At 43.0% G+C, this 124,276-nt stretch overlaps 3 protein-coding genes across 3 annotated transcripts; all 3 read left to right on the top strand.

Moving 5' to 3' along the window:
• Positions 1 to 4,359: 4,359 nt before the first annotated feature.
• Positions 4,360 to 5,076, top strand: LOC310800078 (sphingosine kinase 2-like; the record flags this gene model as incomplete). The annotated part of the gene is given in 3 exon segments (XM_083662661.1): positions 4,360 to 4,585; positions 4,588 to 4,759; positions 4,761 to 5,076. Coding segments are annotated over 3 exon segments (714 nt in total).
• Positions 5,077 to 18,583: 13,507 nt separating this feature from the next.
• LOC310772282 (myosin-7-like) lies at positions 18,584 to 39,270 on the top strand (the record flags this gene model as incomplete). The annotated part of the gene is made up of 37 exons (XM_083632045.1): positions 18,584 to 18,784; positions 19,359 to 19,502; positions 19,590 to 19,746; positions 19,843 to 19,870; positions 19,986 to 20,094; positions 20,210 to 20,302; positions 21,445 to 21,508; positions 21,632 to 21,730; positions 22,216 to 22,319; positions 22,401 to 22,539; positions 22,617 to 22,735; positions 23,291 to 23,440; positions 24,035 to 24,205; positions 25,481 to 25,790; positions 25,897 to 25,961; positions 26,135 to 26,340; positions 26,490 to 26,613; positions 26,743 to 26,879; positions 26,969 to 27,224; positions 27,408 to 27,650; positions 27,745 to 27,921; positions 28,018 to 28,163; positions 28,243 to 28,333; positions 28,419 to 28,808; positions 28,896 to 29,022; positions 29,334 to 29,452; positions 30,983 to 31,179; positions 33,812 to 33,995; positions 35,795 to 35,960; positions 36,062 to 36,186; positions 36,290 to 36,598; positions 36,697 to 36,900; positions 37,018 to 37,314; positions 37,411 to 37,515; positions 37,641 to 37,736; positions 38,938 to 39,072; positions 39,250 to 39,270. The coding sequence occupies 37 exons, from the start codon at positions 18,584 to 18,586 to the stop codon at positions 39,268 to 39,270; spliced, it is 5,808 nt and encodes a 1,935-aa protein (XP_083488171.1).
• A 16,824-nt stretch (positions 39,271 to 56,094) lies between these two features.
• LOC310795288 (myosin-7-like) lies at positions 56,095 to 83,974 on the top strand (the record flags this gene model as incomplete). Its single annotated transcript, XM_083657342.1, has 37 exons — positions 56,095 to 56,295; positions 56,720 to 56,863; positions 56,951 to 57,107; positions 57,204 to 57,231; positions 57,347 to 57,455; positions 57,571 to 57,663; positions 57,941 to 58,004; positions 58,125 to 58,223; positions 58,709 to 58,812; positions 58,888 to 59,026; positions 59,113 to 59,231; positions 59,362 to 59,511; positions 59,685 to 59,855; positions 59,969 to 60,237; positions 61,795 to 61,885; positions 76,296 to 76,501; positions 76,753 to 76,876; positions 76,970 to 77,106; positions 77,198 to 77,453; positions 77,556 to 77,798; positions 77,890 to 78,066; positions 78,163 to 78,308; positions 78,387 to 78,477; positions 78,564 to 78,953; positions 79,041 to 79,167; positions 79,448 to 79,566; positions 79,655 to 79,851; positions 81,240 to 81,423; positions 81,533 to 81,698; positions 81,805 to 81,929; positions 82,043 to 82,351; positions 82,429 to 82,632; positions 82,778 to 83,074; positions 83,232 to 83,336; positions 83,472 to 83,567; positions 83,656 to 83,790; positions 83,954 to 83,974. The coding sequence occupies 37 exons, from the start codon at positions 56,095 to 56,097 to the stop codon at positions 83,972 to 83,974; spliced, it is 5,793 nt and encodes a 1,930-aa protein (XP_083513468.1).
• Between the last annotated feature and the right edge of the window lie 40,302 nt (positions 83,975 to 124,276).

Raw genomic sequence — 124,276 nt, forward strand, 5'->3', positions numbered from 1 at the left:
CTTCAAACGGCCCAAATTGAGCTTCAAACGCTGAATAATGACATCACAACAGTATAATCCTAATGTTGATTTAAAATGATATATTACTCTAAATATGGCTTAAAAAGGGGGGGAAAAAAACCTCAATTTTTTTTCGGCGGCGCCCTTACGGGCGCCGCCGAATCCGCCTCCCCTTGCTGGACCTCCCCTATTTCGGAACCCTGGCTACGGCCCTGTGCACAATGGCTGCTGCTGATGTCATCAGTGATGTCACTCGAGCAATTCTGTTGTCATCAGTGATGATGTCATCAGTGATGTCATTCAAGCAAGAGTTTCACCTGGGCAAAACTCGTACGGGCTATGTACGCTTAATAAGAATGCGGTGTCTGTGTGTGAGTGTGTGAGCAGAATTGTGTTCAGCCCAGTGGGCAAGTCAACTAGGGAATGTATGAAGCCAGTTCTGGAATTCCATTAATTCGAAAATCCCGCCGGGGGGCGCACGTCAGGTCCGGAAGTGACGACACGTACATTGGCTCCAATGTAAAAATGAGCCGACTTCTCTCTCGTTCTGTGTCTTAAATAAACATTTTCCGAATGAGCTTATGGTCTGAATAAACAATTTCAAGTCTTTTTCATGCTCTCCTGGGCTCCGTTTTCTAAATTATGGTCCCATTTCGAGTAAAAGAGCCGATAAAAATTATAACTTTGGGGGCGGGATTTTCTTTGATTTACACCAGCCACAGGAAACCAGATGATTCCAACCAGTTGCCAAGGCAGGCTAGCTAGCTAGCTAGCAACGTAGCCAGAGATTAAAAGTAAAATAACAGAAACAGCGTTACCCTTATGATATTTTAATGATGTTAGTAGACACACGTAATAGTATAGATCCCCGTTATGAGGTATGTTGATCAAAAGAACACCTAAAACGCTATATCGAAATCGGGTTTTAGTGGACGGGCAGCTCTGAAGTTGGGGCTTCAGAGCTGATCTGCGGCTAGCTAGCTAGCAACGTAGCAACAGTATAGAGCCCCCGAGGTCTGTTGATCAAAAGAACACCTAACGCTATATCGTTATGTAATGTGACTTGTGACATGATCACCACATTTCAATAAATATAACGTTTTTGCACATTTGAATGCTGCTGGTCGTTTGTTTAATGCTGTATATATTGGACATTTAAAGCTGATACACAATTGTGTTGAGGTATCCGCAAAGCTCAATTAAAAATATAACGTGTAACCACGTGTAACACTTGAAACAATCAAATTTAACTTTTTCACAGCAATACACAGTCCAGCCCACCATGGTATGGTTAAGGATTGGAACCATTGTTTGAATTATATCGAAATATATTTGCATGGTGTAGCATGTAATGCAGTCTGTTAAGATACTGTAAACATAGATACTCTGTGACACAGAAAGGCAGACGAGCTAGCAGCAGGGATCTTGTCACCCTGATTTCAGATAAACTTGTCTGTCTATAGCTAGACAATATTACTGTACCATAATACCACAAGCTAAAGGCAGCATACACCAATGGAAGGATGGGTAGCATTTGTCATCCAGGCTATACAGTAACGTTAGGCTATTATAAAGTTATGAAACGCTGATTCAGACGTTACAATAATATGACATAATATGAGCCAGTTAGCCTAGCTAGAGAGAGTAATTTCAGACCACCAGATATCACCATATTTCATTTCAATAAATATAAAGCATTCGTTGATTGAAGCAGACTGCTGATCGCTTGTTTCTCCGTCGTCATGTCCTCATGGTCCAATCTTCGGTTCGTAGTTCGTGTTCACTCGACATCAACAATCTTTATATCACATCTGATCATTTTATCCAACCTGCCTCTGACCAGACAACTAATGGATCGTTCTGCGCGATCATATTTGCGACATTCAGATACATGATAATATACAACAAGGCTATCTTTGTTGACAATGTTTATTGACAAAAGCATTAAAACAAGCAAATATAACAATATTCTCCGGTCACTGGCAGATACTAGCTAGGCTACAACTTGTTCAAAGCAAATCTCTCATGTCAGCATTTGGCTTGTGTGTTATGGCAATTTCCTATGTTGAAACAACTGATCAGCAGTAACATGTAGTTTAGCGTTAATCTCAGGAGAACAGAATATTATAGCTTTGATCGTCACAAATCATAATCCTCTGTTGTGTGTCCCATCGGTACTGGACGGCGCCTACCCCTGGAAGAAACGAATTAGACACTGTTAATCACTGTATAACGTTAATGTCTGCTTACCCAACACTACGTGCGATTGGTAAATACTGTAAATGCAGAGGTGGATAAAGTATCCAGAGGAGTTTAACCCCCTTGTTCCCCCTCATTGATTGATAGTTGATCTAACGTTAGCTAGATATATAACGCTATAGCTGGTAGATCATATGAGTATGCTTTGAGTCTGCCTCATCTCAAAGAGGTAACCTAGGTAAACAGAACTGCGTTTGTTTTCTGTCTACGTCCGAATCTGTGCAGCATGCAATACTAGACACTGTTAATCACTGTATAACGTTAACGTTTGCTTACCCAACACTACGTGCAATTGGTAAATACTGTAAATGCAGAGGTGGATAAAGTATCCAGAGGAGTTTAACCCCCTTGTTCCCCCTCATTGATTGATAGTTGATCTAACGTTAGCTAGATATATAACGCTATAGCTGGTAGATCATATGAGTATGCTTTGAGTCTGCCTCATCTCAAAGAGGTAACCTAGGTAAACAGAACTGCGTTTGTTTTCTGTCTACGTCCGAATCTGTGCAGCATGCAATACTAGACACTGTTAATCACTGTATAACGTTAACGTTTGCTTACCCAACACTACGTGCAATTGGTAAATACTGTAAATGCAGAGGTGGATAAAGTATCCAGAGGAGTTTAACCCCCTTGTTCCCCCTCATTGATTGATAGTTGATCTAACGTTAGCTAGATATATAACGCTATAGCTGGTAGATCATATGAGTATGCTTTGAGTCTGCCTCATCTCAAAGAGGTAACCTAGGTAAACAGAACTGCGTTTGTTTTCTGTCTACGTCCGAATCTGTGCAGCATGCAATACTAGACACTGTTAATCACTGTATAACGTTAACGTTTGCTTACCCAACACTACGTGCAATTGGTAAATACTGTAAATGCAGAGGTGGATAAACTATCCAGAGGAGTTTAACCCCCTTGTTCCCTCTCATTGATTGATAGTTGATCTAACGTTAGCTAGATATATAACGCTATAGCTGGTAGATCATGAGTATGCTTTGAGTCTGCCTCATCTCAAAGAGGTAACCTAGGTAAACAGAACTGCGTTTGTTTTCTGTCTACGTCCGAATCTGTGCAGCATGCAATACTGTTTAACGTTGTATAACGTTAACTTATGCTACTCTAGTCTAACGTAGCTAGCGTTAATGTCATGCTATGTAATTAGCGTTACGTTAGAAAATAAGATTACCTCGATTTTGTGGAAGATGCAAGCGGCAGGCTGGTGACGCCGCGCGAGGTCTGGAGGAAATAATACTCTGGTTTTTCTTCGGGCTATTGTATTCAATGTGAGAGCAATGGAGCAAGGCTAGCAATAGCAACTAACGTTAGCAACATTTGTTAGCCAAGCTAACGGCTAGCAGGGAAAATAACATGAACAAGATGGATGCCGTGGCGGAGGAAACCCTCCCCCGAGTCCCGTCCACGCTCACGCCCTTTCCTGTTTTCCCGGCTCCAGGTTTGAACAGATTTCCCACAATGCAACAGGAAAATCCATTCATCCAATCAAACGAAATCAAACAATATCGGGAAGTGAGCTTCATTTTGCTGTGTCAAAAACATATAGCTAAGGTGGTCCATATTATGTACTGTCAATGGTTCAGCCACAGCTATGTCATTTAATGTGCGATCGGGCAATGATGACATCATCTGGTGACATTTGAGTGTATCCCGGAGCCTATGGAGACCATTGTGTTCCAGACCAGGGGCATCTAACTCCCAGGGCGGTCTAATTGTTTGGTCACATCTATGCCATTTTACCTGCGGGTGACCTAACAGAGCCAGATTTTTGAATTAGGTAATTAGGACCTACTAAATGGGCAAAAATGACTCAAGACTGTTTCAGTACAATGGAGAGCTCCAGAGTGGAGGAGCCCACAGGTGCTCCAGAGTTATAACCAGTGAAGAGGACTATGAAAATCCTCTGCGGAGAGAGAGGACAGGTTGCATGTCAACCTTGTGAGTGAGGCCTGACTAAATGGCCAGTCACACAGGGATTGGTATTCCCCTAGTAGTCTAAATGAAAAAGACTTGTGATTTTACAGTAGATTGTGTTTTTTTCTTTACTTCACCTGCTAAACTGTGTCCCAATAAGCAGTGAGTATGCAATCTCCAGAACCGCCTTCACCGTCCTCAGCAGAAGCCCTCCTTCATGGCCAGTTTGCTAGCTGGGGAACAGGCAGCAACAGTAACAGCTGGCCCAAAAGCCCTGGTGGTCCAGGGGGGCTCTCCTCTGCTGCCTCCCCTGGCTCCGGCCTCCAACTATGCCCTGACCCTCACCCACCCTCAGCTGAGAGGTGGTCAGCTGCTGTGCAGTGCCTGCTCAGGGGGTGACTGTCACTGCTCACACTGAATTTTCAAGAAGTCTGCTACCTCATCCCAGGCGGCTACTGTTATTAGTCAACCCCTTCAGTGGGAGGGGCCAGGCAATGCAGTGGTGTCAAAGCCACATCCTCCCAATGATGAGAGAGGCAAACATCAGCTACAACCTGATACAGACAGTGTCAGAACCATGACAGGGAGCTTATCAGAGACATTTCGCTCCCAGAGTGGGATGGCATCATCATCGTTTCTGGCGATGGCCTACTGCATGAGGTAATTAATGGCCTGATGGAGCGATCTGACTGGGAACATGCAATCAAGACGCCCGTTGGCATTTTGCCCTGTGGCTCTGGAAATGCACTGGCTGGCTCCGTTAACCACCATGCAGGGTATGATATGTGCCTTCGGGTTCCGCTCCTTTTGAACTGCTGCTTTCTGCTCTGTCGAGGCGGGGTCCGACCCATGGACCTAAGTATGGGCGATTTTGAAGGTGTATAAGCTATTTTACGGACCCATTAGGTGGCGACAGTGCTCTCCAGATTTGAGAAAGGTGAGGAAAAACAGCAGAAAAAGCCGTGATGAAACGGAAACCGATGCATGCTGGAGCCAGAGCGGCACAGATTGCTCTGGCTGGAGCTAACGTTAGCTGCGAACAGCCAATATTGCAACAGCAACTGACAAACAACCAAAAGCTATGGATGGTGTTTGTAATCCTTGATATTTTGGTAGATTCTCTCTACCCCGGCCTACTCTTTCTGCTGCACTGGATCCAGCCTAAGCCTGTAGCAGGCTGCAGACCATCATCTGCTAGCTTCAGCCTGGGCTTTTACCATCTACCATCCAGCTCTGCTAGCTGTGGCCTGGGGCTTTTCACCATCCACCATCCAGCTCTGCTAGCTGTGGCCTGGGGCTTTTCACCATCCACCATCCAGCTCTGCTACTGTAGCTGTGGCCTGGGGCTTTCACCATCCACCAACCCTGCTCTGCTAGCTGTGGCTTGGGGCCTCCACCATCCACCATCCAGCTCTGCTAGCTGTGGCCTGGGGCCTTCACCAGCCACCGTCCACCATCCAGCTCTGCTAGCTGTGGCCTGGGGCCTTCACCACCCACCATCCAGCTTTGCTAGCTGTGGCCTGGGGCCTCCACCATCCACCATCCAGCTCTGCTAGCTGTGGCCTGGGGCCTCCACCATCCAGCTCTGCTACTGTAGCTGTGGCCTGGGGCTTTCACCATCCACCAACCCTGCTCTGCTAGCTGTGGCTTGGGGCCTCCACCATCCACCATCCAGCTCTGCTAGCTGTGGCCTGGGGCCTTCACCAGTCACCGTCCACCATCCAGCTCTGCTAGCTGTGGCCTGGGGCCTTCACCACCCACCATCCAGCTCTGCTAGCTGTGGCCTGGGGCCTTCACCACCCACCATCCAGCTTTGCTAGCTGTTGGCCTGGGGCTTCCACCATCCAGCTCTGCTAGCTGTTGGCCTGGGGCTTCTACCATCCTGCTCTGCTAGCTGTCACCTGGGGCTTCCACCATCCTGCTCTGCTAGCTGTCGCCTGGGGCTTTTACCATCCTGCTCTGCTAGCTGTGGCCTGGGGCTTCCACCATCCTGCTCTGCTAGCTGTGGCCTGGGCTTTCACCATCCTGCTCTGCTAGCTGTGGCCTGGGGCTGGGGCCCACTCCATTCAAGAGATTCAAGATTCAAGATTTTTATTGTCACTCCGTAGTACAAGTATCACGTGTGAAATTCTTGTGCTGTAGGCTCCGTTACAACATAGTGCAAAAAATAGAATAGAAGATATATAAATAAAAAACAAGAGGCAACGGGCAATAGAGCAGTAAGACACGCCACAGACAGTGGCGTATTCACTGCCCATTTTTGATGAACTTACAACATAGACAACATTTATAACAAAATACACAAGACAGAAAATTTTACAAATGAGATTACACCACAAACATTACATTACACATGAGCAGGCATTGCTGAACTCAACTGAAGGTAAAAATAAAAGGAAGTAACTGGGAGGTTATATGACCTTTTTAGATCTTGGAATTCACAGAGACCTGTTGCCCTACAATGTCTTGAAGAATAGAGAGAGTCGGCATGTGTGGGAACGCCCACAAAATGTTATACGGCTGGCGCACGAGTGGGGTAAAACCGCCAATATATCTCAATGGGCTGACTCACCAAAGGACGGTGCTGCGGCTCTATACAGGTTTGGGGGTTCTAGGGCAGATTACACAAGACGTCTGCTCAGATGTGCGTTTACTGCGGTGGTTAAATCCCCAATCGTGTCTGCCTGGGCTGGGCTCTCAGCTAAATTCTAACTTTGCTGAATGGATAGAACGGGGGCACGTCCCCAGCCAGGCTGAGCCAGCTAACCCAGCGTCTATGACGAGACATCGCCTCAACCTACAGTATATAAACCCCGTTGTCACCCCACCAAAGAAAATAAATTGGCTCCCCATCTATGAAAATAAATTGGAAAATTTGAGATTGATGACAAATGTGTTGCCAAGTTTAGCAAATTTCTCAACTTTTTTGCCACACAGTGAAAAGATGTCATATAATTGGCCCAAAATCCTGTTTCACCACCTTATGGGGTATGTTAAAATTATATGGATATGTTAATCTTTCCTCAATGGGGGGCCATGACACTGTACACAAATGGATGTAACTAGTGTTAGGGAGCCTCCACTGTACTGTTAGGATGACGTCATCATCCCTACTTTGACGTCATCATTCCGACTATGATGTCATCGATCACTGATGATGTCATGGTTCATAAGTGTCCTTCATGCCTTTCGCTAGTGATGTCATAGCACAGGTGATGTCATGTCTCTGATGATGTCACAAACGGTATGATGTCATAGCACAGGTGGTGTCATGCTCGGATCTATAAAGGCCTGTTCCGGCAGGCTCTGGCCAGTGATTCATAATCTAAGCTAGGATCACATCAACCTAAAGCTATCAAGTTCCACAACCCCCCAGCTTCTCAAGACGTACCAAGGGCCCTCAACTATCCGCGAATAGATCCACACTTCTCACTCCGATCCTGACAGTATGAATCACTCAGAACTGGATCTAGCGGATACATCTCCGGCAATCAGGGAGGCCTTTCGAATGATAATTGAGCTCGCAAGAGCAACCCAGGCTCTGGCTCTCGAAGCCACTGATCGGCACGCCCAGCAGGAAAAAGCAATCCAGGCTCTGGCTTCCGAAGCCGCTGGTCGGCACGCCCTCTTGATTGGCCGGCTAGATCGTCTCGACGGACTGAATCCTCCTGAGGGTGTCACCCCGCAGCCTCTGCAAGACCTCGCACTTGAGTCAAGACGCCTGATTGCCCACCAGGAAAAAGCAATCCAGGCTCTGGCTTTCGAAGCCACTGATCGGCACGCCCAGCAGGAAAAAACAATCCAGGCTCTGGCTTCCGAAGCCGCTGATCGACACGCCCTCTTGATTGGCCGGCTAGATCGTCTCGACGGGCTAGGCCCCCAGGGTGCCATTCCGCAGCCTTCTGCCCCTCCTGCCCCAGTTTCCGAGCGCGCCGCCGTTCCGGAGGTTTCCAGACCTGCCACTCCCCCGTCCACAGCGGCCGTTGCTTCTAGCTCTGCCTCTCGGCCGCCTCCAGCTGCTAAGGGCATATTCTGGGGGGGAGTTCGCATCATCCCAGAGCAGGGGCAGCCACATTCGAGTCCCAGCAGCCATCTGTACCGTGATCTGACCGGCAGGGTTCGCATCACACCAGAGGAGAGGCAGCGCCGTTTGGACACCCGGAGCTGCCTGTACTGTGGTCGAGCCGGGCATTACCTCTCCTCCTGCTCCCGGCGTCCAGTAAGTGGTCCCACCGCTCGCCGGCCCGTGGTACTCTCAGTAGATCAAGACTCTACGTGTACAGCCGAAAGATCTGTACGGTTGGGTAGCGCTCCCTGCAGGACCCAGGAGTGGCAGTTTGTCTCCAAGAGGGTTAAAGAGTTGGAGAGGACTGTCGACCGTCTCATTGGGAAGTTCAATCGCTGCCTGATGATCGGCTCCGTCCCCCCGCAGGGGGCCTCCGAGTCTACTGGCCCTGAGGCACAACCTGAGGCACAACCTGTGGACCTGCCCCTCGCCGAGTCTGAACCTGTACCTGAGGCACAACCTGTGGACCTCCCCCTCGCCGAGTCTGAAACCATACCCCAGCAGCAGCCAATTCCTGTCCCTGACCAACACGTAGGTTCCAGCTTCATGCTGGGAGGTTCCCGTAGTGTCGTCAGCCCTCGGTCAAGAGCAAGAAGAAATAAGAGGCGTTTAAAGGAGGAGACGGTGGGTGACCTCCCCAAACTACAGGTCGGGAGGGCAGGCCTCGCTGTGTCAGATCCCCCTGCGGCTCTGCCCTCGGAGACGGCGGCATTTGACCCTTTTGATGGTCCCCAGCCTCCCATGTTTGGATCGTGCCCCGGGGGATGGCCGGTCCCAGAGGATCCACCGGACCCGGTGGAAGTTCTATCCACGTATCGGTCCATCTATGGCTTCGATATCCTGTATTAGGGAGGAGCACCTCCACTGTCCTGCACCCCCTTTGGGGTCTGACCACCTGCATCTAACCACCTGCTGAAGAGCACCTCACTCTCTTACACCCCCTTTGGGGCCTAACCACCTGCGTCTAACCACCTGCGGAAGAGCACCTCCACCAGAACCTACGGATTTTTTGTCTCCCAGATGCCATCCTTGATGGCCTCATTGGACGCCAGGTGACGTCCGTTGAGGGGAGGGTACTGTTAGGGAGCCTCCACTGTACTGTTAGGATGACGTCATCATCCCTACTTTGACGTCATCATTCCGACTATGATGTCATCGATCACTGATGATGTCATGGTTCATAAGTGTCCTTCATGCCTTTCGCTAGTGATGTCATAGCACAGGTGATGTCATGTCTCTGATGATGTCACAAACGGTATGATGTCATAGCACAGGTGGTGTCATGCTCGGATCTATAAAGGCCTGTTCCGGCAGGCTCTGGCCAGTGATTCATAATCTAAGCTAGGATCACATCAACCTAAAGCTATCAAGTTCCACAACCCCCCAGCTTCTCAAGACGTACCAAGGGCCCTCAACTATCCGCGAATAGATCCACACTTCTCACTCCGATCCTGACAACTAGATAGTAAGTGGATGCAGATCAAAACAACATAACAGAGGTTTTCAAAGTGGGAGGCGGGCCTCCCCACGGGGGCTCCAAGCAGTTTTAGGGGAGGCTCAGTGAATGGAAGTGAAAAAATATTAAATTACTTATTAAAATGATTCAAATGAGATCTCATAGAATAGCCTGAATGTGTGTAATTAAAGAAATAGTTCAGTGACATTTTTTCCCACTTTCCCAGAGTCAGAAACAAATAAATGCCATCAGACATAACTTTTTATGTATTTGGTGTAGTCTGAAGTATGTCAAACAGCAATATCAGCCTATCTTGGCTCAATCGTTGAGTGTCTATGGGATAAAATAACATTAATCATAATCCCATAGGCATCCAGGAATTGAGCGAGGGGGCTACTTATTCCAAACTGTGTCAGAGGGGAGGCCCACAGTCTCAGACTTTGAAAACCCCTGACATACCATTCAAAATTAGGCAGGTTAGCGCCTCCTGATAGTTTATGCCTTTGCAAAGTATAAGCTTTGATTCTGTGTTTTTTCTTGTTCCACAAAAAAGTACTGATAACCGAATTCAACTTGTTCCAGTAACCATCCGGTGGGGCTAGAGGTAACATTGAGCTGATGAAATTGATACAAGGTAATATTATATTCATCTTAATAACTGAAAGTCTAGACATTAAAGATGATTTTACCCAGTTAATTTTATATCCAGAGATGGTACTAAAAGCCTCAAAGATTTTAAAGAGGTGTGAGAGTGATTTAGATATTTTTTTAAAGTAAAAATCGAAATATTGTCCACGTATAAGGAAATGCATGATGCATGATGATTGGCTCAAGAACCTCTGACTGTCGTATTATCTCAGCAATAGGCTCCAAAGAAAGAAAATAAATGTGGAGATAAAGGGCAGCCCTGGCAAGAGGATCTGGAAACTGAGAACCTAGATGAGCAAGTGTTAGGTGTTATCACTACTGCGGAACGGTTAGCGTAGAACTTATTCATAGAAATAAAACCTTCACTAAAGCCCATGTGTTGTAGCACTGACCAAAGATAGCTCCATTCCTGCGGCCAAATGCCATCCAATGAGATACTGTGGCGAGATAACATGACTACTTAGCACCCAGGATGTTTGTCTTTATAGAAACCCAAAATCATCCTTCCAAACATGGCATACACACAACACACAGCACTTGGATGGCTAAATAATGCTAGGTAACCCTGGATGATTAATTAATCCAGGCCAACTCTGCTCTGGCGGCTTTTGGGAATGCCAAGACCATCAGAAATACCAACTCGATTCATAAGTTTAGCTTATGTCACATACCCAAAGTTCAGATCTTATTGTGTTATGCCATGAAAAATACTGTTTTGCCCCATAGGTTAACTTCATCCGAATTCATTTTGGAGTCAGTGGGAAACTGTCTTCCGTTCTGGATGGAATCTAGTTTCCCTATCTAGGCGTGAAGGTCTCAGCTGATCTGAATAGCTTCTATAAGCTAAATGTTCAAGCTTCAATCATCACTAAAATAAAGAGTGACTTAAATAGATGGTTCAACCTAATCCTGGATGGGTAGAATTAGCCCCCATTAAAATGAATATTCTCCCAAGGTTGCTCTAGTTCACCCCATGCAGATGCGCCTTCTAACGATAAGAACATCTGTGTTCTCTGACATTGAAAAATCTGTTTATCTGGCCACAAAATTAAAACACTAAAGATGCCCAAAGAAAGGGTCGATCAGTTTTATAATTGTGCCTGTCACGCACGCATTGTGTCAGGATGGTTGAGACACTTTTTAGACCTGAGAGGGGAAACCCCCATGTGGATGCCTGGCACTGTCTGTAATTCACCCTGGTCACATGTGATAATCTCTGCTTCCATCTGAAGTGAAAATAGCCCAAGGATGGTTAAGTACAATTAGAGCATGGAGAGGCATGATGAAATTGGTTGAAAGGGCCACTCCACAATCTGAGTTATGACCCCATAACTCAGGGCTTCCCAACCTTTTTTTGCTTGTGACTCACAATTTTGACTTTAATCTCAGAATTCTGACTTTATTATCTTCTAGTCAGTAAATCAGAATTGTGAATGTAATCTCAGAATGCAGACTTTTTTCTCTCAATTCTGACTTTTCTCAGATTTCTCACTTTTTTCTCAGCTTTCTGACATTGAACTCAGGATTCTGACCTTTTTACTCAGTAGTCTGACATTAAACTCAGAATTCCGACTTTTTCTCTCTCTCAGACTTCTGACTTTATGCTATACATTTTTCATGTGGCCCTAATCCTCTTCAAAAAATAAAAAATAAAACATTTAACTTTCAGGCCCATCGGAATTCCAGGCGACCCCACTTGGGGTTGGGAACCATTGCTGTAACTCACAACAGCCTTCCCTCCAGGATTGGGCAAGACAATTTTCAAGGACAAATATCACGTTAATGAGTAAAAAAACAGAGTAGAAGAGAGAGAATAAGAGATTAGTAAAAAAAACATTAGCAAGGTTATGGAGCCTACCTGCAACTCTGCTTGTCTCTCGCCAGCTTGCTCTTCCTGGTTCACCAGTGCTTCACCTTGGTGCTCCTTTTATAGTTCAACTATTCCCAACCTGGTGAGCAGTGAAGGCATTGCAAGTGGGACACCAAATCATCTGCAAAACATTACGATCTGTGTGTGTGTGTGTGTATATATATAAACACACGCACACACACACATATATGTATGTATATATATATATATATATATATATGTATGTATGTATGTATGTATGTATGTATATATATATATATATATATATATATATATATATATATATATATACATTATATATATAATCTCGGCTCTCAAATCAAGCAATCTGATTGGCTCACAGAATTAAATAGTGCTACTGCACGGATTTGCATTTGCCATGCTGCTTATCAATTAAGGATTAGGGAAGGAGGGATCTTTGGGCCGATAATATGGCGGCGGATGTAGGCTGATGAGGACTAGCGGCCCATTTGTTGAAGGGAGGCGGAGGACACCCCTTGCACAGCGGCCGATGTGGCCGCGTCGATCCTGAAGGAGTGACTGGAGTAGTTCTCTGCCGGGAGGTTACACATCTGGAGAATCCGCTTGAAGTGATGTGTGATAGTAAATTATAGCAATTTTTCTATTACAGATGAATGAACCAGGGTCTTGTCATGTGATGATGGGGTGAAATGAGGGGCAGAAGGGCTAGTCTGGGGTCTGAGCCTCACGTATTCTCTATCCTAGACTGAGCAAATGCCCTCCTCTCTCACCACAAGAAGAGGGTCATCTTACCACGGAGTCATTACGCCAAAAATTAGTCTCCATACATTTGTGAATAAAGCTTGCTTATCAAATTTTACCCACTGGTCTCTCATGATTGAAATACATTTAGTTGTGGTGTAGGCTACATTGCAAATAATTCCAAATGGCATACATCTAGAAAAAGAAAAAACACTTGAAAATAACTAAACAAAAAATAAACAAATGGATAAGAAGGGAATCCCAGGATATATTATGAGTTTGTCAGCTTAATATAGTTCCAAAAACCAACCCACGGTGCTGGTGGTGCCTCCTTCCTCCCTGCACTATTCACCTTATCCAGCGTTAACTCGTATAAGGCTGTTTTTGTCATTGTACTGGCCCATTCATGTAACTCCGGCATTTTTGGTGATTTCCATATAAGAATTACTCTGGTGGCAGTAGTGGTTCCCACCATAATTGCAGAGAAGTTTGCATTTGATATTCATTGTATTTGTGTTCTTTCTGCTAATAGACACAGCCTTGGCAACACTGGTAATAGTACTCTGAGCCAGTTACCCAAACATTCCAAGACTTTACCCCAAAACAACTGGATATTTCGGCATTCCCAAATACAATGGAATAGTGTACAAACCTCCCTCTTGAGTAATTTCAGCACAGATTTGGTAACACTTTATAATAACGTTCAGTCGTAAGTCATTTACAAGCCTTTAGTTAATGATGAACTAATCACTTACAAAACATGAATATGCATTTGTAGATGATTAATAAATGCTATGTTAACATATCACAAATGTGTTGTAAGTCATCTATAAACTTTTAGTAAATAAAGTGTTCCTCACCTGTTATAAATGATGTGTAAATCATTTACAATTCATTTACAAGGCTTTCTGCATCCCCTAATCTAAAGTGTAAACCATTCATCACAAGCTCTGTCAAAATTGAAGCCAATGCGGAAGTGCACTTAAACCTGCATTCTTTCGAATGGCCTACATGGGGCGACCCATTGGTCTGTGGACTTCCGTTTTTTGATGCCTCACGTATGGCATTTTGACCATTGCCATCTTGGATCTCGACACAAGTCCAGGGGTTTCCCACAGAGCACGGCCTGTTATTGTTCCGTGATCGGCGAGCTGTGTGATCAGAGGACAAGCGACCTGTCAATCACGCCCCAAAACATAGTCTGCAACTAACTACAACAGTCTGACACTAGCGATTGAGACCATAAACGCATTAGGAAAGTGTTTACTGAGGCCATACTTGAGGCTTCAAAACAGAAGTCCACAAACCAATGGGTCGCCCCCTGTAGGCAAAGAGGACACTTCCGCATTGGCTTCAATTTTGAAAAAACAAACAGAGCTACTCCCTTGTATGTAACACATGTGTCATGAATGGTTTACACTTTAGATTAGGGGATGCAAGTGAGGAACACTTCATTTACTAAAGGTTTATAGATGACTTATAACACATTTATATATGTTAACATAACATTTATTAATCATCTACAAATGTATATTCATGTTTTTTAAATTGTTAGTTCATCATTAACTAAAGGCTTATAAATGACTTACGACTGAACATTATAAAGTGTTACAGATTATTTTCCAATAAGCCAATTCTTAATGGTGTATAACTGTGCATCACCTTGTATTTGGTGAATTTCTCTTTAGCATCCCTTATGTTTCCCTGAGTTTGGTCTCACAGTTGTAATACCTGCTGCTTTGATAGCAAACTGGAATTGCTGAAACCACCACGAAGGGACTCAAACCCTCAGTCTTCTGAAAGTCATAAGCCTTGTCCATTAGGCCACGTGGTTTCACTGGTGTAACAGGGTAAGCTTTTTGTTTGCCACTTTGTTTAATGTTAAATCAGTGTCACTTAGCCTACATCTTTATTTGAAAATCTTTATTTGAATATTGCAACAGCCTACCTCCTACAGTATTTCTATGATGAATTCACTAACAGAGACTCATCCCCTCAACAGCCAACAATCACTGTTCCATAGCAACGACTTTTGCTAAGCTTAAGATTTCTCCACATTCCTCTGTCAAAACTGAAATTGCACAGTGATCAGAATGATATCAAATGTCTATGTGTTAGAACCACAAGAGGGTAGTCTGGCCATATACAGTACAGTATGGTAGCATGTCCAACTGTCCATTGTCCAAAGGCTCACTATGAAGTAACTGCAATATGCTGACTGGTGTATAGATACTATAGAATATATGAGACTATAAACCAAAGACCATATAAAAAAGAGAGGGAAACACTCATTCAGTCCTATATTTGAGATAAGTTGTTGACCAGTGATGTCATTGGTGCATGACATCACTGGTCCACAACTTAACTCCAAACAACTCTCTATAACTGTCAAACTAAATGAATGCGTGCAAAACTGTTTACAGTTTTTGGATATGTCATGATGCACAAAATTAATCAGTATCATTTCGGTGAAGTTCTCCTTTAACTCTGAGTGCATGAACGCTATCAGTGATGATGACACATTTAGAATGGTGGAGATTACAGTATAGTGAGTTTATTTTATTCACAAAGACAGAATACAACATTCATATAAAAGATAAAAGAACATCCATATCAGCAACAACAAAACTAAAACAGAGGGCATCTAGATTGCTCTTAGCTTGGGATAAAATATTAATTTCAGTCGCTCTCTAATAAGACTGCATTCGGGGCTGCAATAAAATATAAAATAAAAAAGTAAATTTTGAAGTCATAGCTGTCCATGTGCCAGTTAAGCTGCCTTCCTGGCAGTGCTGACTGGTGAGTTAGGTCTGAATTAAAACTGATACTGCCAGCTAGTGGTGTCCAGACCACTCATGACTTGAGTATAAAAAGACATTCAACAGTAGACACAGTGTTAATCATAGCTTGGACAGGGTCCAAGTGTCAGAAGCTCATATTTTATGGGCCCATAAAATCAATTCCTGCAGTACAAGGTTACACGGTTTGGCAGTGTTAAATACATTGTGACTATCCTTGATCGACCCATCCTACATGGTACTGTCTTCCAACTCTTCCAAATCAAATCTTCAACCTTTGACGCATGTTGATGCAAGTCATCTGCCACCACTCGTATAACAGATTCCAGGCATATGGCATTTCTGTCAGTATGGTGTAAGCAGAGTTAGACTTGAAGGGGCCCTTTCCATTGTGTATAAACAAAATAAAGGGTACAGATTTCCCAGCGTGTCTTCCAGAATTGTCCGTAAATGCTCATATCTGGTTATTGTAAAAGCCTAAATAAATATGGATAACATCAGGGTCATGCTGCTGAAATTACTGGATGACAACTCGTGCATTGCCATCATCCTGGAAGAAATGTCTCCACTCAGATAAGAAATACATTGTGGGATAAATATGATCACTCAATCATTATGTTAGCAGTGACCAAAATATGCTCAAAACCAAGCATACAATAAATACCTGAGAGCCATCAGCACCCTTTGATATGGGGAGGATTTGTCTTTTCTGTCATATACTGGAAGGCTGATAAGTATAGCTGGATAATCAGACAAAAAAAACATGAGGTACATGAAAGGTGGAAATTACTGTATGTACAATGATTTTTTTTTTTTTTTTTTTTACAAAAGTAGTTTACAAAAGTGTGAAGGAAGATCAGCTCTGTACCTTCTTAACATTTTCTAAAGAGGATAATTTCCTTTGCCTCGTGTCGATGCACTCACTTTCAAACAGCCCATGTGTGTCATTAAGAGGAAAGATGAGGTGAATCTGCTTGGAGGTGCTGGTCACGTCACCTGGCTCAGTCTGTCTTTGTCTGTAGAGAAAGACAGCAGAGAAATTATGACGAGTGCAAGACAGCTGAGAATGGGACTCAACATAGAGCGGTATGTTCCAGCCTGGAAGCTCAGTAATGCCCTCAAGGTTAGAGCTGCACTCTAAACATAAGAGGTGTGGAGTTGTGAAAGTTGAGACAGGGTCAGTGTTAAGAGAAGTGCATAGTATGTAATAAAGGCCATCACACTTTCTCTAGTCATGTATAGAGACCATATTATCACCTTGTAGACATATCACACTTTCCCTGATGCACAAACGTTATTCCTGACAGATATCTTGACCTTTGGTTGTTAAGTTGTAGACCTGACAGGGCTTAGCTCAACACCTTGTTATTTTCATTCCCCTCCATCCTTGCCCTCCTTAGCAAGCTGATAAACAAATCACTGTAAAATGTGTCACTAGATAGATAGAGACAGACAGACAGACAGACAATTTCATTGATTACCATATAATTATGCAAGAACACAGCTGCAAGTGCACATCAGTAGTACTAAAAACCTACCAAATGAGGCGAACATTTCGTTTTTGTACCTCCGATGAAGTTGTTTAACCAACAATCTAGCTGGAAATGTAGTTCAACATGCCATTTTAGTTGTAGAGTATAGAGTAGGTTTGTAGTACAAATGTTGATTTTCCCTAAATGAATAGGAAGCCCCACACAGACAGAAAGAAAGGAATAAGCATCAATATCTAATTTCCATGAGCATCATGAAAATAACTCCGCTTTTAAGCTCCAAATCAGGAGCTGCAGCTCTGGATGATGCCAACAATGTAGTCAGTGTTCAACCCCTCCTCTTCCCTCCTGCAACAACAACAGATCTCATAGGTCTATCATGCCCCCACCTCTCATCTCACATATTGTTCTGATCTTTTTTTCAAATCGCATGTTTAATCTCATGTCCTATTTCCATGTATGGGTCAGCAGAACCTATATAAAGAGGGAAGCCGGGTAAGAAGACAACACCAGTTTATCAGACACCAGGCAGCCTGAAGGTAGGATCACAGCTTTCATTAGATTGTTACATCTTTTGCCTTAGTAACACAGATTATAGCAGATAAGCATCAATAAATGATTTGTTCAATTCTCAGTAGGGGGACTAATCACTCCAAAGCGATCCCAAGAGTTATCAACATCAGGTAAGAATTTCCATTCGTTGATATTAATTAAATTTTTGTTTAGGCTTATTTTTTAAACATGATTTGAAGAGTTTTCAGGCTGCTGACGGATTATTAGACAGAGACTTGCATGGATTTTTATATTCATATCAGTTGCATTTTCAACACAGCATCACCATATCAAAAAATGCAGATAGACACATTCAATACCTGTTAACTGGTCACTCTGAAAATATAGGCTTTTCTACTATGCTTCTAATTTTACCAACTTGTTTATAGTATATATATATATATATATATATATACATACATACATACATACATGTATATATATGCACACACACACACTATATAGATGCAGATGTTGAACATGAAAATGTCCACCCTCCCAGGCAATATGCATCCCCCCCTCTCTCTCTCTCACACACACACACACACACACACACACACACACACACATATAGAGAGAGAGAGAGAGCGCGCTGGGGGACATTGTATAAGAACTTCAGAATCAGAATCCTTTATTGGCCAAATATGTGCACATACAAGGAAATTGGCTTAACTCGGGATTATGACTCAAGTGCTTATATGTCAGGATAGGAGATACTATTTAGTGTTATGGTGTTTAGGCTAAATATCTCTGGCAAATATTCTCAGGTAAACCTCTACAACCGTAGAGATGGGGGACGCCCTAATGGCAGAATTCGGGGTGGCCGCTTCCTTTCTGAGGAAACCAGATATGGAGCGTTTGGAGGCCCAGACCCGACCATTTGACATGAAGAGAGAGTGCTTTGTGACTGACCCTGAGGTGGAGTTTGTCAAGGCCAGGGTACAGGCCAGAGACGGGGTTAATGTTACTGCTGAAACGTATGATGGAAAGGTATGTTTACTACAAACATACAAAAGTAACATCCCCATTTTGACATGTAGCTCCTTTGAGATTTTTACCTTGATATGTATTACTTACAGTATTATACACAGTATTACTATGTATTAGTAATTACTAGTATTATGATACAGTATTACTTCAAAACCGTTCGGGCCTGCTTGGAAGTGTTTGGAAGCCATTTTGTGCTGATTCATCACATGGATCTATTAAATTATCGGATTCATCATTGCCATAGTATTTTCAGTTTATCTGAAAATATACCTTTAACACTTAAAACAGACTCACTATTCTGAACACTAATTCACTAGCACTGAATAGCCCGGAAAACATGAAAGACATCTAAAATTGGTTTTGGAGAATGATTTATAGTCAAGTAAGAATACAATGTTTATACAACTAAATGTCTGAGTTTAAGTAAAAATACAGTATATTTGTACTATAAATAACAGATAAAATAGGTGGAAGAATCCTTTAAATGAGGCTGAGAGAGGGTTGCATCTTGATGATTAATTGGTTGATGATTGATTAATTATATCACACAATTTTCTGCTTAATCAATCATCAGACAGTGACTGTGAAGGATGCTGAGTGCTTTCCCCAGAACCCGCCAAAGTACGATAAAATTGAGGACATGGCGATGTTCACCTTCCTCCATGAGCCTGCTGTGCTGTTTAACCTCAAAGAGCGTTATGCAGCATGGATGATCTACGTGAGTAATAACGACCAATCTGCAGATCTTTCTACTGTCTCAACCAGTCATCTAAATGAAAAATACTTCTGCTATCCTCCTCTACAGACCTACTCAGGGCTGTTCTGTGTGACTATCAACCCCTACAAGTGGCTGCCAGTGTACGATCAGTCAGTGGTCAATGCCTACAGAGGCAAGAAGAGGAGTGAAGCTCCTCCTCACATCTTCTCCATCTCTGACAATGCCTATCAGTACATGTTGTCAGGTAAAGTAATTGTTTCTCATGTTGTCTCATTATAAGATTATACTAGCAATACTGTGTCCACAAATAATCACTGATTTCCTGTTTTCCTCACAACAGACAGAGAAAATCAGTCTGTCTTGATCACGTAAGGTTACTACATCAACAACAATTCACTAACTGTAATTTCATTAAAAAACAATTAAATAAATACATAGGCATGTCAATATACAGAATTTGTAATATTGTATTGACCTGTCCAGTGGAGAATCTGGTGCTGGAAAGACTGTGAACACCAAGAGAGTCATCCAGTACTTTGCCAGCATTGCAGCTGTTACTAGCAAGAAGGAGGAAAAAAAGGATGATAAAAAGGTAGTAGCAAAGTCACGTAAAAAAGCTCATATAACTCAGACTTGCTTTGTTTTATCATAAGACAGTAAGACAGCTATGTTACACGTCATGTACTGTACATGTATGTTATATCTAGGGAACCCTGGAGGATCAAATCATCCAGGCCAACCCTGCTCTGGAGGCTTTTGGAAATGCCAAGACCATCAGAAATGACAACTCCTCTAGATTTGTGAGTGAATTTTTAAGTTTGTCCCCATGAACTAGGAGCAGTGGGCAGCCACAGTGCAGCGCCCGGGGACCAACTCAAACTCTTGGAGTCCTCGTGAACGTTTGCTTGTGAACACATTGATATCCAACTTTGCTTAAATAATGCTACACATTTCTTATGACTAATGGCTGAAAAGGTAGTAACATAAAATGTTTGAAATGCTCCCTGGGATTATACTTTGATCCACTCCAAGGCAACTGCAATTGTTGTTATGTAACTGTATATTATATTATATTATATTATATTATATTATATTATATTATATTTAAGCAATATAGCATGAGAGCAAGTGTGTTGTGGCGAATATATCCCGCTGATAAGCTGTTATCCCACGAGGCCGCAGGCCGAGTGGGATAACAGCTTATCAGCGGGATATATTCCACAACACCACGCAGCTCGAGTGCTATATTGCTTTTATAAAACGGTTTCCAAGTATAATAATATAATAATAATAATACTATAAGTCCGACTGGCATGGTATTCTGATAGAGTCAGTTGAAACACTACTGTAAGGCGGGACCGCAAGAACGTGCAGGTGATTTGATTAGATCGTTCTGGAGACTGAAGTTGACAGCGCTTGCTGAGAAGCTGAGAGCTTTCTGGAAACCCCGACAGGCAGCTCGAGCGCAGCGCTGCATTCTCAGCGCTTGCTGAGAAGCTGAGTGCTTTCTGCAAAGCCCGACACCAACTAACGTTACGGGGTTAAATGCGGGGTTAAATGCGGGGTTAACAGCCTTTTTTTTGCAAAGAAGACATTAGCCCGCATCTATTCTTGTACAAAACATAATTTTCTGCGAAGTATTAGTAAAGTTATAAGCGAAGATCGATTCACAAGAATCTGACAGCTGTCTCCGCCATTTGTTTTTTTTGAGGTAACCAAAGGCTTTTAGTAAGAGAGTTGCCATGGCAACCAATAACCCATGGCCATGGGTTATTGGAGTGGGTTACTGGATTTATACAATGGCTGTGAACCAATCAGATTGCTTGATTTGAGAGAGCCGTTTTATAATATATTATATTATATAATGTAATGTGTTGTGATAAAGTAATGATTGTTGTGTTGATCTGTCCACAAATGTCCGCTTTTGTCCAATTGTCTAAAGGGTAAATTCATCCGAATTCATTTTGGAGTTAATGGGAAGCTCTCATCTGCTGACATTGAAACTTGTAAGTTAAGAATGCGCAATAAGCTCCATATTAACTACTATACCACTGAGTCTAATAGAGTTATAGAAAAGGAGGTACATATTGATAATCTTTACTCATCCTTACTTATCTTATTCTGGGTAGATCTATTGGAAAAGTCTCGTGTCACTTTTCAACTGAAAGCTGAAAGAGACTACCACATCTTCTACCAGATCCTGTCTCAAAAGAAACCGGAACTGCTGGGTTAGTACAGACCAGTGATCATTTCAGTAAAAATGTATAATTTAAAGTGAGATAAATATGCCTCAAGTCATAAATATAAATATTCTAACAATATTCTATACAAGCCATGTAATGGGGAGTATCTAAAAAAAAATCTGAAAAGCTCTACTTTCTATCAGATGAGAAAAAGGGGAAATTCATACTTTATAAATTTGAGAAAGACTAAAAGGTACAACTTGCAATGAACAGACCAAAGTTCCATTAATTTATCAACCTGGATCCCAAATAATTATTGTAGAATTTTTACTATTATTATTTACTAAAATGAATTATGTTATATGTTTTCATATAATTTAAAGGCATCAATCCCCAGAATCCGATAAACGATAAAATTGAGATTCACTGTCAGTTTGTGGTATAGTAATTTCAATGGTATCTTCACAACTAATGCAATAATAAAAAAGTATGAAAACATGTTAATGGAAAGAAATTGTATTGCTTTACAGAGATGATGCTAATCACCACCAACCCCTATGACTACCAATTCATTTCCCAAGGACAGACCACTGTAGCTTCTATAGATGATGGTGACGAGCTAATTGCAACTGATGTAAGTGCAAAACTTCATGTCCTATCAATGAAACCTCTTTTACCATCTCTTAGCTATTAGTAGCATTACGTTTTGCTTCAGGATGCCTTTGATGTGCTGGGCTTCACCCAAGAGGAGAAGAATGGTATTTACAAGATGGTTGGTGCCATCATGCACCACGGCAACATGAAGTTCAAGAATAAGCAGAGGGAGGAGCAGGCAGAGGCCGATGGCACTGAGGGTCAGTGTTTAATCAAAGTTGATCTCATGTCAACGTCAAACATAATGAATGTGCCTAACTAAACACTGCCTTTCCAGATGTTGACAAAGTCGCATACCTCATGGGGCTGAATTCTGCTGACATGATTAAGGCCCTGTGTAACCCAAGGGTTAAAGTAGGAAACGAGTGGGTTACCAAAGGTCAGAATGTAAATCAGGTGAGCAAGTCATGAACTATCTATGAACTAACTATGAGCGGTCATGAAAATAGAAAAAAATGTTTTTCGTCGTCAAAAGGGCCTTTCTGTGTGGAGTTTGCATGTTCTCCCCGTGCACCCTGGGGGTTTCCTTCATATAGGAACCCCTCACCAATACATGCAATATCCTGGTCGCTGAAGGGGTGCCTCCTCTGGTTGTTAGGGGCGCCTGTTCGGAGGGAGGGGAACTGGTTGGAATAGTGTGATCCTCCCACGTGCTACAGTATGTCCTACCGGTGAAGCTTCGCCTGTCAGGTGAAAAGAAGCGGCTGGCTACTGCCCATGTCTCGGAGGAAGCATGGAGCCAGTTTCGGCTCTCCCCAGATCGGCAGAGGGTGGAGCAGCAACCAGGATAAATAAATTAAAAATTATCACTAATGAGGGATAAAAATGGGACAAAAAATAAGAAAATAAATCTAGAAAAAAAAGAAAAAAGAAAAACCTTTTTTTCCCCACCAATTTGTTATTAAGGGATTTCTGGTTGAGAATTTTCTTCAAATACTCTCCTCTGTCTAGGTGTACTACGCTGTTGGTGCACTGTCAAAGTCAGTGTATGAGAAAATGTTCCTGTGGATGGTGGTGAGAATCAACCATCAGTTGGATACAAAGAATGCTCGCCAGTACTTCATTGGTGTGCTGGACATTGCTGGATTTGAAATCTTTGATGTGAGTACTTAAAGGAACACTCCGCCCATTTTCAACCAGCTTTGTATCATTAGAACATCAGTAGTATATCAGAAAACTGTAAACGGTTTTGAAATCTGTCATTTAATTTGACAGTTATTGAGTGTTAAAGTGTGGACCAGTGACATCACTGGTCCACACTAACTCAAATGAATAACTCATTAACTCAAATCAACTCTCAATAACTGTCAAACTATTCATCATTCATCTAGTTTGACAGTTATTGAGAGTTGATTTGAGTTAATGAGTTATTAATTTGAGTTAGTGTGGACCAGTGATGTCACTGGTCCACACTTTAACACTCAATAACTGTCAAATTAAATGACAGACTTCAAAACAGTTTACAGTTTTCTGATATACTACTGATGTTCTAATGATACAAAGCTGGTTGAAAATGGGCAGTGTTCCTTTAAACATAAGTGTTGCATGTGCCAACATCTTTACACTTAATAATGAAATGGAAATTTAAACCACATATTACTGCAGTTTAATCAGACCGCAGAATCATGTCAGCACACAATTGAGTCTGCAGATCGATCGGACTGAAATATTAATTGACTTTGACCTGTTTTCCAGTTCAACACCTTTGAGCAACTGTGCATCAACTTCACTAATGAGAAGCTGCAACAGTTCTTCAACCACCACATGTTTGTGCTGGAGCAAGAGGAGTATAAGAAAGAGGGCATTGTGTGGGAGTTCATTGACTTTGGCATGGACTTAGCTGCCTGCATTGAACTCATTGAGAAGGTGGGTATCTGAAGTCTAAAATATTCTGAGGTCTGATTCATTCCTATAACTCACACATGGGCAAAATATGCGGCCCGCGGGCGCCCTCTTTGTGGCCCGCGATGGAATTGCAATTTTTATTTTTTATTTTTTTACAGTGCACCTGAACGCAACATGCAAGATACCCGCTGAATAAGCGTCCAAATGTTCATGTCATTCTGGCCAATACTCCACTTCTGTTATAACATTTCAGTCTGAAATATGAAATAGGCTATCTTTCAATCATCTTTATGACTAAAAGGCTAAAAGTAATCTCATGTGTAAGAAATGACTGTTCTACAGTCATTTCTTGCGGCCCTTGGGCCTGGGGCCTGGGGCAAAATGTCCGGCCCCAGGGCCGGACTCAAAGAAAAACAAAACGACCCCCAAAAATTCAATAAAAGGCAGAATAATGTTAATAAATCTCATCTGCTACAGCCATTGGATTTGTATCACTATTATATCAGGAGATTAACAAGAAATTACCAATCACAACGGGAGAGAGGGTTAAAAATAGGGAGACTCCCGCGGAAATCAGGAGTATTGGCAGGTATAATGTCCAATGTGTGGCCCTTCGCTTACTTGAAGTCAGTATGGCCCTCAGGAAAAAAGATTTGCCCACCTCTGCTATAACTGAACATATTTATATTTTTAATAGAAAGCTAAAAGTGTTTTACTGCACAGTGCAAAGATTAGTTTGGAGTGGGAAAGCATACATGGAAGATAAGTACAGCTTATCTAGGTGTTGTGAATCAAGATGCACATTAAACAAACATTTTTAATTTCAGAGATTCCCAATTGAAAATCATATTTTAAGAAACAGATGGGTGTCAACAATCCAGAGGGATAAAGGTTCACAATTTAATATTAGGCCCATTATCGCTCTACCTGAGTGTAGCCAAGGTATAGATAGCTAATATCTTAATATTAACATAGCAAACCTTGCTGCTAAATCCGTCAATCCTGAGATTGCCAGCTAAAATGATAAATGTTAGGTCTATCTCATTTGGCAAATTTTAATTTTGTACACGGGACAGAAATTGGGGACCACACTTCTCACATGCATGTGTTTATTGCTGCTAGCAAAAAAAATAAAAAAGAAGGTGCCTGGTAAACACAGGAACGATCATTTGGGTTTGTGTCTGGAACACTGTCCCCATTAAAATAATGAATCCATAAAAAACAACTAATTGGTATTGCATGTCAAAAGTTAATTGGCTGATTAGTACTTTGCTTTTAATTAATCCCTCCTACCAGCCCATGGGTATCATGTCCATCCTTGAAGAGGAGTGCATGTTCCCCAAAGCCAGTGATGCAACATTCAAAGCCAAGCTGTATGACAACCATCTGGGCAAAACAGCCAACTTCCAGAAACCAAGGATGATCAAGGGGAGACCAGAGGCTCATTTCTCCTTGATTCACTATGCTGGCACTGTTGATTACAACATTGGTAACTGGCTGGTGAAGAACAAGGATCCTCTCAATGAGACTGTGGTCGGACTCTACCAGAAGTCACCACTTAAGTTCTTGGCCTTGCTGTTTGCCAACTATTCTAGTACAGATTCAGGTATGTAAAATCTGGCCCAGCAAACAGATAAAAGGCATACAGTATTAATAAATATTCAACATGATTTTGGTAACACACAGAATCTATGCTTTATTTAACTTTGTAGATGCTGGCGGTGGAGGGAAAAAGAAGAAGGGGTCCTCCTTCCAGACTGTGTCTGCATTGCACAGGGTGAATTGACATTGAAAATCAAAGATATGCATGTCACATTACAGATAACTGTATACATTTTGATCAGCAACATTATTTGTTTAGGAGATTTCCAAATTATGATGTACTGTATATTGTATGCATTTAATATTGACAAACATCCTAACATCTTCCGAACATTGTTGCTTCCCTAGGAAAATTTGAACAAGCTCATGACCAACTTGAGGTCTACTCACCCCCACTTTGTCCGTTGCATCATTCCCAATGAGACTAAGACTCCTGGGGCCATGGAAAATCCTCTAGTCATGCACCAACTGCGTTGTAATGGTGTGCTGGAAGGCATCAGGATCTGCAGAAAGGGCTTCCCGAACAGAATCCAGTATGCTGACTTCAAACAAAGGTAAATCAATCAATCAATCAATCAATCAATAAATAAATAGAGGAAAGGGTAAACCTATATTGTTTCAACATCAGAAAGACCACAAATAAGATTTGAACATCCACAACAATGTTAACATAATCTCTGCTAATATCTGCTATTCATTTCAGATACCGTATCCTCAATCCCAGTGCTATCCCAGAGGGAACGTTCATGGACAACAAGAAGGCAGCAGAGAAACTCCTGGGCTCACTGACCATTGATCATGAACAGTATAGATTTGGACACACAAAGGTTAGCTTTGTAACAAAAATGCAACAAACCCTTTAATCAAGAACTTGTATTTACACTTATCTACTTACTTACTTACATACACTTAGCTATTTACACTTATATTTCTATATTTCTATAATTCATTTTTAGGTGTTCTTCAAAGCTGGGCTCCTGGGTGTTCTTGAGGAGATGAGAGATGATCGTCTCACTCTAATCATGACTGGAATTCAGGCAAGAGGCAGAGGAATGCTTGCCAGAATTGAGTTCCAGAAAATTGTTGAGCGCAGGTTCGAATATTGTTAATGACAAATATTAGGTATTTAAGATTTAAAAACTTTTAATAATATGTAGATCCTAAGTGAAGTATCATCCACAGGGATGCTTTACTGGTCATCCAGTGGAACGTGCGTGCCTTCATGGGTGTCAAGAATTGGCCCTGGATGAAGATGTACTTTAAGATCAAGCCTCTGCTGAAATCGGCTGAAACTGAGAAGGAGATGGCAAACATGAAGGAAGAATTCCTGAAGCTAAAGGAGGCATATGCTAAATCAGAAGCCCGCAGGAAGGAGCTGGAAGAAAGAATGGTCTCTCTTCTCCAAGAGAAGAATGACCTGCAACTCCAAGTCCAAACCGTGAGTTACAGAGATGTCACATCATTTGAATGCTTTGCTCTTACATCTTTAGTCGTTTTTTATACTATTCATTTATTGTCTCATTACTACTATAACAAGGCAGAGGGGTACAATTGCTCAGCCGCACTAGAAATGAGCTCTCGAAGTGTGCAATATTTCTAGTCTAAATGATAATTTAACCAGGAGCAAGACAATCTCTCAGATGCTGAAGAGCGCTGTGAGGGTCTGATCAAGAGCAAGATCCAGCTTGAAGCAAAATCCAAAGAGCTGACAGAGAGACTGGAAGATGAGGAGGAAATGAATGCAGAGCTGACTGCTAAAAAGAGGAAACTAGAGGATGAGTGTTCAGAGCTCAAGAAGGATATTGATGATCTGGAGCTCAGTCTGGCTAAGGTGGAGAAGGAGAAGCATGCTACTGAGAATAAGGTATTTTATGATTTTTTTCCCCCTTTAATTTAGATAAATAAAAAAAAATTTTTTTTTAAAAGCTCTTCAACTGAGGTATACTGTAATTACTAAGGTTAAAAACCTGACTGAGGAAATGGCAGCATTGGATGAAATCATTGCCAAGTTGACCAAGGAGAAGAAAGCCCTTCAGGAAGCTCACCAGCAAACACTGGATGACCTGCAGAGTGAGGAGGACAAAGTCAACACTCTGACCAAGGCAAAAGTGAAGCTGGAGCAGCAAGTAGATGATGTGAGTATGCGATTGACTTTACACAGTTTGAATTTGAAGCCTAATGTATAGTAAATGTGGTTGATGACATGATTTTCTATTTACGTGTTCTAATAGCTTGAGGGATCACTAGAACAAGAGAAGAAGGTTAGGATGGACCTTGAGAGAGCAAAGAGAAAGCTGGAAGGAGACTTAAAGTTGGCCCAGGAAAGCGTAATGGATCTGGAAAATGACAAGCAGCAAATGGAAGAAAGACTGAAGAAGTAAGTATAACCTCTATAACATCTCACTCACGTGTACCCTCTATCTAATCAAAAAGTCTAAATGTTGTACATTCTCCAGGAAAGACTTTGAGATCAGCCAGCTCAATGGGAAGGTTGAGGATGAACAGGCAATGAGTGCTCAGCTCCAGAAGAAACTGAAGGAGCTTCAGGTAATTTCAGCTTAATAAAAAGAGTGAATGTTTTTTTCATTTGTCAGAAACAAAGGAGCTACTCTGAGATTAATAATATTTTCAGGCTCGTATTGAAGAGCTTGAAGAAGAGCTGGAGGCAGAGAGAGCTGCACGAGCGAAGGTGGAGAAACAGAGAGCAGACTTGTCCAGAGAGCTGGAGGAGATCAGTGAGCGGCTTGAGGAGGCTGGTGGAGCCACTGCTACCCAGATTGAGATGAACAAGAAGAGGGAGGCTGAGTTCCAGAAGGTGCGCAGAGACCTGGAAGAGGCCACTCTGCAACATGAATCCACCGCTGCTACTCTTAGGAAGAAGGCTGCTGACAGTGTGGCTGACCTGGGAGAGCAGATTGACAATCTTCAGAGAGTCAAGCAGAAGCTGGAGAAAGAGAAGAGTGAGCTCAGACTAGAGCTTGATGACGTGGTCTCCAACATGGAGCACATTGTCAAGTCCAAAGTACGTAAAAACTCTTGATCATGAATAATTAAGCAACACATTCACAAATCTGTCGCTATAATAACTTTATGGATATCTTGATTTCAGACAAACTTGGAAAAAATGTGCCGTACTCTTGAAGACCAAATGAATGAATACAGAACAAAAGCTGAGGAAGGGCAGCGTGCCATCAATGATTTCACTATGCAGAGAGCAAAGCTTCAAACTGAGAATGGTATGACAATGAAAAGTCAGGATGTTGATCAATAAAAATGTGTGGTAGCTCAGTGCAGAAATGGTCATTGGACAACTGATTCCCCTATTAAATCTTATTAATCCAGACTTTTTGCTGAAGGTTGAAATTAAAAAAAAGTAAAGTATGTAGATAAAATAATCTACCTATACTCTATATGTGAAAATCACCCCAGTAAGCAGGAAGTACCCAGTCATATTGTTAAATGCTAGGAGAACTGATGTGTGCAAGGCTTAAGAAGGATGGACACATTTTGCTAAAACAATGTGAATAAAAAATTACATTTTCAACAGGTGAGCTTACCAGGCAGGTGGAGGAGAAGGGCTCTCTTGTATCTCAGCTGACCAGAGGGAAGCAGGCATACACTCAGCAGGTTGAGGACCTCAAGAGACAACTGGAGGAGGAAGTCAAGGTATTAAATTAACATGGTCTCCAAAATTGGTCAAGTCAAGTCAAGTCAAGTTTATTTGTATAGCACATTTCATACACAGAGGCAATTCAAAGTGCTTCACATAAAATGGTTGACAGGAAAAGAAAAGAAAAGAAGACAATAAAATGGACATTTAAAAGCATCACAACAAAACTTAAAAAAAAGAGTATAAAAAGTGCATTAAGCAACAGGTGCAGCAGTTGCAGAAAGAGCTAAAAACTTATAGAGGACTCATTGGGTTTGCATAGTAGCTGTCAGCAGTTAAAAGCGACGGTAAACATAAAAGTCTTTAGTCTATTTTTAAAAGTAAGTAAGGTTGGGGCAGATCTGAGGTCTTCAGGCAATTTGTTCCAGCTAGCAGAAGCATAGTGGGTAAATGCAGCCTTCCCATGATTTGATTTGATCCTAGGGACAGTTAATAAGCTGGACCCTGTTGACCTAAGAGTTCTAGACGGTTCGTAGCATGGGAGCAATTCAGCTATGTATTTTGGGCCTAGGCCATTAAGTGATTTATAGACTAATAACAGTATTTTAAAATCTATTCTATGACACACTGGCAACCAGTGTAAGGACTTAAGAACTGGAGTGATATGATCAGCTTTCTTAGTCTTCTTTAGAACTCTAGCAGCAGCATTCTGAATGAGTTGAAGTTGCCTAAGTTCTTTTTTGGAGAGACCAGAAAAAAGGCTATTGCAATAGTCTAACCTACTATAAATGAAGGCGTGAATTAGTTTTTCTAGATCCTGTCTGGACATGTATCCCCTAATTCTTGCTATATTTTTAAGATGATAAAAAGCTGATTTTCTAATTGACTTAATGTGGGAGTTAAAGTTGAGATCGGAATCAATAATAACTCCAAGATTTTTGACTTGATCCTTAGGCTTCAGGGATAGAGACTCAAGGCGTACAGTGATTTTAAGCCTTTGTTCTTTGGGGCCAAAGACGATCACCTCTGTTTTGTCTTTGTTTAGCTGTAGGAAATTCTGGCACATCCAGTTATTTATTTGATCAATGCACTGGCACAATGATTCTATGGGGGCATAGTCAGCTGAGGAAAGAGTTATATACAACTGAGTGTTGTCTGCATAGTTATGATAGGCTACTTTGTTTTTTTGCATAATTAGGCCTAGAGGGAGCATATAAAGGTTGAAGAGAACGGGCCCCATAATGGATCCTTGAGGCACCCCACAAGTCATCCTAGTTAGGTCAGATGTGTAATTGCCAATGGAGACGAAGTACTTCCTGTCTTGAAGATAGGACTTGAACCACTGGAGGACCGTACCCGATAGCCAAACCCAGTTTTCCAGTCTGTCCAATAAAATTGAGTGGTCAACAGTGTCAAATGCAGCGCTATTCCAGTAGCACTAGAATCGAATTTTTGCCTGAGTCTGTGTTCATTCTGATGTCATTTATGACTTTAGTAAGCGCGGTTTCTGTGCTGTGATGGGGGCGAAAGTGGTATCAGTAGTCTAGCACAATTGAAAATGCTGTTTTTGCCCCCCATCCTAACAGGCTAAGAATGCACTTGCTCATGCAGTGCAGTCTGCTCGTCATGACTGTGACCTGCTGAGGGAGCAGTATGAGGAGGAGCAGGAGGCCAAGGCTGAGCTGCAACGCAGCATGTCCAAGGCAAACTCTGAGGTGGCTCAGTGGAGAACTAAGTATGAAACTGATGCCATCCAGAGGACTGAGGAGCTTGAGGAGGCAAAGTAAGAAATCATATCTCTTCCTTGGCTTATTATCAACTAGATATGAGACACTGGGCACTAGTGTACAAAGGCACAGAAGGCATTTGCGGTAGCGTTTGCATCTGCGCTGGCTTTCCTATCGTCCACCTGCACACCTGGAAATTTCAGGCTGTGTAGCAGAAGATAGCAAGCAGCTTTGCACTCCTAGCTGCGCCCGTGGGCATGCTGCTCTGAAAAATAGGTGTGCCCAGAGCCGTGTAAGAAGAGTTGCGACATCTCCATCCACTCCAATGGACCAGTTTTTTACTCTCAAGAGTTCCAGGAAGTAAGGTCCTGGATTAACTCATTGAGTGCCAGCCACTTTTGGAGAACGGACGCTCCCAGTGCCAGAGTTTCAGAGCGTTTTCAGTGATTTCTCGAGGCCCACAGAATATTGTGTGATGTTACTATGTAAACACCGAACACGCACAAAGAACGATGAGACTCTCTTCTATCATCTGCAAAAAAAAGTTTATTGATATCATTTCCGTTCTTTAGTTATCAGCCGGAGAAGATAGGTTGATTTCAGCAAAAACACACGTTTCAATTTAGAATCTGAGATATTCAGCCTTTTGTGAAAGGAAGCATTTCAAGCACATCATTGACTCTGAAGCTAATATTTTCTGATGTAATGACACCTCAAAAATAATTTCCTTCAATAAAACAGTGAAAACAAAGGAATTTTGTTTGGCCAAATAATATTTTTTAGCTGCAACCAGCAGCGCTGGCCCCTGCGTGCGCAGACTCTACACCTTCTTGCTGGTCTTGATTTACTGCTGGTGGGCATCAGATATTCTAGCTTGTTTGCCTGTCTCTGTGCATCGAGCCTGCTGCCTGGGTCTGTGTTAACTGTCAATGGTTGTATGCTGTAGTGCCCTGCGTGCCCCACCCCCCTCCTCCTCTTCCGTGGGAGTGTCTCTGGGGCTCTGCTGCGAGTGCGTTTGCTCTGCGTTTGCTCTGCACTGAAAAGTGCGCTGCACCCTGCTTTTTCACAGCCTGTCGCCGGCTCCCAGCTGAGAATAATGTAACTTTTCAGAAAGACGCTGGTGTCGGCAACTAAATCATATGGAGGGGCTATCGCAGCGGAGACGGAGGGGCTCAATTGTGGCAGCAGATTGACTGCTGTTCACAGTTCAACGGGGGAACGAGAAAAATGTGGCACATATCCGGCGTATCCGGTTTACAATTCTGGTTCCGCTGAAGTTGGGCGGGGTCTATACCGGAACCACGCTGAGAGGTGTAATTCAAGTGTAATGGGAACCAGGCCCCTCTCCTTGTGAAGAGCCTCGTGATGCACTCATAGTATGGTATGGCGCAAACGGTATTAAAGGGGATGCGAGAGAGGAATCTGATAGGTTGTGTAGATCTCACGCCTTGAACACGCCTGTGAATAATTATACTACCACTAAACCCAGCCCATTAGCTTTGTGCCCTCGTAAGCGGGCAGATGCGCGCTGCGGCGAATAGCACAACGACTTGGACATGCCTCTAATGCACTAACACCCGGCACTGATTGCCCAGCGCCACCGCTGCCCCAAAATTAGCAAGATATGGACCACTGTACCTTAAAGAGGTGATCAAATACCTAGCCTTGAATGTGCCCACACCTATTTTCCACTCCGAAGTACTCACATTTTGAACAGTGCATTTTGGGGCACTGTCATGGATACTCTCAATTGAACATGTCTCAATTTTAGCTGTGTTGCTGTTGCACAGACTACGTCAATGTCGGAGTAAAAAATAAGAGGAGCAGGAAAAACGTTAACTTCATCTACATCTTCCATGCAGAATGTGCTCCTCATCGTTTTCTTCAAGTGCAGGCAGAGTTATCGCTAACTTCAAATTGTAAAATTTGATTTTCAACAGTTACTCTTTTTTATTCAGGTTAGCATGCCAATGCTAATTAGATAGGTGGATGGCAACAGGAATGATGCAGCATGATGGCCCTTTGAGCCCTTGCTCAAAGGTTGCAAGGATGTTTGGTCCTCGCTAAACATAGACAACGACACAACGTGACATCACATCGAGATATTTCCAGCCCTGCTATAATGATTTTTAATAGGTTTTGGTGTCAGTCCCTCACAATTAAAGATAAAGGGCTTCTTTCCAGACTCACCATTTTGCACCGATGTTCAGCAATCATACAGGGACAACTCCATCGTAGAGGAGGCAAATACCAATTTCCACCCCCAGTAGCCTCAATATTCCATAATGCAAAGCAGCTGCAGGAGATGGTGTGTTTTGACACTTTTTCTTGACCGGATACTCTTGCTCTCATGCCATTACTATCACTGTTGTTATCATTATTTCTCTCTCCACACATACACATAAAATCTTGCTGGATGCAACAAGTCAGTCATAATAGAAATAGTAGATGAGGAAGGTTAAGAGAAAGTTGATGCAACAAAAAAGGTAAATTGCATCACAAGATAACTAATGAAATTATCCAAAGATAGAACATTTCTTTAAAATCTTTGTGGATCTGGAAAAACAGGATCATTGCCACATTTTTCATTTTGCATTTCAGAATCAAGGGCTGTTGAGTCTCCATTCAGTAAAGACACAACTCCCTCAACTTCAAGCAAACATGTTATGCTTCTTCTGTATCAAACAGGAAGAAGCTAGCCCAGCGTCTGCAGGATGCAGAGGAAGCTGTGGAAGCTATTAATGCTAAATGCTCCTCCCTGGAGAAAACTAAACACAGACTCCAGAATGAAATTGAAGATCTCATGGTGGATGTGGAGCGATCTAATGCTGCTGCTGCAGCTCTGGACAAGAAGCAAAGAAACTTTGACAAGGTATAGTAGTAAAACTTATTGAACCCATTGTTATTTCTATCATTGGACATGAAACAAGAAAGCATTTAAAGGGGGACTAACCCCCCAGATATGTAACAAAACGGTGATTTGAAAAAACATATGGGAAAAACCAAGAAATGACGTATCCTCTTGTCTATATACTATACTCTTTGGCTGTGCTCAGCTCAGGAATTTTTTTCGGAAATCGACGCCATTACAGTTTGCCCACCGCCTCGAAAATAATTCATATGAGAGCTGCAATATCTTTATAAATATCAACAACTAGCCAACGCTGGTGGCCTGTATGGAAACAGCGTTGCTCAAAATGGTTGAAAGTTATATCAATTTGGCCATTCAGTGGCGAACTAGAAATGTAATTAGTTTTCTCCCATGTATGTGTGTGGCGGCTTGTGTAACTTACGTTAAAAGAGACTAGTGACGCGAGAGCACAGCACAATAGTGAGGACAAACGCCCCGCTCTCACGCTCATGTAATCACAATGCAAGATTTCTCCACGTCATTCCCTCGTCCAACTTGCGATATACCGTGCCATGAAATCCGTTTTTAATTTTCGTTTGGGGGCTTTTCGTGATTCTTGTTAAAAGTTACTGCAGCGCAGGGCAGTGTATGTGACAGTCAGACCTCCATGCTCCGCCCCACCTCATGAGGACTTCCCCGGAAAAGTCACCAGGCATGCTGCTGACCCGAATGCCGGCTGTGTTTCGGCTTGGTTTTGTGTGATTCTGGCATCGTCTGACGTAAATAGATCAATAAGGTGTTTTCGGGTTGTCCTTGGGCTGCAAACTCATTTAAAGTATGCAAATCGAAGTTGTTTCTGACAAGAATAATGTCACGTTACTCCGGGACTGCTCAACCCCATGACAGAGCCACTCTCCCCGGCTTGGCAGAGTGAAGAGCTCCGCCCGCGTGTCCCCGCTGCCTGGAGCACAGCAGCTCGTGCTCGCGCTCTAAAAGGCAGGTGCCTACGAGCTGCTGCCTGGCCGGCAGAAAGTGCTCCAGACTCGGTGTGATAATCATGTAACAGCATTTGAGCTTATTCAGGTAAGATATTAATAATGTAATGACACATTCAGCGATAAACTGTCTACAATGAAGACATGTGTCAAATATGACAACGTGGTGTTCAGTATTTTAAGAGCACAGGGTTTTTTTCATTTCCTGAAAAGTTGGCGTTTTGGAGATAAGTGGCTTTCATTGCACAATGACGATATTATAGTAGCCGATGTGTTTAGAGCAGCTTTGTCACGTTGTCACGTCGTAGTATAGCGTTATATTTTACATGTGCGCTAAACTGCGATGAGATTTGTTTGCGGAAATGACGGCGGGGATGAAAGTCGCTCAAGGACGCTCACTTTGGTGCGGGGGCTCGGAGCTGATGATGTTGCTGCAAACACACAATAACCCCTCCCTCCCTCCAATAGGCTTGGAGTTGTGAGGAGCCGGGAAAGGGTACAGGGGGAGTAGGGGAGTAACTATCTTGAAATCCCATAGTCTTTGGTTCATCGTGACGTCACGACGTATCAAATATCCCATTCATTTTAGGGCACAAAAAAAAGCAGTGTTCCACCCATAGAGGGCACTTATGCCAGTTATGCTGCTGAAAAATGATACAAATGGTCAAATGGCAACAGTTTGGTCTCAAATGTGAAAATTTTGACCAGCATTCTTCACACACCACCCCCAAAGTCATATATATTGGTTAAAAACTGAAAAAAGTGTTTTGGGGGTTAGTTACACTTTAAACTTTTTGGTGGTAACTGTACAAGTATATTCTGTAGGTCCTGGCTGAGTGGAAGCAGAAGTATGAGGAGTCCCAAACTGAGCTGGAAGGTGCTCAGAAAGAAGCCAGGTCTCTTGGCACTGAGCTCTTCAAAATCAAGAACTCTTATGAAGAGTCTCTGGATCATCTGGAGACCATGAAGAGAGAGAACAAGAACCTCCAAGGTCTGAATATGATTAACACGTTAATCTGAATTTAAAATTAATGTCCCTATCAACTTCTACTCAATTCTCTTGGGTTTGTTTGGTGGCTCTTTGGATAACAGAGGAAATCTCTGACCTGACTGAGCAACTTGGTGAAGGAGGAAAGAGTATTCATGAGCTGGAGAAGATTCGTAAACAGCTGGAACAAGAGAAGACCGAGATACAATCTGCTCTGGAGGAAGCTGAGGTGAGACAAGAGAGATGTAGGTTTATTAATTGTTATATGTAAATGTAAATATTTATTAAAATTATAAAAGCACAAACAGGAATTTGATTTACACTTCTAACAGGGCTCACTTGAGCATGAAGAGAGTAAGATCCTTCGAGCTCAGCTGGAGTTCAACCAGGTTAAGGCTGAGATTGAACGCAAACTGGCTGAAAAGGAGGAGGAGATGGAGCAGATCAAGCGTAACCAGCAGAGAGTAGTGGACACTCTACAAACCTCCCTGGAGTCTGAAACTCGCAGCAGGAATGAGGCTCTGAGGCTGAAGAAGAAGATGGAGGGAGATCTCAATGAGATGGAGATCCAACTCAGCCAGGCCAACAGGCAGGCAGCAGAGGCTCAGAAGCAGTTAAAGGGTCTTCATGCGCATCTCAAGGTAACATTTAATAAATAAAATTAGTCTATTTGTTCTTCTATTGGATCATAAATAATATGGTGTTGTCAAACAGCACATATAAAACATATTGTCTACAGGATTCCCAGGTGCAGCTGGATGATGCTCTTCGTGGCAATGATGATCTGAAGGAGAACATTGCCATTGTGGAGAGACGCAACAATCTGATGCAGGCTGAACTTGATGAGCTGAGAGCTCTGGTGGAGCAGACGGAGAGAGGTCGTAAACTGGCTGAGCAGGAACTGCTGGACATCAGTGAGAGAGTTCAGCTGCTGCACTCTCAGGTAAAACTGATAAGTGGTGCTAGGTGTTATTCATGTATATACTGAACTGAAATATGTTTGATACACTTTACAATGCTCTAAGCATGACAGCAGTATGTGCTTGTAATATTTATATAGAATACCAGCCTGTTGAACCAGAAGAAAAAGCTTGAGGGTGACGCATCCCAGCTCCAGACTGAAGTGGAAGAGGCTGTGCAGGAGTGTAGAAATGCTGAGGAGAAGGCCAAGAAGGCCATTACTGATGCTGCAATGATGGCAGAGGAACTGAAGAAGGAGCAGGACACCAGCGCTCACCTGGAGCGCATGAAGAAGAACATGGAACAAACTATCAAAGACCTGCAGCACCGTCTGGATGAAGCTGAGCAAATCGCCATGAAAGGTGGCAAGAAGCAGGTCCAGAAGCTTGAGTCCAGGGTAAGTGAATAAAGTTCACTCTCATAGTTCAAAGATTAATTCCTAACCACATGGAAGCATTAGGAAGAGAATGGTAACCCCCCTTTTTTTCTTAAGGTGAGGGAGCTAGAAGCGGAAGTAGAAGCTGAGCAAAGGAAGAGCAGTGACGCTGTGAAAGGAGTCCGTAAATATGAGAGACGCATCAAGGAGCTCACCTATCAGGTACAGTATATTCATATACTAACAGATATTCATATACTTTACACTTCATATCCAATACATACTGTACAGTATCATCTGCGAAATGTGAAAGTAATGCTTGACTCTCAATCAATAATTGATTTAAGACTGAGGAGGACCGCAAGAATTTAGCCCGTCTCCAGGACCTGGTAGACAAACTGCAGCTGAAGGTCAAATCTTACAAGAGAACTTCAGAGGAGGCTGTAAGTAGAGGTGTTTGCTGATATTCTATATGAATTTCAGGTGTGTTCCTCACTTGTTAACTGCCAGACGTTTTTTTTTTACTGTAGTTAGCTTCTGCCAGAGGGGTTTTTTGAGGATTCTGGCTCATCTTTCAAGACCCGAGGATTCTTTTCTGCTAAGATTTTGTGAACACACAATATCTCAAAAGAACTAATAGAATGTGTGCTTTCTCTGTCTAAAAGAGTTAGTTTGTAGAGTTAGTAGTTATGTAAGCATTAGCAGTTGAATACAGCATGGTTTCAGCGTCAGAAAAAATATTCAGAGATAAACGGCTTTTTGTGAAATTCGATAGAACAGTCACTTTAACCATTCATTTTTGGCTCTCTCTCTCTCTCCCTCCCCCTCTCGCTCTCTCTCTCTCTCTCTCTCCCTCCCTCTCGCTCTCCCTCCCTCTCTCTCTCTCTCTCTCTCTCTCCCTCCCTCTCGCTCTCCCTCCCTCTCTCTCTCTCTCCCTCCCTCTCGGGAGGGAGACGCACTAGGTTTAATCCTAGTGAGAGGGGGAGAGGGAGAGAGAGAGAGAGAGAGAGAGAGGGAGGGAGGGAGAGAGAGAGAGCGAGAGAGAGAGAGAGAGAGGGAGAGAGCGAGAGGGAGAGTTGCTTCCAACTCCTCCCTCCGTGGGCGTTCTTCTTGGCTGCAGCGGCCGTCACAAGCTTGTCACCAGTCTCACTGCTTTGCTGCTGTCCTGTGCCTGTCTGCGCGGCCGCTGTTTGAGGAAGTCTGGATGGACTCGCTCGCTTCTTGGAGTTTTGGTTGAGAGAAGCTTTTGCGATTCTGATCATATTTATGCTGCGTGTTTCAAAGTGTGTTCCACCTGTAATCTATTATGCAAATTTGCAATCCCGCATCGCCAGCAATCAGCGCGAAAACGAAAGCGTTTTCCCCCATCCATTTTCATGAGAATGGCTGGGGTGAGAATGGCGTGACAAGTTAAAAAAATGCTTGCCTTCCTCTAGTCAGGAGAGCACTGTTGCCACTTAGTGGGTCGGTGGAATGGGTTGTAAACGTTCGGTGGCTCCAATAATTATATAAGAGATGTAAAAGGGTTAGATGCACATCCCACGGTCAAAAAAAATAAAATAATTTATCATTATTTTTGACGTATTAATACGTCAATGGCAGTGAACGTGTTAAGTAATAAGCAATATTCAATGGATTTCACAGGAGGAACAAGCCAACTCCAATCTGACAAAGTTCCGTAAAATCCAGCATGAGCTGGATGAAGCAGAGGAGAGGGCTGACACTGCCGAGTCTCAGGTCAACAAGTTGAGAGCCAAGACACGTGACCCTGGCTCCAGGGTACGTTAAGAATATATTCACGTTCGGAATTTCCTTGCCATATTTGATTTACAAAGGTGGCAATTTGAATTAGCGTTATTTTGAAGAACTGATCAGCTAAGCTCAATCACATGATCGGCTCAATACTATAAAATATTGAATCTAATGAAGCAAATTATATTTCTTTCTCTTTTCCAGAAAGGACATGATGAAGAGTGAAGCTCTCAATGGGATTCTGAATAACCCATATTAACTCTAGTGAAGTAGTTTTCCCTTTATTCTTCTTTAAACTAAAACAGAATAAAGAGTGGAGTGTCTCAAATCTCAAACATCTGTGAGTTGTGTTTGTCTTTTTTCAGGAATTACTCTTTGGCAAGGGCTAGCTGGCTGGCTGCAACCTTCCACAATATCATGCAAAGATGATCAACTGAATAGGAATACAATGTTAATCCAAAATAACATAAAAAAAAAATCACATTCAATTGCCAATACTTGTAGGGAGGCTTGAAATTCCGTCATTTTAGGGGCAAGGCTATTTGGTCTTCGTTGTCACAAAATGTCAGTCTACTAGGGTGGAGACTCTGGAGATGATGCGCCACCTCATCATCACTGATGGCATCACAATCAAATGTTATTGCATCAGTGATGTCACAATGCCTCCTTGTGTGTGTGTCCTATTATGATATCACTGATGACATCATCTGTGTGTGTGTGTGTGTGTGTGTGTGTGTGTGTGTGCCCCCCTATGACATCACTGATCAGTCTTGTCACAATGCCTCCTTGTGTGTGTGACATCACTGATCAGTCTTGTCACAATGCCTCCTTGTGTGTGTCTGTGTAAGATAAGATAAGATCAACTTTATTGTGCCCGAGGAGAAAATTGACTTAGGCAGAAGTGCATACACAACCACAATCGCAAAGTAGAAGTCAAGCATAGATAACAAATAAACACAGTGGACAACAAATAATGTGTAGCCCCAGACATATCACACAGGAGAAGCAGCTCTCCCGACACTCAAAGAGCAAGGATAAAAAAAGAAATGTAAACAAGAAAATATAAGAGGGGCATTGCACCACTTCAACATAAAGTGCACCAGACATATTGCACAGGACTGCATGAGTCATAGTTATTGCACAAACCTGTAAAATACAATACAATACAATACAATACAATAGAAAAGAATGTGCAACCTGGATAATAAGAATATAATAGATGAGGTGCAGCTCCTCTGCTGGAACACAGTGGTAACCACAACAGAGTAAGAACCATAAGGGCAATAAAGAAGTTAAAAGTAAAAAAAAAAAAAAACCCAATAAGAACAAGGTTAAAAGAATAAATGAGAGCAAGACTGTATTAATCTTTACATGACCTAATTTTTAAATTAAAGGACTAAATAAACAGTGACAACCTAGGTGTGTGATCTCCTCAGCTCATCTAGTGGAACACTGTCACCTGCTGGGCGGGGCAATATTGGTAGTTTATTCAGCAGTGCCACAGAAGTTGGTAGGAAAGAAAGCTGTGTGCGGGTGTGTGCGCCCTTATGACATCACTTTTGACATCATCACTGATGGCATCACATCATTAGCTAATTAGCCTAATTAAAAAATCTGGCTCCGTCAGGTCACCTGCACCCGAACACAGAACTTGAAATAAACAGAGCCCACATACTCAAATGTATATATAGATAGATCGATGTATTTGAGGACAGCCCTAATAGAAATGTTATGGTAGTAGAGTTACTATAGGAATGATTGATCTTACGTTATGTTCGAGAGAGAGAGAGAGAGAGAGAGAGAGAGAGAGAGGACGCAACGCCCTACATTGAAAACCAGCTGAGAAATTAGCAACTTTCTTGCGATGCAAGAATAGTGCAGAGGAGCAGAATCACTTGGTGTCTAGCACGGAGAAATGTGCTTCTGGTGTGAGCAGCCAGGCTCCTGCTCATGCAAGAATTTACGCTTCGCGGCACATTACGCATGCAGTCTGAAGACCACTAACGCTTTGAAAGCAACCTTGAGATTTTGAGAGCACCAGGGCATTCAATGATTTTTGGGCATGAGGGCGAGAGCTCTGTCCCTGATAGATGGATAAATACATAGATACATAAATCTATCAATCAATCAATAAAGAGCCCAGATATTAATTATTTCAAACTCATGAATAGAATAAATGTAAGGTAAGAATAATGATTAATGATCTAAACCGTTTAGTGACAATATAGTGTATACAGTATGTGTTAAACAATAGAAATGTCTCATCTTCTTCAGTCATTTACTTGGGTAGAAAATGTATTCATTTTTCAACTGGATCATCTGGTTTGGATATGCAAGATGCTAGCCAATTTGATAATCCACAACATGATAGAACATGATGAATCTGAGTTTTAACTTTCAAACAGAAGCATTAAATATTGCAGCGAATTAAAATGTGAAGCGTTACTGCACAGATCAGTAGGTTTTCTGGGTGAGATAGACTCCACAGGCAGCCTGGGGTATTATGCTGTAAAATGAAATATCTTGTATGATTTAACTATAAACATTCATTTTACCAACCAAATGAGAACATTATGGAAAATACAAAAGTAAAATGTACTGATAACATGCAGTTGTATTTTAGGTTGAGAATGACAAACATTTAAGTTTAAAATCTAAAAAATACAGGATACATTAACCTCTGCAATGTCTGCATCACTGCTATGTTTACTTACCCCTACTTTGCTGAATGAAGAGGTCTGACTCTGCTCTCCCCAGGAATACAGGATGCTGATACATGACGGGCAGACACAGTATATCATTAGGTACTGTAAGAAGTAACAAGAGTGCAAGACAGCTGAAAATGGGACACGTGCTTCCTGACAGTGATTTCTATGTTCAGCACTGGATGCTAATTAGAGACACTCAAGGTTATAGACGAGACGTGAGGTGTGGAGTTTGGAGAGTTGAAAGGGCCTCTGTTGAGCAATGCAAAGTTCTTGGAGGAGATGATATTTCCAAATGATCACTCCTTACACGTTCCATGATGCATACTCTTAACACGCTCATCTTGATCCTTGTGACACATTCAAACACTTCCTTCACATTCTTACCAAGATGAGATGAAAAGTGTTTTTACATGAGTATGTATATAATAATAGTTTTCAGGCCTTCTAAATGTTCAGTAAGTTGATGCATCTTCAGATTCTTGTCCATAACATAGGCAAATGGTCATCTAGATGTTGATCGTATTCACAACTTAGGTCATATAAAAAAATACATTCCACTTAAATGCTCACCCACACAATGTTGCCTAATTGCTTGAGAGTGTCAGGCAATTTGGAAATTACATTCAAAAGTTGTTGAATGGTTTTGGTATTGATGGCTGCAGGACAAAACCAGGACCTAAAATCAATGTGTCACTGATGGCATAATCAGATTCATAAGCAAAAAAATCAACATTGTCATCTTCATTGGAAGAAACCGGACCTTAGTACAATACCTTGTTACCTTGCATTCATTTGCAACAAATTACATAGTTTAAGCATATTATATGTATTTGATATGACAAGCAGGCAGCAGTTGCTTCAAGCAGTACAGTGTAGAGAACAAGCTTTCAAGTATGCTTATAATCAGTAGAAGGAATCCAAACACTATTTCACAGGGTTATCTTTGTCATCAAGGGAACAATGCCAGGCCAACAATATGGAGTACGTGATAAAGTAGCTAAAAGACTTAGTGCCAAATGTATAGGGTGCCAACCTCGTCTTGGTAAAGCTGCAGCTGTCTGAATCATGAGAGCTTAATTGTGATGATCTTCACACCCAACAACCTTTATCCATATCTTAACAACACATGCAAAGCAAACGCGAAACCCCTGAAACCTCTGAAGATCTATTCAACGTTTTCAACACTAGGCCAGGCCTATGTGATGAAAAATAAATAATAATATATAAAGAAAATAATTGACATTGGAATTTGAATGGGAGGCATCTTGTGAAAACATTGGTGTTGACATGTTTTCCAGAATATTTCACTCGTCACAATTAAGAAAAAGATTTTAAAACACTGCACAAATATTCTATTACAGTAGGTTTGCACCACATAGGACCAATATACTGTATCTCAAATTTCTCTCCATTTCAACTATATTGTAGACTTTTCCATGAATCTTAAATAATAATTGTGTTTACACTACAGTGAGACAGCATTTCACCTGAAGGTAAGATTGTAAAGAAAAGCTCCCGCACACTGTCTCACCTTCTTAGGAGAAAATGTATTGGATGTTATACGTTTCGGTCACTAGGACCTTCATCAGTATTATGGGCGACATCGCCTTGACTCCATCTATATATACATATAGGGGATGCCCCCATGAATCAATCATCCAATCACATCGAACGACCTTACCTGGTTGAGCACCTTGAAGTGGTTACATTGAGTGCTCAATCAGGGGAAAATTTGAATATATGTGCATTGTGCACTAGAATTAAAACATAGACAGTGCCCAATACATCACAAGTACATCATCCATATTCAAGGTATTATAAATAAAAATAATGTAAATATAAGAAAATACGGGACAATATAAGATAAAAGGTAACATACTTACAGGCTGCATGGCCTTTCCCCGACGCACCTGTCATATTCCCAGGTGTGCAGAGATCCTTTCTACCTGAAGGTAAGATGAAATGGGTAGCAGGGTGGGAATTTCGTCTTTTTAGGGGCAAGGCCATTTGGCCTTCAGCGTTGCATATTTTTTTAGGGCACAAGGCCACATGCCAGGGCACAAAGGCCATTGCTCTATTGACATCGTGAAGAGCGATTTTTCTGAAATGTGTGTTAAAATGAGTCAATTACACATCCTTTGCCTAGGGCAGGTTACATTAAACTGAGACCATGATGCTTTTAAAGCAACTGACAGTAGCAGGCTGGCAGCAGAGCACTGCCAAGGTGGCCTTAGGGATCTCAGGGCATCACGGCCAGAGTGAGGGGCAATGGAGGCCATGGCTTCATGGCCTCCATGTAATTCCCACCCTGATGGGTAGTCATAGTAGTATGGAGAGGTGGGGCAAATTGATTAATTACAAGGCAAACCGCACAAACTGACAACTGCATAGCTAGCTATACTGTGGTGTACGAAACAAGGCAAATACATTTTTTGTGTGTGATCCAACTCAGGTTTCTGGTCTATCCATTATAGTATTCTCGCAATAAATGATGACTTATCTTTTGGGGGGGCATTTTGCCTTTATTTAGATAGGACAGTAGGCAGACAGGAAAGGAGGGGAGAGAGAGCGGGGATGACATGCGGCAAAGGACCTTGGGTCGGATTCAAACCCGCGTCGGCCGCAAGAAGGGCCGAGCCTCCGTCGTACGCATGCTACTAGGTGAGCCACCAGGACGCACTAAATGATGACTTAATTATTTAAAACACTGACTGCATAAAAAAAGTGTATGGTAGGGCTAACTCGTAGTCACCGTCACGTGTTTGTCTCCGTGTTGTCAGAGAGCACTGCTGGCGTCGTTTGTGGCTGCCGCTTCTCCACCTGTCTTTCCCTGTTCTTTTAAAGTTATACTTTATTCTTTTTTCACTTCTTGTTTTGCTTTCTCTAAGTCTGTTCTCATCTGTTTCTGACTTGTTGCTGCTTCCCTGTCCCCCTGGCCTGCTCAAAGCTGCCTTGATCTCCTAGCCTTCCTGCTAGCTGGCGGCTCACGTTAGTTTCACCTGGCTAGCCGGATAGCTAATTTGGTTTGGTTTATTTCGGATCAAGAATGCATAAAAACCAATTACAAATTTACAATTAATACAGTAGTAAAAAAAAGTACACAATATGTAAATCGAAAGTGAAATGATCCAAGGATAGCCCAGTAAAGCAGCTTAAAGTTACAAACTAGAAGCCTGCTTATTTTCACTGGGGTCCTTCAAATATCAAAACCTTAGTATTACACAATTGTACTTTATAAAAGAAAAACAGAAAAAAGAACTGTCTATCGATGACACATAAAATATATGATATATACAAATGAAATCTCAGCGAAGGTGTTGCAATTACTCTCTAGTCAACATCTCATTTTTTAGATGAGTCTTGAGAGCACGTTTAAAGACATTCACAGTGTTTATGCCTTGCACTGAAGCAGGTAAATTATTCCAAAAGTTGATAGCAGTGTTACAAAATGACGTTTGGGTTTGGCTTCCTGCAATAGGTTTCTGAATTGAATATTGGGTAGATCTGGTATTATAGGAATTAATTTCACTTTCCGTTAATGTTAGTGGAGCTGCCCTGCTGGGCTCTGTCCTCCAACTCCGCTAGTCTTTTCCTTTACCTGGACTACTTCCCTTCCCTCAATGGACTACCAATACCTCACTCATTGGACCTCCCGGACATCACTTTTCCCCAGCTTCATCCATCGCAAATTTCATTGGTACCGTGAGTAGCAAACGCAAGTCCTGCGCTGTGCTAATGCTAGCTACTGTACATCATACCACTAACTCATCTGTCAACTACCGTTATGGGACCTCTATTCAACTCTCTCTTGTTTTTACTCACTCTACCCCCATTTTACTTCATGGTAGAGATGGGGACTTGGACTTGAGTCAGAATTAAGTCGCACACACAGTGACTTGAGACTTGACTTGAGACTCATCCTCAAAGACTTGAGACTTGACTTGCGGTTTGGGACTTGTGAACAATCTTTATTTTACATTTTTTGCTGCATTAACATTAAGGAAATGTCACTAAAGTCATCTAATCAATGCTGATACTGTATGCTAATTGATAAAGGTGTGAGGATAATACAGTACCTGCTTTGAATTCCTTAGTTTTAGCTCTGCCATGTTCTAAGCAGATCGGATGGCACGCAGCAGATGATAGAATGCTGATCCATAAGAGACTTTAGACTTGACGTGGACTTGTGACCAAAGACTCGAGACTTGACTTGAACTCGAGCACAAAGACTTGAGACTTGACTAAGACGTGCAAAAAATTACTTGTGAGCATCTCTGCTTCATGGTACTCCCTACTTGTTTTCCCTCAGCCACATTTTTCCCCTCGCCTCCATTACTCTCCCCATGAACTCCTGCTTCTAAATACAAATTACTTGTTACGCCCCAATGCAGTCATCCCCGCTCGCACTGCTGGCATCCTCCGTCGCCGCTGATATCTCCACCGTAGCCCCAGACACCCCTGCCATCCTCATTACTCCATGACCCTCAACATCCAAAACATACGCTCCCACCTTCCCCCCACCACTGCACCACACTGTGAACCTGGATGGATAACCTTCAACCTCTCCAGTGTGTCCCCATTACATCACCTTCCCATCCAACCACTTTTGCCCTGCTCAAGCTCAACACCTGGGGCAAGTTGCACAAAGCACCTTAGGTTAAGATTTACCTTAGAGTCAGAGTTAGGGTGTCCATAAAATAGAATCGGCTGCACAAAACACCCTTAAATCTTGTGCTCACGTTTTCCTTAAAATGTTTAACCTTATGGAGAAGATTTACCACCAATCTGCAAGTCTCACTCTACTTGACAATTTCAACCTCACCTAGCACGTCACTTTCCCCACCCATGTCAAAGGCCACATCCTTGACATCATCTGCTACGTCAATCTACTGGTTCTCAACATCCACCCATCCCCATTCCCTCTGACTGAACCTCATCCAGTTTACTGTTCCATCTCCATCTCCAACCCCACATCCACAACTCCTCAGAGAAATAACCTTCAACTCTCAGACCTGCTCTTCAATGCCCTCTCCCTGGAACCAGCCCCCCCTCACCTGATGACCTCGCTAATCACCTCGACAACACACTATCTGCCTCCCTCAACTCACTGGCCTCTCTCAAAACAATAACCGTCTCCTTCAACCCCTCTGCACCCTGACAACTGGCAAACTCAAACAGACAACTGGTATGACTCACCAAGACGTCACTCACTGTTCACCATGAAGCTTACAAACAACAAATCTCTTTAATGTAAATGGAGTTACAGTACACCCAGGCAGGGGCGGACTGGGATCATAATTCAGGCCGGGCATTAGTTACCAAGCAGGCCAGGCCGACATGGGCTGATGCGCGCTTTCCGGCGACAAGGTTGGCGGCGAAAAATTTGGGTCGTTTGAAGCCCAATTTGGGTCGTTTGAAGCAAGATTTAGTGAATATAATGCTAACGCGATGATACATGTTACTTTTTTTTTTTTTTGGGCAATCTTTGCTTGGAATAATGAAGATGGTGAGCGACTTTTAATTGGATCAGCTGGTGTCTGCTATTAATTGAGCAGAGTTGGACCACAGACTCCTGTGAGTCCTGTCCCCAGGGGCGGACTGGGATCATAATTCAGGCCGGGCATTAGATACCAAGCAGTAGCCTGGGTAAACCCAGCCTCCACGTGACCTGCTCTCAGTCACTACTGTAGTCCTCTCAGACCTGCTCTCAGTCACTACTGTAGTGACTGAGAGCAGGTCACGTGGAGGCTGGGTTTACCCAGGCTAACCAAGCAGGCCAGGCCGATACGGGCCGACGCGTGTGCCGCTGCCGTTTCAAGCGCCATTTGGGTCGTTTCAAGCCAGATTTAGTGAATATAATGCTAACGCGATGATACATGTTACCTATTTGTTCACTAATAGAAACATCAACATTGCCTAGATAACTGCAAGTATAATATAAAGAAGTAAAACCAAAAACATGCCACTGTACAAACGCTTCACAGCAAACTTTATTTAAGGAAGAGTGATCAGATCATGCATACTGCATTATTCTCCACAGGCTTAAGAACTACACGTCATAACAATAATAATAATTGACAGTGGTGGTGTAGTCAGGAATGTCATACCGAACCGACCTGGATAGTTAGGCTTAGATAGTGAGGTAATATGCAATTGTGCGGTGGTAGCATGGAGGGGGGTGTTTCCAGGACGCTGGATTACACCGTTAAGCCTTCTTGAGGTGTCGTGGGCCTAACTTAACGAAACGTCGGTGAAGGAAGGTGCCCACTTGAAAACCCCAATGACATGCTTCATACTGCTGTTGGCTAGGTTAGGTAACTGGTGATTTGTGTCTTGTTTATTAGTTTGTTAGCCTGTTAGCTTGTTTTATTCTGGATTGGGCTTCTAAATGTGTTTTTCCTCGGATTTTGGCACAAGGGATAGTAACATCTTGTCCTGTGTATTAATTAATAAACATTGACATTCTCAGTTTCATTAAACATCTTCCTTTTTAAGCAAGCCCCTACATGGTAGACATGGTAGTGTGTTCTGCTCAAGCCCCAACCTTTGTTTCTGAAAAATTAGGCCAACAATGGTTTTAGTCTCTATAGCCTATAGCCAAGTGTTGAGCAATGCAAAACTCAAGGCTCCAACACAAGAGTCCAGAAATGAATGAGTGACATCACGGTGGCTCTGTCCATATTTTCATACCGTCTATGGTTCCAAGCTTCTGAGTCGAATTTTACAATGAGATGCACCCACTTTAACCCTGAGGTGTAATTATTACTTCAGACTAACCAATAAGTAATAAAACCACTAGTAAACTAGTAGGCGGCGACTGGCCTGCTGTTCAGTGAGTGGCCTGACTGCGGGCACACACACCAAATCTTTTTTTTTTTTTTTTTTTGCAGGCCAGGCCAGGCAAGGCCACCGGGCATCGGCCCGACGTGCCCGATTATGCAGTCCGCGCCTGCACCCAGGTAACTTCGATGCTCTGGGACGCTGCACCAAAGTTACATAGTGCTAGGAACAGGCCTTTTGGGCGCAGAGTGGGAAGGAGAGAGGCACCATTCTCCCTGTTAGAACTAGAAGTCAGTGTACCATCAAAATAATTAAAAGGCTACTGTAGTTATATTAAGGTAAAATATTGGGGCTTTAACAAACCATTGGTGGATCAGCCCATAGTTACAAGATTGCCTCAAACACAACAAAACTTCCAAAATAAAATTTGAAGGGTTAGAGTGTGAAGGGTTTTGAAACTTGACTGATCTTGACCTTAATGAGGCACTGCAATCTATCATGTGCTACAGTCAGTTTAATATCCTGTCATCGTGCCCACAAGCTATGTATGTGTGCCAAAGACAGTCACTAAGAATGTCATGTGGTTATGTCTGTGCTGCGCTCAAGGACAAAGGGGAGGAAACAATGTGCTATAAACACCTCCTAATCCACAATTAGATTTTAAGACATGAGAATGGATGGACTTGAGGTCACAGTGACCTTGAAATTTGATAACCAAATTGTAATCAGTTCACCCTTAGTCCAAGTGGATGTTTGTGCCAGATGTAATGAAATTCCCTCTAGGTGTTCATGATATATTGCGTTCATAAGAATGGGATGGACATGAGGTCCCAGTGACCTTGAACTTTGACCACCAAAATCAGTTTATCCTTGAGTCCAAATGGCTGTTTGTGCCAAATTTGAAGAAATTCCCTCAAGGCGTACCTGAGATATTGCATTAATGAGCATACGCACTTACGGACAACCCGAAAACATAATGACTCCGGCCATGGCTATCACGAGCAGAGACATAACAAAGGGATAGTCTTGGGGTGATAATAGATGATAAAATTAACTGGAAATCACATATTAAATATATACATAGTAAACTATCTAGAAGTATTTCAGTTTTGAGCAAAGCAAAGCAGGTTTTAGACTTGAAATCACTCCGCATGCTCTACTGTTCCCTGGTCTTACCATACTTAAATTATTGCTCAGAGATTTGGGGAAATACCTATAAAACTTCACTTCATGCAATAACCATACTTCAAAAAAGAGCTATAAGGATAATAAACTATGCTGGATATCGTGATCATACTAACATACTTTTTCTAGGTTCAAATCTTTTAAAATTAATGGAAATTATAGAATATAAAACTGCGATTATAATGTATAAAGCTAGGAATAATCAACTCCCTGGAAATATCCAGGCGATGTTCTCTGATAGAGAGGGGTGTTATTGCCTCAGGAGGGAGTTAAATTTAAAAACCCAAGGAGCTCGGACGACATTAAAATCATTCTGTATCTCAGTATGTGGAGTTAAGTTATGGAACAGTATAAATGTGGAGCTACAGCAATGTTCAAATGTGATCCAGTTCAAAAAGAAATATAAAAAATGCATTATTATGAGGTATAGGGAGGAAGAGTTACAGTAACAATATTGAGTTATATATAATCTGTGTATGGTGTATATTAACTTCTGGACAGTTGTATATTGTATATATTGTATTGTATTGTATATTGTAATGAAATATAATTATTAAAGTGATTATTGTGATTATAATAATGATTATAATGATAATAATTATTGAGATAGCCTATGTATATATATATATATATATATATATATGTGTATATATGTATGTACGGGTAATGCAATGTATATGCAGTATAATTATCAATTTTGTAATTATTTGAATTTGAGAATTATTGTCTCTGTTTTGTTTATAATTGATTATTCGATAATCATTTTTCTGTTTGTATAGCTTGTTTAAGTAAGAAGGGTAGGCGCTATAAGCTATAGCTTCAGCCTACACCTTTTCGGTCTAACAGCCTTGTGCTGCTTTGTTTGTACTTTTTTTGTTTTATTTTATGGAATGTTTTAATTGCCCATGACCGAAATAAATAAATAAATAAATAGTTCACATTTTTTTAAAGTCTAGCCCCATTTGCTACGTACTAATGATGATGTTGATTGGTAGAGTTCTTTCTCAGCACAATCCATCCAGTTCCCCATAATAGCTCTGGAAAGTTGGGGGAAAATAAATGCAATGTCAATGGGGTCACGCTCCTGTATGTACAAGCTGAGCGAGGCTCACAAAAGTTTCATCCAAGTAAATTTCAGTGAGCTTCAGTCAACTTGTACATACAAGAGTGTGACCCCATTGACCTTGCATTTGTTTTTGCCCAACTTTCCAGAGCTACTATGAGGAACCAGATGGATTGTGCTGAGAAATAATTCTACCAATCAACATCATTGGTATGTAGCAAATAGGGCTAGACATAAAAAAAAAAGTGAACTATCCCTTTAAAGAAGCACACACTGGGTGGTCACTGGTACCACAACAGCAACATCCCTGTTATTCTTTTGAGTGAAAAAACAACATCATCTATTTCAAGTCTCTGGTTACTTAAAGTTTGGGATTAAATTTTTAGTGGACTTGCAAGATGCGAAAGTTAGTGATCAATATTTAGCTGGCAAAGAAGGTCGGTTAAGATAATGTTGTGCATAAGGATAACTCAAAACTATCATCAGAGAAAGTGTAATCCTCACTCCCTTACATGACTGAATTGAAAGTGAATTGTAGCTTATATACTGTATATAAAAAAATGCAGCTGCTCGGGTGGCTAGGACTACCTCCTAGGCAAAAGCCCTTATTATTTTTGCATTATTAACTGATCACAACCAAATGACACACTCACCCCTTAAAGGCCTCTTGGAAACCAGGGCTTCAGCCTCATTCTGGAACAATGGTCAGGCAGCCTCAGTGTCAATCTGTTGAGAGACAAACAGTCAGGTGGGTGTGTGTCTATTTGTGCCATGAACCTCATTCAACTTTACAGGAGGCTGGGCATCCAGGTAATGTGGTAGATTCCCTGCCTACCAACACAAGGGTCACAGGTTCGTGCCCCCATGTTACCTCCCGGCTTGGTCGGGCATCCATACAGGCACGATAGGCTGTGTCTGCGGGTGCGAAGCCGGATTAAGGGTAAGTGTCCTGGTCGCTACACTAGCGCCTCCTCTGGTCGGTCGGGGCGCCTGTTCGGGGCGGAAGGGAACTGGTGGGAATAGCGTGATCTTCCCACGTGCTATGTCCTGCCGGTGAAGCTCCCTGCTGTCAGGTGAAAGAAGAAGCGGCTGGCAACTGCGCATGTGTCGGAGGAAGCATGGTGCTAGTCTACGGCTCTCCCCAGATCGGCAGGGGGGTGGAGCAGCGACTGGGGCAGCAGTGGGAAAATTGGCCAATTACAATTGGGGAGAAAATGGGGGGGAAATCAGAAGGGATTTTTTTTGTTTACAGGAGGCCCATTTTACACCAGGAAAGGTTTGATCAACATGCATGTTTTTGAATCAGTAATTAATAACAAAAGAAACGATTAGTAATCTATGAAAAACAAAACTGTCTAAAACATGCCTGTTTGTTCATATTCCCTGTCTGTTCAAGCAACTGCTCGAAAAGCACACCAAGGTCCCTATTCCAACTAGGAAGGATGATGAAGCCCCAACAAAACTGTTGACTGTAGGAGGCCACAAGACAGCTGAGAATGAGGACCTCGACACCACACTTTAGTGTGCAGTCAAGATCCAGAAGGTCGACGGTACACCCTGAGGCGTGAAGGTGTTAAAGGGATAGTTCACATTTTCTTTAAGTCTAGCCCTATTTGCTACTTACCAATGCACAATCCATGCTGTTCCTCATAGTAGCTCTGGAAAGTTGAGCAAGAACGAATGCAAGGTCAATGGGGTCACGGTCCTTTATGTACAAGCTGACTGAAGCTCACTGAAATGTACTTTGTGTGCACTGTGTGTGTGTGTGTGTGTGTGTGTGTGTGTGTGTGTGCACACTGTGTGTGTGTGTGTGTGTGTGTGTGTGTGTGTGTGTGTGTGTGTGTGTGTGTGTGCACTGTGTGTGTGTGTGTGTGTGTGTGTGTGTGTGTGTGTGTGTGTGTGCTGTGCTCTGTGGATGGCATTTTAGTGAGCCTCAGTCAACTTGTACATACAGGAGTGTGGTGACCCCATTGACCTTGCATTATTTTTTGCCCAACTTTCCAGAGCTACTATAATAGTAGTTATAGTATTATCTGGATTATACAGAGAAAGAACTCAAGAAGATAAGATCATCACTGGTAAATAGCAAATAGGGCTAAACTTAATTTATTTTTAACTATCCCTTTTAAGTCAAAAGGGCTTGTGTGCTTCTTGAGGAGGTATTCAGGTGGTCTACTTATTTAACACATTGATGTAAGGATCTCTTCCCGGAAAACAAAGAAACAAACAAAAAACAGCCCTGTCAATGTGACAATATCAGAATCATTGACCCATAGCCATTACCAAAAAAAGCTGCTGAGTGTTCTGTATGACCTAATGTATTTAATAACAGACAGCTGCTGTCACACCTGATCCTTCAGAATAAACAGGGTGGGTGTCCAGTCCTGAGATGCATAAAAGGGCATCACAGCCAGTAAGAGGAATCCAAGTTAAAAAATCACAAGTTTATCTTTGTCCTCAAGGATAGAAAGACATTACGACATGTAGACAGACCCATCTGACAATGTTACTGTGAGAGGTGACAAGAGACAGGAGAACAGACGCAGTGGTTTAGAGGAATAGATCTACAGTAGTTGTAACTTGTTTCTAGTACGTAATGTGTTTTTATAGCTGGCTGGGGATATTGTATTAGAACTTGGGATTGTAGGCAGACTCAAGCGCTTAGATGTCAGGATAGGAGATGCTATTTAGCATTCTGGTGTTTAGGCTAAATATTTCTGGCAAATATTCTCAGGTTCTCAGGCCCATGCTCCTCAGTAAGAGGAAAGATGAGGTGAATCTGCTTGGAGGTGCTGGTCACCTCACCTGGCTCAGTCTGTCTTTGTCTGTAGAGAAAGACAGCAGAGAAATTATGACGAGTGCAAGACAGCTGAGAATGGGACTCAACATAGAGCGGTATGTTCCAGCCTGGAAGCTCAGTAATGCCCTCAAGGTTAGAGCTGCACTCTAAACATAAGGGGTGGAGTGATAGTTGAGACAGGGTGAGTGTTAAGAGAAGTGCATAGCATAAAGTAATACAGGGCATCACACTTTCTCCAGGGATGTATATAAACATATTATCACCTTGTAGACATATCACACTTTCCCTGATGCACAAACGTTATTCCTGACAGCTATCTTGACCTTTGGTTGTTAAGTTGTAGACCTGACAGGGCTTAGCTCAACACCTTGTTATTTTCATTCCCCTCGATCCTTTCCCTTAGCAAGCTGATAATGTCTCCTTCCTTCTCAGTGATTAACACTTTTCCAGCCATGCGTTTCTGACCATTTTCACTAATCTTCCAAGACCCACATAATATTTTCTTCTATGACTATGGTATGTAAACACGAAATATCTCAAAAGAAAGAAGGGAGCCTCTACTTTCATAGAAAAAAAATATGTAGGTAGTTTTCACCAAAAATGCTCGTCTGTCCCAAAAAGCTGACAAAAATGCATTTTTGTAGCAGCAGAGCCTGGCAGAGATTTACCCTGTACTCAGAGAAGGGACGTGTGGGTCACACTCTCGTCTTGCATATCTGATGGCTGAAATGTACACGATGTGAGGGCTCACTAACCGGATTACTAATCTACCTGACAGGAGGAGTGATTTGTGTACGTTTACCAACATCTGGTGAAAAAAATCCTTCAGCTGTCATGAGTCCGAGCCCCTGGAAAAAGCTTGTTGCAGCGCTTTGAGGCACCAGGCTGGAGCTGTTTTATGGAGCTTCCTCCTGAAGTGAGATTGTTGCTTTTCTCATCTTGCTGGTTTTGTGGGACAATAACCGTTGCTTCTGGGGAACTTTAGGAGTGAAGTAGCACTTCATAAGGTGGCCAAGAGTGCCATCTATCACATGACGGTGAAAACACGGATTGACGTGATATCCTGTCAATGGTGGGGAAAGTGTTAACTCTATAATCAATCATAATTCTCAATAAATTTATTGTGGGAAGTTGATCGCTCTGGGGTGATAAACCGCTGTAAAATCTGTCACTAGACAGACATAGATGGATAGAGACAGACAGAGATGCACGCACGCACGCACGCGCGCGCGCACACACACACACACACACACACACACACACACACACACACACACACACACACACACACTCTAGAGGACAAAGATTGGGCTTTCAAGGGTGCCCATATAAGTATGCAAGTGTCTTGTACAGTACAGCTGGAAGTGCACGTCAGGAGTACTTACTGTAAAACCTACCAAATAGGGCTAGCCTTCCCTTTTTGTACATCTGATGAAGCGAACATGACAACTTGTTTCTGGAAATGTAAAGCTCAACATGCCATTTTAGTATTAGAGTGTACAGTTTGTAGTACAAATGTGATTTTCCTAAATGAATAGGAAGAAAGCATCAATATCTAATTTCCATGGGCATCATGAAAATAACCCATGAGCTTTTAAGCTCCAAATCAGGAGCTGCAGCTCTGGATGATGCCAAAAATGTTGAAAGTGTTCAACCCCTCCTCTTCCCTCCTGCAACAACAACAGATCTCATAGGTCTATCATGCCCACACCTCTCGTCCCACATATTGTTTGGATCTCTTTTTGAAATCGTATGTTTAATCTCATGTCCTATTTCCATGTATGGGTCAGCAGAACCTTATATAAAGAGGGAAGCCGGGTAAGAAGACAACACCAGTTTATCAGACACCAGGCAGCCTGAAGGTAGGATCACAGCTTTCATTAGATTGTTACATATTTTGCCTTAGTAACACAGAGTATAGCAGATAAGCAATTCAATAAATGAATACGTATATTTGTTCAATTCTCAGCAGGGGGACTTATCACTCAAAAGCTATTCCAAGAGTTATCAACATCAGGTAACATTTTCCATTCGTTGATATTAATTAAATTTTAGTTTTGGCTTATTCTTGAAATTACAAGCATTATTTATTAGTAATAATCCTCAATGACTTTTTTGATCATTTTAGGGCTGCTAATGGATTAGACAGAGACTTTGATTTTCATATTCATATCACTTGCATTTTCAACACATCACCATACCAAAAAAATAAAATAAAATAAAGGCAGCCACATTCAGTACCAGTTAACTGGTCACTCTGAATGGCAACCATTGTTCCCCATTATACGGTTGTCTGCTATGCATTTTATATACAGTATATTACCAAACTACTAGTTTCAATTTTAATATCTTACCAACTTGTTTATAGCTGAGGGGGACACTGTATAATAATTTGGGATTATATGCAGATTCAAGTGCTAATATGTCAGGATAGGAGATACTATTTAGTGTTATGGTGTTTAGGCTAAATATCTCTGGCAAATATTCTCAGGTAAACCTCTACAACCGTAGAGATGGGGGACGCCCTAATGGCAGAATTCGGGATGGCCGCTTCCTTTCTGAGGAAACCAGATATGGAGCGTTTGGAGGCCCAGACCCGACCATTTGACATGAAGAAAGAGTGCTTTGTGACTGACCCTGAGGTGGAGTTTGTCAAGGCCAGGGTACAGGCCAGAGACGGGGTTCATGTTACCGCTGAAACTTACGATGGAAAGGTATGTTTACTACAAACATACAAAAGTAACATGGCCATTTTGACATGTACTAGCTCCTTTGAGATTTCTTTTTACCTTGATATGTATTACTTACAGTATTACACACAGTATTACTATGTATTAGTAATTACTAGTATTATGATACAGTATTACTTCAAAACCGTTCAGGCCTGCTTGGAAGTGTTTGGAAGCCATTCTGTGCTGATTCATCATTGCCATAGTATTTTCAGTTTATCTGAAAATATACCTTTAACACTTAAAACAATGTCTGAGTTTAAGTAAGAATACAGTATATTTGTACTATAAATAACATAAAATAGGTGGAAAAATCCTTTAAATGAGGCTGAGAGAGGGTTGCATCTTGATTAATTGGTTGATGATTGATTAATTATATCACACAAATTTCTACTTAATCAATCATCAGACAGTGACTGTGAAGGATGCTGAGTGCTTTCCCCAGAACCCGCCAAAGTACGATAAAATTGAGGACATGGCTATGTTCACCTTCCTCCATGAGCCTGCTGTGCTGTTTAACCTCAAAGAGCGTTATGCAGCATGGATGATCTACGTGAGTAATGTCAACCAATCTGCAGATCTTTCCACTGTCTCAACCAGTCATCTAAATGAAAAATACTTGTGATATCCTCCTCTACAGACCTACTCAGGGCTGTTCTGTGTGACTGTCAATCCCTACAAGGGGCTGCCAGTGTACAGTCAGTCAGTGGTCAATGCCTACAGAGGCAAGAAGAGGAGTGAAGCTCCTCCTCACATCTTCTCCATCTCTGACAATGCCTATCAGTACATGTTGACAGGTAAAGTAATTGTTTCTCATGTTGTCTCATTATAAGATTATACTATCAATACTGTGTCCACAAATAATCACTGATTTCCTGTTTTCCTCAAAACAGACAGAGAAAATCAGTCTGTCTTGATCACGTAAGTTTACTACATCTATAACAATTCACTAACTGTAATTTCATTAAAAAACAATTAAATAAATACATAGGCATGTCAATATACAGAATTTGTAATATTGTATTGACCTGTCCAGTGGAGAATCTGGTGCTGGAAAGACTGTGAACACCAAGAGAGTCATCCAGTACTTTGCCAGCATTGCAGCTGTTAGTAGCAAGAAGGAGGAAAAAAAGGATGATAAAAAGGTAGTAGCAAAGTAATGTAAATAAGCCCATATAACTCAGACTTGCTTTGTTTTATCATAAGACAGTAAGACAGCTATGTTACACGTCATGTACTGTACATGTATGTTATATCTAGGGAACCCTGGAGGATCAAATCATCCAGGCCAACCCTGCTCTGGAGGCTTTTGGAAATGCGAAGACCATCAGAAATGACAACTCCTCTAGATTTGTGAGTGAACTTTTGCTTGTGAACACATTGATATCCAACTTTATAACTTTATAATGTTTATAATGTTTTTATAATGTTACGCAATGTTTCTTATGACTAACTTCTGAAAAGGATAGTAACATAAAATGTTTGAAATACTCCCTGGGATTATAGTATGATCCACTCCAAGGCAACTGCCATTGTTGTTATGGAACTGTATAGTATAATGTAATGTGATAAAGTAATGATGATTGGGTTCATCTGCCCACAAACGTCTGTTTTGTCCAATTGTCTAAAGGGTAAATTCATCCGAATTCATTTTGGAGTTAGTGGGAAGCTCTCATCTGCTGACATTGAAACTTGTAAGTTAAGAATCTGCAATAAGCTACATATTAACTACTATACCACTGAGTCTAATAGAGTAGAAAGGGAGGTACATAATGATCATCTTTACTCATCCTTACTTATCTTATTCTGGGTAGATCTATTGGAAAAGTCTCGTGTCACTTTTCAACTGAAAGCTGAAAGAGACTACCACATCTTCTACCAGATCCTGTCTCAAAAGAAACCGGAACTGCTGGGTTAGTACAGACCAGTGATCATTTTAGTAAAACTTTTTTTTTAAGTGAGCTGATTATGCCTCAAGTCATAAAGAGGTGACAATATTCTATACAAGCCAGCCATGTAATGGGGAGTATCTAAACAAAAATCTGAAAAGCTCTACTTTCTATCAGATGAGAAAAAGGGGAAATTCATACTTTAACATTGAGAACGACTGAAAGGTACAACTTGCAATGAACAGACCAAAGTTCCATTAATGATCAACCTGGATCCCAACTTTTAAGATTGTAGAATTTTTAGTGTTATTATTTATTTATGTTTTCATATAATTTAAAGGCATCAATCCCCAGAACCTGCCAACCTATGATAGAATTGATTAATTAATTCACTGTCAGTTTGTGGTATACTAAGTGAAATGGTTTCTTCACAACTATTATTATAATTATTGGAATATTTGAAAAATATATGAAAACATGTTAATGTAATTTTTTCCATCGTTTTACAGAGATGATGCTAATCACCACCAACCCCTATGACTACCAATTCATTTCCCAAGGACAGACCACTGTAGCTTCTATAGATGATGCTGAGGAGCTAATTGCCACTGATGTAAGTGCAAAACTTCATGTCCTATCAATGAAACCTCTTTTACCATCTCTATAGTAGCATTACATTTTGTTTCAGGATGCCTTTGATGTGCTGGGCTTCACCCAAGAGGAGAAGAATGGTATTTACAAGATGGTTGGTGCCATCATGCACCACGGCAACATGAAGTTCAAGAATAAGCCGAGGGAGGAGCAGGCAGAGGCCGATGGCACTGAGGGTCAGTGTTTAATCAAAGTTGATCTCATGTCAATGTCAAACACACTGTGCTGCAAGAATGTGCCTAACTAAACACTGCCTTTCCAGATGTTGATAAAGCCGCATACCTCATGGGCCTGAATTCTGCTGACATGATTAAGGCCTTGTGTAACCCAAGGGTCAAAGTAGGAAATGAGTGGGTTACCAAAGGTCAGAATGAGAATCAGGTGAGCAAGTCATGAACTATCTATGAACTAACTATGAGCGGTCATGAAAATAGAAAAACCTTTTTTCCCCAATTTGTTATCAAGAGATTTTCTGGTTGAGAATATTCTTCGAATAATCTCCTCTGTCTAGGTGTACTACGCTGTTGGTGCACTGTCAAAGTCAGTGTATGAGAGAATGTTCCTGTGGATGGTGGTGAGAATCAACCACCAGCTGGATACAAAGAATGCTCGCCAGTACTTCATTGGTGTGCTGGACATTGCTGGATTTGAAATCTTTGATGTGAGTTCTTAAACTTAAGTGTTGCATGTGCCAACATCTTTACACTTAATAATGAAATGAAAATTTAAACCAACCACATATTACTGCAGTTTAATCAGACCGCAGAATCATGTCACCCCACAATTGAGTCTGCAGATCGGACTGAAATATTAATTGACTTTGACCTTTTCCAGTTCAACACCTTTGAGCAACTGTGCATCAACTTCACTAATGAGAAGCTGCAACAGTTCTTCAACCACCACATGTTTGTGCTGGAGCAAGAGGAGTATAAGAAAGAGGGCATTGTGTGGGAGTTCATTGACTTTGGCATGGACTTAGCTGCCTGCATTGAACTCATTGAGAAGGTTGGTGTGGTGTCAACTTTGATTTCAGAGGCAACGAAAACTGATGCAACAAAAGTGTAACACGTTTACAAGACTGAATATTTCATTCAATTCCAATTCCTTCCTTCCTGTAGCCCATGGGTATCATGTCCATCCTTGAAGAGGAGTGCATGTTCCCCAAAGCCAGTGATTTAACATTCAAAACCAAGCTGTATGACAACCATCTTGGCAAAACACCCAACTTCCAGAAACCAAGGATGATCAAGGGGAGACCAGAGGCTCATTTCTCCTTGATTCACTATGCTGGCACTGTTGATTACAACATTGGTAACTGGCTGGTGAAGAACAAGGATCCTCTCAATGAGACTGTGGTCGGACTCTACCAGAAGTCACCACTTAAGTTGTTGGCCTTGATTGATTGATTGATTGAATACTTTATTGAAACAATGGCACGAGAAATACAGCGTAAGACCAGATTCATTGAAACAAAAGGAATAAAACACAACAAAGCCCGAGGGCTTATTTCCATTGTGGTCCTTGACGTGAAGCAAATGGAGTGAGTGTATGTGTGCATGTATGAGCGCGTGTGTGCGCGAGGGACATTTAACAAACTAAACATTATATGCGTTACACACATAAATAAATACAGGAAAAACCATCTATATGTATATACATACATATAAATACATAAAATACAAAAACACGCGTACACACTTCCACCCCTGTACACATGCCTAAATACACACATAAATATACATGTAACAAAAACAATACAACCTTTACACTTCTGCAATAATCATTTCGAAATCAATTCTTGCAGAAAGGGTCAACCTTAGGGGCCGCTCTGTAGCCACTGTTTTAAGGTGGACTTATACGTGAGTTTGGACCCTAGATCTTTTATATTTTCGGGGAGACTGTTCCACAGAATCGCTGCTGAGTATAAAAAAGTAAATTTACCTATTAAGGTTTTAAATTTAAAAGGAACAACGTTGTTTGAGCTTCCCCTGGTGGAGTGACTGTGCACCTCGCTAACCCTCAGGAAATAGCCAGAGAGGTACACAGGGGCTTTCAGGTTGATGATCCTGTGGACCATACACAGCTTGATATGAGAGACTCTCTCCTCAACTCTCAGCCACCCGAGACTGAGGAAGTGAGAGCGGAGGAGAGAGGCTCTGGGGTGTAGGCCCTGGACAACCCTCACCAGTTTATTTTGGGCCGTCTGAAGTCTGGTTTTAAGTTTGGCTGCAGTGGATGTGAACCACGAGGAGCAGGCGTAGTCGAAATGGCATTGAATTAGAGCATTTGCCAGTATCAACAGCGTAGCACTGTTTATGACTGGGGAGATGCGAGCTAAAAATTTGGTCTTTTGATTGACCTTAGAGATAACTTTTAAGGCCATCTTTTCGCCTGAGAGCTTGTTGTCAAGGATACATCCCAAGTAGGTGATCTCCTCCTTTGAGGGTACGGACACGTCACCCACCATAATTGAAAATCCCGGGGATTTTTTAAGCTTAAAATTGGACGCAAATAAAATTGACTCTGTTTTTCCTAAGTGGAGAGACAATCTGTTGTCCGAGAGCCAAACCCCAACATTTGAAAGTTCCATGCTGAGCTTTTTTTCTACCTCCCCTTTGTCCGCGTCGGAGAACAGGAGGGCGGAGTCATCAGCGAACAGGAACAGAGGGCAGTCACAGGCAGATTTCATGTCATTTATATACACCAAAAATAATAATGGACCTAAAATGCTCCCCTGGGGGACCCCGCAGCTAATGGGGAGGGGGCGGGACAGTGTCCCATTTATGTCTACCACCTGCCGTCTATTTTCCAGGTAAGACCGAACCCAGTCGAGGGACGTGCTGTTGACTGGCTATGCTGGTGCAGATGCAGGTATGTAAAATGTTGCCTCAGCAAACAGATAAAAGGCATATTAAATATTCAAGATGATTTTGGTAACACACAGAATCTATGCTTTATTTAACTTAGCGGATGCTGGCGGCGGAGGGAAAAAGAAGAAGGGGGCCTCCTTCCAGACTGTATCTGCATTGCACAGGGTGAGTTGACACAAGATAACATGGAAATGAATGACTGCGCAAGACGCTTCCGCTCAACTTTGTTGAGGGGAAAGGCTTCCCAAAGTTAAATGGACTATATTTAGCCTGAATACACGGTGCTAAGGTAAGTTGTTGATGTTTTCTGATGTGCAGTGTTCATAAACAGCGCAAGATGATTTGGATATTGACGATTATTCTTCGTATAGCTACACGCACCGAACTGTGACGCCCATACCGTGACGTCATGGGACGAATACACGTACTGTGACACCCCTAGCATGCATGAAAATATGTTATTCTTTTTTTTCTTCCTCAGATTTGTTTATTAGTTTTTCAACAACATACAGTTGTTCAAAAGGTCATTTGTCACGCTTTGATATTGTGTCAAATATAGTATGCAGAAGAACGAAATCTTGCACAATCCAGTGACAGAAACATAAAAAACAACACCAACACAAACAAACAACACAAAACGTACATATTGGTCACCAAGAAAAAAAGAAAAAAAAATCTATACTAAATTTACATGATACAGAATGATACATTCCAAACCCACCATCTGTGCATGAAAGACTGTTACTCTGGAATGGCAGTAAACTCCAACTTTTTAACGTGTGTAAAAAAGGGCCCCCAGGTTTTATCAAATTTGTCAAGTGAACCATTTACAGAGCACCTGATTTTTTCAACTTTAACAAAATAAAGAATGTCCCTGATCCATGCGGAATGAGAGGGGGGTGCAGTTGACTTCCACCTAAGCAAAATCAGACGTCTAGCTAATAAAGTTACAAAAGCAACAAAGTCTGCTTTATATTTTGGAAGCGGCAGAGTGTGAGGCAGAACCCCAAACAATGCTGTAATAGCTGTTGGTTCAAATTGGGTCCCAGTACAGTCTGAAATTGATTTAAAAATGTCCAGCCAATAACTGTACAGGGAAGGGCAAGTCCAAAACATGTGAATATATGTAGCAGGAGCCCGGCGACATCGGTCACATGTAGGGTCAACATCATTATAAATCCTAGAAAGTCTGACCTTAGTGAAGTGAACAAGGTGAAGGATTTTGCATTGGGTCAGACCAAATCTAGCACAAATAGATGAGGAGTGAACCCGATGCAGAATGTCCTCCCACAGTTCCTCGGAAATCTCCTCACCCAGATCCTCCTCCCACTGGGTCTTTATATTATGTAGTAAGGCTGGGCGCAATGAATGAATATGTTGATACAGACAAGAAATCAAACCCTTTACAAAAGAAAATGGAGTTAAGAAAGAGTCAATGGGTGAGGGCTCCGGGAGGTTGGGAAAATGAGGGCTTAAATTACGAACAAAACTGCGGATCTGTAAATATCTAAAAAAAGAATGTCTCGGTAGAGGAAACTTCTCAGAGAGCTGCTGAAGGGATGCGAAGGTATTGTCAATGTATAAATCACTAAAAGTCTTAATTCCTGAGTTGGACCACAAGGAGAAAGCTTTATCCACCAGAGAAGGATGAAAGACCGGGTTAGCCGTTATTGGAGCTAAAAATGAAAAGGTCTGCAGACCGAAATGGCGTCGGAATTGCTTCCAGATCCTCAAAGTAGACTTAACTAATACATTTTTAGAATAGGGAGAGGAGGAAAAGTTAAGGGGGCAATGAATGAGAGTCGTTAATGAGGCAGGTTTAGCGGAGAGTGACTCCATACGCAGCCAAAATATGTTATTCTTGCCTTTTTTGTTTCCTTATTTCGGTAAACTGTTGTACCAAAACAGTCATGGGATTGCATAAATTGGGTATGGCTACAAAGCTGAGACTCTTGTGAATCCAAAGAGCCCAATCCCATTAATGTGTGATGAAATATAGGGGCCTATCTTGGTACAGGCAATATCCCCTATCCTCGAAATATGGTGGGGATGCAATTCTCGACGGGATGCATCTACAGCACGTGCCGCAGGCGCAAATTAGAGTCGTATCAAATCATCTGCGCCCCCAAAATGCCAGCGCAAATGGGATTTGGGCGGTCTTAAGTAGCAGAATTATTCACAGGTCTGGCCAAGCAATGCTTGGGCGTTACATCAATAAAACCAATCGGATTCCCGTCTCGCAATCGCTGTTTGTGCGAGGCATGCAATATGCTGTAATTCTCTCCATGCATAATAGAGTGGACTCACTCGTGCCGAGGACAGAGAGAGATGAAGAGAGCTTGTTGACAGATCGTCTGTGGTGCCAACGACTCTCCGGGTTATGGGATAGGTGAAGGTGAATAGCCTATGTCCATTGTCCAACAAGTTTTCTCAATTAATTTCCCTCTTTGCGATGTGATAAAAGTTTCTCAGTGAGATATAGTTGATTGCCTCACTGAATTATCTGCTAATACCCAATTTTAGCAGCAGAATTTGATGTCCTGGCATGGCAAGGCTGTGCGTAATGACATATCCAAAAGGAATTTTAGAATATCCAATGAGAGGAACCTACAATCCGCTACAGAAAAATGAACATTCATGTTTTTTTTTATTAACTGGCCCCTGGCCTCGTGCCATTTTGCAAAAGCTGCCCCCGGGCAAAGCAAGTCGAGTATCCCTGGCGTAAGAGGTGCTTTTAAAAGCTCTTAGTGCAAAGTAATTGCACGCTCCTGACGATAGGATAATGCCATCTATCCCCACATTTTTGCACTGAAACGCCTGGTTTGGCATGTGGCACGCCTATGTGCAGTACAATTATAACAGGCATGCGCTTGTGCACGCCCCCAATTTGCATTGCGCGCGGTGTTAAAGGAGAATTCCGGTTTTTTACACCACGGTCCTCATTTCCAGCTTAAAATATGATGTTTTACTCACCCAAATACCTTTGGTTTCATTCGGATCCCCACAGAAGATCTGTCGCACTGAGTACACTCCTCAAACAGCCTATAATTGGAGCATACGGGGCAAGCTCCATGCGCTCTGTAAATAACACTTTTTCAGTCACGCCGCGCTCCATATCCTCATTATATGATACATAAATACACGTGAGGCTGTTTGTACGCCTCCGGGCTGTTCAGGTCTCCTCATACGGGGTCAAAAATGCCCATGATTATGTTAGTGAAGAGCAGAACCAGAAGGCATGAGATAGTGTGCCCTCTGACACCTGACGCACAGTGGCGAGACAGAAGGGAAGATCTTGTGTAGTTTATGCTTGGAGTAGTGAAGACGGTGAGCTACATTAAATTGGATCAGCTGGTGCCTGCTATTAACTGAGCAGAGTTGTACTAGAGACAGACTCCTTTCTCCCCTGTCTGAGAGAAATAGCCTGGCTGGTTCGATGTTTATCCGTTCACCTGCGTCGCGTTGAAGCACTTTTTACAGACTGGCTTCGTTTGATGTGTCCAGGAGCTTGCCTTCGCTGTCAGCAACGTAAGCAAAATACTTCCACATTTCGCTTCGTGCATTTGCTTTCTCTACATACAAGCGTTGGGCGGCTTGCAATTTTCGCTGTGTCTATCCTGTGTCGGGCTGCTGCGAAGTGCGGAGGACTGAAGGACTGGCCTCTCTCGAGCAGAGAGGGGAGGGGGGAAATCGGCACGCCCACACATGAAGCAGACATACCGCTCTTCTGACAACCTCCGAACTGGTGAAATGTCCGCAATGACGGGGTCGCGCTTATACCGGAAAACAACTTTCACACATGAAGGCATTACACTGCTTTCTGGTAATTTCCCGGTAAAAAAGCGCATGTGTGAAAACGGCTATATAATGTCAGATGAATCAATACCAAGTTCCCCCTGCCATGCTTTTCTAATCCTCTCAGTAGAGGCCGTGCTGCAGTTGTCAAACAGACATACAAATCTAGAGATAAGATGCTTGGAGCGAGGAGGGCTCAACAATACATCAAAAAAGACATGTTCATTTGGGAGCGCTTCAAAGGTGCAAATCTTTGATCGAACATAATGTCTGATTTGCAGGAATCTGAACCAGTTCGTGCCGGGCAACTCAAACCTCCTCTTCAGCTGATCAAAGGATGCAAAATGACCATCTATGTATAGGTATTTGATGGAAACTAGCCCCTTCTCGCTCCAAGCATGGTACTTTTTGTCTGACCATGGAGCCAAAAAAGAGTGATTAAAACAAATTGGCGTATGGGCAGAAACATCTGGTAAGCTCAAGACACTCCTGATTTGATTTAAAATTCTGACAGAGTTTTTCACAATGAAACTTACATTTTTTAAAGACCCGGGCCTCTCTAACTTGGAAAACAACATGGCTGGCAGGGAGGAGTTTGCAATAGAGCTGGCTTCCATTTTCAGCCACAGGGGGCCCCCGGAAGTTAAGTTACCTGGAGTCCCTTGCTGCCAATACATCAGAGCCCTAACATTGGCCAGTAGTAGTGCCTACATACTGTAAGGCCAGTCCTCCCTCAGAGTTGGGTTTTTGCAAGTGAATTTTTGAAATTCTGTGGTTCTTATAATTCCAGATGTAGGACAGAATTACAGAGTCCAGTTCTTTGAAAAAAGCTGATGTGAGAAAGATGGGAAGATTTTGACAAAGATAAAGGAACCTAGGAAGAGAAAGCATCTTAACTGAGTTTATACGGCCAATCATGGAGAGGGGCAGGATTTTCCAGTTTTCTATACATTGTTTAAGTCTTAAAACAAAGTCCGCAAAGTTAAACTTAAATATTAATTTAGGATCTCTGGGTATGGTCAAGGCAAAATAGGTGAGGTGGTCTTTTGCCAATATTCTTTTTTTTACTTGACCTTATACTGTATAAGATGACCTATTGTGAGCTCTAGGATAATCACAGCCTTGTTAAACTCTCTAGTCTAGACTCAGAATGTAGATACATAAAATGTATGGGATGTCCAGGTACATTGAAGATAAGTGTGTTTTTCTGATCCATTTAAATAGTGCTTGTCATCCAATCATCAACATTGTCAAAATCGCACAAATCTCCAATTCTCAAAAGTTATTGATACACAGCATCATTAATTTACTTTTGTTTATGCCTACAAAGCAAATGTTACTCTGTACTTGAGTTCTCCACTGGAAGGGATTTTAGATGGGCCACCATTGTATTTAAGCAAGCAGTATTCTACCTTCCATTCTACCTGCATGCAGAATATACTGTATATAGGGAGACAATAATTGTTTCATCATTGTAAAGCCACAGAACAGTAAAGAGGATATTAATGTGTTGTGTGTAGTTTTTCATAGATCTAGCCTCTTCATTTTGCTCTCAAAGTGCACCACATTGATTCATTTTTACTTTAAAATGTAAAAGAAATTCTCCCGGGGGGTCATGCCCCCAGACCCCACTAGGAGGTCTGCGGTCCGGGATATTCTCATTGGGGACTGAGCTCCCCTAAAGATCTGATCCTAAAACCGCCCCTGTAGAACATCCCAGACATGGTGTGTCTCGTGGTTTGGTGAAGTATGGGCCAAATTTGTAGGAGTAGCGAAAAAGTTGTTTTGGACAGAATATTAAATGGCAGCAAACCTTTAGGGCAGAAATGGGCGGGGCCTCCATGGATAGGTGTGGCTTGACACAAGGAAAACAACCGCCAAGGATTTACAACCACAGAGTTATGGCCTTTTACATTTTTAAATACTGTATATATAAATAGTGACCCCTATAAGCGAAATGACACAACATACTGTAGCGTTCCTGGTATTTATGGAATCATGAGGCTTCTTGTTGGTACAGGGTTCTTCATTCACAGTTAGTTATCTGACAACTCTTGGTGGTTGCTACACCCATAGCTAGCTAGCTGCTTCTCTTTTGGCGGTATATGGAGACTGACTCCCGCATGTTCTGTCCGACCGGAAGTCTTCCCCAAGCATAGTGTTCCCCCCCAGTAACACTCTCACACTTCTATTGCTCACCACATTACATGTAACTCTGGATCGCTACATACTCCCCGCCCAACAATAAGGCCAGCTCCCACGCTGGCACCATAACCCACACATATCCCTGTACCAAAACACACCCAACACTTCTTTCTTTTTAGCAACTTTTTTTTCCAAACACATTATATCCCTTCATTCTCCAGCCTTCCTCCCACATCTTTCATCCCCCACAATATCTCATGCCATGTACATTATCTTTTCTTTTTTTACATCCATTTCCAACCACCACCATCCTCTTTTTTTTTTTTTTTTTTTTTTTAAATAACGCTCAAAGTCCTGGAAATGTCCCGGAGCCCGTGGCTCTCTGTGCGGCCGTGTTGCTCTCTGTGATTCTGCCTGTGGGACCGACCCCACCTGCAGTGTCTCTGAGACTTCAAGTCCCTGGGTGGTGGCCGTCCGGTCATAGCTGGACGCCCCTCTCTGTGGAAACAGATTCCTTCTCCCAGCACGTGTAGGTGAGACCGCTGGGCGGCTGAGATCTGGGGGAAGGGTGCACCCCCCCCGGTACGGGGCCAACCTGTCCCGGTGGAGTACCTTCCTGCCACCAAGTGGCATCTGCACTCGGTACACCACCTCCCCCATTCTCTCCAGGACCCTGCATGTGCCTGTCCAGTGACAGTCCAGTTTAGGGCATCGCCCTTTCTTCCTCCGGGGTGCGTACACCCAGACCAACTCCCCCTCCCGGAAATGGTTTCCCTTTGCCCTCACATCATAGTTCCTTTTTTGTCTCATGCCCGCTTTCTCCAGCTGGCCTCGAGCGAAGCTATGAGCGGACTCTAACCGATCTTGCAGCCTCCTGGCATACTCTCGCCCCGGGGGCGCATCCAGTGCGTCCGGCGGTTTGCCGAACGCCATCTCCGCTGGTGTCCGCAGTTCTCGGCCCAACATGAGCAGAGCGGGTGTGCAGGAGGTGGACTCTTGGGCGGCAGATCTGTAGGCCATGAGGATGAGGGGCAGGTGCGTGTCCCAGTCTTTCTGGTGCTCCTCGGTGAGGATGGCCAACTGCTTTTTCAGTGTCCGATTGAATCTCTCCACCAGGCCATCGCTCTGGGGGTGCAGTGCTGTGGTCCGCGTCTTTTTTATGTTCAGTTTCTCGCACATGGTGGCGAACACCCGTGACTCAAAGTTCCTCCCTTGGTCACTGTGGAGGGTCTCCGGTGCTCCGAACCTACTGAACATGCCCGCCACTAGTGCGTCGACCACCGTTCCCGCCTCCTGGTCGGGCAGCGTATGCTTCTGGCCATTTTGTGAAATAGCCCATTGTGGCCAGGACGTATCGATTCCCATTTTCCGTGCGCGGAAACGGTCCCATCACGTCCACCGCCACCCTCTCCATGGGAGCTCCTGCTGCTAGCTGCTGGAGGGGGGCGCGAGACTGGTCTAACGGACCCTTGTACGCTGCGCAGAGGTCGCAACGGCGGCAAAAGTCCTGCACGTCTCTCCTCATCCTCCCCCAATAAAAACCCTGCCTAAGGCGACGGAGGGTTTTATTTACCCCAAAATGTCCGGCCCCTGCAGTTCCATGGCAGCTCCTGCACACCGCCTTTCTCAACGTCGTCGGCACTACTTTCCGCCACTTGCTCTCCCCCGTCGCTGGCTCCTTTCAGGACTTCATCAGCACCCCGTTGCTCAATCTCATGGTTTCGAACTCTGACCACAGCCCCTTGGTTTCGTCGGTGACCCCGGCCACCTCTTCCCACGGCGGCTTCTGGCCCTCTTCTACCCACTGCAGGACTGGCAACAGCTCCATGTCGTTCTCTTGATGGACCCTCCATTCTGCCGCTTCTGCCACCTGCAGCGCCTTGCACACTGGTCCGGCCCCCGTATGGTTAGGGCATATCCTCGCTTCCTCTTGGAGCTCTCTCTCCCTTTCTTCTCGCAGTACACACACCCTCTCTCTGCGCAGGGCCGTCGTGACAGGGCGTCTGCGTTGACGTGGCGCGCCCCTGCCCTGTGCTCTATGGTGAAGTTGTAGTCTGCCATCCTTTCTAACCAGCGGCACACCTGTCCCTCCGGAAGGACAGCCACTGCAGCGCCGAGTGATCGGTCCGGATGGTGAACCAAGGCTGTCCCAGGAGGTAGTATCGGAAGTCCCGTAATGCTTCTACGACGGCAAGGAGCTCCCGGCGGGTGACGCAGTAGTTTCGTTCTGTTTTGTCAAATGTTTTGCTGAAGTACGCCACCACCTGCTCCCCGTCCGGCCCCGTCTGGGACAGCACGGCCCCCATACCCCCATTGCTGGCGTCAGTGTCCAGTAGAAACGGCAGTGTGGGGTCTGGTGCTCTAAGCACCGGAGACTCGGTCAGCGCTTTCTTGAGGGATTCGAAGGCTAGGTGGCATTCTGTCGTCCAGTGGAAGTCTGTGTTATTTTCCTTTAGCCGGAACAGTGGCTCTGCGATTTTAGAAAACCCCTTTACGAATTTCCTATAGTATGAGGCTAACCCTACGAAGCTCTCGAGTTCTCCCTTGTCTCTGTGGGTGGGCCACTCTATGAGCGCCCGTGTCTTCTCTTCCAGGCTGCGGATGCCCCCCGCGCCGATGCCATGCCCTAAGAACTCTACCCTCCTCTTCAGGAAGTGGCACTTATCTGGGTGTAACTTCAGACCCGCCGCTATCTTCTGCAGGACCTTCTGTAACGCCCCCACTGCTGCCTGAAACGAGCCCCCGTGTGTCAAGATGTCATCTAAGTACACGCATTCGGTTTGGGGAATGTCTCCCAGCAGCTTCTCCATTAATCTCTCGAACGTTGCTGGTGCGTTGCACAGACCGAAACTGAGTACTCGAAACTGCCACAGCCCCCTCTCAGTGCGGAAGGCGGTCTTTGGCTTGGCATCGTCGCAGAGGGGCACCTGCCAGTACCCGCTGCGGAGGTCTAGGGATGAGAACCAGGATGACTCCCCCACCGCATCTAACAGCTCCTCGATGATGGGCAGCGGGTACGCGTCTTTCTTAGTCACTCTGTTCAGCCCCCTGTAGTCTACGCAGAATCGCATCTTCGAGCTATTTTTCTTCTTTACCAACACTACCCCCGACGCCCACGGGCTCTCGGATGGCTCAATGATCCCCGCACGCAGCATGTTCTCTACAGCTTCGTTCGCTATCTCCCTCCGCGCTGCTGGGACTCGACGGGGATGCGACCTGATGGGCCGCGCCCCCTCAGTGTCTATTTGATGTTGCACCAGGTGGGTACAGCCTAGCTCATCATCGGACATCGCGAAAATGTCTTTATATTCCTCTAGTACTCGCCACAGTTCTTCGCTCTGTTGGGGTTCTAAACCCTCACTCTGGCGTTGATGCAATCTTCTCAGCATCTCTAACCTCTCGGTCTCCCCCTCCGCCTGTAGCGGTGGCTGAGGGAAAGTGTTCGGAGGTGGGCCAGGGGCATGGTTTTGGGGAGGGGTTTGGTGCGGGGCAGGGGTCTGGGTTGGGGGAGGGGCTTGGTTTGGGTGAGGCTCGTGCTCAACAGTGACGCGGTGTACTGTGATGCTATTTACGTTTGGTTGCTCCCCTGGAGCGGTGGGAGGGTGACCCATCTGGACTACTGGCCCCCCTGCGAACGTGAGTGTGCTCTTCCCTAGGTCTACTGTGCATTGGTTTAGCGTCAAGTAGTCCTCCCCCAAGATACAGGGCCCCGCCATCTCTACTACCCATACTGGAAAGTTCACTGTCTGTCCCCCCACAGTTATCATCACGGACCCCCTTCCCCTCATCGGCATCAACTCACCGGATACTGTCCTCAGCAGCTGTGTCGCTGGCTGCTCCAGAAGCGTTCCCTCGGGCATCATGTTGGCGTTCACCAGCGTTGCCGTACACCCCGTGTCCACCAGGGCGACACAGTACCTCCCCTGCAGGTAGACTGGAACATGGCAGCCGTTCATCGTGCGCTGCCCGTTCTGCATGCTGACAGCTCCAGCGATGTCGTCTACTTCGGGGGAAGGCGGAGCCCCACCTCCCCGTTGATGTCGGTGGGCTCCCTCCCGCGACGACGTGGCTGCGGGGAATATGACATCGGAGACCCGTCTCGCCCCATCTAGACGGGCCCCGTGCCGTTTCCCTGGTTCCACGTTCTCCGGCGGCACTCTGCTTCCCGATGTCCGGGGCGCCCACAGCCCCAACAGATCATGCTCCCCGCCCCTCTGGTCCAGTTATTGTTCCGCGGGGTGGGCTGCCGAGCGGGGGTGGGCTGCAGGGTCGCGCTTCGGAGCAGTTGTTCTTTTAGCTGCTGCACCGACTCAGACAGTTCTCTCACCATGTTGCCTTGCTCCGCCAACGCCATCTTCCACGCTGGCTCTTCTTGTAACGGGCTCTCCGCCACCACTCTCACCACGGGGGCGGCTCCCTTCGTGCCGCTGCTCACGGCCCAACCCTCCACTGTCTCTCTTTCAAGCGCCAACTCCAGCGCCACCTCCAGTGTCTTTGGCCGTTTCAGCATTACTTGATCGCTTAGACTTCGCGGCACGATTGCCTGGATAAAGTAATTTCTGGCCAACTCATCCAGCGACTCTGGCGGCAGCCGGCTGTATACGCGCCGGCTGAGGATCTCAATGTCTGTTGCCAGTGCCCGCAGCGACTCCCCGGTCGTCTACGCCTGTTACACAGTTCCGCAACCACGATGCCTTCCTCTTTGCATTGGCCGAAACGCCTCCGCAGGGCCGCCATCACCACATCTAAGTCTTTTGTATCGGCCATCGCCGCCACGCACGTTATAGCTTCGCCTTCGAGGGACATCACCAGATGGCTGGCTCTCTCCTCCCTCGACCAGCCATTCATGTCCGCTGCCACGTTAAACATTGTGCAATATGGCTCCCACTCGCCTTTACCGTTGTATTTCGGCGGAGTCACTTCCTTCTTGCCTCGGCGGGCGCCGTCCCGCGCCGTCTGGATCCGCGCCACTTCCCCGTCACTGGCCCGCAGGCTAGCCTCGCTGGGCCGCGGAATAGCCTCCATGGCTACGGCGACAATGTCGTCTGGCTCGGTCTTCACTCTCACCAGCCCCTGGCTTTCCACTGCCTGTCCCGCTTCACTGACCCGCGGGCTAGCTTCGCTGGGCCGTGGGATAGCTTCCGTGGCTACGGCGGCAGCGCTGTCTAGCTCGGGCTTCACCCCCACCAGCACCCGGCTTCCTACTGTCTGCTCCGCTTGGATCTCTGCAGGAGCGGCTATGTCTGCCCGGTCCTGCTCCTCTTCGGACGCCTGGCTGTCTGCCCCGGCTCTTTCTCTTCCCGCCTCTCGTTTGATTCTTCTCCGCTCTTTCCTCAGGAACTTCTTCACCATCTTGCCGATACGGAGGCAATATTCACCGCTTAACTTCTGACGCCAATGTAGCGTTCGTGGTATTTATGGAATCATTGGTACAGGGTTCTTTATTCACAGTTAGTTATCTGACAACTCTTGGTGGTTGCTACACCCATAGCTAGCTAGCTGCTTCTCTTTTGGCGGTATATGGAGACTGACTCCCGCATGCTCTGTCCGACCGGAAGTCTTCCCCAAGCATAGTGTTCCCCCCAAGTAACACTCTCACACATCAGTTCCTAGCTGCAATCGAGACACTTCTATTGCTCACCACATTACATGTAACTCTGGATCGCTACAATACATACCTGCACACCTCTACCAAGTTTGGTGAGCATCGGACAATGCATTCTTGAATTATGGCGATTTTGGTGAAAATGGCTCCACCCACAAAACTTTGGAAGTCGATTATATCGCAACGGTCTGGACAGTGGTTTTGTGCATGACAGCCAGACATGCTGTGTGTAATGGTTTGGTGAAGAATGGACAACATTTGTAGCAGGAGCACCAAAAAGTGTTTTGGACAAAATTCTAAATAGTAGAACAATCTAGTTAGAGGAAATAATAATAATAATAATAATAGATGGGACTTATATAGCGCTTTTCCATAGCTCAAAGACGCTTTACAGTAGGCTACACAAAACTAAACACTGGGGGGGCGGGGGAAGACGTTAGTGAACATATAACGACAGAGATTACACTAAACACTGAGTACTATGTGGGGGGGGGGGCGATAGTGGTGGGACAAGACAGTAGACAGAGACAGCACACAAGCAAGGATGGGGGGAAGGAGCAGAGGGACTAAGAGAAGGCGGTGGAAAAGAGATGGGTTTTGAGGCGGGAGTGGAAGACTGTGAGGGACTCTGATGTTCTGATTTCTTGGGGAAGGGCGTTCCAGAGTCTGGGAGCTGCCCGAGAGAAAGCTCTGTCCCCAAAGCTGCGGAGTTTGGACTTGGGGTGGAAAGGAGGTCGGCTGAGGAGGATCTGAGGGACCGGGAGGGTTGGTAGGGGGAGAGGAGGTCTGTGAGGTAAGGGGGGGCCAGTTTATGAAGGGCTTTGTAGGTGATGACCAGGATTTTGTAGTTGATGCGGTAGGGGATGGGAAGCCAGTGGAGTTCTTTGAGGACAGGGGTGATGTGGTGCCAGGATTTGGTGTGGGTGAGGAGTCGAGCTGCTGCATTCTGAACCTGTTGGAGTCTGTTGATGAGGGTGGAGTTGATGCCGTGAAGGAGTGAGTTGCAGTAGTCCAGGCGGGAGGAGATGAAGGCGTGAATGAGAGTTTCAGCAGTGGAGTGTGAGAGGGAGGGGCGAATTTTGGCAATATTACGGAGGTGGTAGAAGGAGGATTTGACAATTTGACGGATGTGGGGTTCAAGGGAAAGGGTGGGGTCGATGATGACGCCAAGATTGCGTGCCTGGGAGGAAGGGGAAACAGTGGTGTTATCGATGGTGAGGGTAGGGTTGTTGGTTTTGGAGAGCTATGCTATGGTCTGACAGAGGGAATGGGGACGGATGGATGTTGTGGACTGGTTGATTGAGGGAGCAGACGAGGTCGAGGATGTGGCCTTTGACATGGGTGGGGAAAGTGACGTGCTGGGTGAGGTTGAAGTTGTCCAGTAAGGTGGTGAATTCAGAGGTAAACTTGGAGGTTGGTGAGTCGATGTGAATGTTGAAGTCGCCGAGGAGCAGTAGACGGGAGGAGAGGGATGAGGCAATTGTGAGAAGTTCAGACAGATCAGATAAAAAAGATGGGTTTGGTTTGGGGGGCCGGTAGATGAGAATAACAGTCAGTGAGAAGCAGGTTTTGAAGGCAAGTGATTCAAATGAGGAGACAGTGGGGAGGATGAGTTCTGAAGTCCGAAAGTTCTGGTTGAATATTACTGCAAGGCCACCTCCACGGCAGGAGGGACGGGGTTTAGAAATGTAATTAAAGCCAGGGGGGGATGATTGGTTGAGGGAGAAGAAGTCATCAGGTTGTTGCCAGGTTTCAGTGAGGAGGAGAAAATCAAGTGAGTTGTCCAGTACTAGTTGATGCAGGAGGGGGGCTTTATTGTTGAGTGATCGGGTGTTGAGGAGGGCAAAAGTGGTTGGATGGGAGGGTGGAGTAATGGGGGCAAACAGGAGAGGTCGGAGGTTGTCGAGGTTGACAGTGCGGGATGTTACAGTGGAGGGGGGACGGTGGGAGCTAATTGTATGGATGTAGGAGACCGGATGGATGTTGGGGATAGTGGAGGAATGAGGATGGCGGGGGTGTCTGGGGCTGCGGTGGAGATAGCGGCGGCGGCGGAGGATGCCAGCAGAGCGAGTGGGGATGAGTGCATCATGGTGTAGCCTGTAGTTGTTATTAAGAAGCAGGAGTTCATGGGAAGAGTAATGGATATGAGGGGGGAAGCTGGGCTGAGGGAAAAACAGGTAGGGAGTAGCATGGAGGAAAACAGGGGGTAGGGTGAATAGGAACATGAGAAAGTTGAATGCGGGACCCATAATGGCAGCAGAGGGGTGGGAAAGTGGGGTGGGAAAGTGGGGTGAAAGTAACGTTAGCACGGGCAAGCGTTACGGTGCTACTCATGGTACAGATGAGTTTGTGATGAATGAGGCCAGGGAGAGTGGTGTCCGGAGGGTCCAGTGAGTGAGGTAAGGGTAATGGTAGTCCGAATGAGCAGAGGGAAATAGTCGGGGTGAGAATACGAGCGGAGAAATTAGGGACAGAGCCGAGGGCAGCTCACCAGACGTTAGCTAGCTGGCTAGCCAGGTGGAGCTAACAGCCGGTTAGCAGAGGAGCGTAGGTAGGGGGGGTAAGGAGACAGTGAGACAAGACGGACAGAGACGAAAACGGTATAGAGAAAGCAAAACAAAAGTCGATAAAAGAATAAAGTAACGTTACAAAACAGGGAAAAGACAAACAGTCAGACGAAGAAGCGGCAGCCACACACGACGCCAGCAGTACTCTCCGACAAACACAGTGACGTAGTGACGTAGGACAAAATGGGTGGTATGGGGCCTATATCAGTAGATGCATTAGGACCCAAGGAATCCAGGGAAAAATTAATTTGATTGTAGACGCTACCATACAAAAGTTATGAACCAAAACGTAAAGAGGGCTGTTATAGCACCACCATCAGTCCAATTGGTGTATTTTCTTTTACATTTTACATTTTGATCAGCAACATTAATGGTTTAAGATAGTTTTTCAAATTATGGTGTACTCTATGTATTTAATATTGACAAATATCCTAACATCTTCCCAACATTGTTGCTTCCCTAGGAAAATTTGAACAAGCTCATGACCAACTTGAGGTCTACTCACCCCCACTTTGTCCGTTGCATCATTCCCAATGAGACTAAGACTCCTGGGGCCATGGAAAATCCTCTAGTCATGCATCAACTGCGTTGTAATGGTGTGCTGGAAGGCATCAGGATCTGCAGAAAGGGTTTCCCGAACAGAATCCAATATGCTGACTTCAAACAAAGGTAACAAATAAAACTAAAACAAAACTAAATAAATAAATAAATAAATAAATAAAAAATATATATAAATAAATAAATAAATAAGTAAATAAAAGAATAAGATGAAGAAGAGTAAGAAGAAGAAGAGGAAGGGTAAACCTAGATTATTTCAAATGAGAAAGTGTGTCTCTATGAGACACAAATAAGATTTCAACATCCACATCAATGTGGATGTTGAAATCCACATCGCTCTTAATGTCTGCTATTCATTTCAGATACCGTATCCTCAATCCCAGTGTTATCCCAGAGGGAACGTTCATGGACAACCACAAGGCAGCAGAGAAACTCCTGGGCTCACTCGACATTGACCATGAACAATATAGATTTGGACACACAAAGGTTAGCTCTGTAACAAAAAGGCAAAGCCCTCTCACCAAGAATAAACAGTCATCAATTACCTTATATTTCTATATTTCTATAATTCATTTTTAGGTGTTCTTCAAAGCTGGTCTCCTGGGTCTTCTTGAGGAGATGAGAGATGATCGTCTGACTCTAATCATGACTGGAATTCAGTCAAGAGGCAGAGGAATGATTGCCAGAATTGAGTTCCAGAAACTTGTTGAGCGCAGGTTCGAATATTGTAAATGACAAATATTAAATAAGGATTGAGAGGTTAAAAAAATCATAATATGTAGATTCTAAATGAATTATCATTCACAGGGATGCTTTACTGGTCATCCAGTGGAACGTGCGTGCCTTCATGGGTGTCAAGCATTGGCCCTGGATGAAGATGTACTTTAAGATCAAGCCTCTGCTGAAATCAGCTGAAACTGAGAAGGAGATGGCAAACATGAAGGAAGAATTCCTGAAGCTAAAGGATGTATATGCTAAAACAGAAGCCCGCAAGAAGGAGCTGGAAGAAAAAATGGTCTCTCTTCTCCAAGAGAAGAATGACCTGCAACTCCAAGTCCAAACCGTTAGTTACAGAGATGTCACATTGTTTGAATGCTTACATCTTAGTAGTTTTTTTATACTATTACATATTATCTAAATAATAGCTGAACCTCTCTTCAACCAGGAGCAAGACAGTCTCTCAGATTCTGAAGAGCGCTGTGAGGGTCTGATCAAGAGCAAGATCCAGCTTGAGGCAAAATCCAAAGAGCTGACAGAGAGACTGGAAGATGAGGAGGAAATGAATGGGGATCTGACTGCAAAGAAGAGGAAGCTAGAGGATGAATGTTCAGAGCTCAAGAAGGATATTGATGATCTGGAGCTCAGTCTGGCTAAGGTGGAGAAGGAGAAGCATGCTACTGAAAACAAGGTATTGTATGATTTTTCCTTGAACTAATTTTGATAAAAAAATATATCTATATTTAAAAGCTCTTCAACTGAGGTATACTGTAATTATTAAGGTTAAAAACCTGACTGAGGAAATGGCATCATTGGATGAAATCATTGCCAAGTTGACCAAGGAGAAGAAAGCCCTTCAGGAAGCTCACCAGCAAACACTGGATGACCTGCAGAGTGAGGAGGACAAAGTCAACACTCTGACCAAGGCAAAGGTCAAGCTGGAGCAGCAAGTAGATGATGTGAGTATGCGATTGACTTTACACAGTTTGAATTTGAAGCCTAATGTATAGTAAATGTGGTTGATGACATGATTTTCTATTTATGTGTTCTAATAGCTTGAGGGATCACTAGAACAAGAGAAGAAGGTTAGGATGGACCTTGAGAGAGCAAAGAGAAAGCTGGAAGGAGACTTAAAGTTGGCCCAGGAAAGCGTAATGGATCTGGAAAATGACAAGCAGCAAATGGAAGAGAGACTGAAGAAGTAAGAATAACCTCTATAACATCTCACTCACCGTGTACCTCACCTGATCAAAAAATCTAAATGTTGTACATTCTCCAGGAAAGACTTTGAGGTCAGCCAGCTCAACAGCAAGGTTGAGGATGAACAGGCCATGAGTGCTCAGCTCCAGAAGAAACTGAAGGAGCTTCAGGTAATTTCAGCTTCAATAAAAAGAGTGAATGTTTTTGTTTGATTTGTCAGAAACAATGTAGCTACTGAAATTAATAATATTTTCAGGCTCGTATTGAAGAGCTGGAGGAAGAGCTGGAGGCAGAGAGAGCTGCACGAGCCAAGGTGGAGAAAACGAGAGCAGAGCTGTCCAGAGAGCTAGAGGAAATCAGTGAGCGGCTTGAGGAGGCTGGTGGAGCCACTGCTGCACAGATTGAGATGAACAAGAAGAGGGAGGCTGAGTTCCAGAAGGTGCGCAGAGACCTTGAAGAGGCCACTCTGCAACATGAAGCCACTGCTGCTACACTTAGGAAGAAGAATGCTGACAGTGTGGCTGACCTGGGAGAGCAGATTGACAATCTTCAGAGAGTCAAGCAGAAGCTGGAGAAAGAGAAGAGTGAGCTCAGACTGGAGCTTGATGATGTGGTCTCCAACATGGAGCACATCGTCAAGTCCAAAGTACGTAAAAACTCTTGATCATGAATAATTAGGCAACACATTCACAAATCTGTCCCTATAATAACTTTATGGATATCTTGATTTCAGGCCAACTTGGAAAAAATGTGCCGTACTCTTGAAGACCAAATGAATGAATACAGAACAAAAGCTGAGGAAGGGCAGCGTGCCATCAATGATTTCACTATGCAGAGAGCAAAGCTTCAAACTGAGAATGGTATGACAATGAAAAGTCAGGATGTCGATCAATAAAAATGTGTGGTAGCTCAGTGCAGAAATGGTCATTGCACAACTGAGTCCCCCATCAAATATTTTATTAATCCAGACTTTTTGCTGAAGGTTGAAATAAAAAAAGATAAAGTATGTAGATAAAATAATCTACATGTGAAAATCACACCAGAAAGCAGGAAGTGCCCAGTCGTTAAATGCTTAAAACCTTAAGGAGGATGGACACATTTTGCTAAATCAATGTGAATAAAAAAGAGCATTTTCAACAGGTGAGCTCACCAGGCAGATGGAAGAGAAGGACTCTCTTGTATCTCAGCTCACCAGAGGGAAGCAGTCATACACTCAGCAGGTTGAGGACCTCAAGAGACAACTGGAGGAGGAAGTCAAGGTATTAAATTAATATGGTCACCAACACCAGATTGTATCAGTAATCTAGCACAATAGAAAATTACATTGTTTTTTTTTCATCCTAAAAGGCTAAGAATGCACTTGCCCATGCAGTGCAGTCTGCTCGTCATGACTGTGACCTGCTGAGGGAGCAGTATGAGGAGGAGCAGGAGGCCAAGGCTGAGCTGCAACGCAGCATGTCCAAGGCAAACTCTGAGGTGGCTCAGTGGAGAACTAAGTATGAAACTGATGCCATCCAGAGGACTGAGGAGCTTGAGGAGGCAAAGTAAGAAATCATATCTCTTCCTTGAGAGTATAAGCATGGCTTATTATCAACTAGATATGAGACACTTTACCTTAAAGATCTGACCACATAGCCTTGAATGTGCCTGCGCCTAGTTTCCCCTCCAAAGTACTCACATTCAAGATTCAAGATTTTTATTGTCACTCCATGGTACAAGTATCACGTGTGAAATTCTTGTGCTGTGGACTCCGTTTACAACATAGTACAAATGTAGGGCATATATGGGCATACTCCAAGTTGAACACATCTCAACTGTGTTGCACACACTACGTCAATGTCAGACAGAAAAAAATAGCAGCGGCAGGAGGAATGTATGGTTTGGATGCAAACTCATGGAGAGTGAAAAAGGTGACAAATATCAGGGCAGAATTTATTCAGAAATCATTCACTTAAAATGATGACTGTCACCTAAACGGGACTACTGTAGTTTGCATCGCATCAACTACATCCTCCACATAGAATGTGCTCCTCATCCTCTTCTTCAAGTGCAGGAAGAGCCATGGCTAACTTCCAATTGTCAAATTGTATTTTCAATACCGGTAGTTGGTCTTTTGGTAACTTTTGGTCTGGTAACTATAATACATAACTTGATTGCTAAATTTGACTGTCCGTGACCGTATTGCCTAGCCCCAGTATATCTGTCTGTTCTGCTCTCTCTCCTCTTCCCCTGCTCTCTTCCTACCTCTCTCCCTCTCCCTCTCCACCTCCTCCCTTTCCCTGCTCTCTCCTCCCCCACTTTCTCTCCCCCTTTCTTCCCTTCCCTCTGTCTCTATCATAGGATTGTTCAACCATCTTATTATTATTATTATTATTATTATTATTATTACTACTGTAATTTAGTTATTGTTGTGTCAGCTAGATTTAGCTAGACATAATCTGTGAAGCCCTCTGAGACATGCTTGTGAATTAGGTCTATACAAATAAACTTGACTTGAAATCCATCATAGAAGAGGGAGAGAGAGAGAGGGGGCAGAGATACACTTCTTCTTGCATGGAAACTCTTGGTCTAATGCCATTACTCTCACTGTCATCAATATTGCTCTCTCACACATACACATAAAACCTTGTGGATGCAACAAGTCATTCCAGGAAATAGTAGATGAGGAAGGTTAAAAGAAAGTTGATTCAACAAAAAAGGTAAATTACATCACAAAATAACTCCTGGAAAAGACGGAACATCACAGATTGATGTTACCAGTGGAAAAGCATCCAAATATATAAATATTTCTTTAAAATCTTTGTGGATCTGGAAAAACAGGATCATTGCCACATTTTGCATTTCGGAAATTAAGGGCTGTTGAGTCTGTTCAGTAATGACACAACTCCCTCAACTTCAACCAAACATGTTATGCTTCTTCTGTCTCAAACAGGAAGAAGCTAGCCCAGCGTCTGCAGGATGCAGAGGAAGCTGTGGAAGCTATTAATGCTAAATGCTCCTCCCTGGATAAAACTAAACACAGACTCCAGAATGAAATTGAAGATCTCATGGTGGATGTGGAGCGATCTAATGCTGCTGCTGCAGTTCTGGACAAGAAGCAAAGAAACTTTGACAAGGTATAGCTAGTAGTAAAACTTATTGAAAGCATTGTTATTTCTATCATTGGACATGAAACAAGAAAGCATTTCAACTTTTTGGTGATAACTGTACAAGTATATTCTGTAGGTCCTGGCTGAGTGGAAGCAGAAATATGAGGAGTCCCAGACTGAGCTGGAAGGTGCTCAGAAAGAAGCCAGGTCTCTTGGCACTGAGCTCTTCAAACTCAAGAACTCTTATGAAGAGTCTCTGGATCATCTGGAGACCACAAAGAGAGAGAACAAGAACCTCCAAGGTCTGAATAGTATTAACACATTGTTAATTTGAATTCCAAAATGAATGTCCCTGTTAACTTCTACTCAATTCTCTTGGGTTTTGCTGGGTGGCGCTTTGGATAACAGAGGAAATTTCCGACCTGACTGAGCAACTTGGTGAGGGAGGAAAGAGTATTCATGAGCTGGAGAAGGTTCGTAAACAGCTGGAACAAGAGAAGGCTGAGATACAATCTGCTCTGGAGGAAGCTGAGGTGAGACTAGACATATAGGTTTATGAATAGCTATATGTAAATGTAAATATTTATTCACTTTAAAATGATAAAAGCACAAACATGAACAGGAATTTGATTTACACTTCTAACAGGGGTCTCTAGAACATGAAGAGAGTAAGATACTTCGAGCTCAGCTGGAGTTCAACCAGGTTAAGGCTGAGATTGAACGCAAACTGGCTGAAAAGGAGGAGGAGATGGAGCAGATCAAGCGTAACCAGCAGAGAGTAGTGGACACTCTACAAACCTCCCTGGAGTCTGAAACTCGCAGCAGGAATGAGGCTCTGAGGCTGAAGAAGAAGATGGAGGGAGATCTCAATGAGATGGAGATCCAACTAAGCCAGGCCAACAGGCAGGCAGCAGAGGCTCAGAAGCAGTTAAAGGGCCTCCATGCACATCTCAAGGTAACATAATATTAGCCTATTTGTACTTATTGGATCATGTAAATAAAAACAGCACATATAAAACATATTGTCTACAGGATTCTCAGCTGCAGCTGGATGATGCTCTTCGTGGCAATGATGATCTGAAGGAGAACATTGCCATTGTGGAGAGACGCAACAATCTGATGCAGGCTGAACTTGATGAGCTGAGATCTCTGGTGGAGCAGACGGACAGAGGTCGTAAACTGGCTGAGCAGGAACTGCTGGACATCAGTGAGAGAGTTCAGCTGCTGCACTCTCAGGTATGTCAAAATTTGTAATCACTCTACAGTATATATCAATTTCTAAACATTAACATTCAGTATATACAGTAGTATATTATGATAAATTGCATGCTAATCTTACTACTACTGGCCTATGATAATATTGATTCTCTATTATCTGTAGAACACCAGCCTGCTGAACCAGAAGAAAAAGCTTGAGGGTGACGCATCCCATCTTCAGAATGAAGTGGAAGAGGCTGTGCAGGAGTGTAGAAATGCTGAGGAGAAGGCCAAGAAGGCCATTACTGATGCTGCCATGATGGCAGAGGAACTGAAGAAGGAGCAGGACACCAGCGCTCACCTGGAGCGCATGAAGAAGAACATGGAACAAACTATCAAAGACCTGCAACATCGTCTGGATGAAGCTGAGCAAATCGCCATGAAAGGTGGCAAGAAGCAGATCCAGAAACTCGAGTCCAGGGTAAGTGACTAAAGTTAACTTTCCTTACATGTAAATTACAGTTTAACAATGGTTGTGCTTACTAATACAAACTGTATGTTAGTAATGTTAGTAGAACCCACCTTATTACTATCCACATGGGAGAATAGAGGAAGTGAACACAGACTCATTTTTATAGGTGAGGGAGCTGGAAGTGGAAGTAGAAAGTGAGCAAAAGAAGAGCACTGATGCTGTGAAAGGAGTCCGTAAATATGAAAGACGCATCAAGGAGCTCACCTATCAGGTATATTCATATGCTAACAGATACCTATCAGATATATTCGTATACCTGACACTCCGGATTCCAAATACATACAGTATCATCGGTGGAATGAGAAAGCAACGTTAACATTCATGCATGACTCTCATTCAATTTAAGACTGAGGAGGACCGCAAGAATTTAGCCCGTCTCCAGGACCTGGCCGATAAACTGCAGCTGAAGGTCAAATCTTACAAGAGAACTTCAGAGGAGGCTGTAAGTAGATGTGTTTGCTGATATTCTGTGTATTTCAGGTGTGTCTCCTCACTTGTTAAGTAATAAGCAATATTCAATGATTTCACAGGAGGAACAAGCCAACTCCAATCTGACAAAGTTCCGTAAAATCCAGCATGAGCTGGATGAAGCAGAGGAGAGGGCTGACACTGCCGAGTCTCAGGTTAACAAGATCAAAGCCAAGAGTCGTGATTCTGGCTCCAAGGTACATTAGGTTAAGTTATGATTTCCTTGCCATATTTGATACACAAAAATGTTAATGTGAATTACCAATATTTTGAAAAACTGATCAGCTAAGTTTTGATCAGCTACATTTTGAATGTAATGAAGCAAGTATATTATAATATGCATTTCTCTTTTTCCCCCAGAAAGGACATGATGAAGAGTGAAGCTCTGAATGGGATTCTGAATCATCCATATTAACTGTAGTGAAGTAGTCCCCCCCCCTTTATTCTTCTTTAAAATAAACAGAATAAAGAGTGGAGTGCCTAAAATTACACATCTCTGACTTGTGATTGACTTTAAAACATTTTCAGCAATTACTCTTTGGCAAGGCTGTCTGGCTGCAACCTTTCACAATATCATACACAAAAGGATTAGGATTTATCTTGAGATTACAGTGAGTTCTGTGCAGTTTGTTGAATGTTTATCCATACAGTGTCTACCTATAGAACACAACACTGATGTCCCATCACAATTAATTATCAACAGAAATTACAGGTCTAACAATGATTTCAATCAATGCTGGAAATGGATAGCATACAGGGACACAGTGTATCACTGTTTCACCAACATTGCAACATTCATCAGAAATTCATTGTCCCTATAACATAAATCTTAAGTTAAATAAGATAATAATGGCATAAATCCCTGATGCAGATCACCATCAAAATCTACTCAATTGGCCCCTATCTGTCCAATAAATGTAATCGAAATCAATTCATATATTTTTTAGATATCCTGCTGATAGGCCGACAGACAAGCTTTCGGGCAAAAACAAACTCTGTATACCTCTATACATAAATATGAAATATCACACCTGAATTACATTATGTGTATAAAGCAAAATGGCACTTAAAATTCATTTAGTCTGCATATTTCATGGTGTAGCTATCAACTGAATATAGATACAATGTTAATCCAAAATAACACAAAAATAATTCCATGACATTTAAATTGCCAATACTTGTAGGCAGGTTTGGGAATTTTGTCATTTTATGGGCAAGGCCTTCGGTGTCACAAAATTTGAGAATGTGGAGACTACAAATAAATAACTTGACCTTCCAATAAGAAAACAAACAAACAAAACATGAATGATATGAAAAACATAAAGGGCAAGACGCATGTTGATAGTGATCAAGTGTGTGGGGAGATGGCTACATAACAAGTGCAAGTACAGTGAGGGGAATACTGTAAGAGGACATACTGTAAATGTGAGCAGCTGTTGTCTATCCTGCCAACAACTTCACTACAACGTAACATATAGGCATAGCAACACTCGGCTCTAACATGCCTCACATTTTAATCTTTTCACTGGCTTATGAAAAGTTGTCACTTTTGTACATACTGTAATTATATTACTACTACTTACACTGACCCAGCTGTGTTGCACTATGTTGCACAGCTGTTTCTCTTGATAACATTTCTCCATATAACAAAGATACTATGTAAGTAAGGATTAATGCACGACAAGGTTCCATTATCTTAAATTGATGGACGATGTGGAGGCGTGAACCATCCAAGGTTATACCAAGGTCTGAGTGAATACTCGATTCTGATTGGCTGCAGGGTGCCCATTATTTTCTGATAATGGACACCTACTAAGTAGTTCCGGTCAAACTGTCTATTCACCGTAATAATTGAATGCACTGCATGGCTACTAATATCAGTCTATCAGCTTGGATCTAAAACGAGTACAGTAATTTACAACACTGAGTGTAGTGCTTCAGTTGCACATGATCACCACATGATGGCGACGAGCTGCAAGAAGTAGGCTACACTGCCCCTCTGACTCTGAACTGATGCTTTGAATCTCCACGCCATTCACTTAGGTGGTGTTATGAGTTATGAGTGGGAATTGCAGGTGAGATCCAAACAGTGTTGCATTATGTGACATTACTAATGTCACATACACCACACAACAACACCACACACGCACACACCTTGATATACGTTTACTGTGAAATAACTGCAATACCTGACCCAAACCCTTGTTTACATTGAACAGTATACTGTATGTATGTGTAATACCTGAAAATATATCTGTATAAATATTTGTTTACAATCCTGTGTGGCTTATTCATACATACTAGGCAGATTCCTAGCCTCGCCCAGTGCGCGGCCTCGCCCACCCTGCACCTCGCCGAGCTGGCCCTGCAGCTCGCATACGCAGCTCGGCCGCTACGCGGCCTCGCCCTGGCTGCTCCTTGATGACATACTTCAGGGATGCTGGATCACCTGTCCTGGAGCTGGCAACATACAGCTGTCCATTGCTGAATACCCAGTGTGTCTGCCCCTGGGACTTGATTTTGCTCTTATGACATCATCAGTGGGACTCTTATGACATCACTAATGATGTCACAACTGCTTTTATGACATCACTGATGACATCACAACCTCTTATGACATCACTGATGACACATCGATGCTCTGACATCACTGATGATGTCACAATTTATGACATCACTGATGACATCATCACTGGGGCTTTGTGTGTGTGTGTGTGTGTGTGTGTGTGTGTGTGTGTGTGTGTGTGTGTGTGAGATGTCACAATGCCTTGCCAATTTATGACATCACTGATGACATCATCAGTGTGACAGACAGACAGAGCCCTTACTCAATTTTGTATAAGATAGATAGATAAATACTGTACATACACTATATACATTCTTTCATATATATATCAGGAACTTATATATATACTTATATATAAGTATTTAAAATAAGACACTTTATACCACACTTAGTCAATTTAAAATTTGTAATGTACCCATGCCCTTCTTTGTTTTAGCTTGTGCATACCTTTCTCTGTGTGTGCAAACTGGAGTCAAATTCCTTGTGTGTACATACTTGGAAAATAAAGCTGATTCTGATGAGCACATGATGGGATGGTAATGATTGTTCCAGGTATTAGTCATTTCCCTGGTGTTACCAGGGTAACCGAGTTGACTTGTGACAAATTTTAGATTTTGTTTGCAAAACGCATGATATAAATGAATGGTCTTAATTTGTTTTTCTTTGGCAAGTGACCATGGTATAAGCACGTTAATGCCCTTCGAGGTGTCCATTATCATAAATTAATGGACTTCAGGGAGGTTCACGCCTAGCCTGGCACCAGAACTTCGAAGTCACGCCCACTCCACAGTTGTTGATTTATGAGTTGAAAAGTCAGTCTTAAAGTCAGTCTGAATATCAGGCTAGTTCATGCCTCCAGTTGTCCATTAATTTATGCTAATGGCCACCTCGTCATGCATTAACCCTTACATAATGGACAGGATTTATGCACAGAGGAATATATTTTCCAGAAGGAGCAATCCAACATCATTCAGACCTTTATGGAAGATACAGCATGAATTTAATCAAGCAAAGAAAAGCAGATTGTACTGCTGAGTCTGAGGTCAATCAGCCCTAAGAGTTCTGATGCTGGATTTAGGATCATTTCAAATTTTGTAAAAGACTACAGACTACAGATGAGAATTAGCTGATTAGCTAAATCTGCTGCATTTACATTGATATGGAAACTGAAATGTTGATTAAGTTAATAATAACCCTGGTAAATGAATAAATAGCCAAAATTGTCATTATTTCAACCTCATTAATAGAATAAATGGAAGATAAGAATGATTAATGATCTCAACCATTTAGTGACAAAATACTGTATACAGTATGTGTACACAATGGACAATGGAAATAAATTTTAATTATTAATACTTTCTTGTGCTATCCTCCGAGGTCAAATTTACATTAAGTTTTTACCATGTATGTTTTACTTTGTTTATCCCAAATGAAATGAAATCCAAATGAAATCAAATAATATAAATGTCTCATCCTCTTCAATCATTACTTGGATAGAAAATTTATGAATTTTTCAGCTGGATCATCTGGTTTGGCTCTGCAGGATGCGAGCAAATTTGACAGTCCAGGACATGAACATGATGAATGAGTTTTAACTTTCAAACAGAGGCATACTGCAGAAAATTAAAATGTGAAGCATTACTGCACAGATCAGTGGGTTGCTGCACTAGTTAGAAGGTAGCCTGGGGCATTATGCTGTAAAATAATAAGTATAACGTAAAGTAAAAGGTACTGATAATGTAGTTGTATTTTAGGTTGAGAATGACAAGCATTTAAGTTTAAAATTGAAAAATACAGCACAGATTAACCTCACTGCTATTTACATTTTTACTTACCCCTGCTTTGCTGAAGCGTAATGAAGAAGTCTGACTCTGCTCTCCACAGGAATACTGCTCATACTGGAGGATGCTGATACATGGCGGGCAGACACAGTATATCATTAGGTACTGTAAGAAGAAGTAACAAGAGTGCAAGACAGCTGAGAATGGGAACCCTGAGTCCCTGACAGCAATGTCCATGTTCAGCCATGGATGCTAATTAGAGACACTCAAGGTTAGACAAGACGTGAGGTGTGGAGTTTGGAGAGTTGAAAGGGCCTCTCTGCAAGGTGATAAGCTGGGCCAGAGATTGTTTGGAAAGTGTTTACTCCTCCAAGACCTTTGCACTAACAGAAGCATGTTAAACATCTTCTAATCGTGTCTAGCATTGGCTTCTTCAATTAGCCTCAAGGGCTGAACATACCAATCCCTGTCAACGGCTCCATAGTCAGCTGTCTATTCTGTTATTGCTGCAGGGTTCATCTGAGTCCTCTGTGATGTACTTGAACAAATGGCAGCACCTTAACTCTTTCTACTGACCTCATTTCAATATGTAACTAAGGTGATAGGATGCAAGATGTCAGGTTAGTGTACCACCACACAAACACAACTAGAACGACCGCACCGCAGATATATGCCTCTGCCAACAAGTGAGCAGTCGACATCCATGTCTGTCCAGACTTTGATGTTTGAGCCAAATGTGAAGAGATTCTGTCAAGGCGTTACTGAGATACTGTGTTAACGAGCTTGAAAATGGTGTTCGTGAGGTCACAGTGACCTTGATCTTTGACCACCAAAATGTTATCAGTTCATCCTTGAGTCCAAGTGGATGTTTGAGCCAAGTGTGACGAAATTCCGTCAAGGTGTTCCTGAGATATCGCATTAACGAGCTAGAAGATGGCCTTCGTGAGGTCACAGTGACCTTGAACTTTGACGATCAAAATTTAATAATTTCATCCTAGAGTCAAAGTGGAAGTTTGAGGCAAATGTGACGAAATTCAGTCAAGGCGTTCCTGAGATATTGCATTAACGAGCTAGAAAATGGCGTTTGTGAGGTCATAGTGACCTTGAACTTTGACGACCAAAATCGAATCAGTTCATCCTTGAGTCCAAGTGGACATTTGAGCCAAATGTGAATAAATTCTGTCAAGGCATTACTGAGATATCGCGTTAATGAGCTTGAAAATCGCATTCGTGAGGTCACAGTGACCTTGACCTTTGACCACCAAAATGTAATCAGTTCATCCACGAGTACATGTGGACATTTGAGCCAAATGTGATGAAATTCTGTCAAGGCGTGTCTAAGATATCGCGTTAACGAGGTGGAAAATGGTGTTCATGAGGTCACAATGACCTTGAACTTTGACCACCAAAATCTAATCAGTTCATCCTTGAGTCCAAGTGGACGTTTGAGCAAAATTTGACGAAATTCCGTCTAGGCGTTCCTGAGATATCGTGTTAACGAACATGGGATGGACGGACGTACGGAAGTACGGACGAACAGACAACGCAAAACCATAATGCCTCCGGCTCGGCTATCGCCGGTGGAGGCATAATAAAACAAGTCCGAGCATCAGTAGACGCATTTTCTTCGTGATTCATTATCCACTGATCCATTCATAATTTTTTGCAAAATACTTGACACAACTATTGTCGATGGGTTTCCTTTTGTTCTGAAGAACAAAAAAACCTGTGCAATTATTTCTAAAACTCTTTCACTGAAGACAATCTTGATTTACGTGTTAAGAATCTGCATCCGGGTAGTGTAGCGGTAGATTCCCTGCCTACCAACACGAGGGTCACAGGTTCGTGCCCCCGTGTTACCTCCGGCTTGGTCAGGCGTCCATAAAGGCACGATTGGCTGTGTCTTTGGGTGGGAAGCCGGATTAAGGGTATGTGTCCTGGTCGCTGCACTAGCGTCTCCTCAGGTCGGTCGGAACGCCTGTTCGGGGCGGAAGGGAACTGGTGGGAATAGCGTGATCCTCCCACGTGCTACATCCTGCCGGTGAAGCTCCCCGCTGTCAGGTGAAAAGAAGCGGTTGGCAACTGCACGTGTCGGAGGAAGCATGGGGGTGGAGCAGCGACTGAGGCAGCAGGGGGAAATTGGCCAAGTACAATTGGGGAGAAAAGTTTTAAACAAAAATTGTCAGAGGTCCTTACCTCAAACTGCTCCTGCCACAATGTATAACATTACTAAGTTTTTTGCTTTGCGCTTTGTATTCTTCTGATCCGTCATTGAGGCATGACAGTCTTCCCCTTGTAATTATGATTGTTGCAGTATGTCAGTTTTTGAATGCTGTTTATGATTCTCATGCCTTCTGCAACTTTAAACTTGCAGTAGGCCATGTTTTTTGATTTTAGTCTTTAGTATGTCACATACTACTTCTTTTGTATGTTCTATACCACTTCTGATGTCAGTATTGATGGTAGTCTTTGCTCTATTTTGTAGTTTCAGCTTGCCAGCTACGCGGGTACACACACACACACACACACACACACACACACACACACACACACACACACACACACACACACACACATATACATACACACACACACACACACACGTGTGTGTGTGTGTATGTGTGCATCACTGATGATGTCACAATGCCTCTGAAATCACTGATGTCACAATTTATGACATCACTGATGACATCATCACTGTGAATTTATGACATCAGTGATGATGTCATCAGTGGGACAGACAGAGACACAGAGCCCCAGCTCCCATTTATATACTGATGATGATGACTGACAATGATGATGATATAGATTATTGCATGTTACCAATGTGTATAACTCAACATGTCTTCTTGGCCAGGCAAGTGTAAAAGACATTTCGTATCTCAATTGTTTTTAACTAGTTAAATAAAATAAAAAAATTACATAAGAAGCTCACTGCTGCAAGAGGGGACAAATGACTCAAGTTGATGTGTTATTTCTTGTGTGGCTTAAATGTATCATTTCTAGACAATAAAACAAACAAGCAGGCAGCAGTGGCTTCAAGCAGTAGAGTGTAGAGAACAAGCTTTCAAGTATGCTTTATGCTCAGTAGAAGAAGGAATCCAAACACTATTTCACAGGGTTATCTTTGTCCTCAAGGAAACAACGCCAGGCCAACATGGAGTTCATGATAAAGTAGCTAAATAGACTTAGTGCCAAATGTATAGGGTGGCAACCGTTTTGGTGAAGCTGCAGCTGTCTGCATCACGAGAGCTTAAAGGAGAATTTTGGTATTTTTTTAGACCGTATTTTCATAACTTTTTAGTTCAAAGTAACTAATCTGAGCATTTTCTTTTTTAAATTGATCCAGTATTGACCAAGATCGCTTCAGCTGGCAGCCGCTGTGCGCGCATGCCTCCGCCTACCTTGGCAGCCCATGCACATACAGTACATACGTCCACTAAACGAGCTTATTTTTGCAACAGACATTATTGTAAAAGAGAGAGAGAATTAATGCTTGTATTTACTTTACACGAGCTAGCGCAGAGGCAGGAGGGGCATACGTGCTCGCTCTGTGGCTGACAGCTGAGGCAATCTTGGTCAATACTGGATCAATAAAAAAGAAGCTCAGACTAGTTACTTAGACATCAAAAGTTACAAAAATAGGGACCAGGTTGAAAAATACCAAAATTCTCCTTTAACTATTGTGATGATGTTCACATCCAACTACCTTTATCGATATCTTAACACAGACAAAGGTGTAATCTCTGAAAGGTATTGATCCGGTCACGGTGATTGGTGTAGAGCAGGGGTTCCTGACCTTTTTTGCGCCAAGGACCGGTATAGATACACGGAAAAAAGGTTGCGGACCGGTTGTCAATTTTAATGGTTTTAGTTGCATACATTACTCACCAGGTGGCGACAAAGGGTAAATAACAGCCTTTTGTGTTGTACTGTATGTAGCCTACAGTATTTATGTTTTTGTTTCAACTACAAACATAAATAAACATCAACTTGAAGCTATGTTTCAACTACCACACACAGCCTATAATATTATAGCCTATGTTTATTAAAAAGAAAAAAAGAAAAGAAAAAAAAATTTGGACCGGGCTCGCGGCCCGGTACCAAATGCTTTGCGGCCCGCTACCTGTCCACGGCCCGGTCGTTGGGAACCACTGGTGTAGAGGACCCAATTGCTGGACAACAGCAGGAGGCAGATTTTCAAACCCAACACTGGGCATATATTTAATGAAACAACAGGTAATATAAAGACAGGTAACATGGACAGAACACGTGAACTTGCTGACGACCAGACTTAAAGTGTAACTTACCCCCAAAACACTTTTTTTCAGCTTTTAACCAATATAAATGGGGGTGGTGTGTGAAGAATTCTGGTCAGAATTTCCACATTTGAGACCAAACTGTTACCATTGTACCATTTGTATCATTTTCAGCCGCATAAGTGACCTCTCAACCCTGCTTTTTTTTTGCCCTCAAAACTGCGGAAAATGTGGTACAACCTGACGTCACGATGAACCAAAGACTATGGGATTTCAAGATAGTAACTCCCCTACTCCCCCTGTACCCTTTCCCGGCTCCTCACAACTCCAAGCCTATTCCCATGATGTCACAAGTATGGTATGGTATGGTATGGTGTTTATTTTTTTATTTTTTTATTGATATTTTGACAGTTATATATCAATACCGGGTAATACAAAATCAATTCACAACATAACTGTACACTTTTTCTTCTTTTTCTCCCCCCTCCCCTCCCCTCCCCAAATGCAAATTAAAGTACACAACTTCAATAACAAACACACATAACCTTACAAAATCCCACGCAGATACAGGAACAATAGAGACACACACACAAAACAAAAAAAAAGAAAAGACAAAAGACAAAAAAAGACAAAACACATAGCCAATATGTCCACATTCAGATTATGTTCTTAAAGGTTCAGCATTAGATCCTTTGATTTCAGTGAGGAATTGGCCCCAGACCTCTTCAAATAAATCCTCTCTACCCGCCACTCTATATGTGTGTCCTTCAACCCTTCCTAGAGGGATAATCGTGGGTAGCTACTGGGACGTAAGTTGGGGCTTGGCCAGCCCCGGCTGGGTCACCTGGGCGAGGGTGTATGATGTTGCGAGACCCGAAACATCCTATGACCCCAGGGTACATCACTGAGGATACGTCCCAGTTATGCATCCATGCAATGTTTTTTTTCTTTATTAGTTAGCCTGGCCTAGCCAGTGACTCATAGGAATAGACTACGTGACAACCAGGAAAGACTAGTGACTACTGGAGAGTCAGTTGACAGCCGGAACAGGGACGGCACCCGGGTAGCAGTATGGGTTAGCTCCCCAGCCTGCGTCTTCCGTGAGGAAGAAGCCCAACAACCCACGAGAGGCCTTTTAGGAGGGCCATTCAAGCCGCAAGTGGAGACTGCAGTGCCACCAAGTACTGGTACTGCATGGTGTCCACTAAGATACCATCACCTCGGAATGAGATGTTTGGAGCGGGGGAGTCTGGTGCAGCGCACAGGTCGTAGACCTGGTGAGACGAGGGAGGAACCCGGCCGGGTGGCAACCCACAGAGCCCGGTCCCTCTACGTACCAGAGCCCTCCCCCTCCCCCGGTCCCGGCAGAGTAGTTCCGGAGCAGCGGATTGAGTGGCCCTGACCGCGTGACCACCTTCGACCCTTCCTAGAGGGCTGACCGTGGGTAGTGTTGGAGAAAAATATAAGTTCCATTGGCATTTCCCAATAAGCTATAATTGCATACACATAATTAATGCTATAAGTTAACGATGACATGACATACACATTATGACATGACATCTGACATATAGACTCACACTGACATCTCACCTCACCCATAGCCCCATGGAGAGGACTTCTCGTTGCTGAAACCTTGGACAGTGCATGATGTTCCAATAACATCTGATACAGACAGGCAGCCCTGTAGGCTCCAAGTCAAGTCATCACCCCCTCCTCTCTGCCTTTTTCCTCTTCTCCTCCTCTGCCTATAAATCTATGTTACACTGTCGGCCATTTGCTGAATATTTGACTCTGTATGACATATCAGAATGTGTACATTGAGATTCATGCCCTCTGTCAATATACATGTATTGCAGAGAATGTATGGTATTAAATATACTTTTATGTTAAATCTTCCTGGACTCAAAACCTCAATTAATTTGGTTAGATAAGCTGTTAATTATCACATTTAGCGGATGTAATAGAATTTTATTCTCTATCAATTGGCGTGTCACGAACAGGATATCTACGGCAGAGCGGGTAAGTCTGAATTAATTTCATAATTCATTACTGAGCTGTCGTCTGATATCTAAAAGAATCTGAAATGTTTGCATGTTGTGGATGTGTCAAAATGACATTGTAAATAACTGTAAATATACCTCAGGACCATTAAAAACTCTCTTGACAGGCTGTATTTGGCAGTGACCTGGATGGTTCAGTGGTAGCTGCAGAGCAAGAGAGCCTGAGAAGCGTTATCACATAATTTGCCTCAAAAAGGCCAAAAGGCTGCATAGCAGAGACTAGAATAGTCCAGTTTGGAAACTGCGGCAAGATGAGCTCTCTTTTTCAAAGCCAAAAGGCTGCATAGCAGCGACTAGAATAGTCCAGTTAGGAAACTGCGGCAAACACGTGAGAGAGCCTAGGCATATGCTTGATACGGTCTTTATTTTGAAATTCCCACAACATGTAATAAATAACAAATGTTAACAAGCAACAAAATAGAACCTAAGTTAGTTGTTGTGGGTCTCTCTAAAGGCTTTTGTGATATGGATCTATAAATACTGTAGGTCCAGCAACTGGTCCAAGGAAGCAGGACCAAGTTGATGCTTTTGTAGATCTCCAACATCAGGTTGACATAATTGTAGATGGCCAGAAGGCTACACATTAATGGGAAACCAACATCAGGTTGACATAATTGTAGATGGCCAGAAGGCCACACATTAATGGGAAACCAATATCAGGTTGACATAATTGTAGAAGGCCAGAAGGACACACATTAATGGGAAACCAATATCAGGTTGACATAATAGTAGTAGGGAAAAGGCCACACATTATTGGGGAACCAACAGGAGTTCAAGAATATATAGGAAATAAGTCTGAGAAAAACCCACAACCATACTGACTAAACCAACGTAAACAGCTATTTCATATTAGAGTGTAAAACAAAACAATTTCTTAAGAAGCCTATTTTAAAGGAGTTGAACAGGAAGTTTGCAAAAAGTGTATTTTAGCCAATACCCAAAATACAGAATCAATTGTCCATTGAACAAATTGATCTGTCACCAAATTTGTAAATTCCAGATACCCCACACACGGACGGAACTGGTCACCCTGAGAGAACAACCGTCCCTCTGTCAACACCCCACATCGAAAAAGGTAAGGTGTTGAAAATTACTTTACACACACATGGACACAGATCGAGACAAGTAAGTGATAAACAAAAACACTAGCTCTCTCTCTCTCCCTCAATGAAGTAAGCAATTTTAACACCCTTAGTGCATAGATAATGCAAGACTGAAATATAAAGAGTTGAATGTGAATCAATGAGACATTAAATGAATGCGACATTCACAGTAAATAGAGGAATCAGTGCTTTGCTTTTTGCCAAAGGGAGTGATTACGAGAGAGAGAGACAGAATTGATCAAAACAACGGCTCTGCAACGAGACGTGTGTAAACTAAAACAAACAGATAAGACACTGTCTGCTCTCTGAGAATGGACACTGAAAAAGGGCCTTGTAGAAGGCCAGAGTGTGAAGGAGCCAGAGAGACAATTAGACAGCTTGGGATTGTTATCAAACAATATGAGAGAGCTGAGCAGATGCTTGGGCCCCCGCAATTAGCCACAGCGCCAAACCCAATAAGTATTGCTGTGATTTTCCCCAATGTAAACACAGCAGAAAAAGCACCTCAAAAGCGCTCACCTAGCACAGACAAATGTCATATTTGTGGTAAGCTCGGACACTGGGCCAATAGATGTCGGAATAAGAAAAAACGGGAGCAGCCAGTGGACAAACAGCCATCTGTTGATTCAATTGGCTCAAGTAGCAACACGGTGGTCATTCTTCCCTATAGCCTACTGTAGCTGGCCCAATGTGATGGAACATAGCAGGCTGAAATAATTTGTTTATGTTCCCTTGGAACAGTCAGTCTTCCAACAAGGTTAAACTTAGCCAGAAACAATTGGATCCCCAAAACCTTTGAGCAAACAGTGAGCCAGCCACCGCCTTTCTAGGTCGGAGAGATAAGCCCTGTGTCACAGGTTCAAACCCCACAGTATTATTCATTATGCAATTGAATGTCGAAACAAGCCACAGGTTCAATCCCCAAACCTTTATAATGTGATTGAATGAAATGTTTGTTTGTTATGAATCAATAGAGTGAAGTAAGCTGTGCATTATTTAAAGTGCAGTAAGCAAATTTGAGAATCAATCAATAATAAATAGACGGTTGATTATTATTTTGAAAATAAATCATAATAGAATGTGTTGTGAAGGGTAGTTCCTGTGTAAGATAATCTGAATCTGAAGTATTTTCTTAAACAGAAAAATGCACATTTATCAACCACCAATTGGGTGGATAAGATTAGAAATATTATTATAAAATGTGCATACCAACATTTAACTTTTGGTTTGATTTACACATAAGCAAAATTTACACTTAAGTACGGGTGAGATGTTTTCAAAAGTATCTATAGATAAGACAATGACCTCTGAGGACAGAGAGTCCTGAGTTTGCGTTTGGAGCATGTGAACAATGTTGGCCCTCACTGTTTTATCTAGTGGGGTCTTGCCATCCCCAAAATCACTCTAGTGAACTGCCTGGGGTCTAGCCCGCCCCCCATGTAAAGCCCTCACCAACAGCACCTTCTGGGGTCACCCTCCGCCCCATTGCACATTGCCACAAGTCCACAAGGTCAATTCATTGCCACTCTGTAAGCTGTGAATGCCCACTCAGGAGTCATCTTGTTTACGAGGTTCATTGCAAACAAATTATAAAGTAAACAATTGAATATGTACTCACAGAGTATCTCAAAACATTATCTGCCGTATGTACGTACTTGTTGTACTAATAACTTGTAATGAAGTTATTTTGTCTAAAATACAGGCACATTGTGAAATCTAATGTTTACAGTTGCAGGTTGTACGTCACAGGAAGACCTTCAACACCAGCACAAATCTGTACTTTGAGTACTGTGCTCCCTAGTTTAGTAAACTACTAGAGAGAGTACGTTTAACTGTGCTCACTAGAGTAAAGAAAATTCTTTCTATTTTCAATATTAAATAAAATGAAGTGTTTTAAAGTATCATTTTAAGAATAATCAGTTATATGATACTGTGATTATGTTTTAATGAATATGATTAATCAATGTTATGAATGTTTTGCATTTTAGAAAGTTTCAGTTCCTATTCCAAACAAACCAATATTAAAGTAAACTAGAAATAGAATTTTATTCTAATAAAATAGTTCCCAAAAAGAAATTTTAACCACTGCGATGGAGTTGGGCTATTAAATAGTTTAATAACAATTACAACAACAGCACCAGGAACAAACAAATAAATGAATGAACTAGAGTCATCACATAAGATGAGAAATATTGTTGTTGTTGTGAATACTTTGAAAATATTGTTCCTGTTGTGAATACTTAACATGATTCCTTTTAGAGGAAGGTCCGAAGGACTCAAGCGTTGAATAAAGTGAAACTGGAAAAAAATATATATACATACATGTATATAAGAAGTTTCTTTTACAAAAGTGGAAAAGATTTAAGTGTGATTTGAAACACACTGAATATTAAGTTCAATGCATTATATAATGATATTAATTAGACTATTTGCATTGAACCATATAGAGTTAAGATTAGTAGGCCCACTCCTATATATTATAGCCGCAGTGGTGATGTAATTTTGTTATTGTATCACTAAAATTTGTTTTCTCTTCCCAATAGGCTTAATGGAGATGCTGTGATAATGAGCTGAGACTGCGCTGGACTGCATATTGATCAAAAATTCTGTGTTTTTTTCAAGTGTTTAATGTTTCCTATGTTTTCAAAAAAAAACCTGCCCAGCCCTGGCCCACAATTAAGTACAGATACAAGCATTATATTGAATAGTGAACTTAAATTTTGTTATTTTATTGTTATAGTTGATGAACATAACAATTGGGTGGATTGTTGGAGAAAAATATAAGTTCCATTGGCATTTCCCAATAAGCTATAATTGCATACACATAATTAATGCTATAAGTTAACGATGACATGACATACACATTATGACATGACATCTGACATATAGACTCACACTGACATCTCACCTCACCCATAGCCCCATGGAGAGGACTTCTCGTTGCTGAAACCTTGGACAGTGCGTGATGTTCCAATAACATCTGATACAGACAGGCAGCCCTGTAGGCTCCAAGTCAAGTCATCACCCCCTCCTCTCTGCCTTTTTCCTCTTCTCCTCCTCTGCCTATAAATCTATGTTACACTGTCGGCCATTTGCTGAATATTTGACTCTGTATGACATATCAGAATGTGTACATTGAGATTCATGCCCTCTGTCAATATACATGTATTGCAGAGAATGTATGGTATTAAATATACTTTTATGTTAAATCTTCCTGGACTCAAAACCTCAATTCATTTGGTTAGATAAGCTGTTAATTATCACATTTAGCGGATGTAATAGAATTTTATTCTCTATCAGGTAGCTACTGGGACGTAAGTTGGGGCTTGGCCAGCCCCGGCTGGGTCACCTGGGTGAGGGTGTATGATGTTGCGAGACCCGAAACATCCTATGACCCCAGGGTACATCACTGAGGATACGTCCCAGTTATGCATCCATGCGATGTTTTTTTTCTTCTTTATGACTCGTTCATATGATGCCATTTGACACATTATTTCCATCCATTCTTTATAGGTAGACGGCACTGAGGACTTCCAGTGTCTCAGAGTGACTCTACAACCAGTTGTCACAGCCAATTGCAGCCATAATCTCATACGATTAGTCACTCTCATGTTATCTGGTAGCAATCCCAACAGACAAAGCGCTGGGCTTTTAACCAGTGGTAGCTTCATCATCCTATTCAAGAAATCAAGAACATCATCTCACATGCGTACTGTCTTCTCACAATAATACAATAAGTGCACTAGGGTCCCCACCTCTTTACCACATCTCCAGCAGATATCATTGTCCCTTAGTTTCAGTTTAGCTAGTTTACATGGTGTCCAGTAACATCTATTAATAATCTTATAATGAATAAACTGAGATTGTATCTCCCGTGAGCATTTATGCCAGGTTGCAACAAGGTTCTTCCAGTCACCCATCAAAATCTCTTCCCCAACATCCTTCTCCCAACATATTTTTAGCCCTTCTACTGGTGGTGTGTGTGCATCCCTGATATGCTCATAAAATATTGAGGCACCTCACTTTTTTTGCCATGTTATATGAAATAATTCCTGAATCCCTGTTTGCTGGTTTATTTTAGACTTTACACTTGCCAATATGCAGTGCCTTAGTTGTAAGTATCTGTAAGCTTCTGATTCATTCAGATTAAATTCAGCCTTTATCTCCTCAAAGGACCTCAACTCTTCGTTCCCAAACACATCCCCTAGGAGATGTATTCCTGACCTGACCCAATGTTCCCAGATAAAGGTCTTCTTGCCTATCAGAAGCTTCTTATTGTACCATATAGAAGCTTTGGGTGTGAGAATTGGACTAGCTTTTGTAAAGCGATGCGACACATTCCAGGAGTCCCTGGCAAAAGATAATACTGGGTTCCTAAACGGTATTGCTCTTCCCGATTGGGTCAAAAAGGCCTCTAAGGAGGATGGATATGTTAATTCTTCTTCGATTCCTACCCAAGCGGGAGCCTGGTCCGGTGGGAGGTTAATTTTAGATAGTTGGGAGAGAGAGAAAGCACAATGATACCAGTCAATCTTCGAGAGGGATAAGTCCCCCCTTTCTTTGGCAGCATATAGTTTAGCACGGCTAAAAAAAAAGCCTTTTTCCCATCCATATAAAGTTTTCAATTATTTGAAAAAAAAAAAATACTGCTTTAACAGTATGTGTGGAAGTGTTATGGGTAGCATATATGTAATATAATGTATCTTAGGTGCTATAATCATTTTCACCAGGTTGATCCTGCCCAACAATGATATAAACATTTTAGTCCAATTATCTAACAAAGATTGAATATTTTGAATGATGGGAGAGATATTATGTTCCATTATTTTATTCAGACCTGGTGTTAGCTTAATCCCCAGATAATTCAGTCCAGATGGCATCCATCTAAACTTCCACTTGTCTCTAATAGCCGGAGGGCATATTTTAGATAGGGGCATAGCTTCTGACTTTGTCCAATTGATTGTATAACCCAAAATTTTGGAAAAGGAGTCTATTACTGAATTTATTTCGGATGCTGCTGTTTCAGGGTTACTAGAGACCAACAAAATGTCGTCGGCATATAAAAAAAGTTTATGCTCTCCTTGACCCGCTTGTATTCCCACTATATTCGTATTCCCTCTTAAAGCTAATGCTAACGGTTCGAGAAAAAGAGCGAAGATTTGAGGAGAGAGGGGCGAACCTTGCCTCGTCCCGCGATTCAGCTTAAAAGAAGGTGACATGATGCCATTGGTAAGCACAGTGGCCATTGGATCAGTATACATTAGCTTTACCCATTGTATAAATGATGGTCCAAAGCCAAACCTCTCCAGTGTATAAAACAGGAAAGAAAACTCCACCTTATCGAACGCCTTCTCTGCATCGAGAGAGAAGGCAACCACCGGTTCATCCTCATTTCTTGTTTTCCACATTAGGTGTAATAATCTGCGTAAGTTATCAGCTGAGCTTCTCCCCTTTAAAAATCCTACTTGATCTGGATGTATCAAAAGTGGAACGATATCCTCCACTCTAGTTGCTAAAATTTTAGCCAGCACTTTTTCATCTACGTTAATTAGCGAAATTGGACGAAAATTACCGGTACTATTGCAGGTCCTTCCCTTTCTTATGAAGCAACGTGATAACAGCTGATCTCAAGCTTTCAGGAAGTTTGCCTTTCTGTAAAGCATCTTGATATACAGTTTGTAATTTTGGTGCTAACTCGTCCACAAACTTCCTATAAAAGTCCAACGAGAACCCATCATTTCCTGGCGCTTTCCCCATGCTAAGGTTCATAATCGCTGGTTTAATTTCTCTAATAGAGATGTCTCCCTCCAACGTGTCTCTCTCAGCTTCAGTTAGAGTTGGCATTTTAATTGATGAAAAAAAACTCTCCAGTTTAGACTCCTCCACTGTCCCCTGTGAAGTATAAAGCTCTTGGTAATAAATGCCTCATTAATATCTTTTTTGTTTGTGACCAATTTATTGTCTTTGGTATGGTGTTTATTCTTAATCCCAGAGGGGAAACATGGTTTGCCACCAGAGCGAGTACAGATACAGAAACAAGAAACAGTAACATACAGCACAATAACAATAACACAGCAAAAAGAGAGCCTCACAATGCAGAGCTAGCAGTGTTCATTAAAGAATTTTACAGAAGCAGGAACAAAGGACCTTCTAAATCGCTCAGTAGAGCACCGAGGCATCAAAAGCCAAACGAACTACGGAGGGCATTAAATACATTATACAAAGGTTTGAATTTTCCTACCAATATGGCGCTACAATACACACAGCTCATTGGCTGTTTGTGTCACTTGACCTGTTAATGACCTGTTAATTGATTACAATCGCCTGTTATTTTCTTACCAAGATGGCCATGTGGTGATGTAATAATAAAAAAGATCAATAAAAGCCACTATAATCATAAATAGAAATAAAAGGAAGGAAATGGCATTGTGTTGCTGTAAATCATTCCCAACCTTGATCATATTAACACATTCACTGCCAACAGTTTTTCCAATACAGTAGGTAGCTTCTGCCAAGGGTTTTTTTGAGGATTCTGGCTCATCTTTCAAGAGCCGAGGATTATTTTCTGCTAGGACTTTGTCAACACAAAATATCTCAAAAGAACTAATAGAATGTGTGCTTTCTCTGTCTAAAAGAGTTAGTTTTTATCATGTTCTGTTATGTAGGCATTAGCAGTTGAATACAGCTTGGTTTCAGCATCTGAGAAGGAAAGCTGAGAAAAATGCATTTTTGTGAAATTCGATAGAACAGGCAGAACAGTCACTTTAACCATTTATTTTTGGCATCAGTGAGACATCAGACATCTAAACAATAGTTCTGAACAGTAATTTCCTCCATAACAGCACCCCCACCCCCCTCTCCTTCAAACTCCTCCCTCCGTGGGTGTGTCTCTGGTGGCTCTGCAGCGTGTGTCACAAGCGAGTCTCTGCTGCCTGTCTGTGCTGCCTGGCGGCCACTCGTCGGGCAAGTCTGGATCGGGCTCGTTCGTTTCTGGGATTTCGGTTGTGAGCTGGGATGAAGCTGCGTGCGATTCTGGGCTTTCTGCTTCGTGTTTCAAAGTGTGTTGCACCCAGAGTCTATTTTTGGAATCCCCCACCGTTGTGCGCCAGCTCCCAGCGCGAAAGCGTTTTCGCCAAACCATTTTCATGAGAATGGTTTCCTCACGCTTTTTCCTGCTGTTTTTGCTCGGCTTTCTCTAGTCTGGAGAGCACTGTCGCCACTTAGTGGGTCGGTAAAATAGGTTATACACATTCAATAGCTCCCATATTTTTATAGGAGATGTAAAAGGGTTTGATCCACGTCCCACCGTCAAAAAAAAAAATGATTTTTTTTGACGAGTTAACTCGTCGACGGCAGTCAACCGTTGTTTTTTTTTTGACGAGTTAACTCGTCGACGGCAGTGAACGTGTTAAGGAGCCCTAATTTAGTTCACATTGGGGCCATGGACCCCCAATATGATGAGATTTGGTTTCTCAGATGCAAATCTGATTTTTATTTTTATTTTTTATGTAGCCTAGATATGATTTTTGCAACCAACTTGCAGAAAGATGTGTGGCGCAGCAGTGAGTGTGTGTTGTTTGGACTATTTGTCAGTGAATGGATGCTGCTGCGCCTGCTGTATATTTAGACATGTTTCTGGTGTCCGCGGTGAACCTCCTTAGTAAGGTCTTATTGCAACCCTGTTTGCCCGGCGCTTGCCCTTTGATGTCCTCAGTCCGTCTCTTATTTTTTTTCACTCTCGGAGTAACGTTGATAAGATAAGATAGCCAACTATTAATGTTAAACTGAACATCAGATGCAGTGATATTGTCGCACCAAAGCACAGACACACATAGCCTACAGACTTTTAAAAGTGATCCTCCCCCAACACAGCGACTTTCATCCTCGCAGTCATCTCCGCAAAAACAAATCTCATCGCAGTTTAGCAAACATGTAAAATATAACGCTATACTATAGCAAGACAAGGTGACAATGCGGTTATAAACACATCGGCTACTATAATATATTTCCCTGCATCTCATACTGAGATTAGATCGGCATTAGGTTTGGACAGACTGGAATGATTGCTTTCATCTTCCCGCAGCACTGCATGACGGACAGGTAGGATTAATTACAGCTTCTGACTGACAGCGGTGCAAAACTATGGTAACAACTTACTACGGTAACACGTTTTTATTCATCGGTCATTGTGCCTGCCTATCTACATATAACGTTACTCTTATGGGGCTGAGCACAGAGTAGTTTTGCATGCCAGGCGGCTCGGCATGTGGGGACGGGCGACAGCAGGGAGATTTCTCTGGTCTCGCGCTCGAGACAAGGAAAAAGCAGAGGGTGATGTGATGTGTGGGTGAGGCGCACTACACCTTTTGACAAGAATCACGAAAAAGGGAGAAACGAAAATTAAAAACTGATTGCATAGCATTCTAGAGGATAAGTTGGACAAGTTAATAACGTGCAGAAATCTCCCATTGTGATTACATTAGAGCGCGTTCAGAGCGTGTTTGTCCTGGGCTTGTGTTTTGCCGCGGCCGCCGGCCGATAACCTTGCGTTAACGTTAGTTACATGGCCGTCAATGGCAGTTTAGTAGTTTGCACTGAATGACCAAATTTATATAACTTTCAACCATTTTGAGCAACGCTGTTTCCATACAGGCCACCAGCGTTGGCTAGTTGTTGATATTTATAAAGATTTTGTAGCTCTCATATAACTTTGTTTTGTGATGTGGTGGGGAAACTGTCATGGCGTCGATTTCCGGTAAAAAATGTCCAAGCTTCCTGTCTGAGCACAGCCAAAGAGTATAGTGAGACAAGAAGAGACGGTCATTTCTTGGTTTTTCCCATAGGTTTTTTCAAATCAAGCAGCATGCCGTTTTGTCACATATCTGGGGGGGTAAGTCCCCCTTTAAGCCCCAAATGCTCGCATTTTGAAGTCCACCCATTATTTTAAATGGCCGAACGCGCACCAACAGCGTCCTGATGCGCGTCAAATTGCCTTGACGCCTGTACTCCGAAACTGTTTCGATTTTGGAGCGTCAAATGAGGTTCCAGCAGCGACCAAAGCGATCTGAGCTGAGCTCCCCCCCCCCTCTCTGCCCACTTTCATCCCCGTCTGTCTCGCTATGCTCCTCAAACAAATCTCACGGCAGTTTAAATACAGCAAGCATCTAAATACGCTACACTATATATAGCAAGACTGTCTGAACAAAGTGAGAATAATGTTCTAAACGCATTGGCTAGCAAAATATAGCCTGTCCCTGGATGTCATGATGAGATTAGATTGGTGAAAGTTTGGACAGAATGGATTGTGCCATTTTCTCCCGCAGCGCTGCTTTTTTTCTCCCCCTCTGCACAGCAGACAGGTAGGATGATCCAACAGCCTCTGAATGAGAGGGGCTCAAAACTACGGGGTAACAACGAAATTTGCCTCCACAAACATAAAATATAAGTAGGAGCCAGAAACCAAGTCAATTCGGGAGCAAATTAATGGGGGGGGGGGGGGATGGTGGGTTTACCTGTAAAGCATACAAACTTGTGCCTGCCTACATATAAATAGCGACCTTTTCCCAAAATACTGCTGGTTCTGTACTGTTGGTATTTGGTATCTGATTCTTGCAGTGCGCTATTCACGAGTTTCATGGTGAGACAATGGGCGCTTCCATGACACCCTCCATCCCTGTTTCCTGCTGCCGGTTGCCTGTTTCCGCCAAGGACCGTTCATAGCGAAAGAGACTGAAAATAATCATAATAATTGTTGTGACTTTGTACCTACCTACGTCTTGTAATGGAGGGTCCGTGTACTTGGTGGCCATCCATTTTTCGTTTTTAAATTGTGAAACGAAAAACGAGTCGTTTCACGTTTTTCTTCGATAATAAAAAAACGGAAAACGGAAAACGGGCCGTTATCCATTATCCGTTATCCAATTTAATTTGATGTGCTTGTAAATGGAAATTGGGAATTAAAATACCCGTGCGGAAAACTCCTTTCTCAATTTTGTTTTCATTTCTTCTCTGTAACCCGGGAGCGATATTTTTTCCCATGATGGTGAAGGCATGACCCGCCCATCTCTGCCTCTGATTGGGTGACTGCCCTCGGCTGCTTTCGCCTGCTTTCCAGGCGAGCCAGAGCCATCTCAAATGAGCATAGATTGTTTAATTCAATGTCAAGATGCAGCGAAAATGTTGGTAACGTTTAATTACGTTAATTACGAATCTGTTTGATTCATATGTTTCTCCGCAAACGCGAAGCACCGGTTCTGCATGAGCGTCACTGCTCCCAGAACGCAGGCCCGCCCACAACACTCATGATTGGCTCTCCGATGCAAGGCTTCCAACAGCACCACCTAACGTTATGAAAAGATTTAAATAGTAATATTCTCAGTCTTACAGTAGTGAAACGGATTAAGACTGAGAGCTGAGTCTAGGTGATTACTAACAAGAGACAGACTGGAGACTAACATAGATCTGCTGGACCTAAACAGTGAAACATGAGGACGAGATGGATTCGCCCAGGGGACTATTCAGGTGACTACATCTCGTACTCACTTTTCAGGTGACTACACACAAAGTCACTTATAGAAGCGGTTGCACCGCTTAAAAATGCTAGTGTTATCTCTGTTTCCCTGGAAATATATGGGGTCTGACTAATAACTGGAAAACAATTAGTCACATACTACTTTTTTATACTTTTTTTTATTAATTTAGATTGTACCAACATAACAAAGAAAGAAAAATACAAAAACTACAAACATCTACAAAAAAACATTTCAATCAGAAAGAGAGAGAGCCAGAGAAAGCCAGAGAAAGTCAGGGTCAGTCAGAAGGCCAAGTCAGGGGGCCAAGAAGGCCAAGTTAATATGGTGAGGCGCCAAGGCGGCCAAGTAGGCCAAGCTGGGAAGCGCCAAGTCAGGTAAAATAAAGGTGAGGCGCCATGGCGGCCAGGAAGGCCAAGCCGGGAAGCGCCAAGTCAGGTAAGGCGCCATGGCGGCCAGGAAGGCCAAGCCGGGAAGCGCCAAGTCAGGTAAGGCGCCATGGCAAGTCAGGTAAGGCGCCATGGCGGCCAGGAAGGCCAAGCCGGGAAGCGCCTTAAGTCAGGTAAGGCGCCATGGCGGCCAGGAAGGCCAAGCCGGGAAGCGCCTTAAGTCAGGTAAGGCGCCATGGCGGCCAGGAAGGCCAAGCCGGGAAGCGCCTTAAGTCAGGTAAGGCGCCATGGCGGCCAGGAAGGCCGAGCCGGGAAGCGCCAAGTCAGGTAAAGGGAGGCGCCAAGGCGGGGCCAGGTAGGCCAAGCTGGGAAGCGCCAGGTTAGATCGCGAGGCGCCAAGGCGGCCAGGTAGGCCAAGCTGGGAAGCGCCATCGCGAGGTGCCATGGCAGCCAAGTAGGCCAAGCCGGGAAGCGCCAAGTTAAACATTAATGTATCAAGATCTAAGGCCCGACCGAGTCGGGAAGCGCCAGCCGCGAATAGCTGTAAGTCGCCAAAGGTCGAAGGCCAGAAAAGTACAATCAACTACCGGTACCCGCAGATCTCAATTAACCTCCGGTAATCAGATCTTCCTTTTGGGGGATCTCCTAGCCCTTTTGGGGGATCAAGATCGAAGGCCCGACCAAGTTGGGAAGCGCCAGCCGCAAGTAGCTGTAAGTCGCTAAAAAGGTCGAAGGCCAGAAAAGTTCAATCAACTACTAATGTACCAAGATCGAAGGCCCGACCGAGTTGGGAGCGCCAGCCGCAAATAGCTGTAAGTCGCTAAAAGGTCGAAGGCCAGAGAAGTACAATCAACTACCGGTGCCCGCAGATCTCAATTAACCTCCGGTAATCAGATCTTCCTTTTGGGGGATCTCCTAGCCTATGCAGATGCCCTCCTCTTGCCTCAAGAGCAGCGCCACTGGCTAATGGAGTCATGCGCCAAAGTATTTGCCATGCATGCCGATTGCTAAATAAAGCTTGTTAAATCCTACCAACTGGCCTCTCATGATTGAAGTGAGGTCTTAGACCAAATTTCAAGCAGAAGGCCATTCGTGCATAATCTAATCCGATCACCCCCTGACGTCAGTCAAGTTCTAGTATGACGTGGTCAGTCAAAGTCTTAGTATGACGTCCGTAATGACGTCAGATATGACGTCAGTTAATTCTCATATATATAGCAAGGGTTCTACGTCACCTCTCTCTCTCTGGACTCCATTAGCCAGTGGCGCTGCTCTTGAGGCAAGAGGAGGGCATCTGCATAGGCTAGGAGATTCCCCCCCCCCCCCCGATCAGGAGTCACGACTCGTTGGTGGCGGACTGGGGAGGTGGGTGGGGCAAAACAACGCTTCGGAGGACGGCTTCAGGGGAGATGGACTGCCGTGAAGCTAGCTGCTGCTATGATCGGCCAGAGAGAGAGAGGTGACGTAGAACCCTTGCTATATATATGAGAATTAACTGACGTCATATCTGACGTCATTACGGACGTCATAGTAAGACTTTGACTGACCACGTCATACTAGAACTTGACTGACGTCAGGGGGTGATCGGATTAGATTATGCACGAATGGCCTTCTGCTTGAAATTTGGTCTAAGACCTCACATACATACACATACACATAGATTAATTCAGAACATATCTACCCTCTCCGCAGGACCCTCACCCACAAAGACATCAGTTCGCAGTATTATGTTTTTCAGCATGTATAAAACTCAATCATCACAGAATTTATTTTGAACAGATCATATTGACACCAGTTACAAAACACAGAGCGCTATGATACACTGCATCAAGTGGCTTCAAGTTGGTGGATCCGCATGCATATATACTCAGTTTCTTTGTGATATCCACCTTATTTCTAGATGCCATGATGTCCTCCCAGACCGCCCCCCTCCCCCCTCCCCCCGTTACATTGCTGACACAGACACAACATACTGTAGCCCGTAGATCTCTGTGAAGTGAGCAACAATCTCCCACAGCCGGTTTAGCGATTTCAACCCTAAACCCCCGTAGCGCGTCCAGCTTGGCAAAAATCTTGTCGATAAATATCCAGAGTTGTTCAAAGAGCAACAGAAAAAGCAGAATGTGATAGATAAAATTATTACATTCCCTCAAATAAGTCGTCAAACGAGTGTATTTATTGTGACAAGCAACTTTTTAGCACGTGCGATAGCACGCTGGTCAACAGGCTACTTATTCAACCATCAGTCAGTCATAGGAACGGAAAGGACGCTTTTCACTCAATCGTTCGATGAGTTTCACTCTCGTTTCCCGAAGCGGTGGTGTGTTTCAATACACCTGACCCCACCCACTTGGGACGCAGCTTCAATTACAACGAGCGCACCTACATACACACAACACACACACACACACACACACACACACACACACACACACACACACACACACACACACACACAATTAAACGCTACTTGAATATTGGCGGAATGGATCCTTTATCTCACCCTGTTGTATGTTTGCTTTCATCATGACACTATACAAGAAGTAACACAAATTACATGGAATAATAACAATTGCCACAATTTTACGTCACTCCATCTGTGGCTGTACCCCATCTAGCCACAACCCAGGGATGCCTGCGCCCGTGGTCGGGGGCCGAATTTGCCCTTATTTTTTCAGCGTCTGAGTTTTAACGAGGAAATACGCAATCAGTCACGTTCTAAACCGGACCTTGCACCCATAATTATTTTACAGTGGGACATTCAAAAATAAGGTGGATAGATATCACGTTAATGAACATCGGATGGATGTACGGACGTACAATCCGGAATCATAATGCCTCTGGCCTGACTATCACCAGCGGAGGCATAAAAATGATCAGAAATCTGGTCAGGGTATATTTTCAAAGTATTCAGATATTCCTCGGCTATCTGGAAGCTCCGTTTGTGAGGCCAACGCGGAGGTAACTTAAACCTGCATTCTTTCGAATGGCCTGCAGGGCCACTGGCTGCAAAAAGAAGTCTGGTTACATGGAAGTGAATGGGAAGCTGGCGCTGCTTCTCACTTATGAGTTTATGGCTTCAATCACCAGTTTCAGGGCTTCTTCAATACAGCATGATGCTCATTTTATAAATGATGGTCCCATTTTGAGTAAAATAGACGAAAATAGTAGGCTATGCATTGGGGCGTGATTGACAGGTCGCCTGTCTAGTGACCGCGTAGCTTGCCAATCGCGAAGCAATAGCAGGTCGCACTGCAGCTTTTCTTTCATGTCACTTCTGTCTTCAAATAAGCAAGATGGCGACAGTGAAAATGGCAACCTCAAGGCTTCAAAACGCAAGTCCAAAAACCAATGGGTGATGTCACGATAGCTACCTCCAGATATCTATGGATGTGACAGGGTTGAATGACTGAACAGGACTGTGGCGCCTATTGTATCAGCAGGGTGAAAATGGAACCCATGATAAGCAGTTCAGCAGGCACAGTCAGTGCTGCTCAACCATAGGAATATTGTAGGGCATGAGGCAGCAAAGGCAGGTTGGATGGAGTAAGGTAGTGATGATAGAGTAGTGATAGATGGAGTAAGGTAGTGGTTTCCAACCTTTTTTGGCTCGTGACCCAATTTTGACGTCACAAAAATCTAGGGACCCTAGACATTCAAATTCCGGTACACCATCGATAATATCATGAGTGACATCGTCAGTGATGTCACATGTATGCTTCTTTCCCCCCTCAGAATTCTGCCTTTATTTTCAGAATCCTGATTTAAAGTTATAATCTCAAACATTCTCATCTAAAAAATAAATAAATAAAGTCACTATCTACAGTATCTGATAGTGAGCTCATTGACAGTTGTTTGGATCTCACCTGCAATTACCACTCATCGCCATAGGTGTCACCCAAGAGAACAAAACTGAAATTTTAGAAATTATTACTTTCACTTTAACACATTCACTGCCAGCCGTTTTTTTTTTTACTGTAGGTAGCTTCTGCCAGAGGGTTTTTTTGAGGATTCTGGCTCATTTTACAAGAGCCGAGGATTATTTTCTGCTTGGACTTTGTGAACACAAAGTTCACAAAAGTACCAATAGAATGTGTGCTTTCTCTGTCTAAAAGAGTTAGTTTGTAGAGTTAGTAGTTATGTAGATATTAGCCGTTGAGTACAGCATGGTTTCAGCGTCTGAGACTGAAAGCTGAGATAATCGCAGTTTTGTGAAATTCAATCAAACAGGCAGAACAGTCACTTTAACCATTTATTTTTGGCATCAGTGAGAGATCAGACATCTAAACAATATAGTTCTGAACGCCCTCTCCTTCAAACTCCTCCCTCCGTGGGCGTGTCTGGTGGCTTTCAGCAGCGTTTGTCACAAGCGAGTTTCTACTGCCTGTCTGAGCAGTGAGCAGCCTCCCTCCCTGGCGGCCCCCTCGTCGGCAAGTGTGGATGGGGCTCACTCGTTTCTTGGGTTTGAGAGCTTTGATGAAGCTTTGTGCGATTCTAGGCTTTATGCTGCGTGTTTCAAAGTGTGTTTTCCACCCAGTCTATTTTTGGAACCCCCCACCGTTGTGCGCCCGTGTGCACCAGCGTGAAAGCGTTTTCGCCTACAGTATGAGAATGAGGCTCGTTCGTTTCTGGGTTTTCGGTTGAGCTCAGCTGGAATGAAGCTGTGTGCGATTCTGCGCTTTCGGCTGGTGTTTCAAAGTGTGTTTCACCCATAATCTATTATGCAAATTTGCAATCCCCCACCGCCAGCTCCCAGCGCGATAATGCGCGAAAGCGAAAGCGTTTTCGCCAATCCATTTTACAGTATGAGAGAATGGTTTCCTCGCGCGTTCCCCTGCAGTTTTGGCTCTGCTTTTTCTAGTCTGGAGAGCACTGTCGCCACTTAGTGGGTCGGTGGAATGGGTTGTACACGTTCGGTGGCTCCAATATTTTTATAGGAGACGTGGGGGGCGTTGATCCACGTCCCACCGTCAAACTTTTTTTTTTTTTTTTTTTGACGACTCAACTCGTCATTGGCAGTCAACCGTTGGATTTTTTTTGACGACTCAACTCGTCATTGGCAGTGAACGTGTTAAACTCAGAGCTAAAAAAAAATCACAAGTGACCCTAATCATCTTCGGTAGTTGTAAATTGTGTGGTGTAGAAAAAATATATATAAAAAAATATTAATTTCAGGCGACCCTATTTGAATTCCAGACTGATTCCACACTTAGGGTCGTGACCCTAAGGTTGGGAACCACTGGAATAAGGCAACTAGAAAATAAAGATTGTTGTGGAGGAAATACAAGCAGCAAGATGTGCCAAAGTTGTCTCTCAGACAAAACAGGGTCAATGGTATATCATGATGCCGGTATGAACTTTTAACAAATCATTGGTGGATCAATCCATAGTTACAAGATTGCTTCATAATCATCATCATCAACCTTTATTTAATTAGGCAAGTTAAACTTTGAAGGGTTAGGGAGTGAAAGGTTTTGAGACTTGACTGATCTCGACCTTAATTTGGCACTGCAATCTATCATTTGCTACAGTCAGTTTAATATCCTGTCATTGTGCCCACAAGCTATCTACTGTATGTGTGCCAAAGACAGTGACTAGGAATGTCATGTGGTTATGTCTGTGCTGCGCTCAAGGACAAAGGGGAGGAAACAATGTGCTATAAACACCTCCTAATCCACAATTAGATTTCAAGACATGACTCTGGAAACCTTTTGGCTGACTCTTATTGCTAATCTATGAATAGAATGTGATAAGATAATACATTAAGTACTTAAATACCTTAACCATGAGCCCTTTTATGCAGCAACAGTGCCCGAAGGCTCAGGCTAATTCTTTCAACACTATCTGCCTCTGCCTCTCTATCATTGATAATAGCTCCTCTTAAAATCAGGAAGGAAAAGCATAATGGCTCAACGAGCACACTCCCCTCATGAAAAAGTACTACTGAATCACTACACAAAACCTATTTATTTATGTAGTAGTGGCTATGTAGTGACATGTAAGAATGGTGCAGTGAATCTGTAGTTTATACACTACTCACAACACACCAGTAGAGTTCTGTAGCAAAACAGTAGTGTTTCCAGTAGTAATCAAGCAGTGAATTTTGCTACTTGGTGTAAGTAGCTAGTGAAAAAGCTGTTCAAACACTATTGCCTCACTACACAGACATTTAAATAGTAATTATGTAGAGGTTTTACTACTTGCTCATATAGTCAATATGTAGTCACAACACTACAGCAACACTAGACATAATGTAAATAGTAATCATGTAGAGGTTCTACTACTTGCTTGTATAGTGAATATGTAGTCACAACACTACAGCAACACTACACATATTTTAAGTAGAGGTTATACTACAGTACTAATGCAACTACTGTGAAAACATGGTAAAAACCGACACCTTTAAAGATGTGTTCAGTAACAAAAAATATCCTATCACCAGTTTCATCAATTGCAATACCACCCATGTCGTGTACCGGCTTGAATGTATCCGTGGCTGTTTCTATGCAGGCCTCACCAAAAGGAGGTTGAGGGACAGAGAGTGGCCAAACATATGCTATTCGTACTGGAAATTTTAATTATCCTATGGCCAAACACTACATAGCCTACTGTAGAAGCCAAACATGGTAGTGATACAACTCTAAGAGTGTCTGGTATTGAAGCCATCAGTTCCGATGCCAGGGGTGGGGTCAAACTCAAACGCCTCAAACAAAGAGAGGCATATTGGATGTATGCCCTCAAGGGCACCAATTATTCTGGTCTCAACGAGGACTTTGAGCTCTCATCATACTTATAGCCATGCCCTTAGTCCTAACATGTAGCCATTGGTTCTCTTTCCTTGATTCCCAGTTGGTTTTCCTCTAAAACACTTAATTGGTTTTGTGTTTTTCTCATTTGTTGTACTGTATTTTTATTATTTTATTGCATTTGTAGTGATGGTGTCATTTGCTTGACTTGGTATATTTTAATGTTTGTGTGGATTTCCTGCAACCAAATGTAGAGATGCCCCTATTCATAGCTTTCAAGGGGCGTTACGTGCTGCCGGGAACGCCCACCTGGCGGTCAAAAAAAAACTTGTTGATTCCGTTGCCTGCGAGTCGACTCACGCTGTTTGTTCAGCCAAAGTGCCGCGGATAGCCTACCTGTTGTGCTATCGGTTGCACTAAACCGACGAGGAGACACGCCTGGCTTGTGTTTTACAGAATCCCGTCGGAGAAAGAAAGGAGAAGGTTGTGGATTTGTGCGACGTGGTTCAGTCGCAGGGGAGGGCAAAAAAAATTGCTTTTTTTTCTACCATCAAAGTACACACGTCTTTGCTCTTTGCGGCCAACATTTAATCAAAGGTAAGCTCAAGTAACGTTACAATAATGATTAATACCCCGTTAACGTTACTTGAGCTTACCTTTGATGAAATGTTGGCCGCAAAGAGCAAAGACGTGTGTACTTTGATGGTAGAAAAAAAAGCAAAAAAATGTTGCTCTCCCCAGCGACTGAACCACGTCGCACAAATCCACAACCTTCTCCTTTCTTTCTCCGACGGGATTCTGTAAAACACAAGCCAGGCGTGTCTCCTCGTCGGTTTAGTGCAACCGATAGCACAACAGGTAGGCTATCCGGCACTTTGGCTCAACAAACAGCGTGAGTCTACTCGCAGGCAACGGAATGAACAAGTTTTTTTTTTGACCGCCAGGTGGGCGTTCCCGGCAGCACGTAACGCCCCTTGAAAGCTATGAATTGGCCCCCAAAAATGTTGCATGTGCTCTCACCTGTCACACCTGTGGTGAATGCTACATAATCACTCTGTTTGCTTGTTTGTTATTACACCCTGAAGAAGGCGCAAGCCGGTACGCGTTGGTGTATTTTAAACAGTCTAGCCCATTAAATTAAAGGCCTTTTACTTTCAAACCTCCTTGAGTGCCTGGACCTGGATTATTTTATCCTCTCCTTTTGATAGAGGTTCTACTACTTGGGCAGGACTAACGAGGCCAGATTGAGGGCAGGTGTGGAGGGAAGCGGCACACAAGGAAATGACAAGACCAAACTAGACAGATTTCATGACAACTGCAAAGCTAAATGTTTCTTTTTCAATGTTGTAAACTAACGTTGTTTCTCGATGTTAAGGATCCTTCCTTGGCAGGATGGGTCTTCCTACAGAGGGCAGGCAAGAGTCCTTCCTCGCTGGCTAGGAAAAACCATGGAAGGCCCATCCTGACGAGGAAGGAGCCTTAACATTGAGAAACACCATAAATAGAGATGTTAAGCAGAGCAGTTTCAGGAAGAAAGAGGCTCAAAATACCCAAATACAACAAATACAACTGACAGCGACTGAGCGATGACACAATAACTAAGTAGAAGGCATTTTCCTAAACCACAATTAAGTCTAGCAGGGTGTGTTAGCTAGCTAAAGCTAATCTAAGCCTGTTAGCCTGTGTTCACTTCATCAAATATACTTTATACACGATCAGACTTGAGGGTGTGTAGGGTGGTTGTGGTTGACTCTGGGTGTGAGTGGAGGTCAGCTTCTCTTGTTGTTGAACTTATTTGCAGAGTGAAAGTAATGCCAGGCCAAGGCCTCTGGTGCTTACTGTAAGGACATCAAGTGGACCACCACTACCAGGAAACTGGAGGCAGTTGCTGGTAAGAATAAGCTATTCTTTTTTTTTATCTTGTCTCATGAGGTTGGCCTGTTTGTAAATTCCCACATGCGACTTACAGGTGGCTGTTCTGTGCATTTCTCATATAGGTTACGTGCTGGAGAAGTGTGACTACAGCCAAAAATCTGTCAGAAAAGTGTAAATAGGAACATATTCAATTTAATAATTGGATTTGAAATCAAGCTTGTGTAAGCTCATTCTTGTTTGATAAGAATACTTTATATGCACGATAATATAGCATGATACTGAATAGGCAACTAGTAGCAAATGTGTCAGTTTTCAATAGTGATTCAAAAGGGTTTGTTTAGTTTGCAAGAAATCCAATAGTGGTCAGTAGTGATAAAACACTACACACATACAGAAGGACGTAGTAATTCCATATGGATTGTGAAGGCATACAGTAGTAAATGTGTAAGCATTGTGTAGTAATTTGTAGTAATGTAATCGGTGGTGGATGAGCTGAGTTCCCTCCCCCTCCTTCCCCTGATATGTGAAGCGCTTTGAGTGTCTAGAAAGGCGCTATATAAATCCAATCAATTATTATTATTATTATTATTAATTCAATAATAAATGTGAAGGGATGAGGAGTGTTTGTATAGTCATTTCCCAAAAGCCAAATAGTGAGACAGAAGTAATTAAGTAGTAATCATGCAGTGATTTAAATAGTCATTATGTAGTAATTATCAGTAGTGATCAGTAGTGAAAGGTCCCAATTCCCTACTCATTACTACTGAAATCACTACATAAATCACTACACATCTCAATAGCAAGTACTGGAACAGTAGGGTTTCTGTAGATATTGTATAGTAGTTATGAGTAGTGATTCAGTAGTACTTTTTCATGAGGGTCAGGCGCATATGCATATGCAAGGCTAATAGGCTAGGTTTCCCTTGACATACTGTACTAAGAGGTCATATGGCCGACTATCAGACGGCTGTTAAAGATGCAAAATCAGCCTATTTCTCCAGTCTGATCTCCAGCAATTCCCATAACTCCAAAGTTTTATTTAACTCATTGGCTGCGAGCCATTTCTGGAAAACGGACGCTCCCAGTGCCAGCTCTTTCAGAGCGTTTTCAGTGATTTCTCAAGACCCACAGAATATTGTGTGATATTACTATGTAAACACTGAACACGCCCAAAGAACGATGAGACTCTATTGTATCATCAGCAAAAAAAAGTTTATTTATATCATTTTCCGTTCTTTAGTTATCAGCAGTAGAAGATAGGTTGGTTTCACCAAAAACAGATGTTTCAAACTAGAACCTGAGATAATGAGCCTTTTGTGAAAAAAAAAAAAAAACTCTCTCGTAACGGGACAAGCCCCGTCTTTTATTGTCACACGAACACCACAACACATGCATGCGGCCACAACACACTCATGCTGACGGTGGCCGGTGAAAAGTGTCCTCTGCATTTAACCCATCCAGGCATGTCCTTTCCTCCGGGGGGCAGGCCAGGAGCAGTGGTCGCTTTCTCGTACAGCGCCCGGGGACCAACTTCGGATGTTGTCGTCACTGGTCGGATGACGATGACGATCTGATCTTCTGCATGTTTTTAGTGGGGGGGTTATATATGGAGGAACCCCCTGGGGGAGCACGGGGAGAACATGCAAACTCCACACAGAGAGAAAGGCCCTTACGACGAGATACCCCACCTGGGCAGTAGGCACTGAAGATATGGGGGGGAACACAACCACAGCGCCCACAGTGTCCCAGGTGAGAATCGAACTCAGGACCTTTTGACTGTGAGGCGACAGCTACCACTGAGCCACCGTGCTCCGGAAATGAAGCATTTCAAGCACATCACTGACTCTGAAGCTAATATTTTCTGATGTAGTGACACCTCAAATATCTGAACAGTAATTTCCTTCAATAAAACAGCAAAAACAAAGGAATTTGGCAAAATAATATTTTTTAGCTGCAACCAGCAGCGCTGGCCCCTGCGTGCGCAGACCCTACACCTTCTTGCTGGTCTTGATTTACTGCTGGTGGGCATCAGGTATTCCAGCTTGTGTTTGCCAATCTGTCCATCGAGCCTGCTGTCTGGGTCGGTGTTGTATGGTGCCCTGCGTGCCCCACCCCCCTCAACTGCAAACTCCTCCTCCGTGGGAGTGTCTCTGGTGGCTCTCTGCTGCACGTTTGCTCTGAATTTTCTGCTGCACGTTTCAAAGTGCGCTGCACCCAGCGTCTATTTTCAGAGCGCTCCGCCGTTTTTGTGCGCCGGCTCCCAGCGCTCCCAGCTGAGAATAATTTAACTTTTCAGAAAGATCTGGTGTCGGGTGCTTTTTTTTTTGTTGCCTTTTCTGGCAACTAATCATATGGAGAAACTATCGCAACAGAGACAGAAAGGCTCAATTGTGGGAGCAGATTGGCTGCTGTTCACAGGCACAGCTAACGTTAGCTCCAGCATGCATCGGTTTCCGTTTCCCCACGGCTTCTTCTCTGTTTTTTACTCGCCTTTCTCTAATCTGGAGAGCACTGTCACCACCTAATGGGTCCGTAAAATAGCTTATACACCTTCAAAATCCCCCAATTTTTTACAGGAGATGCATCAGGCTTTAATCCACGTCCCACCGTCAAAAAACGCAATTGACGTCTTTAGACGTCAATGGCACTCTACGTTACTATTTGAATTTGACGTCTTTAGACATCAATGGCACTCAATGAGTTAAGTTATTGATTTTGCTATCAATGGTTCCACCTATAATTCTGAAGCTCTGAAATCCGACTGATAGGCTATCAGTACACAGTACTGAGATGAAAATTTCGACCCAAGATAATTTTTTCAGCTACACTACAGTGATAAGCAAAACATTATGATGTCACAGTGAAGTTGACCTTTGAACTTGTGGATATAAAATGTCATCACTTCATCATTTTATCCAATATTAAATGTCATAATTAGCATATGAATTCTTGAGTTATGGCAAAAAAACATCTTTTGTGAGGTACAGTAACAGTGACCTTGACCTTTGACCACCAACATCTAATCAATTCATCCTTGAGTCCAAGTGGATGTTTGTGCCAAATGTGAGGAAATTTCTTCAAGGTGTTATATCGCATTTACGAGTATGGAACGGACGGACCTGAGGTCACAGTGACCTTGAACTTTGATAACCAAATTGTAATCAGTTCACCCTTGAGTCCAAGTGGATGTTTGTGCCAGATGTACTGAAATTCCCTCTAGGCGTTCATGATATATTGCGTACATAATGGGACGGATGTGAGGTCACAGTAGCCTTGACCTTTGACCACAAAAATCAAATCCATTCACCGAGTCCAAGTGGATGTTTGTGCCAAATTTGAGGAAATTTCCTCAAGGTGTTCTGAGATATTGCGTTCACAAGCATGGAATGGATGGACTTGAGGTCACAGTGACCTTTTGACCTTTGACTACCAAAATCTATTCAGTTTATCCTTGAGTCCAAATGGCTGTTTGCGCCCAATTTTAAGAAAATCGCACGCTCGATCTCTAAGGAGGAGAGACTCTCTCTCCCTTTGTCCACTTGACACTTAACCATCACAACTGTCTGATCACACATCACATCAGATCTCTAGGCATACCCACCCACCTAGCCATCACAACTGTCTGATGACGTCACTGAGTCCCACCCACTTAGCCATCACAACTGTCTGATGACATCACTCCTCTCCTCCCCTTCCCCCTCCTCCCCTCTTGATTTTGGCTGGGTTTAATCAATCAACACCATGAAAAAACGTGGCACGTCGGACGTCTACACTCCAAATTGTATTGTAGATACAATTGTATTGGACAACCCAGAAACATAATGCCTCCGGCCATCATGGCTATCGCCAGCAGAGAGGCATGACAACCTTAATGGGATAGTTCACATTTTTTTAAGTCTAGCCCTTTTGCTATGTACCAAGATGATGTTGATTGGTAGAGTTCTTTCTCAGCACAATCCATGCTGTTCTCCATAATACAGTAGCTCTGGAAAGTTGGGGGAAAACGAATGCAAGGTCAATGGGGTCATGCTCCTGTATGTACAAGCAAATTTCATCCACAGTAAAGTACATTTCAGTGAGCTTCAGTCAACTTGTACATACAGGGGTGTGACCCCATTGACCTTGCATTTGTTTTTGCCCAACTTTCCAGAGCTACTATGAGGAACCAGATGGATTGTGCTGAGAAAGAGCTCTACCAATCAACATCACTGGTACCGTAGCAAATAGGGCTAGACTTAAAAAAAAGTGAACTATCCCTTTTAAGAAGCACACACTGGGTGGTCACCACTGTGGTCACTGGTACCACAACAGCAACATCCGTGTTATTCTTTTGAGTGAAAAAACCCCCATCTATTTCAAGTCTCTGGTTACTTAAAGGCCCAATCCGTCAATACTCACTATTAGTGACGCCGGTGGCCGTTAGTGTAACTGCAGGCACTGCTGACGCGCGGGCACCATACTCGCACGCGCACAAGCAGTTGCCTGGCAACAGCAGAAGTGTTGGTTGCTTTGTAACGTTAACTCATAAAAGTCACTTGAAAACGGCGACCTGGACAATTTATCGGTCAGATCAGCCTCGAGATGCCCAGGAAGGATTCTGGATGAATTATGGGACGTTATTGTGGCATGTTTGGTCGTGTTTTGGCTTGCGTTGGCTGCGGGGAAGTCGATACTCATGTTAGCACAAGCCAGGAAATAGCCTGCTCCCCCTGTATGTACGGTACCGTGTAATGCCTGGAGTTGACCAAACTGAACAATCAAACAATGTTTCATAAGCATAACAGTAACGTTAGGCATATTTAGGACTGTTAAACTCATTATCCACACAAGACGGTAACGTTATTAGTGGGGCTGGTGGTAATTTCTATAAATGTAAATTAATATTAGTTAGCCGCGATTAGCATCAAGCTAACGTTAACTATGTGCAGTCCCACTGCAGCTAACTGCAGCCAGAGCCTGCTGGTTGCGGGGAAGTGGATACTCATGTTAGCACAAGCCAGGAAATAGCCTGCTCCCCCTGTATGTACGGTACCGTGTAATGCCTGGAGTTGACCAAACTGAACAGTCAAACAATGTACCGTAAGCATAACAGACAGTAGGCTAACGTTAGGCATATTTCCGACTGTTAGATTCATTATCGACACAAGACAGTAACGTTATTAGTGGGGCTGGTGGTAATTTCTATAAATATAGCTAAATCTATTAGTTAGCCGCGTATAGCATCAAGCTAACGTTATGGTTCTAATAGGCAGACTCACCACCGCAGCTAAATGCAGTCAAACAATAACGTTCCATGACCATAAGCATAACGGTAGTAACGTTAGGGTTGCATTACTTCACACAAGACGGTAATGTTAGCAGAGTTTCTGACCAGGTGGTCAGATATTTGTACTACGGAGTGACAGTAAAAATCTTGAATCTTGAAAATCCATTAGCAAGCAGCTAACATTATCTGGTCAAAACCACATTACAGTAGCTACAAGCAGCAAGTTTCCTTCATGAACCGAAAACACAGTCCTGACTCTAGTTTACCCCCGATGTCGGTCACATTGCTGCTGTCTGGCCAGACGGGCTTCATTAGATAAATATTTATTTATTTATTTAGTGTGGACTTTTTCTGGAGTCTGTGTTGTTTCCTTTTGCTAGCAGCTAGCGACGAACGTAACGTTAAAAGCTACTTTAGCCATTTCCTGTTAGCCGGCGTCTAGGACAAGAGGCTCATGAACGCGCGCAGACGTCACATCCTCTAGCTGTGGCGGGAAATGCTATCCCCTTCGAAACAGCGGTTTTTCCATGTATCTTCTGAACGGCTGGTCGGAGAGAAACGCCCCTGGTCGCCATTTTTAAGTTACGTCAAGGCGCATTCACTCAGTGCCAATAATAAACACTTTGTGCACATTTATTTCTCGCCAGAACCAACGGAATGGGCCTTTAAAGTTTGGGATTACATTTTTAGTGGACTTGCAAGATGCGAAAGTTAGTGATGAATATTTAGCTGGCAAAGGTTGGTTAAGGTAATATTGTGCATAATCATAACTCAAAATGATCATGAGAGAAAGTGTAATGGTCACTGGCTGATGTCATCCCTCTTTAAAGTATAAACGTTTCGTCCATATTTAGATTTTCACCCTTTGAGTCCCATGTTCCAGAAAAGTTTACATTGATACAGTAGCTGATTGTGTTTTATTGGCACCCTTGTCACATCAAAATTGTTTCAATATTTGAATTTTAAAGAAATCTGTGAGAGCAAAATGATCAATAATTTTGCTCTCACAAATCCTCACTCCATTATATCAGCGGTTCTCAACCTTTTTGAGCCGCGACCATCAAAAACCTTAGGCTGGGGTTCACGACCCCCCACCCTCCCGCCACTACCCAACCTGACAGTGCGCACGCATTCACACACTGATTTCACTCACTGAAATCGTTTTTTATAGTTTATATAGCTTTATAATACATTAAATCACTGGTATGGGAGATGTAATCATCAATGGAGAAAAATAATTTAATTGTGTTTATATAAGGCTTATATGACTGAATTGAAAGTGAATTGCAACCAGTCTTAGTGGAGACCGTATTAAACAAAAATGCAGCTGCTCAGGTGGCTAGGACTACCTCCTAGGCAAAAGCCCTTATTATTTTTGCATTATTAACTGATCACAACCAAATCACTCACTCACCACTTAAAGACACCCACCTGCCTCTTGGAAACCAGGGCTTCAGCCTCATTCGGGAACAATGGTCAGGCAGCATCAGTGTCAATCTGTTGAGAGACAAACAGTCAGGTGGATGCATGTCTATTTTGTGCCATGAACCTCAGCAAACTTTACAGGAGGCCCATTTTACACTAGGAAAAAGTTTGATCAACATGCATGTTTTTGATTCAGTAATTCATAACAAACAAAACAATTAGTAATCTATGAAAAACAAAGGAAGGATGATGAAATCCCATCAAAACTGTTGACTGTACAGTAGGAGGCCACAAGACAGCTGGGAATGAGGACCTCAACACCACACTTTAGTGTGCCGTCAAGACCCAGAAGGTCATGGTACACCCTGAGGTGTGAAGGTGTTAAAGTCAAAAGGGCTTGTGTGCTTCTTGAGGAGGTATTCAGGTCATCTACTCAATTAACACATTGATGTAAGGATCTCTTCCCGGAAAAACAAACAACCAAAGAAACAAACAAAAAACAGCCCTGTCAATGTGACAATATTAGAATCATTGACCCGTAGCCATTACCAACAAAAGCTGCTGAGTGTTCTGTATGACCTAATGTATTTAATAACAGACAGCTGCGGTCACACCTGATCCTTCAGAATAAACAGGGGGGATGTCCAGTCCTGAGATGCATAAAAGGGCATCACAGCCAGTAGGAGGAATCCAAGTAAAAAATTCAGACATTACAACATGTAGACAGACTCATCTGACAATGTTACTGTGAGAGGTGACAAGAGACAGGAGAACAGATGCAGTGGTTTAGAGGTTGAAAACTCAAACCTGAAATAAGTTTAAATGAGTGGCATGTTGTTCCTTGAAACAACATACTAGAATAGATCTAGTTGTAACTTGTTTCTAGTACGTAATGTGTTTTTATAGCTGGCTGTGGACATTGTATAAGAACTTGGGATTGTATGCAGACTCAAGTGCTTAGATGTCAGGATAGAGATGCTATTTAGCATTCTGGTGTTTAGGCTAAATATCTCTGGCAAATATTCTCAGGTTAACAAAGGAGGGACTGGTGCGTCCTGGTAGCACACATACCACGAAAGCGCGGCCCTTCATGCGGCCGACCCGGGTACGGTACCCTGCCACATGTCATCCCCTCTCTCTCTCCCCACCCTTCCTGTCCTACTGCCCTATACAAAAATATTAATAAAGAAGAAAAGCCCCAAAAAATAATTGAAAAAACAAAGGAGGGACTGGAGCACACTGATCGATTTGCAGCTTTTACTAGTGCAAACACGTGACTTAACATTTTCGACACTACTGTGTCTTCATCAGAGTCAAAAACTCTTAAATACTTAATATTCTCAGGTTCTCAGGCCCACGCACCTCAGTAAAAGGATGAGGTGAACCTGCTTGGAGGTGCTGCTCAGGTCACCTCGCTCAGTCTGTCTTTGTCTGTAGAGAAAGACAGGAGAGAGACAAGTGCAAGACAGCTGAGAATGGGACTCTCAACATAGAGTGGTGTGTTCCACCCTGGAAGCTCAGTAATGCCCTCAAGGTTAGAGCTGCACTCTAAACATAAGTGTGGAGTGAAAGTTGAGACAGGGTCAGTGTTAAGAGAAGTGCATAGCATAAAGTAATAAAGGGCATCACACTTTCTCCAGGGATGTATATAAACATATTATCACCTTGTAGACATATCACACTTTCCCTGATGCACAAACGTTATTCCTGACAGATATCTTGACCTTTGGTTGTTAAGTTGTAGACCTGACAGGGCTTAGCTCAACACCTTGTTATTTTCATTCCCCTCCATCCTTTCCCTTAGCAAGCTGATAATGTCTCCTTCCTTCTCAGTGATGAACACTTTTCCAGCCATGCGTTTCTGACCATTTTAAGTAATCTTCTAAGACCAACATAATATTTTCTTCTATGACGATGGTATGTAAACACTAAATATCTCAAAAGAAAGAAGGGAGCCTCTACTTTCATAGAAAAAATAAATTGTTTCTGCCTTCATCCATTCTTTAGTTATCGACACTTGAATGTAGGTAGTTTTCACCAAAAACGCTCGTCTGTCCCAGAAAGCAGAGAAAAATGCATTTTCGTACCAGCAGAGCCTGGCAGAGATTTACCCCACACTCAAAGAAGGGACCTGCGGGTCACACTCTCGTCTTACCCTGGGGGCGGGTGCTTCCTGGTGCTTGATGTCTGGAGGTCTGGGGGCATATCTGACGGCTGAAATGTACACGATGTGAGGGCTCACTAACCGGATTACTAATCTACCTGACAGGAGAAGTGATTTGTGTACGTTTACCGGCGTCTGGTGAAAAAGATCCTTCAGCTTTGAGTGACTGTCACGAGTCATTGCACTGCTTTGAGGCACCAGGCTGGAGCTGTTATATGGAGCTTCCTCCTGAAGTGAGATTGTTGCTTTTCTCAGCTTGCAGGTTTTGTGGGACAATAACCGTTGCTTCTGGGGAACTTTAGGAGTGAAGTAGCACTTCATAAGGTGGCCAAGGGCACAATCTATCACATTGGTGAAAACACGGATTGACGTGACATCCTGTCAATGGCAGGGAAAGTGTTAACTCTATAATCAATCATAATTCTCAATAAATGTATTGTTGGAAGTTGATCGCTCTGGGCTGATAAACCGCTGTAAAATCTGTCGTCAGACAGACAAACAGAAAGACACACAGACAGAC

Source organism: Poromitra crassiceps, assembly GCF_964638095.1.
Source record: "Poromitra crassiceps genome assembly, chromosome: 2".
Taxonomy (NCBI): domain Eukaryota; kingdom Metazoa; phylum Chordata; class Actinopteri; order Beryciformes; family Melamphaidae; genus Poromitra; species Poromitra crassiceps.